Consider the following 105,478-nt stretch of genomic DNA (forward strand, 5'->3'; position numbering starts at 1 on the left):
CAACATTCCAGTTGATCTCAAGTGGATAAGGGCAAGCGAAGTTCTTGATGGATTGTGCCCCAAATGCTTCAGATATATTAAAGACATATATTATAGTACTTTAAAAAAAGAATGTGAAAGTTAAACTCAGAGGTTTTGTGGCACAGAGCCCGTTTACCCAGATTTGTTTAATAATAATAATTAATAATAATAATAATACAGTACAATTTTAGGTGGCTTTCACCACAGGGTGCTTAACATTCACTCTGGTAAGAACAACGTCGTGTTAATAAGCCCTCAATCAATGCAGACTACTTTTCTTCCCTTTTTAAATCAGTCCTTATTTAGGTTTTCGGCAAGGATTTGGACTTATTGGGAACACAACCACAGAGCCGAAAAATGGGCATGACCCCTCCCCTCCACAGGAAGCGTACTGAGCCCTTCCAGCCCTTAGCACGGTGCACATTGTGTTAAGCACACTGCACCACACCTGGCTGTCACTGTGAACAGGAGATTCTCCCATCATGACATAGATCTGATGCAGATATAACACTGCTGATCTCTTAACCATGGTTGAGAGGTCCAGAGCAGTCCACAGGCTTGCATGCTGCCTCTCATTCCATCTTCAGATCAGTTGTCCCCTTCCTTTCCGTTCTCAGTGCTAACCTTGGTTTCACATTTCATGTGCACTGATGCAGACCATGGTTCACTTGTAAATCAGGAACTGAAACTATGGTTTGAAGCCAGTTGAGGGACGGTGTTGTTGAAGGAACGTGCTTTGCATTACCCATAGGTTGCATCAGGACACATGTAACATGGAGCCATGTCTTATGCAGGAAAGGGAGGTGGAAATTGAACCTGAGAGGAAGGTAGTGTGCCACAGTGCGGCCTGCTCTTGGGCTGTAATCCAGGAATGGGAAACATCAAGGGCACCTGAAGTCAATTTCAACCCCCTCGACCTCCCTGGGGGCTGCCGAATTTCAGTGGCAGTAGCATGAAAACAACTGGCAGTGTGCCACTAAATTTCAGCAGCAAACCACAATGGTGGCCTAAAAAGGCCAGAATTTGCTTTAAACCAAGGTTTTAAAGTGAAGCGTTATAGTCTGCCGCCAAAACACTAATTATTTTGCTGCTGCCACCACAGCAACAAATTCAGCAGCAGTGGGAAGGGGAGCAGACGTAAGGCCAGGGGACGCATGTGGTCTGAAGACCGCATGTTGCTCACCCCTGCTGTAATCCAGTGCACACTTACTTGTATGGGGTTCCACAACAGTGCAATCTGAGGCAGGACTGCTTAGCCCCATTGAGTTCAATAGGGCTTACTCCCATCCGGTAAGTGTGTATAGCAGGAATGGCCTACCACACACAGCCCTCAACCTAGTTTCATGCATCTCTTGGCCTAATTTCAAAGCCCTCTGCAAGCAATCAGTTCAGACCTTTGGCAAGAGCCATCTGCAGCCTGCTAGGCAGAGAGGATTGAGAGAACAGCAAAGAGTCCTGTGGCACCTTAAAGACAAACAAATTTATTCTGGCGTAAGCTTCCATGAGCCATAGCCCGCTTCATCAGATGCATGGAGTATTATGGAGAATTTCAGGTTTCTATACAGTACATATGATGATGGGTGGGGGAATTGTAAACGGTGAGGTCAGAAGGAGATCAAATGCAGAAATAAAAACCTGAAACTCTCCATGATGCTCCATACATCTGATGAAGTGGGCTATAATCAGCAAAAGCTTATGCCAGGATCCATTTGCTTGTCTTTAAGTGCCACAAGACTGTTGTTTGTGCTGTAATAGACTCACATGGCTACCCTCTGGAAATCGTCATAGAAACAAAGAAAAGAGGGTGTCAGAACAAAAGGAAGAGAGGAAAGGGGGGGTTTCTGCCCCCTTTGAGTTCTCATCCTACCCACTGCTAGCCTGTGGCCCCCAACAGATTACCCTCGAGGTAATGTAGCCCTCGGCAGAAAAAAAGGTTCCCCACCATGGTGTGCAGGACTGCAACCTCAATCTCTTAACCATGTTTAAGAGATCAACAGTGTTATATTCACATCAGGCCATAGAATAATCCAGTATTCTCCTCTTCTCCAGACCCCAATGAGCAAGCTCGTTGGGTGGTTGTTTTTTCAACATTTCCTCTGCCCAAAAGCAAGATGCCATTCCTGCATTCTAAAATACATTTCCTTGCCCACAAATTTATTCCTTCATTCGTTTTTATTTGAATGCAACCTATGCAGGTGGTTGTTTTCTCCAGACACATCGGCCATAATGTCAGGCAGGATGTCTGATCTTAATATAAGATGACAAGACATCAGCGGCTTGGAGTGTCAATCTTTTTGAAAACAATAATTTTTGAAAAATTTATAGAGAAAGAAGAGTACATTCTCAAGGGAAGCCCATTGATTCTGACATTATTTTTAAAAATGTTCAACACATACAATTGGGACTGTTATGACAATGCGCATTTGTACAAAATAATTATCTCTAGTTCTTCAGCATGATCCAAAGCTCCCCTGGGCTCTGTGCGCTCATGGAGCCCAGCAGCCTATTTCTACTCTGGGGAAAACCCCACAAGCATAATGGAGAATTCCCACCGCACGCACAGAGGAGAACAGGGTGGTATTTCCATGCTCAAAGGTCCAGGTGAACATGAGAGCTCATGGATCTACACCAGAGCCACTGAACCACTTGTGCTTAAAAACTATCCTGCGAAGGTTAAAAGCCTGCGGCAAAATATTTTTAAAACTGGTCTGTTTTTTGTTTTTAAATCATCCTTATGGATCCTATTTTAGGCAGACAACTAACCTCAACAGTCTGCTGTATCCCGAACGTTATAAGACATCAGTGCTTTTAAGAAGACATTTGAATATCATGACACTTTTAATGCTTTCATCATACACATGCACATATGAGGAATAAGGCGGAACGGGTGAGATTGGGAAGGGTGCCGTAAATACTTGGCTACCAGAAAAACTGGGAACACAGTACAAATCCATTACAAAATTAAAACACTGTCAGTTTTTGCATATTGATTGTAAAGATTCTTGAGGTAATACTGATATTCTGAAGGGGGGAAAACCCCACTCACATAACTTCTGGACTGCTGTTTTTATTGCTGAATGTCATGTATGAAACACTGGACCTGAGACACGGATCTGCTGGCAATTTCTCTTACATCGAGCGCCACTGAAATGAATCGGGTTTGCACTCATTCCGTCCTTCTCAATGGGACCCAGGCAAGGGAATTCCCTGCCAGACTGTGCCCTTCCATGACTTGCAACCTACCGCACTTCAGCACTTTCGAACACTACGGAGGAATATACTTTCATCGTTGTCAATCCTAAATCCTACAGACGTCACACAATGCTCCAAGCCAATGCAAAATAGTCAAGACAGCAACAACGATTTCAATTCAAACAAAAACCAAGCCACACCAACATCACTTCTCCTTTTAAACTGGACGGAGAGTAACACCATTATCATGGGCGAAGACAGCTTTTTAATTTCCCTTTTCCTTGATTCCACTTCATGAATTGAAAAATAAAAATACCACCACTGTCACTTCTAGGATTCCTAGTACCTAGGGGAAACCTTAAATAAAATCCTCATGTTCATAATAAATAGTCGCAGCCCCCTTCTCTCCCCCCACCCCCACCCTCCTTTTGTCCACAGATCACAGGGTAAAGTGCGGTAAGAAGCACCCTGGAAGCCATCTTGCTTGGCCTCTGGTGTCAGATGCGCAGCTGGTAACCCACTTCGTTCAGCGTAGAAAGGTCGCCCACTTTCTTGTCCAGCACAGCCGGCCTAGAATCAAGAAGGGGAGAGGACAGCAAAGGTTAAAGTTCAAAATCAAAACATAAGCATCATCAGAAGGAGACCATTACCAACAACATGCTCAAGTTCAATCTGCCCTATTGCTTCTAATCTGTTAGGTGAATGATACACTGGTGTTCCTGGTGACCTCCAGGCATTAGCTATATGATCTAAATCAGGGCAATCCTAAGTGTGGCAATGGTCCTGAGGTCTGCATATCTCTAGCAGCAGCTGTGGGCTATGCCACGCTATAACATTCCATTTAAATGATGAATGAAGTCAGTGTGCATACAGAGCATGAAAGCAGCTCCAGAAATACTCTGAAACTGAGCACCACATTAAAGGTTCTAGACCTTTAGTGCTAAACTGCAATTAGCATGAGGGAGAAAAAATGCTCCCACTGGCACCAAAATTTAACTGCTTTGCCTGGAGACCCGGAGGAGGAGGAAGAGGAAGAGGAGGATGCTAAAACCCTAACTTCCTGTCTTAATATAGAACTGTGACATATTAATCGAACAGTATTTCCGGGTGGGAGCGCTATTAGAATGACAGTTTGGGATATTCCCCCAAATCTAAAAATTTTAAACTTTTAAGTGTGCGTGCACACACTAGAGCAGCCTTCTGCAACGAGATGCCCTCCCATGTTTTGGACTTCAATTCCCATCAGCCCTTGCCTGCATGACCAAGAGTCAAGAATGCTGGGATCTATGGTCCAAAACATCTGGAGCTCCCCAGGTTGAGGAAGGCCGCTCTAGAATTCTGTCCCTTCCCCATATCTCTGGAAGAATAAATCTCTTGACTGAAGGATGGCTGCTCATTGACTCAAGTGTGCATGTGCATAAACACATGCACAGGAAGATGAAATGCCAGCACACTGCTGCTCTTCTACCTCCCATAACGGTTTCTCCAGATACTAAATGTGGCCAGCAGCATTTGAGGGTGCTGGAGAATGTAGCCAATGTTAGTCTAACTTAAGCCCCATTCATTTAAATGAGTCTACTCTAAGTAAGACTAACACTGGATACAACCCCTGGTTTCCTTCCTCACAATGCTGGCCACATAGGAGGTGTTACAAGTGACGATGAACTGTTAGCATTATACATTTCAGCTGTTGAGTAGAGAGGCCATGACCGGAGTTCCGAAGACCAGAGCCTCTGGCAATCACCTGGAGCGCCAGAATGCAGCCCTAGATTTGTTAATAGGTTGCCAGCCAAATTGCAATTAGAGGAGGAGAAACAACCATATTTTCCATGTTACTTCTGAACAAACCCAATCTAAGCAGAAATACGCTTGGCTCTTGTGCTCACAAAGCACACGCATTTTCAAAATTTCACTTAGTATCAAACGTGAACAGAATCGATTTTGTGAAGTGACATTTTCCAAGCAGCTGTGGCTGCAGACTGTTGTTACTTCCAGTTCTCAAGAATAAAAACAGAAGAACATTGCCTCATTTCATAACCATGAAAACAGGGAATCAAACCAGAACAGGAGGGGCTGTGGCTCACTGGAAGACCACATGATTTGCAGGTAGAAGGTCCCAGGTTCAATCCCTGACATTTCCAGGTTGGGCTAGGAAAGAATCCTGCCTGGAGAGCCACGGCCTGTCAATGTCAACAATACTGGGATAGATGGGTCAATGGTCCGACTCAGTATAAGGCAGCTTCCAATGTTCCTATGCATCATGAACCAGAAACTGCACAGAAGCCAACAACTCCAAGCCAATTCATCCACAAGACGCCTTCCATATTCCCATCTTCTGCCTTCCCTGCTTCTTGTTGATAGGTACTCAGGCTCCAAGCCTCAAGCAACTCTGGTTGCCTTTCTAAAGAGCCTCTCTCTATCTTGGACAAGTCCCAGAAAGACACCCCTCGATTTCAGCATAACTATCGACAGCCATTACAAGCTTGCATAACCCAGGTTTTAGAACGTATCTTCCAAGTCAGCTACTGAAGGGCAAGATTCTCAAGGGCTCTGCATTCATTTTAAGATCAAATAAAAAATGAAATGAATAAGCCCCATTCATTCCTTTCAGTTCAGTTACAAAAATGAATGGATATCCATTCACACACAAATGAATTCTGAATTTTTAAAAAAATCCATTCATTATTCAATTTGTTTTTCCGTTAGTTTCCATTGGGATGAAAATGTTCAATACGCTGCTGCAACAGTCTGTACAGGTTACAGAATGGTTGGTGGGGAGAAACAGAGAGCAATAGACTTGACAAATATAAAATGTGCTCCATATTTGACTGAGACACTCGTCCAGCATGAAGGGAAGAGAGGTGTACAATCACATATGTCTGTCAGGGTGGACAGTGAGCCCATAGAATCCCAGAGTAGTTCTGATGCTGAGGAAGAGCAGTCGCTCCTTCAGGAGAGGAGCACGCTCCTTTTTTCCCAGGACCAACAGCTGACGGAGATTCCTCCCACCCACATTCCTAGTTTAGAAAGCAGTCCAGGGAGTGACTCAGCACAGATAGCAGACTGGGGGGGATGCGCAGCGCAGACGCAGAGAGCGGCGCCAAATGGTTCGCGCTCAAAGAACGGTTGCGCCCAGAGGATCCAAGGGAAGAGGGGAGGGATTCTCCCTAGTCCTTATATTCAGGGGTCTGCCAGTAATTGCCCTTCAAACGGGGACCAACTGTTCTAACTTAGGGCATAGGGATGCTGCTGCTCAGATCTAGTTGCTACCTGTAGAGTTGTTAAGCTGTAAAAGAAGAATAAAGCTTTGAAAAGAATCCCTTTGTCTGTGTCTGGACTGGCTACTGGATTAGACTGAGAGCCCTCCAAGGAGCCCTTGACAGCTTGGTCCCCGTTCCTCTTTTTTTTTTCTCTCTCCTCTCTCCCTCTTTTCTCCTACTGCCTTATGGAGGGTGCTGGGAACCCAACGGTGCAAGCTCTGGCGCAAGAAAACCAGATGCTCCGTGATCAGATGGCTCAATGATCAGATGTGATCAGATGGCCGTGCAGAATCTACAGGCAACGTTTCAACCCCCCCACACCTCCGATTCCCCCCAGCCGCAAGTGCCCGGTGGCGTTGCCAGAGAAGTTTTCTGGTGAGAGAGGACTTTTTCAGATTTTCAGGGCCCAGTCAGAGCTGTACATGCGTCTTAGACCTGAGGATTTCCAGACGGAACAGGTTCGTGTGGGTTTTGTTATTAATCTACTGTCGGGCATGGCCGCTAAATGGGCTTCGGGACTTCTTCTCGCTAATGACCCCCTGCTCGGGGACTATCAAGGTTTCATGACAGCCCGTGCCTTAAACCAGCAGCAGATTAGGTGGTCGCTTTTTTTTTTCTCGGTTCCACCTTAAGATTTGCCATGTGAAGGCCTCAGACAACCTACAAGCGGATGCTCTTTCTCGTAAGCCTGAACTCCAGCCAGGGAGTGAGACTTCCCCCCCCCCTCTGATTCTTCCCCCTCAAGGCCTGGCGGCAGCTGCAGTGCCTCATTCTTGGGACAGGCCTGATGAGCGATCCTGGGATCCCGCGAAAAATGTGCATGCTCCGTTGCTCCTGAGGCGCTTCCACCAGCTGTACCCCTACAAACCTGGGGTCCCAGGGGAGGAGCAGGAGGGAGGGCCTCATGGGAGCGGGGATGATGTCAGGGTGGACACTGAGCCCATAGAATCCCAGAGTAGTTCTGATGCTGAGGAAGAGCAGTCGCTCCTTCGGGAGAGGAGCGCGCTCCTTTTTTCCCAGGACCAACAGCTGACGGAGATTCCTCCCACCCACATTCCTAGTTTAGAAAGCAGTCCAGGGAGTGACTCAGCACAGATAGCAGACTGGGGGGGATGCGCGGTGCAGACGCAGAGAGCGGCGCCAAATGGTTCGCGCTCAAAGAACGGTTGCGCCCAGAGGATCCAAGGGAAGAGGGGAGGGATTCTCCCTAGTCCTTATATTCAGGGGTCTGCCAGTAATTGCCCTTCAAACGGGGACCAACTGTTCTAACTTAGGGCATAGGGATGCTGCTGCTCAGATCTAGTTGCTACCTGTAGAGCTGTTAAGTTGTAAAAGAAGAATAAAGCTTTGAAAAGAATCCCTTTGTCTGTGTCTGGACTTGGCTACTGGATTAGACTGAGAGCCCTCCAAGGAGCCCTTGACAATGTCTTCCTCTTAAAATACATGGAATCAGGGATCTGATTTAAAAGGACACATGCCATTGCTCCAGCACTGAGGTGTACACACCTCCCATTCGAAGGGTCCCAGGTTCAAGCTTTGACATCTCAAGCTAAGGTGTCCCTGGTAAGAAAGACCTCTACCTGAAGCCTTGGAGACTGATGTCACCAGTCCCACCTTCCACTGGCCCTGGAGGCTGAAGATGATAGGAGCTGTAGTCCAACACATTTGGGGGTGCCAATTTACAGAAGGCTAGAACAGACAATTCTGAGAAAGACAGACCAGCAGGCTGACTTGATACAAGATGGCTTCATATGTCTGTCACACATATTCAAACACCCAACCATTTGATGAAAGGCCTCTATATTTTATCTTTGGGTAAAATAAAATGGAAACTGAATTTTGGCCCTGAGGGACGCTTACATAATTCAGGATTGACTAATCACAGCTTGCCACTAAAAAGGTGAAGATTCCCCCACAGTGAATGCCAAGTCTCTTATTCAGCCCTTGCCAAATAAATTATGCAGCCCAGGGAAAGGTGGGTAAAATGCTGACTGAGGGCCTGTTTCCTCCTCTGTCACTTGATCAGCTATAATTAGCTTGCACAAATAAAAAAATTATAAATGGTAAGGCAAAGCACCCTTTGTAGATACTAATTATTTTAGCTGGGGGTCGGGGGAGAGTTAACATTGAAACTGCAATTTTGCTAGAGTAATCCCATTGAATTTAAAGGCTTTTCTCAGAGTTAAGGGGCTTGACAATGGCAGCTTGAAAAAAAGTATTGTATGTCACTGGTTCTCAAACTTTTTCTTTCCCACAGGCCACTCAAAAATTGCTGGGGTTCTCAGAGGACCACTTAATACACTTTTTGTTCTTGTTCTACAAATCAAAGCACATACAGAACTCCTATTTTAATAGCATACATTTCTTCAGCACCAGCAGCAGCATCAAAACCAGCACCATATTCTGAAAACCACAGGATCTATGCCAGGGTGTTGTTAGCCTGTTCAGTACTCGGGCCCTGGTCAAAACAGCCTCAATCTTTGTTCATCAGGGGGAAAAAATCAACTGCAGGCCAAACTACAGATATTCTTGACTGTTCTTCAATCTTTCTGTGGATCACCAGAATGGAGCTCACAGATCACAGGCTGAGAATCTCTGAAATAAGTAGTTTGAAGCCATTTTGATACACCAGCTATATAGAAATTAAAAACTAATTCTGTGTTTGCCATGAGAGCAGGCGAATAGGTCCCTTCATCAAGGAGTATACAAACTTCAAAAGCAAAGAACAGGAAGACGGATGAGGCACAGGAGAGACGAAGGTAACATGAGATATACGTGACCAAAACCAAATGTATTTGGTTTTGGATATACTTATTTTATACTTAATTTTTATTATAACATTTCAATAAAACAAAACCATACAGAGGAAAAGAAAGAAAAAACATGTTCTTTAGCTTCATTTTGGTTGGGATATGGACTGAAGATTTAAGGCGGCATACAAAAGTACACTGTGTACTCGCTGCCATTTAGACAAATGTACAGCCTTCTTGGATGGATCAGTCTATGGCAGGGGTAGGTAACGTGTAGCCCTCCAGTTGTTTTGGCCTACAGCTCCCATGATCCCTCACCACTGGCTATGCTGGCTAGGGCTGATGGGAGTTGTGGGGCATAACATCTGGAGGGCCACAACTTGCCCACCCTTGGTCTAGAGGGAGCCCATATCTCTAGTTTTCACAGAAGCCAGATTTGTAGAGTGCTGATTGGCTGGCCCTTGAATCAGTCACAAAGCTCCCTTTTCATTGAAAGGCTGAGCACAGCACTTATTGGGAATGCAACCTTTGACAGAAAAAAACCTGTTCCCTCCCCTTGCTCTAATCTAGCCTATGAAAAACTTATCAACAGCTTGTCAAGGGCTCCTTGGAGGCCTCTCTCAGTCTAATCCAGTAGCCAAGTCCAGACACAGACAAAGGGATTCTTTTCAAAGCTTTATTCCTCTTTTACAACTTAACAACTCTACCGTTAGCAACTAGATATGAGCAGCAGAGTACCTATGCCCTAAGTTGGAACAGTTGGTCCCCATTTGAAAGGGAATTACTGGCAGACCCCTGAACTTAAGGACTAGGGAGAGTCCCTCCCCTTTTCCCTTGGATCCTCTGGGCGCAGCCGTTGTTTGCGCACCAACTGGGCACTACGCTTCCTTTCTGTGCCCTCCATTTAGCGCTGCTCCCTGCGTCGGCGTCGCGCGTCCATCAAGTCTGCTTCCCGCGTTCTGTCACTCCCAGGACTGCTATCTAAGCTAGGAATACTGGTGGGTCTCCATCAGCTGTTGGCCCTGGGAAAAAGGAGCGCGCTCCTCTCCCAGGAGCGACTGCTCTTCCTCAGAATCAGAACTACTCTGGGATTATATGGGCTCAGTGTCCACCCTGACACAGCTGTAAGCCACGACAGCTAAATCGAATCCCTATGTTCAAAAGCAATATGCCCCCTGTGTACAAGATATTGGGGAAGGACGACTGCCTTCAAGTCCTGCTTGTGCATGTCCTACAGAAACTGGGGCTGGCCACTGTCAGAAACAGAATGCTGGATTAGATGACCCTTTGGTCCGTTCATTCATTCCATTTCTATACCACCCAACATCCAAAGCTTTCTGTGGTAAGTTTTGGCACTTCATGAAAATTAAAACCCTAAACTACAACATAATAAAACATAAAACCTTTTAACGTACAAAAGTGCAAAACAGTTTGAAAGAGTTAAAAATAATTAACAATAAACTACCAGGACCCACTGTGTTGCCCCTGCTTTGAACTCCTAGGTTAGAGGTGCCAAGATAGTGATAGATAAGATCCAGGTTTACTTAAAAGGAGATACTTTATTGAGTAACTTACAGCACATAGGCATACCCAATGGTTGGATCAGACAGCTTCTCTGAACCTAGAGCCATGGGTTTTATACCATACATGTTAGCAGTGAGGCAGCATGACAGCAGCAAGCGCCCCCTAGTGTTCATTCCCAGCATAAACTAGCAGTGCTTGGTTCTCAGCACAGACACCTGCAGCTCAGCATAAACACTTAAGCTTCACTTCCCAGGCACAGCCTGATAAGGCCCTCTACTCATTAGTATAGAATGTGCCAAGGCCACTATCGGCCTTTTGACTCATCTCACATGCTCGGAGGCTTAATACAAGGGAATTGCACTAATAATGAACTTAAGCAAGGCATTATGGATCTCTAGGCCCCTCTAACAACTACAGGTGACTTGATTACACTCCTGGGGCCAATACACCCACTAAAATAATTAACAGGAAAAAACCCCACCATATGCCATCAAATGGGAATAGAAGTCTTAGGGAGCAATTCTGTGGCCGCTAGACAGCGGCTAGACGGCCATAGGATATCCTGCGCTCCAAGATCAGTTCCTGGAGAACCAACCTCCCCCACTTCCGCGCTGCTTTGGAGGCAGCGCAGAACATCCCCGTCCTCCGCGCTCACAAGAGGAGCGCCGAGTGGCCAAAAAGGGGCATCTCTGGGGGCATTCCGGGCGGGGAGGGCGGAAATGCCTGTGCGACACATCCAATGTGTTGTACAGCAGCCTCCTCCCCCACTCAGCCCTCCTACAGCTAGACAGCCGCAATTGGAAAGCACGCAATCTCTGTGCTTCTCCTGCCCTGCTTTGGATAGGCGGTCACCTCTGAGTTCAGAGGCAGCCACCTATCTGGATAGGATTGCGCCCTTAATCTAGTGCTGAAAAGATGACAATGTTGGCACCAGGCGGACCTCACTGGGGAGAGCTTTCCACAATTGGGGAGCCACCACCGAGATGGCCCTCTGCCTTGTTGCCATCCTCTGAACCTCCCTCGGAGGAGCCACTTGGAGGAAAGCCTCAGATGTTGATCGTAATTCCATCAAGGCAATTCTTATGCTCCTAAGCTCATGCTATTAAAAAAAAAACATACTGAAAACTGAAAGGTGCCATAGGATCCTTTTATCATCATTTCATGCTGCAAAGAATACTTTCCTGGAGTATAGACCACGGTTGCCATTCTACACACAGCCTAACAAAATCCTATTGACTTCAGCGGGAGTTAAGCCGCCTACCTGTGGGCAAGATTTGCAGCCCATGAGAATTCCATGGAATCACCTTCCATTTGCTCACCCCTGTCTAAGAAGATATCTAAACGAATACGACAGGAGCTGGCTGCCACACATACAGCTGGTGTTTGCTCAGCAGTTGGCATCAAGAGGCCTACTCAGCTGACATTTCTTAGTCAGATGGCTTCCTCCCCCTTGAACACTTGTGCCACCCTAGCAACTGTGGAAACAGCCACAGAAACAGGAAGATTAAAATATCCCCTAAAGAAGGCACGATGAGGCAGGAAGGAGTCTGCACAGAGCTTTTGCTACCTCTGACAACTATAATTATCCAGACACGAAGGGAGGACAGGAACTCCTACCAAGAGGCCCCAAAGAATGTTGTGATGCAGCAATAGTATGAATTCATGTGTAAAATAGAAACCTGCAGTTAATTCAGCAGCTGCTATGAAGACTGAAATAAATTTAGAAAGGGAGCCTGGCAACATGTTTAGCTCTTAAGCAACAGCTAAGAGACCCTTGTAGGGGTCCCCCTGAAGCAGGATTGTCGAACCTCTTTCAGCCCAAGGACTGAATTCAATTTTGGAGTAGCTCTTGAGGCCTGCATTCCAGTGGTGGGTGGGGCCAAAGGGAAAGGGGGTGTGGCAAAAGGGAAGGGGGCGAGGCCAGATTTTCAGCTTGAAGTTCTTACTGCCAGCAACTCAGCCTTAGCAGAGGCATTTCAACCTTTTGGAACAGGGAAAAAACTTCAAAAGTGAGGAAGCCACCAAACAATCAGCAGTTGGGGGTAAGGGGTGTAGCCATCTAAGGAACCCTGAAGGGGCAATTTGGGACCCCAGTTGGGCCAGATTTGGCCCACAGTCCTGAGGTTTGACACCCCTGCTCTGAAGAGACCCTTCTGGGAACCTCCTTGAAATGCAACTATCATACACACCATGGACATATTGTGACCTCTTGTCTATAGTATATTATCATCGCTGCGATATTTTTTTAATGTAAGAATTTTTATGTGAACTTGCAGCTTGCGAGGCTTTTTAATTTAGAAAAAGAGGCGAGTACGTGGGGACCTGATAGAGGAGGATAAAAGTATGCATAATGATAGAACCAACAGGGTCATCCCATAAAGCTGAATGGTGGGAGATTCAGGACAGATAAAAGGAAAGACTTTGTCACACAGCGCATAGTAAGACTATGGAATTCGCTACCAGAAGATGTAGTGATGGCTGCCAACACAGAAAGGTTAAAAGGGGGATTAGACAAAATTCCTAGAGGAAAAGGCTATAAATAGCTACTAGTCCTGATGGCTTCATAGTATGCCTCTCAATATCAGTTACTGGGGAACAAGAGGGCAGCAGGGTATAGTGGAGGGTGCAAGCACCTTGTATAGCTCCTTCTGACTGGTTCTGACTGAAACCTGGAGCAGATTCAATGCCCCCACTGACATTGAGCCACCAGTCTCCAGTGGTAGGGTACTATAACACTCGCGTCTTACTTATAGGTTGCCCGTAGACATCTAGGTGACTACTGTGGAAACAAAATACTGGATTAGATAGGCCTTTGGTCTGATCTAGCATGACTCTTCTTATGTTCATATATAATGCCTTTATTTTATTTTGTCAGTTTGTTCCTACCTACTAGGTGGACCTTCCAGGACGGTGAGATTTTCTTTGGAGACCCATCTCTGAGTGCCCCACCAAGTGAGGTGTGGTAAGTGACTACCAAACAGAGGGCCTTTTCAGTAGTGGCACCCCAGCTGTGGAACGCCTCCCCAAACAGGCGAAGACCTTTTTATTTACTCAGGCTGTTTAATTTCTCTCAGCTTTTACGCTCTGTGACTTGTGTTTTTATGCTGTGTTATTCTTTTATCATTATTTTTATTGTTATTGAATTTTAAATTGTTTTATTTCTTGTTGTGAACCGCTATAAGAACTCTGTTACAGGGCAGCTTAAAAAATATTGTAAAATAAATACAATACATAAAATGTATAAACCACCCTTCAGTAACAGGCTTTCAGTACAAATATAAAAACATATACAATAATGAGGCAGATTATCTAGATTCATTTCAATCTGGCTTCAGACCCGGTTATGGGACAGAAACAGCTGTGGTCGCCTTGGTGGATGACCTACGCTGGAAAATAGACAGGGGGAGTGTGTCCCTGTTGGTTCAGCTGGACCTCTCGGTGGCTTTCGATACCATTGACCATGGCATCCTTCTGGGCCGCCTCACTTGGATGGGACTTGGAGGCACTTACAGTGGCTCCATTCCTTATTGGTGGAGCAGACCGAGAAGGTGGTGCTGGGCGACTTCTGTTCAACTCCCTGGCCATTGGCTTGTGGAGTTCCTCAGGGTTCTGTTTTGTCCCCCATACTATTTAACATATACATGAAACCACTGGGAGAGGTTGTCCGGAGTTTTGGGGTTCGGTGTCACCAGTATGCTGATGACACCCAACTCTACTTTTCCTTTCCATCTAATTCCAAGAAAGTTGTTGCCATACTAAACTGGTGTCTGTCAGCAGTAATGGACTGGATGAGGAAAAACAAATTGAAGCTTAATCCAGACAAGACAGAGGTGCTCCTGGTCAGTCAAAAGGTAGATCAGGGAATAGGGACTCAGCTTGTGCAGGATGAGGTTGCACGCCCCCTGAAGACACAGGTTCACAGCTTGGGTGTCCTTCTGGATTCAGCCCTGAGCCTGGATGCCCAGGTTTCAGCGGTGGCCAAGAGTGCATTTGCACAGTTAAAACTAGTGTGCCAGCAGCGCCTGTTCCTTGAGATGTCTGACTTGGCCACATTGAGACATGCCTTAGTTACATCCTATTTGGATTATTGTAATGTGCTCTACGTGGGGCTGCCTCTGAAGAGTGCTCAGAAACTTCAGCTGGTTCAAAGAGCTGCTGCCAGACTGTTGACTGGGGCTGGCTACAGGGAGCATACAACTCCCCTGCTAAAACACCTTCACTGGCTCCCAGTCTGTTTCCGGGCTCAATTCAAAGTGCTGATCATGTCCTATAAAGCTCTGTACGGCTCAGGTCCAGGTTATCTGACATACCGTATTCTCCCCTATGAGCCTACTCATGCCCTGAGATCTTCAGGGGAGGCCCTTCTCGTTGTCCCACCACCATCACAGGCACATCTGATGGGGACGCGGGAGAGGGCCTTCTCGGTGGCTGCCCCAAGGTTCTGGAACTCCCTTCCCAGGGAGGCGAGAGTGGCACCCTCCTTGATATGCTTTCGCAGGCATGTAAAAACTTTTTTGTTCTGGCAGGCCTTTGGGGATAGCTAGTCTGGACCTGTGAGAATATGACGGATGGATACTACGGTTATATTTCTTGATGTCTTTTAACATTTTGATATTTTATACAATTTTAATATTATTGATGATTTAATTATATTTTTAACTTTTGTATACTTCTGTTTATAGGTTTTAACTGTACAAGTTTTAATGCTGTAAAGCCACCTTGAGTCCCAATATTGGGAAAACAATGGGATATAAATATACATCATCGTCATCATCATATCATACAGACAAGACCAACAAAAAGCACAGGAACCACAGCCTAAACTACTAAAACCCAGCAAAGCTAGACAACAACACTAGAACCTGCTATAAAATATGAGTGGGCAAATAAAGAAGGCTTTGGCTAGTGCTAAAAAGAAATCAAAGTTGGTGCCAAGTGAACTTCTCTGAGGAAGGTATTCCATATTTGAGGTGTTGGGGCCAACAAGGCCTGCTTTCTGGTAGCTACCTGCCTACCTTCAGGTGGCGAGAGGGACTCAAAGAAGGATCTCAAGGAAATCATGCCAGATACTTCATAGCGCAATGGTCCCCAACCTTTTTGGCACCAGGGACCAGTCTCGTGGAGGACAATTTTTCCATGGACTGGGGGGGGATGGTTTTGCTGGTGGACTTCCGGCCGCTGGGACACAAATGGCGTCCACATAGCGGATGCCATTTGCATCCCTATTCTTTGCAGTAATAGGCTATGTAAAGATTTACATAGCCTATTACTTGAAGAACAGGGACGCAAATGGCGTCAGCTACATGGACGCCATTTGCATCCCAGAGGCCGGAAGTCTGCCAGCTGGCAGCTCTGCGGACTCGCCGCAGAGCAGAGCCAGCCGGGGCCGGTGAGGATTCTGGGGGGGGGAGGGACCGATCGCCTCCCCCCCGCGGACCCCCACGGACCCAAGGTAAGAGGGTTTTGCACACCCCTACTACGGCCCGGTTGCTAACAGGCCACAGACCGGTACCGGTCTGTGGCCCAGGGATTGGGGACCCCTGTCAGAGAGGATAGTCCTGTATTTTGGAATGCTGGCAAAGGACGGTCCTCTATTTGAAGGTGTCTTCTACTTATTGGGCTGTGCAGTCCAAGTTTGGTTTAAAGTCGAAGTACCTTAAGGACGCAGAGCAGGGACCTTCAAGCTGCCCAACAACCGTGAAGACCTGGATGGCAGAGGAGGCACACAGGTCACCTGGTTAGTCTGCTCGACTATGGGGAGCTGCATTATATTTCTATTTAATTTATAGTTATTATTTCTAAATTTGCACCTACACATACAAATTTGCATATGCAAATATTATGCAAATTGGTGTCCTCTTTTGTCATCTCTTTTGGTGAGGCAATTCCTCTTTTTTGGCAATGCATAAGTGGCCACCCTACTTTATTAGGATTAGGGATGTATGGATTTTGTTAAATCCATTCCGTCTGGCTTTGGCGGATTTGTCAGGCATCTTTCATTCCGTCATCCACTCATTGATGGAATCAAATTTTTTCTCAATTCCCCGAATTTGCTTCCCAAAGTTGCATTTGCATTGGAAAGTGTCCATTTGTGCAAATGTGGTCTTCCAAAAATACACAAATCCCACCCAAAATGTGCATTTTCATGCTTTACCCTAGGGGGGGAAATATGCATTTCCAGTTGGTCTTAAAAAAAAAAAAAAAACACCCGCATTTTTGTACGACTAAATTTGCATACAATTCCGGAACATAAGAAACTGGTCTGCAATCCCTGGAATCCGTGCAACTCATTAAAAGCTGGTCCACTGCGAAATCCGCGGGTCAGATTCACAGAAAACTGATCTCATATGAATCCGTTCTGGATTTCTCCGACATCCCTAATTAGGACAAACCAAATTTGCACAAAATTGTGGGAAAGCTTTTGAGAGTTCCAAATCTCTTCATCAGGCACAATGCTATAAAAAGCAGGTGGGGCGGGGAAGAGGCAAGAAAACATCAGCTCAGCCCTTTTTCCCCCCTCTCCTCCCCCACGCTTTCCATGTTTTGTAACTTTTTGTCTGATTAAGAGATCTGCAGATCTCAAAAGCCTGCCCACAATTTTGTGCATATTTTGTTGATCCTAATAAACATAGGTCTGCCTGACTGTAGATTCTGGAATTCTTCTAAAGGACCAGCACACCTTACTTGGTTTTAGTGAAGATAGTTCTTTAGAGGTGTGTAAGTATATACACACAAATATACATAAATACATAGACATACACACAAAGTGTGAGTTATTAGCCCTATTAAAAATTCAAAGAAAATTGAATAATGAGAGACGGCCCACAAAATACCCCACAGCTCATCCAGCAAAGGGAAAACAAAAACAAAAGACAGGAGCCTACTAGAACAAGCACCCAGTTATATAATAACGGATAAGAAAAAAGAGGCTGAGAATAGAAGAGGAAGATGAGTTACAGGAGAAAGGTTAAGATGAAATATAGCTGTACAGGAACTCAGATAGGTAAGACACAGACCCAGAGTGGTGCCAGTATGGGGTAGTGGTTAGAGCATTGGCTGGAGCACGGGAGACCTGGGCTCTAGTCCCCACTTGGCCATGAAGTTCACTGGGTGACTTTGAGCCAGTCACTGGTTCTCAGCCTAACCTACCTCACAGGGTTGCTGTGAGGATAAAATGGAGAGAAGAGGATCACGTATGCTGCCTTGGGCTCCTTGGAGGAAAGGTGAAATAAAAACGTAACAAAAAAACACTGCTACCAAAAATACTAGGAAAAATAATGCCACGTGAAGGGCACCCTGCCAATTCCAAGTGATCTTTTCCATCGCACAAAGATCCAGCATACTGCTAAAACAGCAGTCCGCTGAGGAGGAAACAGAGGCATTCCAATGCTAACAATGATCCAGCGGAGGCTGGTGGCTCTGACTTTGTTGGGGCTGTGCATCCATTCTGGGTTTCAGTCGGAACAAACCAGAACTCTAAAGGAGGTATCCAAAGTGCTGAACCCTATCCCCAAAATAGGTCCATCACCTTGGCTAGCTCCTTTAGAGTTCTTGCTGCTTCTGACTGAAACTCAGAGTGGATTCACAGCCCCACCAAAATTGGGGAAGGCTATGAGAGAGGCTCAATAAAGCTCAATGAAGTGCTATTCTGCCTTCCCGGGACTGCAAGAATGGCAGGGGAGGGGGGGTGTCAAGTATCTGGCAGACTAAAACACTCAACCAATGCACTGGCAGACTAAAACACACAACTTCAAGGCAAGCTCCCTGGCATTTCCCATTTTAGAAATCTAAGCAGCTATTTCTAATATACTCTTTTCCAAACCTCTGAATATTCTCCCTATGAAAACCTGTGATGTCACTTGATACCTGAAGACTCCAGTCAGTCGGATAGGACTCAGTTTCTGCCTAAAAAGATCAAGAAAGCAAAGTCTGCTGTGGAATATATCCTTTCACTTTAAAACCGCGCGTGCTACATTTAAGATCCAGCATACTGCTAAAACAGCAGTCCGCTGAGGAGGAAACAGAGGCATTCCAATGCTAACAATGATCCAGCGGAGGCTGGTGGCTCTGACTTTGTTGGGGCTGTGCATCCATTCTGGGTTTCAGTCGGAACAAACCAGAACTCTAAAGGAGGTATCCAAAGTGCTGAACCCTATCCCCAAAATAGGTCCATCACCTTGGCTAGCTCCTTTAGAGTTCTTGCTGCTTCTGACTGAAACTCAGAGTGGATTCACAGCCCCACCAAAATTGGGGAAGGCTATGAGAGAGGCTCAATAAAGCTCAATGAAGTGCTATTCTGCCTTCCCGGGACTGCAAGAATGGCAGGGGAGGGGGGGTGTCAAGTATCTGGCAGACTAAAACACTCAACCAATGCACTGGCAGACTAAAACACACAACTTCAAGGCAAGCTCCCTGGCATTTCCCATTTTAGAAATCTAAGCAGCTATTTCTAATATACTCTTTTCCAAACCTCTGAATATTCTCCCTATGAAAACCTGTGATGTCACTTGATACCTGAAGACTCCAGTCAGTCGGATAGGACTCAGTTTCTGCCTAAAAAGATCAAGAAAGCAAAGTCTGCTGTGGAATATATCCTTTCACTTTAAAACCGCGCGTGCTACATTTAATCTGCCCTTCATTTTTTCCTCTCTTGCATGCTCCACAACAGTTAAAACTGCTTTATAGCTGTACTGTAGATACAGTCAACTAATTCAAGCAGTTTTAATTCCAGGCGACCTCTTCACTTAAACGTGCAGAAAAATAAAATAAAGGCACAACCAGGTTTGTTTTTCAGCTTTCTGCCTTTGGGGAAAGTTCCCCCCATTGACTTTTCTGCTGAGGAACCCCTATGTCAGCCTTCCCTAATCGTAGAAGAGTTTTTAACCCAGCCGTGTTGAACTACAACTCCCATCATCCCTGGCCACAATGGCTGGGGATGGTGGGAGTTGTAGTTAGGGGTCCGCAGATCCGTTCTATGTTTTGCATATTGTCAGGCATCTTACATTCCATCATCCACTCATTGACAGAATCAGAACTTTTTAGGGATGTGCGAGAATTTTGTTCCACTTGCGCAACTGAGCATTAGTGCAAGTGCACGTTAGCGCAAATCCACCCCAAAAGTTAAAAAATGGTCTGCAAGTTTGCAGAATCCATGCAACCCGGAAAAGGCCGGTCCACTGCAGGTAGGATTCATAGAAATCCGAACTCATTTGAATCTGTTGCAGATTTCCCTAACATCCCTACCAGCACAGCTGAAGCACACCAGGTTGGAGAAGGCTGCCCTGGGCCATCTACCACAAAACCTCTCGGCATGGCTGCAGAAGTTTCCGGAGGATGTTCTAGGGCACACACTCAATTAATGCTGGGGCCTGGCTTGGCTTCTTGGACTCAACTCACCCTGCATCCATGGAGTGTATGCCCTACAACAGGAGTAGCCAGACTGGAGGTTTGTGGGATCTACTTTGTTTGTTACCAGAACTGTGAGATCCAACATCCAGAGCCAGCTGCAAAGTAATGGCTCCTAGGCATGGGTTTGGTGGTGGACATACACTTACAATTAAGGCATAGAATGCCTCTTAAGCACATGGTTTGTCTTCAATACCAGAACTGATTCTAGTTTTTTCACACACAAAATCCACTCCTGGTTCCCCGCAGGCTCTCTTTATTTCAGAAACTTATTTTAGAGGAAGGGAAGCCTTTCCATTGCTGCTGTTATTAAATATATTGCACCTGTTCAGTGTGCCAGCCAGCCAACCAGCTAGGCTAGTTTTCAAGATACTCCATTCCATCTTCTCTCCAATGCTGTGGCCACTAAGCATGCCTATTCTTTGGCTGTTGGGAGGCCAACTTAGTTCCCCCCCACAAACACTAATGCTGATACCTTCCTCTCATTTCTCAGTAGCCCTATTTTAGCTACATAGCTATCATAACACAGCAGTTTGCTATTAGGACATTCAAGCAGGACCTGCAGAAAACAGTTGGGGTGTAGAGCGCTCCCTGTTCAAGATTCCAACCATTCCACTCCAGTCCCTTTCATCCAGTTTTCCATTATCCCCCAACAGTCAGCCAGCATTCCATGGCCACTGACCATGCACAGTCTTTGCTGGGCAGTTTTGGGGTCCCCTCCCTTTTTCTAAAGATTTTTGTTTGTAGTCCTGCAAAACTTGGGTTTCCACCAAGCCAGCTGATACCTCTCCCCTGTGCATGAATGGTGCCATTTTGCCTACAGAAGCAATAGCACTCACTGCCTGAATGTCAGAAATAGAGGGAATGATGAGCGGAAGCCAGAAATCAAGTTTTCTTTATGACTGAAAGCTGCCATGAGTGCCATTTTTCTGGGTAGAAAGGCAGGGTACAAATCAAATAAGTAAACTCTACCGCAAATCGCCCAAAGATCTGTCAGTAGATTCAAATCTATCTTCTGTCCACCACTGCCCTAACAGCGTTCCCTGCAACTCTGGGTTGCAGGGAGGAAATTTGGTGGCCCGAGAGCATGATCTACAGCACGGGGTGGTAACTTAGGGGTGTCTGGGGACCATTTTTGTGGAAACACCTCCACCCCTCGTGGGCTGCACTCCTGCCATTGCTGGCAGCAAAAAACCCTGCCCATTTACCACCATGGAGCAGTACATAAGTCAAATTTAGCTTGAAAACAATCTAAATTTGACCTATTTACCACTCCATAGCAGTGAATGGGGGGGGGGTGGATGCTGTTAATTCCAGTGGCAGGGGGCATCAGAGGTTTAAAGGTACATGATACAGCAAGCTTGCTTAAGCTAAGTCGTTCAGTGCCTGGATGGGAGATCACCTGGGAAAGCTACATACAGCAGCGTGAGTTTCGTCACGGAACAAAGGCAGGAAATAAATCCAAGAAATAAAACTGATAATAGTGGCAGGCAAGCTGTCTTTCAGGGCAAGTTTTTTCACCAGAACTGATCTTCTCTTTAAGGATTCCAGATCAGCTTCCAAAGAACCCTGAGGTAGAACACAGCCTGAGAGGCACTGGAGCTCACCTCTGCTGCCACTAGCTGACCCATTTAGCAGTGCACAGCTCAGCATGAGGATACTCACGATTTGTCGCGGCGGCAGGCCCGCCTCTGAGGGCTGGCTTGTCTGCGTCGCGGGGACAGGGACTTCCCTCGGGATCTCTGCTTGACCGGAGAATGGGCAGGCTTCAAAATCTGAAAGAGGGGGATGCATTAGTTAAGAAAAACACTTTCCTTCATAACGTTTGGCTTTTAGAGATGTGACAAAATGCGCCTTTTACTAAGCTTTAGTAGTAAGTCATGACGTGTTCGCATTTTGTGAAACTCAATTGTGATGTAATACAGCTGAAGGTTTTCTTCACCATTTTGTTTTAGATTGCAGTGATTAAGGGCCATTTGCGGCTCATAAGAACAGAAGAAGAGCCCTGCTGGATCAGACCAAAGACCTCTCTAGTCCAGCATTCTGTTCCCACAGTGACCAGCTAGAAGCCTATGAGAAGCCTTCACAAACAGGACATGACTGCAACAGTACCCTCCCGCCCATGTTCCCCAGCAACTGTTACACATAGGCATAGTGCCTCTGACAGCAGAAGCAGCATATAGCCATTACGACTAGTAGCCACTGATAGCCTTTTCCTCCATGAATTCGTTTATTCCTCTTTTAAAGCCATCCACACTGGTGGCCAACGCTACATCTTGTGGTCCTTTGAATATATCTGCTGCTGGCTGTTTTGAACTGGGAATCCATTGGTCTCCACTAGGGATGTACAGATTGTGTAAAATCCGTTCTGTGTTTTGCAGATCATCAGGAGCCTTTCGTTCCATCATCCGCCCATCAACGGAATCAGATTTCTTTTGTTTCCAAATTTGTGCAATTCGCACATGCAAGAATGTGCAAATCTTCCAAAATGCACAAATTCCCCCCAAATGCGCATTTTCACGCTTGGGCCAAATGCGCATTTTTGGCCGGATTTTTAAAATTTTGCATATTTTTCTATGCTGAAATTTGCACAAACTTCGGGAAAGTTAGAAAAATGATCCGCAAGTCTGCAGAATCCACCCGAAAGGGGGATAAGCTGGTCCACTGCGGGATCCGCAGGTCAGATTCATCAAAATCCAAGCTCATTTGGTTCTGCTGTGGATTTCTCTGGCATCCCTAGTCTCCACATCCTTCTATCGACTGAATTTCGTTCTGAATTTGGTTCTGCTGTGGATTTCTCCGACACCCCTAGTCTCCCTGTCCTTCTATCGACTGAATGTTTGTTTCTCAAATTGCACTCATTCTGGTGGGTCACTTACATTTCAAGACCTAAACGGTGGGGCTACGGTTCCAAGAGTTTACATACACATCAAGGGCAGTGTTTCCAAAGTACTTGTGCTGGGGTCATCCTACCAGATTGCACACTCTACAGTCCTTGTTAGGGACGATGAAGGCTAACGGGGTGATCCCTGAACATACTTACTTGGAAATCAATCTCACCTTATTTTCTAGTAAATGTACTCAGGATGATAGCCTAGGGGGTAAAAAAAGCCCACACATGATGAGTTTCTTCATCACTTTAACGCTCCTGGGGCAGCTCTGAAAGGAAAGCTGTCACAGAGGACAGCAAGGGTGCCTACGTCCCTCTAATTGCCAGCAGATGGACAGAAACGTACACAATTCTGTTTGTAATCAGTGTTGTCAATGCTACCATTACACAAGCTGAGGGAGCTTGCCTCAAGTGGCTAATTTTGTTCATTATTTTGTGTATAAGGGCGCACTCCTATGCAAGCTTAGACAAAAAAAAGTCCTACAACTCTCGGCATTCCCCAGCCAACTGGGGACTTCTTTCTGTCTAAACATTCATAGGATTGCATCTTAAGTGTATCTGTATAGCCCCTGGGGAGGTGGGCATTAGCGCACCGTTTAGATTTTCTGCACCTGGCATCCAAAAAATGCCTTGGCCCATCTCTGTTTGTCATGAACTAAAAACACCTCCTCAGCTTGGCCCTTCCTCCAAAATCAGGCTCAAAGAAAGCCAGGCCTGTTCCAGTTCCTACACTGGGGGTGGGGAACCTCAGGCCCTGGGGGCCAAATCTGCCCCACTCGGGGTCTCAATCTGGCCTTCCGGGATTCTTCAGATGGCCTGACTCACTTTCCCCCCAACCACCAAACATTTGGTAGTTTCCTGGCTTTGATGCAGTTTTTTCCCCGGTTCTAAAAGGTTGAAATGCTTCTCGTAAGGCTTAGTTACTTTAAGAACACCCCTGCCATAAAGCCTCACAAGCATTCCTCCCTCAGCCTCAAAGCGAGCTGTGTTTCAAAAGTGGTTTTCTTTTATACAGAGGCGGGTTTGGATATCAGCCTGACATACGGAACCTTTTACACTTGGCTACATTTGCTGCTGCAAGCAAAGGCTTCCTACATAGCAGCATCAATTATTTTATCTACTTCTAAAGTTCCTTGTTGTTGTTGTTCAGTCGTGTCCGACTCTTCGTGACCCCATGGACCATAGCACGCCAGGCCTTCCTGTCCTGCGCTCTCTCCCGGAGTGTGCTCAAGTTCATATTCATTGCATCCGTGATGCTATCTAGCCATCTCATCCTCTGCCGTCCCCTTCTCCTTTTGCCTTCAGTCTTTCCCAGCATCAGGGTCTTTTCCAAACAGTTTTCTCTTCGCATTAGGTGGCCAAAATATTGGAGCTTCAGTATCTGTCCTTCCAATGAGCACTCAGGGTTGATTTCCTTTAGGATTGACTGATTTGACTAGGGGTGCACGAAAGCCACTTACCTGGTCACGTAGCCTATCACGGGGGCGTTGTTGTTTTTTTTTACTTTGATTGGAATGGCAGCGGCGGCAGCCGGTCAAAAGACCGGCTGCCGCCTCTGCCCCTGTCGAAGACCTGACGAACCGCCGCTGGGACCCGCCGCCGGGAGGGACATTCGGGAAAGGTAAGTCCCGTCCCGGGGGGGGGGGCGGGGGGGCGGAGAATTTCTCCCCGAAACTACTTTGGGGGGCCGAACACGTTGGCACTCGGCCCCCCGAAGTTTCGGGGAGAAATTCTCCCCCATCCCTAGATTTGACCTCCTTGCAGTCCAGGGGACTCGTAAGAGTCTTCTCCAGCACCACAGTTCGAAAGCATCAATTCTTCGGCGCTCAGCCTTCCTTATAGTCCAGCTCTCACAGCCATACATTACTACTGGGAAAACCAGAGCTTTGATTAGACGGACCTTTGTCGGCAAGGTGATGTCTCTGCTTCTTACTATGCTGTCTAGGTTGGCCATAGCTTTCCTCCCAAGGAGCAAGCGTCTTTTAATTTCAGGGCTACAGTCACCGTCTGCGGTGATCTTGGAGCCCAAGAAAGTAAAATCTGTCACTGCTTCCATTTCTTCCCCTTCTATATGCCAGGAAGTGATGGGGCCAGATGCCATGATCTTCGTTTTTTTAATGTTGAGTTTCAAACCAGCTTTTGCACTCTCCTCTTTCACCCTCAACAAGAGGCTCTTGAGATCCTCTTCGCTTTCTGCCATTAAGGTGGTATCGTCTGCATATCGGAGGTTGTTGATAATTCTCCTGGCAATCTTAATTCCAACCTCTGATTCATCCAACCCAGCATTTCTCATGATGTACTCTGCATATAAGTTAAATAAGCAGGGTGACAATATGCAGCCTTGTTGTACTCCTTTCCCAATTTTGAACCAATCGGTTGTTCCATGTCTGGTTCTTACTGTTGCTTCTTGACCCTCGTACAGGTTTCTCAGGAGACAGGTAAGGTGGTCTGGTACTCCCATCACTTTAAAAATTTGCCACAGTTTGTTGTGATCCACACAATCAAAGGCTTTAGCATAGTCAATGAAGCAGAAATAGAGGTTTTTCTGGAATTCTCTTGCTTTCTCCATGATGCAGCGAATGTTGGCGATTTGATCTCTACTTCCTCTGCCTCTTCGAAACCCAGCTTGTACTTCCGGTAGTTCTCGGTTTGCATACTGCTGAAGCCTAGCTTGCAGGATTTTGAGCATCACCTTGCTGGCATGTGAAATGAGCGCAATTGTGCGGTAATTTGAACACTCTTTGGCGTTGCCCTTCTTTGGAATTGGAATGTAAACTGACCTTTTCCAGTCTTGCGGCCATTGTTGAGTGTTCCAAATTTGTTGGCATATTGAATGCAGCATTTTAACAGCATCATCTTTTAGGATTTTAAATAGCTCAGCTGGAATACTGTCATCTCCGCTAGCTTTGTTGTTACTAATGCTTCCTAAGGCCCACTTGACTTCACTCTCTAGGATGTCCGGCTCAAGTTCAGTGACTGCACTATCATGGCTATCAGGGACACTAAGATCTTTCCTGTATAGTTATTCTGTGTATTCTTTCCACCTCTTCTTAATCTCATCTGTTTCTGTTAGGTCCCTGCCTTCTTTGTCCTTTATCATGCCCGTCTTTGCACAAAACGTTCCCTTGAGATCTCCAATTTTCTTGAAGAGATCTCTAGTCTTTCCCATTCTGTTCCCATTCTAAAGTTCCTACACTACCTTTAAGAATTAGATGGTGTCCCAGGTACAGGAGCTCGAAGATTTTGTTCGGTCCACGTTTGAAAATGGACTGCCTTGATCTGCATCTCCTGAACTTGTGTTTGGATTTGAACACAGTTACGCTTCCAATGCAGCACTTCTCCGACTTTTGCAAGGCTATTCTCGAATGTTAATATGTGCCAAAATGCATACGAAAAGGCATGCTTTACGATTTCAACAAAAGGTTGTTATTGGTACTGTGCTTTTTAAAAATATAATACATTTTAAGTACATTTTAAGATGGTGTTTGATTTCTTTTATCTTTTTATCATTTTATCTTTTATTGTCCACTGCTCCGGAATCTGTTTAGATGTGGGGCAGTATATGAATGCTGTAAAAAAATAAAAACCATCCCTAATGTTGAGCCATTTCCAAAAGAAAAGGGGAAGGGTTGGTTCCTCACATGCCTACTTTGTGATCTTTTCACTGCCAAGCAAAGACATTCTTTATTCTCTCAGGCCTTTTAATCTTTTGATATTTCTGCTGCTATGTTGTCTTTTTCAGTAGTTTTATCTCCGTGATACTTTTAGATTTTCTTGTGATACCTGTTTTAGTCTCTGATACTTTTAATTGGTTTGCTGGTTTTAATTCATTGCTTTATTGCGTTTGGATTTAAATGGACTTAATTTGTGTTTTTATTGTATGTTGCCCTGAGAGTTATTAATATTTAGAAATAAATACTGAATCATTTTAATTAAAACCTCCCTTACAATAAAACAGAGCAATCAACCAAAAGCCGATCCAGTAGCCGATAAAATCAGTTAAGTAAATCTCAGAAACTAGCACCAATCAGATGTACCAAAGCTCTGGGCAATTTCAAAATATGTTAACAGGTGCCTAAAAAAGACATCATGTGGGGTGGCCAGGTGTCCTCTTTTACAGAGGACAGTCTTCTATTCAAAGGCATTGACCCTGTTCACACATAAAGCGAAACCATGATGGTTAGGGAATCAGCACAAACCACGGTGGCTCAGCATGTTGTGTGGGGGGAGAAAAGCCCACTAACCGTGGTTCCAAAACCACCCTGGCTGGCCACCCCCTGCAGCAGGGTTAAGGGGCCCTGGGGTGGCTTACTGTTATGTGGGTCACACTCCCCGGAGGTTAAAATGGGCTCTGGATGGTTTACAGGTTATGACCATAGAGACAGCTGCCTAGAGCATCTGCTAATTCTGGCGCTGCTCTAGCCGGCACGGACTTTCTCTATGGTCGCCAGCACATCGCAGCAGATGGAGCAGCCGGCACACACATTTTTATGGCACAAGGGCCACTGGGATCACCGGCGGCAGGAGGATGGTTACAATAACTACGGCGGGGGGTGGTTGCAGGAACCAAGCGGCACCGCGTGGTTTCGCTAAAGAAAAACCCTCCATAGTTACCCTAACCACCTTCTGGCCCTTTGCGTCTGAACAGGGCCATCCCCTATTATTTGAAGGGCTGCCCAGTCCAAGTCTGGTTTAAAGATAAAGCACTATAAGAAGGGAGATCAGGGGCTTTGACGTTGCCCATCGACAGTTAACCCCTGACAGCAGGCTAAGCAGGCACAAGAGTCACCTGGTCAGTCTTCACTATGATGAGATGTACTGTATTTCTATTTAAATTATAGTTATTATTTCTAAATTTGCATTGATACATATAAATTAGCACATGCAAATGTTATGCAAATTGGCATCATCTTTCGTCCTCTGTTTTGGCAATATGTGCCTGGCAAATATCCCTGGGGGAGAGTATTTCAACATCTAGATGCTACCACAGAGAAGGCTATATAAGTGACAGAAAACAACTTCTCCTTGAAGGCAGGGACATTTGAAGCAAGGCATCAGCAGAAACTCTTAACGTACAGGTGTTTTTTCATACATCCTGGTCCCAGATCATAATCCCAAAGAACGTCACAGAACAGGCATTCAATTAAAGTGAAACAGACACTGTGCATCATAAATGTTTAACGTTTCCCCGGGGAATCTTAGCCAAACTGGCTGCTCCTTACTGGCTTTCAAAACACAGAGCAGAAATGCAGTACAGTCAAGAAGCAGAAACCAAAATAAATAAAATGAACTTCTCCTGCGTGACCCACTGAAAGTGTTTGGAAATGGTGCCAACAGCACATAGATCTTTTAGCAATTGTTCCCAACTTGCCTATAAATGCAACCTCTGGCCCATTCACCAGGACAGATCCATTACACATCTCTTGGGAATTTTTCTTGCAAATCAGCATATCTGACAGAAGCAGGGCTAGAAATTAACCTCCCTTAACTGAGGAGGTTAAGCTTTCAAAACACAGGTACAGCAATACTTAAAATCTACGGTGTGTATGCTTGAAACGTGGTAGAAGGATCAAACCTGTGACTTGATAAGTGAAAAGGTTTTATAACATTTGAACTATAAGGCCACATGTGCAGGGACTGAGCTGTGCCAGATTCTCTTACATCCTGTAGGCCTTCAGTTTTTTAAAAAATTGGGTTGGTGCTTTTTTAGATCTTTGCACTGCGGCTGGCTTTTATTTTGGATCCTATTTTGGTTTATGCTGTTTTAAACTTATCGTTTTACATTATGTTATGGTATTTTATGGTTTTAAGCTTTGTATTGTAAACTACCCAGAGAGCTTTGCCTAATGGGCAGTATAGAAATGTAATCAACAAATCAATCCATCTTGGACAAAATCAGCTGAACCACATGGGTAGCTGCTTCGCTCAAAATTTTCCCAAGCAATGCAGCTCTGCATGGCCACAAGTTACTATGGGCTTCTCCACAGCAGGCTTTTTATCCTGCAACTTACCAGAGCTTCTGCTTTCAGATTCTTTGCGAGATTAAGATCAGCTCCTTACATGGGCTAACACGGGCTTTTTCTCCAGGACTTCCTTTGTCTGCAAGTTCTGTATGTTTCATTATGCAGCTACTAGATGGCGTTGTGTTATAGCGGAACCGCACAATTTCACACGGCCATTAACGTGGATTAACATTTATTATTAAAAACCAGGATAAAGGGCAGGAAGTGTGGGCGATGCCCTGGAATTTGACGACGTCATGTAAAGAACCCGCAAACGTCTGTGAGTGACTAATCACAAGCATGCAATAAAAGCCTCATGTAGAAATGCTCTGTATGTGTGACCTAGGCCTCTGTCTCTCTCCCTCATGCACACGCAGCCTTTCCAAATGTCACAGAAATGGCACATACCTTCATTCTCATATCCCTGGCATATTTCTCCAACTCCTTCCTTATCTCTGACCGCATCATCTTTGACACGTTGAGCACCAACTGCTTCCACTCAATGGGCTGAAAGCTGTGTGGCTCGTGGGGGACGTACAATCCAATTTTAACTTTTTTAACCGAGTGCAAGTACTTTTTATAGGACTCTTCAAATTCAAATATGAGGTCACTCAGAGTTCGGTAGACCAATGGTTTGTCCATCAATTCCGATCTTCGGCTCATGCCCAGTGATCCATACCGGCCATTGAAATAAATTCCCAGCACCACATGATGAAAATTGTTCCCTGAGAAGTGGGATTTAAAGCTGATTGGGAATCGCTCCACGGAAGGCTGCCCATTGGTTAAGTATCTGACAAGGCTGGTGTCAAGGCAGTAACAAATGAAGGCACTTGATGGAGGGAAATGCTTCCCATGTCACATAGGATTGTCATATGATGTTGCCTTCTACTGGCCCTGTTCACATGTAATGGGAAAGATGGTGAAGAACAGTGTTCTTTCCCTCTTCACTTCCACATGTAACGGGAAGCCATGATGGTTAGGGAATTTGCACAAACCATGATGCCTTGACGTGTCATATGAGGGGGAGAAAAACCCGCTAACCGTGGTTCCAAAACCACCCCCCTGCAGCAGGGTTAAGGGTTAAGGAGCCCCGGGGTGGCCTACCGTTACATGTGGCAGGCTCTCCGGTGGTTAAAATATGGTCTGGGTGGTTTCTAGGCCACAACCATAGAGACAGTGGCCTAGAGCATCCCACACTTCTGGCGACACTCTAGCCAGCACAGACGTTCTCTATTGTCACCGGCGCATCGCAATGGATACAGTGGCTGATATGCACATTTTGGCAGCACGAGGGCCGCTAGGATCACCAGCAGACGTGTGATGGGCACAGGTATCATGGTTTCACTAAACCCACCCTTCCATAGTTACCTTAACCACCCTCTCCCAGTGTGTGTCTGAACAGGGCCACTGAGCCATATCATCGTTCCATCTAAGCTTATTTTGTTTAGCTTTAGTCCAGGGGACTTTAGTCCAGGGGAAGGAACTGCTTTTCTGTCTACAGCCGTATTCCCTTGTGTGTAAACTGTCAGAGATCCCAGTGAGTGGGGCAAAAGCCAGCCATGGTCAGAGCCAGATTCAAAAGTGTGTTAGTCACTCCTTTTCTCTTTCTGCTTCCCCCCACCCCCCGGCCTTTCCCCCCACTACACCACTGGTGATGGAGACGTTTAAAGTGCTGAGTCATTTATTTCCCTACTGAGATTGTGTCTTGTATTTCATAGTGTTCCAGGCCCTCTGCTAGGATACTTGCTGACAAAGTAACATGGGTGGGAGGAGGTTTAAGATTGCAATCCTAAGCATATTTACCTAGAAGTAACTCCTCTGTGTTCAAAGGGAGTTTCTCTCTAGTAAATTTGTTTCAGATTGCAGACCAGTTATCTTGATTCTGAAAATTCTTCAGAGTTTGACAGACATATAAGGAAAGGAAACATCCCTTTTGCGAATCCCAGAGCTGGAGACAGATAATAGTTTATAAATGATTTGAGAGAGGCTTTGCTTCTCATAGTATACAAACTGTTTTTTGGTCCCCTGACTCTGGTTAAACAGGTGTTGCATGGTTTTTGTACTATTTCAAAACCCTGCTAAACCTGTTTAATCAGAGGTGAAAGTAGGATAACTATACAAACCATGAGAAACAATCCCTTTTCAAATTGCTTTCCACTCACTATAAAAAAGCAAAAAAAAAAACCCTAACCACCCATCTCTAGACATAACAATATCAGGCATCACAGAAACAATTGCCAGGGAAGGTAACCTTCTGGCATGTGACATTTGGTACCAAGTGCAGCATTCCCCCACCATTCATCACTCCAACCTTGGACTCCTTCACAACAGGAAAACAATAGGCTTTATATAACTGAAGTGGCACAGAATCCAACTGCAACAAACGTGCCTTCCATTCCATTCTCACACAAGTGTGAGCTGTTCTTCCTCCTGCATTCCTCAATTGCTAGAAAGCTACTTAAACCTGGAGGGACTTCTCAGCAAACTTTTACCCAAAATAATATCTGTGTGAGCACTGATTGGTATTAGGGATGTACAGGTTTTGTTAAGTCCATTCTGTCTCTGTTTTGCAGATTGTCACATGTCTTTCGTTCCACAGGATCCACTCACTGACAGAATCGGATTTTTTTTAGGAATGTTCGAGAATTCCGTTGCACTTGCACAAGTGTGCATTTGCACAAATCCCCACAAAAAGTTTTTAAAAAACAGGCCGCGGGTCCATGGAATCCATGCAACTCAGAAAAAGCCAGTCTGCTGAGGAATCCACAGGTTGGATTCATAGAAATCTGAACTCATTTGACTCCATTGCAGATTTCCCTGACATAGAATCATAGAGTCATAGAATAGTAGGGTTGGAAGGGGCCTACAAGGCCATCGAGTCCAACCCCCTGCTCAATGCAGGAATCCAAGTCAGAGCATCCCTGACAAATGGCTGTCCAGCCTCGTCTTGAAGGCCTCCAGTGTGGGAGAGCCCACCACCTCCCCAGGTAATTGGTTCCATTGCCGTATTGCTCTGACACTCAGGAAGTTTTTCCTGATGTTCAGTCGGAATCTGGCTTCCTGTAACTTGAGCCCATTATTCCGTGTCCTGCACTCTGGGATGATCAAGAAGAGATCCTGGCCTTCTTCTCTGTGACAACCTTTCAAGTACTTGAAGAGTGCTATCATATCTCCCCTCAGTCTTCTCTTCTCAAGGCTAAACATGCCCAGTTCTTTCAGTCTCTCTTCATAGGGCTTTGTTTCCAGTCCCCTGATCATCTTTGTTGCCCTCCTTTGAACCCTCTCCAGCTTGTCTGCATCCTTCTTAAAGTGTGGTGCCCAGAACTGGACACAGTACTCCAGATGAGGCCTAACCAGTGCTGAGTAGAGGGGAACTAGTACTTCCCGGGATTTGGAAGCGATGCTTCTATGAATGCAGCCCAAAATAGCATTTGCCTTTTTTGCAGCCACATCACATTGTTGGCTCATATTCAGCTTGTGATCGACAACAATTCCAAGATCCTTCTCGCTCGTAGTGTGGTTGAGCCACGTATCCCCCATCTTGTAACTGTGCATTTGGTTTCTTTTTCCTAGGTGCAGAACTTGGCATTTGTCCCTATTAAATGCCATTCTGTTGTTTTCTGCCCAGCACTCCAGTCTATCCAGATCACTTTGAATTTTGTTTCTGTCTTCCAAAGTATAAGCTATCCCTCCCAATTTTGTGTCATCTGCAAATTTGATCAGCATTCCCTGCACCTCCTCCTCCAAGTCATTAATAAAAATGTTGAAGAGCACTGGGCCCAGGACTGAGCCCTGCGGTACCCCACTCGTTACCTCTCCCCAGCTTGAGAAGGTCCCATTGATAAGCACTCTTTGAGTCCGATTCTGTAGCCAACTGTGGATCCACCAGATCGTTGTTTCATCCAGCCCACTTCGAGCTAGTTTGCTCATCAGGATATCATGGGGCACTTTGTCGAAAGCTTTGCTGAAGTCGAGGTATATGATGTCTACAGCATTCCCACGGTCTACAAGGGAGGTGACTTGATCAAAAAATGAGATCAGAAATGACATCCCTAATTGGTACGGACCAATGCCAGCATGCTGCCACAAAGTATCATTTTAGGGTAAGTTAGTGACAATTTATTTGCTGCGAGTGTCATGGGCTTTGACAATGTTGGCAATCATCCCTTCCCACACACATACTGATCCTTTAAGCAGACTAGAGGGCCACCTGCAATGCAAGATCTCAAGGGATAAGCCATGGCTCTAGCACCTCTCTCCACCTGTCTCTTAAAGACATCAATAAACCTACAAGCCAGATCCTGGTCGCAACTATATATCAAATCTATCACATCAAAATGATCACATTACTTGGGGCCAAGTTCCCAAAATATCATTACTATTGTTACTTATCAATTAACCACATGTAAACACTGGATCAGCCATCAGAGCAAGAAAGATAGGAGTTAAAACATTTCTATACTGCCCTTCAAATTCCATGGCAGTACCACTATCAGTGTGGTATGACTTCCTGGAGACCGTAATGATCTTAAAATTAAAACGTCACCTTGCACATTAACACGTTAATTTGCTGCAAAGCTTTGAGGTTACATTAAGACAAGTAAATGTCAAACTAAAATCACAGGTATCCTTTTAAAGCCTCTTGTATTTCTTCTTCTATGTAACTGACCCCTAGAGCTGCTACATATTTGTTAGCGTCTGTCAAAAATGTCTTCCACTGAACTGATCTGCTGCATTTGTTCCTCGCAATACAAAAGGATTTATTTAACGCCACTTGATTCCAAGCAGCTCTTTGTTAAGTCTGTACAGCTGTCCCCTGCAGCCACCTGCCTCCTCTGTCACATTCATCAAACCATCAGGTCTCCAAGACGCTGCAGTTTAATCTCATTACATGCTAACCAGAACTTTAAAAAGAACCTTTGGAGGAAGGCTAAGCTTACTCTCATATACCACAGAAACAACTGGCAGGCAAAGTAACCTTCTGGTACAGGAAGCTTGGTTACCAAGTGCAAGTGAGTGGCTAAGGACACTCTCTTTTTCTTTTTTCCTAGAAGCACTCCTGTATCTTTAACAGCTGCATAACAGGCATAAATTCAGCAGGTAAAGCTTTTCTCATCACTGCACTGAAGGGCTAGTGCACTGAACCAATGTTTTATATATTATATATATATGCGTCTGACAGCACAATCCTAGGCATGTCTACTCAGAAGTAAGTCCCATTGAGTTCAATGGAACTTACTCCCATGTAAGTGTGTATAGGATTGCAGCCTAAAAAGGTGCTCCTGACTAACTGGGTGGCAGGTTATATATATACACATACATACATACATACACACATATATATAACTACTTATACAGTATGCAGGTTTCAAGCACCATCTTAAAAGAGGCATTCTCCCTTCTCTGACGTACAGAAGGAAAACCTCTTCTGAAATGACGCCTGCTCTGACACATCTGTGCATCTTTTAAAAACATGGACTTATAGTTCTAGCTCCAGAAATATTGTTTTTACCCCTATACAAATTTAATCAATACATTAAATCAGATTTCCCCAATCTGGTGCCTTCTTGATGTGTTGGACTACAACTCCCATCATCCTTAGTGTCTTCGGTAAGAGAAGTGCATTATAAAGACCTAAAGGAGAGGGCCTGCTCTCCGGAGAGATATTCTCCTGGCACCAATGTTGTAACTTAGGCGCCAGGTTAAAATGGTTTTATTTGGCCAAGATTTTAGCTGCTTTTTAACATTATTTATGGTTTCAGCAGGTTGATGAGCTGTTCCTTTCTCCCTCTCAGTTTTATTGTTTGATTGTGTTTTAATGTTGTTGTATTATTTTACTTTGCACACTACCTTGGAACCCAATTTCATTGGTGAAGGATGGCTCAGAATTACAAAAACACAATATTACTTCACTTAGTTCAAAATATGGCAAGCCAGCCCTGCTGTGTTTGGGGGCCCACCTGCTCATTCTGCTAAGTGGAGCCTTGACTTCAGCCCCAAAGTCCTTCCTTGACAGCATGACTAATCTCTCCAATGGGCATGGAATTAAAAAATGGTCATGTGAATTCACCCACAATCAAAACAACAGAAGGACCCTGGAAGTCTCAGTGTGCCAAAACTGGATGAGAAATGGATTGGCACGGTTAGTCCCTTCCTGCCCCCATGCTGGTTGGGGGCTGCTGGGAGTTGTAATCTAACACATCTGGAGGGCATGAGGTTAGGGAAGGCTGGCACAGATGCTTGCTCTTTTCTACCTGTAGATTCTACCCATCCGCTGGTCCATTTTCTTATTGTGTCTCCTTTGAATTACAGTCAGGGCCAGAAATATTGGAACAAGGATAACTGTTTTGGCAGTTGGCCTCTGTACACCACCGCATTGAAGTTGAAAGGAAACACACCCAGATGGGAGCAGTCAGGACTTTCAGCTGTAATTCAAGGGGTTTGACAAAAGTGGGGCACTAACCATGCAGGAAGTACAGCCAGTGGCATACACCCCCCCCATCCTTGGTGGCTCATAAGTAATGGAACAAATGGCTGACAAGCAGCTGCATGGCCAGGTGTGGCCTGTTTCCTGGGTACCCCATGACGAATCAACCAGATAAAAGGCCTGGAGGTGGTTCTGAGTGTTACATTTGCATTTGGTAGCTGTTCACTGGAATTCCCAACCTGAGGTCCAAAGAGGTGTCCATGCGAGTGAAGGAGGCCTTCATTAGGCTGAGGAAACAAACCCATCAGAGAGATAGCAAAAACAGTGGGAGTGGCCAACACAACAGTTTGGAACATCCTGAAAAAGAAGGAATTGACTGGCAAGCTCAGCAACAGCAAAAGGCCTGGAAAACCACAGAAGACAACTAAAGTGGATGACCGCAGAATTCTGCTCATGGTGAAGAGGAACCCTTTCACAACATCTAGCCAGGTCAAGAATGCTCTTGAGGAGGTAGGCATGTCATTGTCAACATCTACAGTCAAGAGACGGCTTTATGAATGTAAATACAGAGGCTTCACAACAAGGTGCAAACCACTGGTAACACTCAAGAACCAAAAGGCCAGATTAGCCTTTGCCAGCAAACACCTAAAAAAGCCTGCCCAGTTTTGGAATAAGATTCTTTGTACTGATGAGACCAAGATTAACTTGTACCAGAATGATGGGAAGAGAAAAGTATGGAGAAGGAAAGGAACAGCTCATGATCTAAATCATACCACATCATCTGTCAAACATGGTGGAGGCAGTGTTATAGCATGGGCATGTATGGCTGCCAATGGAACCGGGTCACTGGTGTTTATTGATGACCTGACTGTTGAGAAAAGCAGCAGGATGAATTCTGAAGTGTATAGGGCTATACTTTCTGCTCAGCTTCAGCCAAATGCTGCCAAACTGATAGGACGCCGCTTCATATTGCAGATGGATAATGACCCAAAACATACAACAAAAGCTACCCAAGAGTTCCTCAAGGCAAGGATGTTCTTCAGTGGCCAAGTCAGTCACCTGATCTCAACCCAATAGAGCATGCTTTCTACTTACTGAAGGCAAGACTGAAGGCAGAAAGACCCACAAACAAGCAGCAGCTGAAGGCAGCTGCAGTAAAGGCCTGGCAAAGCATCTCGAGGGAGGAAACTCAGCATTTGGCCATGTCCATGTGTTCCAGACTTCAGGCAGTCATTGACTGCAAAGGATTTTCATCCAGGTATTAAAGGCGAGCCTTAAGTTTGAAATGATGTTGGTTTGTTCCATTACTTCTGAGCCACCAACGATTGGGGGGGGGGGTGTATGCCGCTGGCTGTCCTTCCTGAATGGGTAGTGCTCCACTTTTGTAAGACCCCTTGAATTGCAGCTGAAAGTCCTGACTTCGCTCCCATCTGGGTGTGTTTCCTTTCAACTTCAATGTGGTGGTGTACAGAGGCCAACTGCCAAAACAGTTACCCTTGTTCCAATATTTCTGGCCCTAACTATTATCATGCTCTTTCCCTTGGTCTTCCCTACTGCCATCTTAACATTTCTGGCATTCAGCCATCCACACTATTCTTTTTCTCAAGAAAAAGATGACCTCAGCTATTTCTTTCTTTCCTTGGTTACCTTTTCCATTTCACATTCAATTATTTGTTTTTTCCCCCAATGCACTCATTCTCCAGCACCTGCTTCTTTTCCCGTCTTTAATTTTGGTATAATTACCTCAGTCTTTGCATTTTCTGTTACTTCTATTTCTTCTTCTATGTCATGCATTTGGGCTTTTTCCCCTTCTTATTGCTCTTTATTTATGAATTATAATGCCACTTGATATTCGGTGAATTAATTCTCTTCACCTGCTTCAAAAATATCTGATGGCTTATTCATTTCAGCTCACCTATGACTGCATTCACCTCCTCCAGCTTTTAATTATTTTGTACTTTGATATTATTGTTTATATTTGCTTGAAAATGTATTTGCCGCACTCAGTCACAGAATTTTACAGGGGGAAGGGTCCAGATGTCATCTTCCACTTGTAACCCTCCCATGTTTTCCTACCATTTCTTCCTTCCTTTTTCTTGCCACAGAAAATGGGCTGACAAAATTCTCCCACCACCCGCCCCTGTTCTGGGGTCTGTATGTCGGGGGCACAGGAGACCTGTGGATCCAGAGCACACCGCCAGCACCTCTGGCAGCCACTTTTTTGTGCTCTCCACCATCAAAGTTCCCACATCAGGAAAGCTCCAGCTTCAGACCTTTCCACAGCCTCATGGCTGCCCTTAGGGATGTCAGAGACATCCACAGCAGAATCTAATGAGTTTGGATTTCTGTGAATCCGACCCGCAGATTCTGCAGCGGACTGCCTTTTCCTGAGTTGTGTAGATTCTGCAGACTTGAGGACCATTTTTTAAACTTTCTGGAATTTTGCGCAAATTTAGTAATTAAAAAACATGTAAAATTTAAAAAAACACCAGCCAAAAATTCCTATTTCCCCCATAGGCTAAAGCATGAAAATACAAATTTGGGGTAGATTTCTGTATTTAGGGGAAGATTTGCGCATTTGGTGGAATTTGTGCATTTCCATGAGTGCAAATTTATGCAAAAGTGGATTTGTGCAAATTTGAGAACTTGGAAAAAAATCTGATTCCCTCAATGAGTGTCTGATGGAATAAAAGACACCTGACAACCTGCAAAATGCAGACAGAATGGATTTTACACAATCCACACATCCCTAGCTGTCCTCCAAGGACAGAACTCTCTCCACCCTCAGAAGGGGAGATCTGAAAGATCCTATTGCCCCTGGGACAGCCTCTCAGGGACCCTAGGATTACAGTCTCAATTTATTAATTTATTTAAATTTTTAAAAGTTTTATCTGCCAACTTTACAGGTAAAATCCCTTTGTTCTCATTGCTGAATGGATTTTTAAATGACATATCAGGATACATAATCCTCCCTTATTGTTTTCAACAATATTTTATGTTCTAGAATGAAAGTTGTCATGTGCATTTGGCAAAAAAGCAGGATGCAATATTTCAAAAGCAAATACATAAATAAGGAAATCCATGGGGGATGGGATCAGATGTCATATGACTGGTGCCAGTTCAGGGTTAATGCGTGTACATACTGGTGAAAAAATTAAAACTGGGCATTTTTCTTATCTCCTGTGTTTAAGAGAGGGCTTCTTTGGGCAAAAGAAGCAGACAGAATTTGCCAGGAAGCTGACGAGATCCCAACGGAAACCTCCAATGAAGCAACCTATATAATATCCAGTTGCTCTCTTTCCTGAGTGCCTGATATCCACACAGCAGTGGGAGAGGTTCTGTTAAGCACTCAAGAGCTGCTCCCTCAGCCAATGCTTGCAGTGAATTGCCTCCTCCACCTACCATATAACAACATTTCAAGAAGCATCTAGCAGTAAGGGAGTACTGTAAAACCTAATTCGACAAAGAAAGAGATTACAGCAATGATCTTTCACTTGTAAAAGATGACAATGCAAGCTGACAAGCGGCCTGATGAAAATGACACCTCACCAATCTGCTTGGCGCTCGGGAAGTTCCCAGTTATTTATTTTTTTTTAAATACATGAACTGAATACTGCTGCTTGAGCTTGAGCTCCAGATACAGGCAGTGGTGAGGCTTGTCACAGTGCACAAAAGTTACTATGGGCTGTATCTTATTTCTGTCAAAGGAAAGGAACTCAGGAAGCTCAGTCGTGATCTTGATGTTCAGAAAGGAAGGAAAGTGCTAATATCTTGCTGAATCCAATCAGGCTTGTACATTGCCACTGGTCTGGTCACCTGTGGTAAGTAACAATCCTCTTTAGATGATTAGTTGGAGAAGCTTTTGTAAGTTAGAAGAGAGATGGATTTTTCAAAAACTAAGGGTAGACAGGATGAAGAAGAAGAAGAAGAAGAAGAAGATTTATATCCCTCTCTTCCTCCATGGAGTTCAAGGAAGGGTACTTGTTTCTATCCCTATCCATTTTACCCTACAACAACCCTGTAAGGTAGGTTATACTGAAAGACAGTAACTGACCCAAAGTCACCCTCAATATTTTGTGGCTGAAACTTTTGTTTTTACTACCCTGAATAATTCGATGTCGCTTGGAATGTGGGTAATGAAGTCATTGTTTAATTTTAGTTTTGTTTGTGTATGTGTGTTTTTGTCTTTGCTGTTGCTTTTAGCTCGTTGTAAATGTGTTTTAATGAATATCATTTTTATGCTTCTTTTATTTTGTAAGCTGCTTTGAGCAACTCCTTTTGGCAGAGGAAAAGCAGGGTAATAAATTGTTCAGTAACAATTATGAAATTGTGAATTTTCCCTTGCATTCCCCACTTTACTTTAATAAGAACCCCTTTATACTTCTGAAAACTCCATTAACAGTGCAATCCTATGGGCAAGGAGCCAACCAATAGAAAGCCCTGATCTGAGAGGCTCTATTCCACCCAAAGCCTTGCTGGGCCATTGCCGACAGGGCAAGAGGAATGGCAAAGGCATTTTTTGCCTCTCCTCCAAAAAGGGAATTTCTGCTAAACGGGCCTCAGAGTCCATCTAATTTCCCCTCTATGCCAAGGGCATGACTGGGGGCTGGGATGGCTTAGCATCCCTTGGCTCCTTCCCCACTCCCTCCCATCTGAAAACCACTCTGAGGTCAGAGCTCTGACTAAGATCTTGGAGGTTTTTTTCTAGACAATCCTATAGGCCCTGGGATGCTGTTCTCTGTAACATCTATAAAGTTCCATTAGATGTGTTTCAAAGTGTATGGAAAAGGAATCTAGCTTCCATCCAACAATCTACTGCTCTGTTTTAACTTACCTTTGGCTGATGTTATTACACAGCATCCAAAAACAGTGGGTGATTCAATTACCACTTTCACTTTATAAGAAGGTCTGAACCAAGACTGTGTACACAAAAGGATACATCCCCAGGATAACTGCTTCAAGGCATTTGATAGGTAAAGATTCCCTGATCATTTCTCTTGCCGATTCCATTAGCCTAAGAAAGCACAAGAGGGAAAGGGAACAAGTCATTTATAAATCATTTAGGCCAAGAATGATTGTGTCTGAAGGTTGCTGTCATATCCTGTCCCACAGGGAAGCAAATCCATCTTTCCTACTTACACATGGATATTTATTTAGGCAGAAAACAAAGAGAAGACACTTTCTCATTGCTGTGCTCTGCTCTTGATCCACTATTGGGTGACTTCAGGTGTAATCGTAGGACTTTTTTCTGTCTAAACATACAACTCCCAGCGTTCCCCATTGTAGGACTTTTTTTCTGTCTAAACATGCAAAGGACTGCACCTACATTACTGTACAAATATCATCAAGGAGGGGAGGAGTCATCTTGTGCAACGGGGAGCCTGTTCACAGTTTCCTAATTACTTGTTGTAGCTAATATCTCCCATAGTCTCATACAAGCAAATTGAATTGTGAAATTGACTATATTGGCTTACCAGCAGTTTCTGGGTGTGTCAATTTCATCCCTAAACTTTTCTTTGGCTCTTTCCTTCCCCACACCCACTTTCGGGGGAGTGCATGAGATCTTCCTAAACAGCCCTTCTTTCACGTACTAAAAGAGAAAAGGGGTTTTTAAAAGTTCCAGTACCACTCTGGATATGATGATGGGGGAGACTGGACTCATCTACAGGAGCACAGCAACAGTCATACCAAAACATACACATTTAAATGCAGTAACTCAGACCACATTTCTGGCAGCTCCTTCTGGAATTGCCAGCATACCTCTTGGAAGTGCTGTGGAAAAAGTGGGCTGACCAGAGACTTGGGTGGGTCATAAAACATGATCATGTGTACTGTGCATAATTATACCTCCATAATACGGTCCCAAAGTGTCGACGTGTTATCTGATGAACCTTGGCTGCTTCCAAATGGATGGCTCCCTAGCACTAATCACCATAGCTCTTCCAGTGTGTGTTATAAATGGAATTATAATTGACTTAACGCACTGTCAGGGACACGGGGATATTGCCATGTTTCTGTGTGCTCATCCTGCTATGTTCCATCTACACAAGTGAGCATGGCATAGCTTCTGTGGGTGGAGAAGAGCAAGTTCCAATTCACCTGAGGGACTATTAAAAATTCCAGGTGATCCTTATTTTTTTTAAAAAAAAATCAATACCATTTAGCACTTATTTATTTTTTACATGCTTATTCATTCAAGGTGACCAGAAAGAGTTTTTAAAATCATTTTTAAAATTAGTGCTTTAAAATTAAAGCACTATAATACTCTTCCATTATTTAAAAAATATAGCTGAAGAAGCATTTTAACAGTAATGGAAAGATACACACACACACACACACACACTTATCATGTACTGAAAAATATTTATTTTACTATTGTATTATTATTTATTATTGCATGCTAAGGTGCTATGTTTTCTCAGTGCTGCTGTACGGAATGGAGGCCTGGACTATCACAGAAGCTGCCTATAAATGCCTGGAAGCAATTGAGCTGTGGTGCTACCGTCACATGCTTAGAATATCTTGGACACATTATGCAGAGAATGGGAAAGACCAAAGAAATTCAAAAATGTGTAAAAGAAAAGAAGCTATCATACTTCAGTCATATAATGCGGAATGAGAAATATCAGCTTTTACAATTCATAATGCAAGGCAAAGTGGAGGAAAAAAGAGGACCTGAAGGATGTAGGACATCATGGGTGCGGAATTTGAGACAGCGGACAGGAATGACATCTAGTTCTTTACTTCGAACAGCAGTAAATTAGTATATGTGGGCCAAAGTGATCACCAACGTCCAGTGAGGATATGGCACAGAAATAAGATTATTTATTTTATTATTTAATATCTTTAAGAAATATAGCTGAAAAAGCTTTCTGACATTAATTAAAAGCCTGATTAAAAAAATGATGTGGTGATAAAATGGCACCCGCCACAACGTTTATCGTAAAAGTGCGCTGAGCTATGATAGCTTCGCCTACCTGATACACCACAGCCCATATCAAAACCATGCATTTTAAAGATGGAAAATTAGTGCTAAGGCAAATGTGCAACTGGTGCCCTCCAGATGTGTTGGACTACGTCTCCCATAATCTTTGTCTTTGGCCATGTTGACTTGGGCTGATGGTAGTTGTAGTCCAAAACATCTGGAGGGCACCAGGTTGCCTACCCCTGTGCTAAGGGAATCCACACCTGTGGAGATGGTGCTACACTTCTGTCCTTCATAAAAAGTCAGACTTCCTGCAGTGAAAAAAAAAAAAGATGGAAGATGCTATGGGAAAACACAGGAGGACTACAGATGGATGATGCCATCACGTGGAACCCCAGTACAATGTGAGTGAACAAAGCATGTCAATTCCACCCTAGATATCCAGTGTGAGGAAGCACCTCTGGTTACTGAATTCAGGCTCCTTCACACAGCTGCTGGTAACTTAGGGCGCAATCCTATACATGTTTAGACATGGGTGGCTGGGGAATGCTGCGAGAGGTAGGGCTTTTTTCTTTCTAAACATGCCTAAGATTGTGCCCTTATTTCAGTGTTCTTCTATGTAGCTCCCCGGCAGGCTGTAAAGTACATCACTGCAGCAGGTGTTTTTTTCCTAGCCAAGGGAAGAGAGAGGATGGACAGAGAGGCTGTACTTAATGGGGCAGAGCAAAGTTAATTCATTGTGCCTGAATACAGTACAACTCAGGGATAGTGTATTGCTGATATCTCTGCTGACACTTGCATCAAGCTGTGTCGCAGTCTTTCCATCCTTTGAGCTTGAAACCTCTCCTGTATCTAGAGTACACAGTGCTTCCCCTTCTGCCCGTGGTTGTGTTCCCCAATGGAGATGTTGCTTGTGTTGGTTGAAAGTGTTCACTCCTCGTTCAGAAGGGAGGGTGGGGTGGGGTGGGGTGGGGTGGAGAAGTCTGGAGGCTGGGTTGTGTTGAAGGGGGAGAGTGCACAGTTAATTCACTGTGCCATAATGTAATACTCTGTACACAGCTGGAAATGCACAGGCTTAATGCAACTGTGGTTTTGTCTTTTTGCCAATGTAATTCTCTTTATTTTCTAGAGTTAAGGCTGTGTTCCCATGACCAGCAGCAAACTGTGACAGCTCCTCCTGAAACAGTTATTCAGGAGGGCAAGCGATACTTCTGTATTTCTTTAAATCAGCTTTCCACACCTGCAACAGATGTTTTGGACTTCAACCTCAGTCAGCCCTAGCCAGCATGGCCCATGGTCAGGAATAATGGATATTGTAGTCCAAAACATCTGGAGGGCGCCAGGTGCAGGAAGGCTGATTTGAAACATTTATACACACACACACACACACACACACACACACACTTTCTTCCAGAGAGCTCCAGGCAGCTAACAACAAGATAAAGCAAAAAAACTAATAGTTTAAAAGATCCCTTACAATATTGTTTTGTTTTTTATTGATTGTATGTAAGATACTCCAGGAAACGTTTGGGCTGAGGAGCAGGATAAACATGCTTTAAATAAATAATAACATATACAGAAATCAAAAGGGCAGCAGAAAATAACAGAATACAAAAGTAAAATTAATTAAAATCCAAAGACAGTTTTTAAAAATACACATATTCAGTAAGGGTGAAATCCTATGGATGTTTAGACAGAAAAAAGTAGGGATGTCAGAGAATTCCACCACAGATCTCGGTGAGGCCGAATGCCAGTGCATTCGGCCCCCCGAAATCTGTGGCGGAACGGCCTACCAACCCCCGCCCCCCCGCGGATGCCCCCCAGGACGAGACTTACCTGGGGCAGATGTTCCGGGTGGCGGCAGCTCCGGCGGCGGCTGGTCTTCCGACTGGCTGCCGCCGCCATTTGCAGTCTGGTCGTTTGGGGTTTTGTTTTTTTTTACACAGACGTGATAGGCTACGTAACGACTTACATAGCCTATCACATCCCGGTTAAAAAAAAAAAAAAACGGCGTACGCAAATGGCGGCGGCTATGGCCACCGCCATTTACGTTTCTTATTTTTCGCCGACTTAGTCTATGTAAATATTTACATAGACTATTACAGCGAAACAAAAAGGGACGCTAATAGCGCCCACTATGCTATTTGCGTTCCCCTTTATTTTCGCCGCAATAGTCTACGTAAATATTTACGTAGACTAAGACGGCGAAAAATAAGGAACGCAAATGGCGGCGGCCATAGCCGCCGCCATTTGCGTACGCCGTTTTGTTTTGTTTTGTTTACCCAGCAGCCACTGCAGCCAGAAATCCGGCTGCGGACGGCCCTGGCCTGGACGGCTGCTCCACGGAGCCACCACGGAGCAGAGCCAGCCGTCGAGGATTCCGGGAGGGGAGGACCAGATCGCCTCCCCGCTGTCGAGGATTCCGGGGGGAGGGACGGAACGCCTTCCCCCCCACCATGAACAGAGTCTGTGAAAAGGTAAGTCACTTTCATACATCCCTAGAAAAAAGTCCTACAACTCCCAGCATTTCCCAGCCAGGTGGCTGGGGAATGCTGGGAGCTGAAGGACTTCTTTCTGTATAAACGTCCATAGGATTGTGCACTAAGACAGCAATTCACAACCCGAATGCCTTCCTAAAAAGGAAGATTTTTACCAACCTGCCGAAGGCCATTGGAGAGAGATGAGATAGGCTTCTCTTGGAACAGAGTTCCAGAAGTTAGTTGCAGCCACTAAAAAGGCCCTCTTCCTACTCCCAGCTAAATTAATCTCTGGAGTTGTTGGGACATACAAGAGGCCTTCCAAGATGATCTCGATAAGCAGGCAGGCAGGCAGGCTCATACAGGAGAAGGTGGTGCCTCAGATATCCTGGTCCAGTCCACTTGAGGGTTTAAAGGTCATCACCAGCACTTTGAATTGTGCCCAGAAACAAACAGGAAGGCAGTGCAGCTGTTTCAACAGCGGGGCTACATGCTCCCTATATCACAACTCTCTATGTATACAGGCGGAAGAATGCATTCCACAGTTTTTCTTCATCGGCAGGATGATGTACATTGAAAGTCATGCAAGGACACCCCAGAGCTTCCCTCAGCTCTGCTTTCTTGATGGGAAGTATTAATTCCTGCCTTATGTCTTTCAGATGTCTCTTCAAAAGGGGGCGGGGGGTTCCTATGAAGCCTTTGGCACAGTGGAGGCCGGCGGCTCCGATGTCAATGGGGCGGTGCATCTGCTCTGGGTTTCAGTCAGAACTCTAAAGGAGCTATCCAAGGTACAGACCTTTAGAGTTCTGACTGAAACCCAGAGTGGATTCACTGCCCCACGGACATCACAGCCACCAGCCTCCACTGCTTTGGCATAACCCCCCTAAGTCTCATGATCTGTTGCAACGAAGCCTGTAACTAAACTTAAGTACGTGTAACTGGGACAAACGCATACTGCTTCCCTGTCTACCTCTGCCTCTGTTGTTTTCAGGGCCGCCCTTAGGGATGGGCGAGCTGAGTGGTTGCCCTGGGTGCCGAGCTGCTTCATTATGCCTAATGCAGAGGTGCGGAACCTCCTTCAGCACAAGGGCTGACTCCTTGGGGGCCGCATTCCAGTGCTGGGCGGGCCAAAGGCAAAAGAGGGCATGGCCAAAAAAGCAAAAATGCCAGCATACTGTAGCTTAGAGTTCTTAGTTCCAGTAACTAAGCATTTCAACCTTTTAGAAGTGTGGGAGGGGGAGAGAGAGAGACTGCAAAAGCCGGGAAATAACCAAACAAGCAGTGGTTGGAGGGAAAGGGTGGGGCTAGGGAAAGGTGGCACGCCTTCCCTGGACCCCACCAGGGCCAGATTTGCTCCACGGGCCTTTGGTTCTACACCCCTAATGGTAGGGCCAGGGGAGAGGAGGAGGAGCAACAGCAACAACAGGCTGAGGGGCTCTGGAAGGGCACCTGTGAGCCCTGCTCTATTAAAGTCTCATGAATAAACAACTCCATGCCAAACAGGACATTCTGGAGATGTTCCTTGCAGAAGTAGACACTGGCGGGTGGAGGGAGAGAAACACTCCTGTGCTCACCAAAAGCCTTATCTTAGGTCTCCCACTAGCCCAGACTAGACAACAACCTGGGTTTGCTCAGAATTCTTTTTCTCTTAAGTATTCATTTTCCTGATGTAGCCCCACACAGATTTAAATCAGAAACTGCTGCTACAGAGCAGCTTCAGCTGTGACAAAGTCCCAGGAAGCGAGAAGCGCAAGCACTCCGGGCGCACTGTTCCAGCACTTCTCCATCTCCTCCGAGAAAGAAATGTTGGCATCTCCCCTGCGGGGAGACAGAGAAGCAGCTTCCTGCTTCCTGCCCCCACCCTCACCCCACACACAAACACACACACACCGCCCTCATCTGTCATCGCAGCCAAAGCTGCTTACTGTCACAGCTCCGAAGGGATGAAAGGATCCCATTCTGAGCACTGCTGCAGGCATACATTCGCCATGTTCACAGCAATTCCTATTCATAGATCAGGGTTCACACTAAGGAAATGCAACAGCTAAAACACAGACATGCTGTCTGCTGGGCTAAGAGGAGCTGGCACGCACACGCACACCCAGCAGCGTTTCCTACAAAAGTCTTTCTTTCAGCCTTCTGCCTGAAGACTGCCAGAGGAAGAGCTCAGAATAAAGAATGGATGCTCGCTGCAGAGCTGCGATGTCTGAACGGTTGCGTGTTATGGAATGTTCTAAAATATGAGCAACAACCACACAGATGTCTGGTCTACACATGTAACAGAATGGGGCAGGAGAATGGGTTATAGTCCATTTCAGACTACAGGTGAAGGAGCACAGCACAGCAGCGATAAGGCTGGGCTTACTCTCTGAGTACATGCCACTGAAATAAATCTGGATTCTGACCCTGTTCTCCCAATTTCCCCTCCCTTCCCCTGTTATCTCCCAGGTTTGAATTTTAGGTTGTAAGCTACTCAGGGCATCTTATACTGGGGCTGTTCACACAATGACCCACACTCAGTGGTTGAGTGTGGGTTGTTTTGAACCATGGGTTGTTTGTTGAACCATAGGTTAGCATGTTGTCTGAATGCAGCCAGGGTGGCTTGTTAACCATGCACTGTGACTTATTTTTTTCAAACAAGCCACCTTGAGAACCCATGATTTGTTGTTGGGTTGTTCAGGGTGGTTGGTGACCTCTTTTTGGTGATGTGTAAGTGGGTAGCCCAATGACAGGCTATTAATATCAAATAAGTGTGTTAACAATCAGGAGCTAGAGATGTTGGTTAATTGTCTTTTAAAGAAACAATGCATGGGCTAAAGATAGAACTCTGATTCTTTTTTTTTTTTAGCCCATCTCAATCAGTGGTGCTAAAATGCTTCATTCCAAAGACCTACCAAAAACTTGCTAGCAGATTCCATCCCTTGCTCCAGAAAGAAAATAATGTCTTATTACAGCAAATTCCCAAGTTTCAAGGCTTGCATCTAGAGTCTCATGTTCTGAGCCTGGGGCATAACCCACTGTGTGTCCCTAACTCTGTGGGGCTGTGAACACAACATGCTACCCCCCACTCAGTGGTTGAATGTGGGTTGTTTTGAACTGTGGATTGTTTGTTGAACTGTGGGTTAGCGTGTTGTCTGAGTGCAGCCAGGGTGGCTTGTTAACCATGCTGTGTGGCTTATTTTTCTTGAACAAGCCACCTTGAGAACCCATGATTTGTTGTTGGGTTGTTCAGGGTAGTTAATAGGACAACCTGGCTGCATTCAGACAACACAATAACCCAACCTGCAGAAAACGTGCTTCATCCAGTCAACACACTAACCCATGGTTCAGCAAGAGCTTCAGCTATTGGGCGGTATAGAAATGTGATTTAAAAAATAACCCACGGTTCAAAACAACCCACACTCAACCACTGAGTGGGGGTTAACGTGTTGTGTGAACAGCCCTGTTATATACAGCACCATACAGGGCTGGCCTAACACATTTTGCTCCTTGAGGCCAAGCAGCCAAATGTCCCACCCCCAAGTCAAGATGTATAGTACTCAAAGCCAGCCAAGTTGGCAGAAAATCCCACAAGCACCCATCCTTGGAAGCAAACATACAGTAATAACAAATTAAAGAGCTACCAATTTGCTGCCCTTTCATGACACCCCAAATCTGCTGCCTGAGGCAACCGTCTCACTCTGCTGTACTCTGCCGTGCACACTGATAGGGCTATATGGATTAGGGGTGGGTGAAGAAATCCCTCATTTTTTGCAGTCTCACCTGCAGATTGGGAGAGTGGAGGCCCCATTTGGGTGATTTCTTTGGAGAGGAGGGAGCACGGAGTCTCAGTAACTTCTGGGAGGCGGCTTTCCAGGAATGGCTTTTTCAAAAACAACAACCCATTGTTTTCCCACTGTCACACATGGCAGTGCTCTATGCACCATCTTTCCCCCCAAAAAATGTCCTGTTTTAGAATGATACTATGTCATGATGAAGCATCATTCCGGAGGCAATGTGGGGGGGGGGGGGACATGATGTATAAACCTCCTGCATGTTATTATTTACATGAGAGGTGGAAGATAAACTCTCTTTCATTACTCCAGTTGGAGGAAGTCAAAGCTAGTGGCCCATCAGCCTCCCTTCCCACAGTGGGAAAGATGAGCAGCAAAAGACCTTTTGACTCTCCCCAGGGAGGCCTCACGTCTTCAGAACTTCTGACACCAGGCTCACAAGCAGCCAGCAATGCCACGTGACACAGTGCACAGCAGCTGCCCTCCTCACTAGCTGCAGGAAAGGGACTTGCCTTGGCAGCTTTTCCAGACTGAGTTTTACAAGATAATAATCATTATCCCAGATTCCAAAATCCATCTGGGTGGCTAGAATATTAATGGTTCCATTGCCTGACAGTCATCACAAGCTGAGCGGCGCAAACGAGCAACAACTTATGGCAGAGGACCCATTGGTGTCGTTGAAACACTCAAGTCATGTTGAATGTACGCTCTATTTCCGGTGCATGAACTCGCTTATCTTAATCCTTTTCTCTCCGACATAGTGAAGGGCTCGTAAGGTAGATTTAAATTCGATGTGAGAGGCATTTTCCTAGCTTAACACAAGCAGACAGATCCACGCCGTGAACTCCATGAGCTGGCTCGCATGACTGAAGTCTGTGGCAAAAAGCCTTCCCATTCTTTACAGCTGCATTCTAAGGCCAAAAATCCACACCTCTAGATTTTTTATTTCAGAGCAGCGATGTAGCGGAGCCAGGGCTCTCAGACTCAAAGTGCCGGGACCCTCTGGTGAGCAGAGACGAAGATCTCATGTGCCACCCCCCTCAGACTTCCCTGTTCCCTCTGAGCTTTAGCTGCAATCTGCACAGTAGCAAGGATGTGGGGAGGGAGGGATTTTCCCAGAAATAATATATTTTGGGGAGCTATCTCTCCCCTGCTCTGTGTGCACACTTTCTCTCTCAGGGCTTTTCTACATGAGGCTTTTAACCCGCATCTTTACTTAGGCTTCTGCTTCTGCATTCTTTGCGGGATTAAGTTGGCTCCTTTACATGTGTTCTTTTTTTTCCGGGGGGTTTCTTTCTCTGCCATTCTGTGTGTTTCATTCCATAATCACTAGATGGCACTGTGGTATAGTGGAATTGCCCAATTAGATGAGAATTTTTCCATCATTTCTAAATAATACCACACTTTCCGCGATCTAAACAAAGCTGGGGAAATCCTGGAAGATGCCGCCTTCATGTACAGGACCTGCAAACCACTGTGAGTGAGTAATCACAAGCACACAATAAAAGCCTCATGTAGAAAGCCTCTGAGGCTGCCTCTTCCCCTCCCCACCCTGCTCCAGCCCGGCTTCCCCAGCCCCTTGCTGAATTGTTTTTATAGTGCTTGTAATGTTGTTTCATATTGTTTTGTTGATGTTATATACCCAGCCCTGGGACCTTAATGATCCTTCACAATTTCCATAAAGCTTGGGCATAATTTAATTATGCATTTATCATTTGTGGGACAGACAAGATGGGCATGCACTTCTTTCTGAGTACTCCAATATTGAATAGAATCTAGGTGCCACTACCATTACACAGCTAAAAAGATGCTAAATAAGCTCTTCCAGGAGAAGACTACAAGACCAAAGGAAGTTCACTATGCAATGTAACTGGATTTATTAAAAATTTAGGGGGAGGCATGTGTATGTACTGTACAAAGCTTTTTTTTAATATAAGCCTTGCCAACAAGGTACTAAATAAATTAGCACAAGCCAGCTGACTTGCACCAGTTCCACTTTCAGCTTCATCAGAGAAAAGAAACTTGAAAAATTGAATATGTTTGTCAGCACAGATGGTTAGCAAAGCATTCAGTAACAAACGGACACAATTTCACTGAAGATGTTCTGATGTTCTCTGCAAATATCATTTAATAAAATAAAAAAAATAGTCACTGTTTCCCCCTCTGCTAGATTAACAGTACAATCCTATGCATGTTTACTGCATGCACAAGGTCTTGGATTGAATCCCCAACATTTCCAGGCAGGGTGGGAGAGGCTCCTGTCTATGGGCATTTATACATGTGGCTTTTATCCTGCACTTTTACCTAGGCTTCTACTTCTGGATTCTTTGTGGGATTAAGAACTACTCCTTTACACGTGCTTTTTTGGGGGCCGGGGGGTGCTTTCTCTGCCTTTCTATACATTTCATTATACAACCACTAGATGGCACTGTGGTGTAGCAGAATTGCACAATTACAGGAACTTTCACTCCGCCATTTCTAAATAATACCAGACTTTTCTCATTAGGAAGAAAAACTGTGATAATGGTTGCAAAGCACAGGAGAGGCCCTGGAAGATGACAGTGTCGTGTAAAGGACCTGCAAACTACCATGCATGAGCAATCATGAGTGCACAATAAAAGCCTTGTATAGAAAGACTCTATAACCCTGGAGAGCCCCCACCAGACAGTGTCAATAATACAATTCTAGATGGACCAATGGTCAGACTTGGTATAAGCCAGCTTCCTGATGTTCCTAGATCAGCCTTCCCAAACCTGTCGCCCTCCAGATGTTTTGAACTACAACTCCCAACATTCCTGGCCATTGGCCATGTTGACTGGGGCTGATGGGAGTTGAGGTTCAAAACATCCGGAGGGGATCAGATTGGGGAAGGCTGAACTAGAGCATGAACTAAAATGTTCACCTAGAGGAGAGAGTGAAAAGGGCTGGAATTTTGCTGTGATATGCTGGGAGAAGGTGCATGATCTCACAATGGACAATATGAGGCACAAAGGAGTGGAAGAAGTTGAGCATGAAGCCAAGACTTCATGCCTGATCAGCAGGGTAGATGGCAACACTGTTAGAGGATACGGAGAAGTCTTGGATGTATTGTTTCAGTGATGAGCTATCCAAGAAGATCCTCAGATGGAGATGTCAATCAGCTCTATGCCATGCAGCGAATTTATGTAACTCATTTAAGCCCACCGGACCCCCAGGGATCCCCGAGTTGCCCAAGCAACCTGAAGAGAGGTTATGTTACTTACCCACTTAGAGGTCTTGATTTCCTAATTTCGAAGAACTGAGTACCTGTGTGATTGTATCTGGGTTTTATTAGTTAAGGCAAAATGAATGCAAAATGGAGATGGGGGGTACAAATAAGGTTCAAACAATTCCTGACCATAATCTCTTCTAGAAATATACACCAGGTTCTCAGATACATAAAGGGCACAATCCTATGCATGTTTAGACAGGAAAAGTTCCTACAGTTCCCAGCATGCCCCAGACAGCCATTAATATTAATAATTTTAAGATCATATTTCATTCTTTTTATCTTTTGTTCATTTTATCTCTTGCTGTTCATCGCTCTGGAATCTGTTTAGATGTGGAGCGGTATACAAATGTTGTAAATAAATAAATAAACATGCATAGGATTGTGCCCTTAGTCTAGACACAAAGATGATGTCCTATATGTGAAAAAAATCTAATTTAATTTTACTTCACATTTGCCCGTTCTTCAAATTCTTCAGACCCTCCTATCCTTGCAGAAAGCTATTTATATAATCAGCTATTGGGATAATAGAACTTTGCCCAGTTTGGATGCTTGGCAAACTACAGTTATTGCAAACCAGGAAGTAAGCAAGAGACTTGAAGTCCATGAGGGGAAGAGAAAGTAGAAGGGGGTGTGAATAAGCCTGAGGCATCTCCCTGACCATGGTTTAGCCATGACTTCTAAACTCTGTCATGGTATTGCTAAATTAGTTCCCCCATCACCACCATCTCAGGGTTATTTCAACCGAAAGAACCTTGAACTTACACATTTTTATTTTCTTTCATTCACGTGAACTGGGGTTTAACTGACCCCAATGCCATTTTAATGAAACCCTCAAATTAAACACACACACACACACACACACACACACACATATTGGGTGGGGAGGATAGATTGAATAAATACCCTTTATTGTAGGAGAATACATGGAGTGGGAAGTTAGCCTGGTTATGAGGAAACATTTTAGATATTTTTATACTCCTTTGGGGTCAGTTACAGTATATCCCCAAAAGCAGGGGTTAATTTCAGGGTGGTCCCAAGTAAGCTGAGACTATATCCACCAATTCTCCCAGGCAGGCCCACGCCTAGCTAATGCTTTTGTCAGTGCTGCCTCTTGCCACTGGGAAATGGAAAGACGTAACTAGTATCAGGATAAGAAACCAACATTTCTTTCCTTTTTCTCCCTCTGAGCTTTCTATTTTTTCTTGTGCTGTTCTTCCTCACTGACGTTCATCACACTAGGCTGAAATCTCACATCCTTACTGGGGCTCTCTGTTTCTGGATTCTTTGCAGGATTAAGAATGGCTCCTTTACACGGGTGGATATCACAGCATCATAGAATAGTAGGGTTGGAAGGGGCCTTTAAGAGTCCAACCCCCTGCTCAATGCAGGAATCTAGGTCAAAGCATCCCTGACTGATGACTGTCCGGCCTTGTCTTGAATGCCTCCAGCGTGGGAGAGCCCACCACCTCCCTAGGGAATTGGTTCCATTGTCGTATTGCTCTAACAGTCAGGAACTTTTTCCTGATGTTCAGCGGATGTTTCATTTTACAGCCACTAGATGGTGCTGTGATTATAGCGCAACACCGTCATTACACACAGCCAATAGTTTGGATTAATGTCCCTTATTGCATTATCTCTGATCTTTTTAAAGGCGGGATAAAGGTCATAAACTGCAGGAAGGGCCCTGGAGGTTGACAATGTCATGTAAAGGACCTGCAAACTTCCATGAGCAGCCAATCTTGATCGTAAGATATAAGTCCCGTGTGGAAATGCCCACTGCTTCAGACAGCTTCCACCCATACCCCATCACCTTGCAGGACTCTGTCTCTCTCTCTCTCTCTCTCTCATTTTTTGTGCTCCTCCATCTCAATTTTTTTCAACCTCACCCCACTTCAAGAAACCTTTATGTGCCATCCATAGGTTGAGGGCCCACCCAAGAAATTAATGTGCATTTTAGCCCTGCCCCAAAGTGTAGAAGGGTCAAACTGGCCTTTTGTGGAGAGACCCAGATATATCAGGCTGGGAATATACCATTCATACTGACTGGGAAAGACTTGGGTATTCCAGTCTATTCATTTTGGTTGAATTATTAATGTCTGCACGGTGATTATTAATTTGCTGGCCATTGGAATTCCCTCATCTGCTTTTATGTTCTGCCAAGAGGAAGCGGGGGAAAGGTTAAGAATCTGTCAGAAGCCAGTCATATGATTCATTGTTCCTGACAATGTCTTAACACAGCCTCCTCCTATAGCATAAAGAAAGATGATGTCCATGCTGGGGACCCTGGATTCCACATGTGGCCAACTCAGTGGTTTATATTTGGTAAGGTTTTCAATCATACTTTGAAGCAGGATGGCAGCTTAATAGCCGGACCGGAGCAAAATGAGAACATCTGTTTCCAGTGGGGAGATGTGAACTGTACAGGAGACATACATCCCTCCCCACCCGCCACAAAAAAGAGGCAAAGCATCAGGTTAATTTGCCGTTGTGGAAACAAGGGAATTGACTTTGCAGAGCCCCTGGTGCACAGAACTCCCATTGGCCCTTCTCTGGTGATTTTGCCTTTTCCTTTTTTGGTACTGAAGCTCTTTAGGCAGTTTAAAATTGCCAAATTTTTAAAAGCTGGTCAGCTTCATTGTATTTCCAGATTCATTCTTACAATAGGTCTGTGGGGCCCTGAACTGTACCAGTGGGGTGTTTCCTGCATTTCCATCTGCAGGTAGTTAAGTTGCCAGCACTCAAACAGAGATAGCAAGCTGCATGTAAATCTTTTTCTTGGATCCCAGCAACCAGTACAGGTCTGTACAATGCCATTCCTGTGGAGATGCACCTCCCCCTAATCTCCCACAGTGTCACACAGCTTAATATATATATTTATATTCCACCTTTCTTCCAAGGTGCTCAGGGGAGCGTGACTGGTTCTACTAAACCTGAGGGAGGTTAGGCTGAGAGGGAGTGTGTGACAGGCCCAAGGACACCCAATGAATGTCGCACCAGAATGGGATTTGAACCTGGTTCTCCTCAGTCCTAGTCTAACACTGTAACCACACCACATTGACTCTCGTATCCTTCCCATACACCATTTTTGAAAACATCTAGCCTTGCACACTCACAAATAATCTTCACCTTATTCAAGGATTAAAGGAGCAATCCTATGGCCACTAGACACTGTCTAGAAAGCCATAGGATATGCCGATTTCTGGGAACTGACCTCAGAGCCCGAACTCCGAGGTCGGTTCCCGGAAAACTGACTGCCCCCCGCAATCCATGCTGCCTTGGAGGCAGCACCAAGAAGCCCCGCCCTCCATGCTCGGAAGAGGAGCATGGAGTAACTGAAAAGGGGCAGGGCTGGGGGCGTTCGAGGGCGGGGAGAGCGGAGCTGCGCGTACAACACATCCAATGTGTCGTACGACAGCTTCCTCTCCCAGTTGCCCCCCCTGCTGCTAAACAGCTGAAAACAGCTGTCTACCGAAAAATAGCAAGGCAGGAGAGGCATGGAGGGAACGATCTGCCTTGCTTTGGATAGGCTGTCGCCTCCAAGGTCAGAAGCAGCCACCTATCTAGTTAGGATTGTGCCCTAAGTGTAGCACAAATACAGACTAATGGCTTCCGTTGTTCAGATATTTTAATACATTAGCATGAGCTTTTGTGGGTTACAACCCACTTCATCAGATGCTGTAAGTGAAACCCACAAAAGCTCGTTCTAATTTATTAAAATATCTGAACAACTAAATCAGTTTGTCTATATCTGTGCTACTCTTTACCCTTGAATTTGTAAACAGAATGCTAACATGGTTATACTATAACATCATCTTCTCCTTATGTTTTCCCTCCACCTCCTATTCATTTCTACTGCACTTATGCCACAGGAAGGACCATTCTCTGATAAATTAAAGATTGAATTGCAAAGTAAAACCAGTGTAAGAGCATCTGTTGTGATTACACATATATTTATCACTATTTATTATTACATTTATATCCCACCTTTTCCCTCTTGCAAGGAACCCAAAGCAGCATACGTAGCCCACCTCCTCTCCATTTTATCCTCACAACAACAACCCTGTGAGGTGGGTTGGGCTGAGAGTCTATGACTGGCCCAAAGTCACCCAGTGAGCTTCATGGCTGACTGGGGACTAGAACCCGGATCTCCCAAGTCCCAGTCCAACACTCCAACCACTTCACCACATATATATATATATACACATACACACGCACGCACGCACGCTTTATAACAGGGGTGGAGTAGCTTTTTATGTCAAGAACCGTATTCCCTTGGGGTTAATCTGTCAGGGGCTGCATTCTCTCTCTCTCCCTCTGGCACACACCTCTCTCCCCTTCTTCCTCCCTGTGCAGTGGGCTGCCACAAGAGGGACAGATGGCTCTTGCCAGAGACCTGAACTGACCATATTGGGGGATATGTGGCTCAACAACACTGCAAGTGAGAAGGATCTTGGAATTGTTGTAGCTCACAAGCTGAATAGGAGCCAACAATGTGATGTGGCTGCAAAAATGGCTAATGCTATTTTGGGCTGCATTCATAGAAGCATAGCTTCCAAATCCCAGGAAGTACTAGTTCCACTCTACTCAGCACTGGTTAGGCCTCATCTGGAGTACTGTGTCCAGTTCTGGGCACCGCACTTTAAGAAGGATGCAGACAAGCTGGAGAGGGTTCAGAGGAGGGCAACGAAGATGATCAGGGGACTGGAAACAAAGCCCTATGAAGAGAGACTGAAAGAACTGGGCACGTTTAGCCTTGAGAAGACTGAGGGGAGAGATGATAGCGCTCTTCAAGTACTTGAAAGGTTGTCACAGAGAGGAAGGCCAGCAACTCTTCTCGATCACCCCAGAGTGCAGGACATGGAATAATGGGCTCAAGTTACAGGAAGCCAGATTCCGGCTGAACATCAGGAAAAACAGTTCCTGACTGTTAGAGCAATATGACAATGGAACCAATTACCTAGGGAGGTGGTGGGCTCCCCCACACTGGAGGCATTCAAAACGAGGCCGGACAGCCATCTGTCAGGGATGCTGTGACTTGGATTCCTGCATTGAGCAGGAGGCTGGACTCAATGGCTTTGTAGGCCCCTTCCAGCCCTACTCTTCTATGATTCTATGACCACTTGCCGAGGGCTTCTGAAATTAGAGCTAGGGTTGCAGGTTGCCCACCTCTGATTTATAATCACCAGAGATACAGGTGCTCTTAAGGAATGCTCACATGTGGTCTGAAACATGTGGAAGATCCCCCCCACTGTCCTCCCTAAATCACACCCCTTAACACCTTCCACTATTTTTTTTTAAAGCGATTGCCTACTCACTGAAAGTAACCCCTAGCTGAAGGCTAGTCCCACCTCTTTTCATAACATTGGCGCTGTTCTCACAAAAGCTCCTTATGCGTTCACAGAAGCATTCCTCATGTGGCCTGCTAGCCACCCCCCCTGCACACTGGTGCGTATGCTGGCCACACCTCCTGGTGGCTGCGTGTTTGGCAGTCATGTGAAGGCCTACGCATGCACTTGGCTCCTCCAGGAGAGTGCGAATCCTGATTGACCCAGCATTCTCGCTCATGTGGAAGAGCCATGCATCTGCCCCCGGGGCTGCCGGGGGCCATGCCCAGCGCACATGCTACTGTGCAGGGGAAGCGGCTAGTGCGTGTAACACCACTCCCCTCGCACACATCCTGGTATGTGTGTATGCATAAGGGCACTTGTGTGAACAGCCCCAATATGGGGCACGAATAGCACTGCAGATGGCTGGTGCTAGACTAGAACTGCTTGAGCAACATGGGAGCAGATCTCTGGTGTGGAGGCAGCTCCTGTGAAAGGAATATTTTCCACGTCTGTTCAGTGATATGGGCCTGGTCAAAACAGCCTCCATCTCTGTTACCGGAAAAAAGAAATCAAACACAGGCCCAAGTTCAGATATTCTCAACTCTTCCACAACCTTTGTGTGGACCACCGGAATACAGCTCACGGACCACCAGTGGTCTGCGGACCACAGTATGAGAACCCCTGCGTAGCATATTTAGCTAAATGATCTATCCTGTTGTGCTAGTCAAGCCCATGCCATTGGGCTTTAGCCTCCTTCAGCTCAATACGGGCTGCTGTGGTTTCTCAAGGGCACATGCAGAAAGTTCAGAGAGACCACGGGAGCATCGTTGTTGGAACATGTATCTTCTGTTGTGCAGTTTAACACTGCAGAAGCCTGCAAATTCCCATCCCGGTGACCTTGCAAGCTACGTTCACAGAGAATTTTTCTGTCGATAGATGTTCAATCTCTGTCTCTCCAATTACATCCTCTTCAGTGTCAGCTAAAGCTAATTACGGGGCCCTAAAGACCAAGCAAAGCACTCTACGTTTACAAATCTTCCCAAGAACTAGAAATGACAGCAAGGGCACTTACCTCCTCATTCATTTTCTACCCTCATGTCCATAAATTATCCCCTTCTCTCCCTCCCTCCCTCCCTCCCTCCCTCATTCATTCATTCTATTCATTCATTCATTCACAGCTCAATGGATAAGCTTAACATAGCAGGTTCTGTCTTTAGGCCACCTTCGATAAAATAAAATAAAGGATACTGCAGCATCTTCATGTAATTCTGTATTGCCTGAAGCCATTCTGGGATCGTCATGGAAGTCTTGTAGTTTGGCACGGATGGCACTGAAGGCTGTGCGGGAGAGAGAGAGAAGTGTTGAGAAAGGCCATTGCTTTGAGGTAGGCAGCCAAAACGATTTTATTCCAGCAGAGGAAATGGGCTGAACTCATCTCAGCAATGCCAGGATGACTGCCTCCTGCTCACACAAAGCCCGGTCCTATGCTTATTCAGAAATTATTCTCAAGGCATGTACATACGATAGCAGCCGTGCCAGTTTGCACAGCCAATGCCTGAACAGAAGAACTGATTTCTTAAAGGTTATCTTTGTCTTCATGGATTCCAGCCTCAATCCAGCGCTGCTGAATCAAGTAAGGGTTTTATAGCCTGGCATCGCAACCCACAGAAAACAGTTTTCCATCTCTCGGCACCACTAACCCTAACCCTTCCCCCAGAACATTTTCCACAGCTGTTTATGCAACAATAGAAGGGAGCTCATTAGGGTATCATATGTCACTAGTCCATGCTGACAATTGACAAATGGACACAGACACATGCAAGGACGAATTAAACAGCTGAACTGTTGGCATATGTGGCAGGAGAGAGCGGCCAGATGCTAAGTGTCTGAAGTAAAAAAAACTAGCTTCCCAGACATCTTTGGTACCAAAATCATGGGAAAGGGAGAAGAGAAGCTTGTTTAAGAACTTTTTAAAAATTATCAGAGCTGGAAAAAATACAAAGCACCTGCTAGTACAGGCTCTTAACAATTTGATGCTGGTACACAAGAACTGAATATCCCTGCAGCTCCAGAAACGGCCTATTCCTAAAAATGTGGTTGTAGCTTCCAAAAATGTTAATTATTTTCCCACCATTCGATGCACTACCAATCTATTCAGAATGGTCCCACTAACCTCAGATATGTCACCCTGGGACACAAATGTGATAAATAATAAAATCAATGATACTACTGCTCTCCAAAGCCTTCAAATAATCCGTTATGCAACATCTGGAATCAAAATTTAGACAAAATGTGTTAAGACGTAAACCAGCCTTCCCCAACCCGGGACCCTCCAGATGTGTCAGATCCCAATTTCTCTCATTCCTAAGCAGCATGGTCATTAGCTACACTGGCTTGGAGATTATGGGAGTTGTAGTCCAACACATCTGGAGGATACTAGTTTGCAGAACACTGCTTGTCAACAGCCTCCCCCAACCTGGTGCACTCCAGATGTATTGGACTACAACTCCCATCATTCCCAGCCAGCATGACCAATGGTCAGAAATGCTAGGGGCTGTAGCCGCAAACACTTGGAGGGTAGCAGGTTGGGAGAGGCTTCAGATGTTTTTATAGGTCAGAAAACCTTGGAGCAATGCTGCAGCAAGTGCCGGAAAACATCAACCTGCTTAGACCGAGGACGTCCTTCCTTGCCTACAACTGCTAAAATACACACGTGATTAATGAAGAAATCCTCCTCGGGTCTCCCCAAGATTTAGACTTACAAGCATAACAGGTGGCTGGATGGGCTGCTATCTCTGGACTGTTTCCATCATCCTTGCAAGCGCTTCCATCGCTCCCTCGCCAGCTGTTTCATCCATCAGCCTAGATGGTCCAGCCATGAGTCACATGGTGCCGAATTAGAATTCAGCATGGAAAGCAAGGGGGCGGGGGACGCAAAGCGGCAGCATCTGCTCTGACGGCTTGCAGCAGCAACTGGGGCGTAGGGGTGTGCACTGAATCCAAATCCTTATTCCTTTCTGGCCAAGAGGAAATCAAATCTATGTATGCCTCCCCTCTGACACTCTAATAACAAAATCATTGCTAATCACAGATGTAATTCCGACGACATATGCCAGATTTCCATACCTTGTAATTCAGCACTTACTTCAGTAAGGCCATTCATATGGATTCCGTTCAGTCCAGCAGCTGATCAATTACAATAGATGGATTGGAAAGAGGGTTGCCAACAGGCCATGCTCCTGCGCCTTTAAAAGCCGCTTATAGAATTACAGAATGATGGAGCTGGAAAAGGCCTGAAAGATCATCTAGTTTTACCCCCTCCTCCTCCCAATGCAAGAAATGCACTACTAGAGCATCCCAGATAGGTGGCCGTTCATCCTCCTCTAATGAAGAAGAGTCCACCACTGCTTTCTGAAGCAGTCTGTGCCGCTGGTGATCGGCTCATACTATCGGAAGGTTTGTCCTAATGTTTACTTCCAATCTGCTTTCTTGTAATTTTCTGAGCCCACTGATTCAGGCCTAACTCTCTCAAGCAACAGGAAACACAGTTGCTCCATCATCTATGTGTCAGCCCATCAAATACTGCCTGTTAATCATCTCTTGTCCAGCTCAAGGTCTCACACCCAACCTCCTTCAACTTTTCCTCTTAGGGCTTGGCCTCCCACTCACCATCCAGACAGGTTCTAATTTGTCAGTATCCATCTTAAGCTGTGCTGCCCAGAACTGGACAAGTTCCTCCAATTGAGCTTGATCTGCATACATGGACAGCTGATCTTGCTTATCTCCATGGTACTAAAAGCTTCACTCGCTGATGTCTGCTGGCACAGGCACAACAGCAAGCCAGACCATTTTTTTCTGGTCAGTTGGCAACCCTATCCCCATTTTTCAAATCAAAGGTAAAAGGGAATGCTGAAAGGAATGCACAAGAGATTGGACTCGATGGTCTTATAGGGGGATTGGACTCAGTGGTCTTACAGGCCCCTTCCAACCCTACTATTCTGTGATTCTATGAGATTCAGGACCGTACTGGAAACTGGCCTCTGTGAGCTAAGACAGAACAAAAATCTAACTGAACATACAAAGAACAGAACAACAAACAACAAAACACTCTCACTGTCCCATGCTGCAGAGTACAAGATCAAATTTCCATCACCTTTCCTAATACCAATGAGCAGAACACCTCCAGAGACAAATCAAATAATTTCATAATTGTATTTTATCCATGATTCTGACAACGGTATAAAATTGTGGTTAACAAATTGCAAAAGACTTGCTCCTGTAAGAAAAATCTACAGAAGTTGCCAATACAGATCCATATAAGTATCTGGATCAAATCCTCATCCATGTTGCAATGCCTATCCGAACAATATTAAACTGGATGAGCCTCTTAGGGAACAATCCTATGCATGTTCAGACAGAAAAAAGTCACAAAACACCCAGCATTCCCTAGCCGGTCATGCTGTCTGGGAAATGCTGGCAGTTGTAGGACTTTGTTCTGTCTAAACATGCATAGGATTGCACCCTTAGTACAATGGGGATGTGTATCTATATCTGGATCAAACCCTTAATATCTGATCTGCTGTGATGATGAATACAGCTGCTACTTCCCATACGTTACCCCGAGCTATTGCCAAATGCCTGAGCCAACCCCTAGAAGACATTTGAATACATTTTTCCAAACAATTCCTAACAGGGGGTATGTGGGGTCTACAATGTTCTTTGGGTCCAAACCTCCAAGAATCATGAATCCACCTTTGAGCACTATATTGCCTTAATGACAGAGTATTAGGTCTGTGACACTGTTCCTCAAGATGGGATCTGCAAGCTACTTCAGTCATGCCAAATCCAATATGCCGCTTCTTCTCCTCCCATCACCAATGGCTACTCAACAGTCTCTGCTTGCCCCTCTTCAATTCTGGCATGTGGGCAGCCTGTAGGATAGCCTTCCCCCGCTGTGTGCCCTCCAAATGTTTTGTACTACAACTCCCATCAGCCCCAGGCAGCATGGCCAATGGTCAGGAACTCTGGGAATTGTACACCAAAACATCTGGAAGGCAGTGGTATAGTGGCAAATGTTGACGTGCAGCGGGCATTCATCTCTCATCGTGACAGTTTCCCATAACCGCAACCCCAAGGAGAGTCGGAAAAATGCAGGCAGCTGAATTGATCTATATTAACAAACCACTTCTAGCCATTTTCATCTCCACCAGGAGCAGGTCTTTTGTAAAGCAAACGGGTCTTAACTGCCCATTCAAGACCAAGCCACCACAAAATGCTTTGCATTACAACAGGGTACAAGAAAGTCCCTTTCCACCCCCAGCTACTGTGAGGATTACAGCTAAGCTCAGAGAGAACAGGGGATTCTGAGGGGGGTGGCAGATGACATCAGCGTCCCTGCTAATCAAGAAGTGTCAAGGCTGCATTCCTGCAAGCCCTGACTCCCCTATGCCACTGCTGGAAGGGCACCTGGTTGGGGGAGGCTGCCCTTGGAACACCAAGTGGGGAAGGATGTAGCTCAGTGGTAGAGCGCTTACTTTGCATGCAGAAAGTCCCAGGTTCAATCCTCGGCATCTCCAGTAAAAAAGGATCTCAAGTATCACGTGATGGGAAAAGAAACCCTGGAGAGCAACTGCCAATCAGAGTACACAATATTGGACTAGATGGAGAAATAGCCTGACCTGGTAAGAAGACAGCTGTGTGCTGTAAGTATACGGGACAAGTAACAACCTTGGGACAGCCAGTCAGAGCGGAAGAGGCTGAGAATTTACACCAACTGGTTTGTAGGTTAGTACAGAGACTTCTAATTCTACCATATCAAATCCCACATTCAACGCACTTCCCAGCAAAGCCCTTTTTCCCTGCCAAACTGCTGCTGTCATACCACTTGTGATTTCATCGCAGCATAAGAGCTGTTAGCCGAGAACTGCAAACTTTTACAACTGTTCCTGGAAGCAAATAGCAAGACCCAACATTTTCAAACGGGCAAAAAGTGATTAGCTGCTCAAATTAAGCACTTCATATGGACATGCCCAGATGACTGTGTAGCTGTTACTGCCTTGGGTCTCAACTATAATATGCAACTACAGATATTTCATGAACTTGAGCACGCTCCGGGAGAGAGCGGAGGACAGGAAGGCCTAGCGTGCTATGGTCCATGGGGTCTCGAAGAGTCGGACATGACTTAACGACTGAACAACAACAGATATTTCCCCCAAGGAAAACGATGAGCAGCTGCTGGGCTACATTTAGAGAGGTCTCAAGGGCCTGCTAAAACAAGGATAATGAGAGCTGGGAATATTCTAGCACTCCAGATGTGCATAGAATTTGGTATCCTGAGATACTTGGTTTCAACTTTTTTTTAAGCAACTTTCTAGTCCTCATGGCTGTAAAGAAAAAGCCTTAACATGTGGAGTGCTGCCAAATCTCAGAAACTGGAGGAGGCAGATCAAAGCCTCAGTGTTTACTGGACAAGATGTTTGACTTTTACCTTCACCCCATTCCTATGCCTGCCCTTCCTTCCGGTTACTCTTCTCCTTGCAATAGAGGACGGCGGGACCCAACAACCCCTAGTTCTTTGAAACCATCAATCTGGAAAACAGAAACGACTATGCAAACAAGCAAATACATGCCAAGGAGCTCAATTCACCCACTCTGGCTAGAGCAGCCTTCCCCAACCTGGTATCCTCCTGAAATTTTGGACCACAACTCCCATAATCCCTGACTTATGGGAGTTGTAGTCCAAAACAGCTGGAGGGCGCCAGGTTGGGGAAACCTGGGCTGGAGTATTTGGCCACCTTAGGCAGAGAAATAAGGACTTGGAGGTGGAAAGCGCTGGACAGAACTTACTTTTGCGAGGAAAGTAGCATTCCTTATGGTCTCTACCATCTCTCTGCCTGAAGGGTGCACCTTTGCCACGTGCCCCCACATCCTTTCCCAGGTTTGCCCGTCGATCGGAAAGCCACTTTTGTTGACGAAGAACGCCACCCCTCCATCCTTGTCCTCCTCTTCCGAGCCCCCGTTGTTGGCGATATTGATCGGCCGAGCATGGGAGCTCCTGGAACGGCCCCCTTTGTCTCCTTTGGGGTGGGGGCTGCGGGAAGCATTGGGGCCCGATCCCGTCATCGTGAGCTCAAAAAAGGAACCAGCGGTCCGGAGCAGGGCAGGAAAGGCGGGCGCTTCAACACCCCAGCAGGGTCACCCCCTCCATTGCCAGCCCGCCCGCCCGCCGGCCCGCCCCCCTCCCTCTCCTGCCCAAGGACTCAGGCCGACATGAAGTTGCTTGCTAGCAGCGGACGAGCAGCGGATCACCGGCGGGGCTCTCCTCGTGCAGGCAGAATCTGAAGGGACAGCCGAGAAGGGAAGACGACACACGTGTCAGCCGGAGAAGGTCGGCGTCACAGAAAGGCTAGGCGAAGCCCCGAGTCTCCCGCCTGCTCCGCGGGGCCCCTGCAGAGCCAAGGGCGCTGGCGCACGTCGGGCTCCCCCACCCACGCGCGCACGCACTCCTGCTGTCAGCCGGATCCCGCAAACAATAGAAGGGCAGTGATCGGCGCTGGCGCTTACCCGGCCCACCTGTCAGCCAGGCGGGAAGGGGCCATGCGATCCCGCTCTTCGCCAGGCTCCCGCGGGGCTGCTTTTCCCAGGGGGCGCCGGCAGCCCGGAGAGATCCGACGCTGCAATTCATGCCACCTCGGAGCACCGCCACGCGGCAGGGGCCGCGAGCCCGCCGCCGGGCGCCGGGCCCCTCGTCGCCCGTGACGCTGCCCCGGGCTCGCGCCAACCCGCCCGCCGCGCTGCCGGACGCCGCCGGACCGCCGCGCCTGGCTCCCGCCTGGGGCCCGGCGCGGCGCTCGGAACGCGCGGGAGACGGGGGGCCGAAGCGCGGGCAGGGGCAAGCGCGGGCGGGCCGCCGCGCCGAGAGCTCCGGCCCCGAGAGGGGCTCCCGCCTCGCCTCCGCGCGCCCCGCGCCTCGCTCTTCCGCGGCTCACAGCTCAGCGCAGCCCGGCAGCGAGCGGGCGGGCGGGCCGGCATGCGGCAAACGGGCTGGGGCGAGTCGGGAGGCTGCGGGCCACCCCGCCGACGGCCTGATCGCGGGAGACCGGCGGCGATCTGGGATGCGTGCGGGAGCGAGCGAGCGAGCGAGGGAGGGAGGGAGGGAGGGAAGGGGCGCCTGCCTGCGCGCCCGCGCCCGCCCTCCTTGCACGGCGACGGCGCCCCGCCGACCCCCCAGGACCCCGCCCATCCACCCGCTCCTTGCTCCGCCGCCAGCCTCACCTGGCCGCGGCGGGATTCATTGCACCGGAGACCCCGCGGGCGGCGGCGGCTGCTGCTGCCGCTGCGGCTGCCTCGCGCGCCCTCCGCGCCTCAGCCCATGCTCCACGATCCCGCGTTGCTCCCTGCCGTGTAACCATGTTACCCGGCGGCCGCCGACGCTCGGAGCCTCCCCATTGGGCGCCGCAACAAAGAAGGGCGGTCCTAAGGGGGCGCGAGGGGCGCGAGGAGGCCTTGCGGGCCTCTGATTGGCCGCCGGCTCGCCCCTCGCGCGAGGCCAGCCCGGGAAATCCGATCGCTCGGCTGCCGAGAAGCTCCTCGATCTTTTGTTCTGTTTTGTTTTTAGCTTTTTGCGCGAGCTTGGGGGTTGCGGGTTGTCTCGCGTCCGCAGCGGGTCCCACTTCAGTCCCATCCATTTCAGTGGGTCTGCTCGTGAGTAGGGCTGACATTGGATACAGCGCTGCCCTTAGGCAGCCGGGTTCTTCGTCTCCCCGTTCCAGTGGAGGCCGGTGGCTCCGATTGCGGTGGGTCTGTGAATCCAAGCTGGGTTTCAGTCAGAGGCAGCCGGTACTTTAAAGGAGCTGGCCAAGGTGCTGAACTCTGGCCGCCAATTGGGTTCGGCGCCTGGGATCGCTCCTTTAAAGTACCGGCTGGTTCTGACTGAAACCCAGAATGGACTCACTGCCCCTCCGGAATCGCTGATAGGGTGCCAGTTCACTGTCTATAAGAGTGAAATCCTATGCATGTTTAGACAGAAAAAAGTCCTACAACTCCCAGCATGCCCCAGCCAGCAGAGCTTTTTAGGGCTTTTTTCACCCTAAAAGACGCTGTGAAACGGATAGATGGTGCACTGCGTATTAACAGTAAAACAAGCCATTGCGATTTCTCAGTGGCATTCTAATACTTGCTCAGTTTACTGCCTGATCTCATGGCCTGATGATGATGAAGGGAGGGTCTGTGGCTCAGTGTTAGAGCGCATTGTTTGCATGCAGAAGGTCCCAGTTTCATCTCCACAAACTCCAGGTAACGCTGAAAAAATCTCTGCCTCAAACTCTGGAGAGTAGCTGCCAGTCAGTGTTGACAAAACTGGGCTAGATGGACCAACGTATAAGGCAGCTTTCTATTTTCCTTATGCTCGAGTGGCGCATTCATGTAATTGTGAAATAAGTACATGATAATTAAATATAAACCACAGGCACTAAAAGTTCACTTTGTTCATTCGTTTTTGACAACAGCTACGGCACATGCTGGTGGTAAGTAAAAAAATTATTAGAAAGTAAAAAAAAAATATTAGAATGCGTCACACACTGATAAGGCTGCTGTCACTCACTTAGGGATAAGCCCCACTGAACTCAATAGAGCTTACTTCTGAGTAGACATGTCTAGGATAGCACTGTAAGGCTGCAATCCTAGGTACACTTACCTGTAAGTAAGCCCCACTGATCACGGTTCAACACAATAAACATGCATAGGTTCACACTGTAAGTGTACAAAGCACACTCACAACAGACCTGTGAGATATTTGAGATGTGAGACAGAACTCACTTTGGCTCATTCCCAGAATACCTTTTCAGTATTATGGCCCAGCTGTGGAATATCTACAGGAGTAATAAAGCAAAGGTATCTGTGTATGGGAGTAACACTGAGTAGTAACAACAGCCTACCCCGCGTATCTGAAACGGGTAGGGTGGGGTGCTAGATGTCTGGGCAGACTTGAGTCTCCATGTGATAAATTACATGTATTTTCCTCTGTGCTGTGCATACATGGGCCACATATAATAAGAAGCTATAACTAAGCATAGCTTCCCAATGTACTTATTTGCATCAAAATATATGCAGGTATGACAATCATGTGACAATCTACACGTGCGTATTTCACGTTACTTCCTGTACACACATATACACTGTGAATTTAGGCTATGCACTGGGGCAGAGGGGCAGCATGAGGCAGCCCAAAGAGTTTCTGGAAGGGATATCAGCAGATCTGAATGGATGTTGAATTTATATGTACAGAAATAATTAAAGTTACCTATGCATCACAGAATTAAGGCTTAATCTGACATTACAAGGCTGTACTTTTATCAGTGGAAACATAAAAATATAACATAACAACAGCATATATCTTCTCTCTCACATGCCAGATCTTTGAGGTCCAAATCCAACATCAGTACTTCATTTCTAAAATGAGATATGCCAGGACTCAAGTATGTCTAGAAACTCCAACTTCTGCCTTTGAATCCCCCTCCCCCCACAAAACCCCATTGCAGATATGTGGAAGCAGTTTTATTTTAGAGCCTCAGCATAAAATGGTTGTTTTAGCTTCTGACTATAATCTTAAAATGCTCATGCTAAGATGTAAAATGCCAAATAGCCCAGTTGTATTTGCTTTCGCTTCTATCTGGGCAGTGGCATAATCTGGGGTTTAGGAAAATCCCATTATAGGGATCAGAGGATTTGATCTGTTAGACCTCAGATTCACTTGTCATCTAGGCCAGATGGCAGATGGGGGTGATGTAAAAATGAACCATAAATGCTAAAATCAATGAGCATGTCAAGAACAAAGGCTACTATTTTTATCCTAATATTTAATGATTTCAAAGTTCTTTTTACATACTACACAACAGTCTTACTCAGGGCTGATCATTTAGCCACTTTTGTGGTCCTCAAATTACCAACTGCATTCCAGGGGATTTGGATGTGGTCAACTATTCTTACAGATGTTCCAGTATATGCCCATCTGTCCAAAACAGCACATCTAGAAAAAGCTTCAAAAAGAGAGATAATACAAAAGGGAGAGAATGTGAGCAATTGAAATCTTTACTACTTTGACATCAGATTTTGAAACCACTTTTGGTTCATCACATCAAAAGTCCCCCCCCCCCCATCAGTTTTGGTGATAACACCACATTGGCTGATAATTGCTGTTTCTCACCTCCAGGGTTTGCTGGATGAAATGGATTATTTAGTTCTATTTCAATCTGGGTTTAGGCCTGGTTTTGGGACTGAGAAGGCCTTGGTCACCTTGGAGGATGACCTACACTGAGAACTGAACAAGGGTATGTGTGACCATGCTGGTTCTGCTGGATCTCTCAGCGGCTTTTAATACTACTGACCATGGTATCCTACCGGGCTGGCATACAGGGTTGCAGCTTGTGGGCATAGTGTTATGGTGGCTTTGGTCCTTGCTGGAAGGCCAACTTCAGAAAATGGTGCTGGGGGACTCCTGTTTGACCCTTGGGGTGCTATCTTGCCCCCATGCTATTTAACATCTGCATTAGCCTTCACCAACAAGATGCCCTCCAGATGTGGTCTCAGCTATGGCCAGGAATGCCTCTGCCCAGCTGATGCTGGTGTGCTAACTATGCCCAGTCCTGGAGAATGCAGAACTCACTGGGGTGACACATGCCTTCATTACATCACATTGGATTCTTGCAATGTACTCTACACAGGGCCACTTTTGAGGAGTCTTTGGAAACTGCAATTCATCCAAGAGGATAGTTACCAGGAAGTATGCAATTCCCTTCTTGAAAAGCTGCCCTGGCTTGCAATTTTTTTCTGGCTACATTCAAAGTGCTGCTGATGAACTTTAAAGCCCTGAGTGTTTTAGGATCAGGATTTCAGAATGGCTGGCTTCTCCAATATGAGTCTGCACACAGGCAGGGATTTACATGCATACAGAGAGAGAGAGAGAGAGAGACGAGGAGCACCTGAGATAGGCACATTCTTTTAAAGTTAAAAGGAAGATTATATGTGTGTGTATAGATCATAGTAAAGCTAAGGTTAACATCTCAATCTCTCCATGATCTTCCCCTGCTCAGCTGATTATTAGACATACAAACACCCTGATCTGCTGACCCAGCAAGGTCAAAGAGTCAGGGCCGATCTACATTGCGCCCGCCATCGCAATGAATTTGATGTCCCGTTGGGTTAAATGCTCTCGCATTAAAACGTGGTTATTGACACTCACCCATTTTCCCTGTTTCAGTGCTTCATCGAATGCGTGAGCTCAGTTCACACTCGAGCGCTGTGCTGTTTTCCTGCGCGCGCTTGTCTGATCTCGGATGCTAAGGGGGGTCAGCCCCAGTCAGTAGTTGGATGGGCGACCGCCTGGGAATCAGGCTTCCTGCACTGAGCAGGGGGTTGTTCTAGCCCTTCAAATGAGATTAAGTTTTACCCCCTCCTATCCCCCGCTCAGGATGTTTTTTTAAAAATTAAGGCGTTATCCTCGCAGAATCGGGGCTTCTCCGCAATGTTTTTTTTTCTAATTCAGGCATGATCTTCAAAGATCATGCCTGAATTAGAAAAAAAAACATTGCGGAGAAGCCCCGATTCTGCGAGGATAACGCCTTAATTTAAAAAAAAAAAACAACAACACCCAGAGCAGGGGATAGGAGGGGGTAAAACAATCTCATTTGAAGGGATACAACAACCCCCTGCTCAGTGCAGGAAGCCTGATTCCCAGGCAGTTCCCCATACAAGCACTGACTGGGACCAACCCCACTTAGTTTCCGAGATCAGACAAGCACATGCACATCCAGCCCTTTGCTTGTTGCTGAGGAAATGGGGGCTGCTGAGGAAGCTATGCGATCAGTAGCTGGAAGAAGACATGGGGCCGTCGAGAGCTGTGATTGGACAGGAGGGAAATACAAACACCGCCACCTATGGACAAGCAGGGGAGGGGACTCCGACCGGATACGGTAGCAAAAGCAGAAAATCAGAGCACATTAAGGGGAAATACCGGGATATTAGGGTATTGAAAGCAGGAGCACAGAAGTGGGAAATTCCGGTTCCAATTCGAGGCGGCTACTGCGTAGTGTGAAAGGCCGGCGGTGAAACCTCATTGTAAGCGAAAAAAGGCGGTAAGTGTGAATCCAGCCCCAGTGTGGTATGATGCTTAAAGTACTGGACCACCCAGTGGGTAACACAGTGGGACTGTTCACACAACACACTAACCCACACTCATTGGTTGAGTGTGTGTTGTTTTAAACCGTGGGTTGTTTGTTGAACCATGGGTTAGCATGTTGTCTGAAGGCAGCACGTTTTCCACAGAGTGAGTTATTGTATTGTGTGAACGTAGCCAGGGTGGCTTGTTAACCATGCAGCGTGGCTTGATAACCACCCTGAACAACACAACAGCAACCATGGGTTCTCAAGCTGGCTCGTTCAAGAAAATTAGCCACACCGCATGGTTAATGAGCCACCCTGGCTGCATTCAGACAACACGCTAATCCATGGTTCAACAAACAGCCCACGGTTCAAAAGAACCCACACTCAACCACTGAGTGGAGGTTAGCATGTTGTGTTCATAGCCCCACAAGGTTAGTGACACACAGCGGGTAACAAAGTGGATTAGGCCCCAGGCTCAGAACATGAGACTCCAGGTGCAAGCCTTGAAACTGCGGAATTTGCTGTAATAAGATATTATTTTCTTTCTGGAGCGAGGGATGGAATCGGTTAGTAGGTTTTTGGTAGGTCTTTGGAATGAGGAGTTTTAGCTCTAGTGACTGAGGTGGGCAAAAAAAAAAAAATCAGAATTCTGTCTTTAGCCCTTGCATTGTTTCCTTTAAAAGGCAATCAGCCAACATCTTTAGCTCCTGGTTGTTAACACACTCATTTGACATGAATAGCCTGTCATTAGGCTAGCCACTTATGCATTGCCAAAGAGGAACTGCATCACCAAAAAAGAGCAAAAGCGGACACCAGTTTGCATAAGATTTGCATATGCAAATGTATATGTATAGGTGCCAATTTAGAAATAATAACTATAATTTAAATAGAAATACCACACATTGCCCCATAGTGGACAAGATTGCCCAGGTGACCTGTGTGCCTGCCTGTTTGGTTTGTTGTCCAGATGTTTTTGATGGGCAACTTCAAGGCCTCTGCCCTCTCTCCTTATGGATTTTTTTTTTTTTTAGTTTAAACCAGACTTGGACTGAACAACCCATCAGACTGAGGACACCTTCCAATAGAGGACTGTCCTCTGCCAGCTCTCCAAAATGGAGGGCTATCCTCTGTAAGGCAGGACACCTGGCCACTGCAATCCCTGGAGGAGCCAAGCCAGTTCTCCCAGCTCTGATCCGCAATCACCTCGCTTAGAATCCCTCGTGGTGTGGGACTGCTGAACCCTGTCATTAGCACAAGCGCCAGGGAGACCATGGAGGTATTGTCCGAGGAGCTCAAGGAAACCAGCTGTGTGGGCTTGTGATGCCTGCTCAGGCTTTGGTTCCAGCAGAAAGGGGCATTCAGGAAGGGGACTGCTAACAAAGATCCTTCTCTTTCTCTGTGAATTTGCTGCCTGCTAAGGATTGTCAGCCCTGTTAACTCTCGGCTTCTGTATGTGCTGACAACAAATGAAAACGCAGATATTTTCTGACTGAATTTCCTCACGCTGACTGTCAGTATCCCTGCTCCCTGAACTGAAAATGTCTCTCCTACGGTTTTGTTCAGGGGTGGGGAACCTCTTTCAGTCCGAGGGCTGAATTCACTTTTGGAGAAGCTGGCGGGGGGGGGCACATTTCAATGGTTGATGGGACAGAAAGCAAAAGGGGTGGGGCCAAAAATACAACAGACAAACAAAAACATCCTACATGTTGTAGCTTTAGGCTGCAATCCTATGCATGTGTAGACAGAAAAGGCCTACAACTCCCAGCATTTCCCAGCTAGCCATGCTGGCTGGGGAATGTTAGGAGTTGTAGGGCTTTTCTCTGTCTAAACATGCATAGGATTGCAGCCTAAAGCTGTTACTGCCAGTAACTAAGCCTTAGGAGAAGCATCTCAGTTTTTTAGAATTGGGGGGAAAAACTGCACAAAAGCCAGGAAACCACCTCATGATCGGTTTGGCCAGGCAAGGGGGATGTGGCCAGTTGGGGAGCCACAGAAGACCACATTCGAACCCCAGGAGGGCCGGATCTAAAGACCTGGGCAAATATCCACCCTGAAAATGTTTTCATGGGAACTCTGAGTCACATCAGTCTGCAGCGGCTAAATTTCTTCTCCTCCCACCGGTTCTTTCCCACCAATGCTCTGCTCCGCCAACTCCTCATTAAGGAGAACTTGGACTGAAGAAGTGAAAGCACCGAACCAGCATTTCATTAGCAACTTTCATTCAAGAACTTTGTAAACATTCATTTAACTTCACCCCAGTTATTAGTGTTTATGCAGTGGGTGAGTCAGAGGTGCAAAGGTCCATGCAATATCATTAGAGCCGCTGAAACTCGTAATGGAACTCAAGGGTGTGGGCACGTCACTTTGCTAGCCACACAACTTGAATTGCTAGCTAATAGGCGCCTTGTGATTTATGCACGTACACTTGGTTTATTAAACACTTGCTCTCGGCCTCAAATCTAATCTGAGCTCATGTCTCGGAGCTCACTGTAGAAACCAAAGAGAATAAGGGTACACAACATTGCCCCTGTGATTGGTAGGCAATATGAACCTTCTGGATTGGTCAGACCTGGTATAAGTCGTGAGAGCCGACCTCCAGCTCTTGTTTGATCAACAAAGCAGCTCCGGTACTACCAGCTACTGACCTCAGGGCTCTGTGAGCAGCAGAACGCATCATCCAGGTCTAGATTTAGGTACAGCCACTCATGAACCTAGCCTGGTCCTGACATGCTCTTATGTTATAACAACATGCACAGATGATGCATCCCACACTGAAAGGCATTTGTAGCATCATCCATGACTGTGACCACAAAGACATGAAACAGTTGCACAACCTAATTTTCTGTTTGGAGTTAGTATGGTCCAGGGAATATTTTTGTTGTTGTTTATTCGGTCAGTCTCTTCCAACTCTTCATGACTTCATGGACCAGCCCATGCCAGAGCTTCCTGTCAGCCGTCGCCACCCCCAGCTCCCCCAAGGTCGAGCCAGCTCTGGCCAAATCACAGTCTCTGTTTTTCATCTAGAAAATAGGTATAATTATGACCTGCTTTGTAGAGCTGTTGTAAATGCAAGATAAAGTCTGTAAAGAACATAGCACATTGAAGGTATCATGGAACTATATTTTTTCATCATACATGGCTTGAGAGAGGGATTTTATTTTTTTAAAATGCATGTTTTGCTATCTACATGTTGTGATGGTGGCCCTTTACCACATTTATTTATTTTGTTTTTATTTATTGAATTGATATACCGCCTAAGTGGCAAATGCCCTCAGGGCAGTTTGCAATCCTAGAAACCCAAAATGATGAAGTAACAACCAAACCAATAAATATAACAATGAAAATATCCTAAGATAAAAGATCGAAACATTACAATATTAAAGAGCCAGCCGTAAATTTAGTAATCAAAGCAACAGATTAAGATTACATTGCCTGCTGGAAGACCAAGGGCTTAAAATGGCATCTAAATAAATTTATTTATTTATTTGATTAGCTGCCCATCTGGCTGGCTACCCAGCCACTCTAGGCGGCATACGATACTAATAACAAATTTACATAATCAACTGAACAACAACAACAAAACACTGCTCTAAAAAACCCTAACCAACCCCCAAATGCCCGCCTGAACAGCCAGGTTCTTAAAGCCTAGCCTCATAGCTCTTTCAGTAGATTAATCCACTTGTGGAAAACTCTTTCCACATGCAAATAGCACTGTGTCTTAGCAGAAGCTGTCAGAAGGATATGCTGCCACCTACTGTACAAATTGCTAACATCATTCCCATTCCATTGCCTCAACTCAGTCCATCATGACAAAGCTAAAACATGTATGGAATGTCTATAACAGCCAGACCATTCACATGTATGATCAGCCATGGCATGTGGCATCCAGCTGCTGGTTGCTGACACTTCCCAGGTGATGCCCAGGATGAATGTCTCATTCCCCACCCACCGACAAAGAGACCAGCCCTGAGTGGCAGATAAGAGGTCAGGGTGAGGGGCTGGTGTTTGCTCTGTGCTAATGAGCTGCCTAAGAAAATCTGCTGGTCTGAGCAGAATCCCAGGAGCTAAGCTTTCTAGTCCTAATGATTATGGCAGAAAGCCTGAAACCATATTGGCAGCAGGACCAAGTCTACTTGACAACCACATGGAGTGACACAACTGAAGAGCATCCATGCCAGGAGTGCACTAGTCTGGATTGTTATATCCCTCCTGGCTTTGGACTGAATCCTAGAATCCCCTGCAATATAATGTGGGGGTCTGGGGCACCCTTGTTTCATGCAGGGACACCTTTCATTTGTCCTTGGTGTCCCGTGGTGTAGTGGAACCAAGGCTTGCAGGGTGGAAGCACCAGGACGTTTTGATGATCAGGGACGATGACATCATCTGTCGCCGCCACCACCACTGCCCCACTTCAGATTTCCCTGTTCCCTCTGAGCTTAGCTGCAATCCTCACACTAGCTGGGGGATGGGGGATTTACCACAATACCACTGCAGTCCCCACCTCCAACAAAAAACTTGAACCAGCTCTGCAAACAGACAGCATCTACTAAACATCCAGAGACTACAGGAAACTGAGGTGGGAGAGCAGTCTTCTGCCTGCTTATGACATATACTATTGTTTTCTGAACTAATTCCCCCTCCAAAGCTTTTCCTTTGCCTTCTATATAGTGTATGTGCCATTTTGGCACATACGTTTCTCCAACAACCTAGAATTCGTTAGTAAAATTAAAACAGCAAATGGACATGTTTCTTAATTTGCATAATTGGCACATAAAGCAAAATCCAGGTTTCCACGTTACATCATGTGGCATGTTGAGATATACAGCCCATTAGCTATCCCAGAAATGGGTTTGGAAAAAGGGAAGTGAAATCAGCAGGAGAGTAAAGATTGGGAAAAACATGCAGTGGTTGTGAACGTCTCACTAGCTGTTGCCAATCTAAGTCCAGCATCTCGCCAGGACAATGTGTGGCTTATTTGGTTTGACAGTGTTGGCAGTTCTCCTTGTGTCATGGTATCTGAGGTCTTTTCCTAATCTTGAAAATACAAACTCTTGTAGCAAACCTTTTCCTTTGCACTCACCCATTATTCCCACTTGCCCCTTTTGCATTGTTATCCTTATCCTTACATTCCCCACATTGCGCACACATTCAAGGTCATCTGTCATTTACTCGTGCACCATAAGAACAACAGAAAGAAGTCAAGCATCTTAGCCACCACAACAGACACATGACACCATCTGATTCGAATTAGGTTCATTCCAACTCAACTATATTTAACCATAGAAGGAAATCATTTAATTATGTCTGTCTTCCTCTGCAAAGGATGGGGCAGGATTGGGCTTTTCCCTCCCCATCAGCAACCATGGAACACTTAGAGATCCATTAACCCATTGCTTTGGGGAGGAGCGTGTATGAGCAGGAATAGCATACCCGCAAGACAAACGGCACCTTTGTAGAGCATTCTGGAGTATGCTTTCAATTCATGTGGTCAGGTACACTAGCCAGAGTGTGACTGCTTCTGTCATATGGGGGCGGGGGGGGGGGGGCTTCACTTATGCTACTCCTTGGATCTGCCTAGTTAACATAGGAAGCATACAGAGACAGGCCACTGGTCCATCTAGTTCAATATTGTCTACACCGACTGGGAGCAACTTTCCAAAGTTTCAGATAGTAGTTTTCCCCCCTCTCTACCTTGAGATGTAAGGGATTGAACCTGGGATCTTCTACATGCAAAGCAGGAGCTCTACCACTGAGCTAATCTGTATATATGGTTAAGGTGACCATGACAGGATACCAAGAATAGGAAATTTTCATAAGAACATAAGAAGATCCCTGCTGGATCAGACCAAGGGTGCATTTAGTCTGTTTACACAGCTGCCCGCTAGAAACCCACAAGTAGGACATCAATGCAACAGCACCCTCCCACCTATGTTCCACAGCAATTGATTATATACGCTTACTGCCTGTGTTACTGTAGGTAGCCTATAGCCATCAAGAGTAGTAGCCACGGATAGCCTTTTCCTCCAGGAATTTGTCCATCCCCCTTTTAAAGCCATCCAAATTGTTGGCCATCATTACATCGTGTGGTAGTGAATTCTACAGTTTAACTATGCGCTGTATGAAGAAGTCTTTCCTTTTATCTGTCCTGAATATCTCACCAATCGGCTTCATGGGATGGCGCCAGGTTCTAATATTATGAGGGAGAAAAATGTCTCCCTATCCACATTTCTTTGGCTGTAATAGCATAAGCTATGTGCCCTATTACAGTTCAAGTTGATCCACCAGATCACACTGTTAAGTCAAGAATTCTGGAAAGGGGCACTATAACACAAGCAAAAGAGAAGTTAGCATTGTAGTTGCATGATATCTTTATATTATACACACACTGAGTGTGCCAACTTTTCAAATATGATGTTGTATGTGTGGAAAACTATTATTTATAAATTATCTGGAATACTGAATGTTATTTAGCCTTCCCCAACCTTGCAGCTGCCAGATGTTGGACTACAACTGCTATCATCCCCAACCAGCATGTGCAGCCACTGTGCTAGTTATGGATGATGGGAGCTGTAGTCCAACATATCTGGAGGGCGCCAGCTTGGGATATGCTGTTATAGCTAATAATATGTACAGTCACATTGTGTTTTCTTCCCTTTGTTATAAGTCCATTTAGCTAAATATGTATATTTGTTTCTATTATTTATTATAAATAATACATTATGAAACAGATTATTAATAATTTAAAAAATAAAAATAATTTCAAAACCTATATGCTGATACTTGATCCTTTTATTGCAGGACTGGGCAAACCTCAAGAATGCATCAACTTTTATGTATTTTTTGCTAGAAGCCTGAGGCCTACCAACCTGAGTCAGGTGGGAAAATAGCAGAGAAGATGGATATAGAATTACAGGACAGGATGCCTCTAAGTGCGTGCTCAGCACTGACCCTTTTCACACAAACCTCCACTGCTGGTTTCCCCCGAGCTGTTTCAGCCACCTAATTCAGAAAAAACAAGGTGGAGGGGAGAAAATGCCTTTTGTTGTTGCTGTTGTTAAAGAATTCAGAATCAGAAACCCTTGTGGATCTACCACAAATAGGGTGGCCACTTAAGCCTTACCAAAACAGGGGACAAAATGCTTCCCCCAAAAACAGGGCAAAAGAGGACACAGATTTGCATAAAACTTGCATATGCTTATGAATATGTCAAGATGCAAATGCTGTGTATTCCTTTATAGATAGTATTTCTATCCCACTTCTCAGCCAAAAAGGCTCCCAGAGCAGTTTACATATAATTAGTAAAACAAGACAGTTCCTGCCCACAGGTTTACAATAAAAAAAGACGACACACAAGGAAAAAGGAATGGGGAGGGGAGGGGAGGGGAGGGGAGGGGAGGGGAGGGGAGGGGCAGATTATGGGCTTCTTCACACGAGGCTTTTGTCCTGTTGTTGAGATTGGTTACTCACAGAGGTTTGCTGGACCTTGACATGATGCCGTCAACCTCTGGAGCATCTCCCACACTAAATAACCTTTATCCCATTTTTTAAAAGATCGGAGATAATGAACTATCAGATTACGGCACGTTGAGTTCCCTCATGAAAAGAGGAAATCCAGCAATAAGAGGTGCTAGACCACAGCACCATCTAGTGGCTGCATAATGAAACATGTAGAACACGCAGATAAGGAGGAAAAGGCTGAGGGAGGCCAGTGCGTGTACTGGGAGCCCACTGTGATCCTGCATTTCAAACGGAAGCAGAAAGCCCCAGTAAAGTTGTGGGATTTTAGGCTGGTGTAGAAATGCTCTAAGTCTTCCACAGTAGGGCTGGTGGAATGGCCCGGCTTCCCCCTCAGCCCAGCCTGCAGGAATGGCTGCTAGAAATAATGAAGAAATAATTACTGTAATTTAAATAGAAACCCAGTATACCTCCCCACTTCACTTAGGTGATCCCTGTACCTGCTCAGTCTGCTGTCCAGGTGCTAATTGCTGATGGGCAACTTCGAGGCCCCTGTTCTCCCTCCTTATGGTTCCTTGACTTTAAACCAGTTAAGCCCTTCAAACAGAGGATGCCTGCAAATAGAGGACTGTCCTCTAAAGTAGGACACATGGCCACCCTAAGTGCAAATCACTACCTACCTGTTTTATAGAATACAATAGTTTATTATGTTCTGTGGTTTTATATAGACTCCCCAGCCTTGTTCAGCAGCTCAGAGACTGTAACACTGTGTGCATGTTGATTGTCTTCCTGTCTAGATATTGTTTAGAAGCCAGCTCACAATGTAATTCACTTACCCTGCCATGCACAATGACTTTGGCCTTCTGTCCACGGTTGGCTATTAGCACATTGTCAGGGCATTCAACAATTGCACAGAGCTAACAGCAGAGGTCCCCCTCTATGGAAATGTTAAGAGCTGTCACCTTAGCCTTAAAAAATTACTACAGTGTTATCTGCATGCTTAGTTCTAAAGAGATTTAACTCTTCCTGTTCTCCCTCAGTTTGCTCCCAACACAGACATATAAGGGGGAAGGGGGTCTCATGGCATGGTCTGAAGATTAAGCAGATCTGGGTCTGATCAATGGCTGGATGGGAGAACACCAAATAATCCCCATGTATGCCCATGTACGTATGGTGGTGGGGCCATCTGGGGAACTCCAGAGGGTCAGATTTAGGTCCATGGGCCTGAGGTTTGACACCCTTGCCTTAAATCGATTGCACCCTAGAATAATTATTCATGGAACCGACCACAGGGGAGGCAATCCTGGACTTAATCTTAAATGGTGTCACCCAGGACCTAGTGTGAGAGGTGAGTGTCACTGAACCAATTGGGAACAGCGACCATAGTGCTACCCAATGTAATTTAAATATACATACATTTAATTTATATTTAAGTGCAAAATTGTCCAGGATGTCCAACGCAGTCACATACAATTTCAAAAGAAGAAACTTCTCTAAAAGGAGGGAACTGGTAAAAAGGAAGCTAAAAGGAAGAGTCAAAAGGGTTACATCTCGCCAAAATGCTTGGAGGGTTCTCAAAACCATAACGACAGAAGCTCAGATAAAATGTATACCATAGGTTAGGAAAGGGAGCACAAAGTCCAAGAGGTCACCATCATGGTTAACGAGTAGTGTCAAGGATGCTATTAAAGAAAATTAGGCTTCCTTCAGAAAATGGAAGTCTTGCCCAAATAAGGAGAACAAAAAGGAACACAAACACACAAAGGAAAAGCAAGTAGACAATAAGAAATGCAAAAAAGCATTTTGAGGAGCATATTGCTAACATCAAGGACAATAATAAATAATTATTTAAATACATCTGAAGCAGGAAGCTGGCTAAGGAAGCAATTGGACCATTGGATGACAATGGAGTTAAAGGAGTACTAGAGGTGAATAAGGAGACTGCAGAGTAGCTGAGTTCTTTTCATCTATCATCACTGCAGATCCCCTTGCCTGAAATGGAATTCACTACCACAAGGTGATGGTAACCAACGTGGATGACATGAAAAAGGGATTGGACAAATTGTTGGAGATAAGGCTGTCTATGGCTACTAGTCAAGATAGTTACATGTTATCTCCAGTATCAGAGGCAGTATGCCTCTGTATACCAGATGCTGGGGAACATGAGCAGAGGGTGCTACTGCGCTCATGTCCTACTTGTGGGTTTCCCACAGGCAGCTGGTCGGACACCACTGGAACAGAATGCTACATTAGATAGGCCTTTGGTCTGATTCATCATGGCTTTAATGTTCTTTTGAGATCACATAAATCAAAAGATAATTGACAAGTTACCCTTGCAGCCAGATACTCTTTGGAACATTTATTTACATACAGTGTATTCCTTTGAACACAAAACTGAAAATCAATGCTTTTCTCTACAGCAGGTTGCAGAACCTCAGGCCTGGGAGCCAAATCTCAATCTGGCCCCTCAGGGTTCCCCAGATGGCCCCACCCCCTTTCAAACAACCACAATTGTTTGGACATTTCCCAGCTTTTGAGCAGTTTTCCCCCCATTCTAAAAGTCAGGTTCCCTCTCCTGTTATTGGCTGTAAGAGCTTTAAGGTAAATTATGGTATTTTGGCACTAGAGTGCAGCCCCCAAGAAGTTCTCTGAAGTGGAATTTGGCCCACAGTCTGAGAGAGGTTCAACATCCCTGATCTAGAAGGACATATGATTCCCAATGAGATAAGAGCTATGGAACAAATGTTTTACACACTGGAGTATATTATGAACAATGCCATGAACTGAAAGTAGAGTGCTACCTTTGCTAGAGCCTCAGCCATTAGACTGTTGCTGTCTCTAGGATAACAGCCTCTTTCTGGAAGCCTGCTGAGAGAGACCTTCTGGAACTGGTCCATTTTTGTATATTCTGATTACATAACTCTTTAGTGGCAAGATGCAGCATTTCTTGTGGTGACATTGTATGAGCTTGCCTCATTTTATTCCAGGAGACAGTCTGGACAATACATTTTACTCATGAATTCTTCTGGAACAATACATTTTACTCATGAATTCTTCTAAGATGACACATAGTTTAATTCTCACCACCACTGCAGGTTTTCTATTTACATATTTTTTCTAGGGCCAGTTGTGAGCTATGGTAGGACACAGACCTTGCCACACACCAGACTCATATTCAATGATTTTAAAAAAACCTGCCACTTTAAGACCAGAGTTAAAGCTATGTTATGTTGGCTCAAGCTCTAGAAAACCAGGAAATCGGAAGGTAAAGCCTTAACTGGCATGCTCTGTGATGTTATGCAATGTAACAAATTGTGCTTGCTTACAGTTTACCCTCCATGGATTCACATGGATGCCCCACATTGTCCTGGTCCTGTATTGTCTTATGAAGCACCTGAGTCTGACTGTTCTGCTACAGGAATCCTCCCATGGTAATTTCCTCTTTACATCAGTCGCTGGCAAGATGAGTTACACGGTGAGAGGGAGCCCACTCCTAGCAGTAAGGCTAGATGCTTCATAAGGCAATTCTGGACCAGGTCAATATGGTGGAGCTTTACTGACCAAGGAAAAGCGTGGGTGCATGGAGAGTAATTTATAAGCAAGCACAATTTGGGACACTGCACAACATCACTGATCATGAGGCACATCAGTTAAGGCATCAGCCTTCGCTTCCAATTTCCAGGCTTTGTGGAGCTTGAGCCAACATGAGATAGCCTGAACTCTGGTCTTAAACTGGCAGGTTTTTTATGAGTGAATTTCCCTGTATTTTTATACATTTATAATTAGTTTTGGCAATGCTACGCTCTCCCCAGTGTATTTGAATCTGCTTTCTTGAATGTTTACCCTTATGATAAATGGGATCATGAATACTTAACTAATAGTAATCATGATTTTATTTCAAGAATCAAGATTCTAAAATCTCAGGGTGAACTTTCACGGATAGAGGAGGCTGTCCTCTGCAGACAGCCACACCCTCCAGATGTGGAAAGCAATGAGAAAGGTAAGGGAGGGGGGAACTAGCAAGCTCATCCCCACTTCCCTTCCTCACATGTAGAGCTTACCGACAATGGGAATGACTGAATACAGCTCGTCTCACAACCATCTTAATAAGCCTACATAGTGTGAATTCACATTCAGCATCCTTGCATGTCCTTTTCCCACAACACAGAAAGTAAGAGCAATGATTGGGGCTGCAGTTCTACTTTCAGAAAGGTTGTGTGAGGCCGTAATCCTTCTTTTCCCGCCACTGTGCATTCCATCCCCACCCCTCCCAAATTCTCTGAGGGTCAAACTACATGTTACTTTAAAAAACTGGCTAGCTTTTTGTTTCTACTCAACAGTAAGCTCATGGGACATCATATGGATCAGGAGCCTAGAGTGGCGGATAGGGGTTTTTAACCCTTTGCACAATGCCTGCAATTTACATTATAACTGGATGCCCTTTTGGCAATGTAAATTGGAGGCATAGGGGAGGGGGTTCCAGATTGGGACCATGGTGGAGAGGGGAGGATTAAAATCTCTTTACTCCCTCTGCGCCCCCCACCATGCTAGGGTCCCAATCTGTGTGATAACATGTAGTCTCATCATGTGAAGTCACATTACATAATTAAAGGAATAGGCATTGCATACAGAAGACTTCTGTTAACAGAATGCCTCTGAAAACATTGGAGTACTGACAGCATTCTAGCTTCCGAATGAAACTGAGCATGCCCAACATAACTTTGCCAGCAGTTGCTGCCATAAGCTTTAATGGGGCAGAAAAATTAATAAACTTTGAACTGTTGCTCAGAACTGCATCATACCAATGGAAGTCACACCTCAACTAGCCTGAATAACATGCATCAGTAGTTTCACCAACATTTGAAAGAAATATATATGCCAAGCCACAAATGTGTTAGTTTTTCAGCATTTTTAACTTTTAACATTCAGCATGTTTTAACTAGCCATGCTGTTAACTTGTCATTTTTATAAGTAATAGAATTTTGAGGCTTATAATGGTGGAACTTTTTTTGCAACTCACCTTAACTAAAGGAGCACTCCTATGGCCCTTTAATCAATGCAATCTTCATAATTAAACTATTTAACTCATATGGGTTAGTTGACTGGACTCCTGCTGAGGAGTTATCAGGAACATACATCTGATATTTGGGCTTCAATGAAGTTTAAACACAATTGCATACAGAACATAATTGCTATGCTGGCTCAGTCCAACCTCCATCTAGTCCAGCATTTTGTTCACAGTGGCCAACCAATTGCCTGCAGAAAAACTACAAGAAGAATGAGTGCACTAGCACCCTCCCAGTTATGTTCCCCAGCAACTGATGTACATAGGCATATATCCGATACTGGGGGTAGCATATACATGATTAGCATATACTCAGAATAATAGGTGAACAGTTTTGCTGTTTCAATACATGAAATTGTGGCTCACTGTGCCTCTTTGCATGTCCCTTTTAACTAGTACATAAATGCGACAGTATTTTAATTCTAGTCTTCAGGGACATTTATAGTTCAACTCCTAACTGACAGAGCTCTGCTGCATCTCTAAACAGATGTAATTCATGCTGCTGAAATAGAGGATTTGGGTTGAAGAGCTAGCACAAATAGTGGCCTCTTCAAAACATAACCTCCAGATAACACTTTCCTAACCTCCAGATAACACTTTCCTAAAATACATCGTATGTGCAAAACTCCTGTAAAATCAGTGTAGTTTTTAGAACATTAGTTAGGCACACAATACAACAATTATCTGAGTTCGGGGACAGTTTTTGTAGTTAACATTCACAGGACACACTTTCTACATTGAACTAGTCCTTTGTTTGATACAGTGAAGCCTTCAAGCAAACCTACGCAGCTTCCAGAGTTGGACACATCATGCCCACTCCATGAGTGAAACTATGCCCTCGGACACCTCTAGCCAAAGCCCCCTAAGAAAGACATCTGTCCACTGCATTCCCCTAAGAGCAGCTGCCCCACAGTAGGAGGGAGGGGTAGACATATAACTTAGTCCCTCATTCTACTAATCTCCCCTGACTTCAAACTGCATGGACTACAAAGCTATGAGCTGGATACAGAAGTCTGGCCCTAATGACCGAAGATCTTATTGCAGGGTTCAGCTACATGGATTTAAATTAAAACTGATGCACTTTAAAAACAAAATAAGCCCAAGGCACACACCCCTAGGATTCCTTTAGTATGCATGTCAAGTTGCAGGTGTATAGGTTTCACAGTCTTGGCACTATGGTACAGACATTCTCTTTTATTATTATAGAGTACAGCAATACAGACATCCCAATACAAGTAAAGTACAAACAATAGAAAAATGAGTTACAGTACAAATACATTCAAAAGGAAAGGATCATTTTTCTCAGTTTTCATTTGCTCACTTGTAACCATCACAATTATGAAATGTATGGATACTGACCATAATGAAAGACATGCTAGGATAGCAACCTGACAAGGTGTTGCTTTGGCCTTGTCAGGCCCATAGGAAGTTATACCTTTGTTGAAACATGGGATCTATTATTTGTCTTAAAGATCCCACTGCAGGACAATCCTACTGTTAAATGAAAACCCTAACTGCTCCCACCATTGAATCTTCATTAGAAATGCAAAATTAAGCTTCAGAGGACTGTTCTTTAGGGACACTAGTGATCAGTATTGGCCGAGCTCTTCTCTCATGTTAATTGTATGTTCAGTAGGTTGGCCAAATTCTGCATGTGCAGCTGCCTGCACCGTGTTTCTAAACATTAGGGTATGCCATATTGATTCACTAAGACATGGTGTGGGTCTCTGTTGAGACAGCTAAGGCCTGGTGTTTTGCTACAGTTAAGCACCAGTGATCTTTCACACAAAGCAGATATACAAATACAGGATGAGCTGTATTTGTTTTCTGCCTAGAAGTCAGTGACCCGGTTCACATGATTGCTTGTGAGGATGCAGGAGTAAGCATGCATGCTGGCTCCCACCTGCTTGCCCACTTCCGCTTTGCTAAACAACCCAGGAATGCCCTGTTCCTGGGTTGTTCTCTGTGACAGCCAAACCTGGAACTCTGGGTTGTTGAGGGAGAAACAGCCCAGAGTTTTAACCTAAGAACAAACCATGAGTTATAACTCTGGGTTGTTTCTCCCTCAACAACCCAGTGTTCTGGGTTTGGACATCACACAGAACCCAGGAACAGGGGGTGTCCTGGGTTGTTTAGCAAACTGGAAGCAGCTGGAACCCAGCACACTCACTCCTCCAAACTCTGAAACAATTGTGTGAACTAGGTTGGTGGGAATCATTCAGCTCTACCAAAGAGAGTAGAGGAGCTACAGTCTTCTAACACTATTGGGCAAAGGTAAAGTCTTCTTTCCACCTGATACTAACTAGTGACCCCAGTATTCTGCCCTCACCTCAGGACTGTGTCAGACTTTGGCTCCTTTACTTCCTCCCGCAGAAGTAAATAAAATGTACAGCAGATGCATCTTTAGAAAAATTAAACTGCATAAACAAACCGGCTGAGCACTTTCAGAGCTTTTCAAACAACTCACTAACCAGATAGTAACTGCCTTTTATTTATAAACATTCATTTCTTTAGCACTGGCAATGTGGAAAGTGTTTCATAGTCTTTATACCACTCCCCAAGTCACACCACAACCCTGTAAGGAAGCAGTTCCTTCTTCTATACAGAAAGCAAAGCGAGAGATTGGGAGCTGCGCAAGGCTACACACAGAGTTTACAGTCAGAATTTGGAACTAATAACCAAATTCCAACACTAGCACTCTCAGCATTACTTACATCTTCAAGCAGGTCCCCAACCTTCAAAGACTGGCCTGTTGTTGTTGTTGTTTTAAGTCTCCCTAGCGTATTTATAGCACAGGGATTGAAAGGCGATTTGAAAATAAGATCATGCTATGATAGGATGGTACACAGTGTTGTTGGGTAGCATCCAAAAAACTTCCCAGGTTATTTTGTGCCTGGAGAATAGCAGTAACTTTGCTGAATTACATGCTTATCTGCAAAAAGGCATTGAGCAAAAATTTTGCCTGCAATATGGGACAGCTAACACAAGGGGGAGTGATCAAGTGAAAGGAAGTGATGGCTATAGAAAGCAAAAAAAGGTCACAGCAGTGGCTCCCTTCTTGTAGTGGAACTGTGGCAAACAGTGCCTGGTGGAGATACAACAGCAGCACAGCAAAATGGGTGGTCTCAAAATTCCTGTACTTGCAAGAGAACAATTAGTGAAACCATAGCACCCATTCACAGAAGGATATCATTTATAATCAGTTCAGTATTTATGGTCTCCTGTTCATACCCACATAAAACACTGGGAACCATTGAGCAAAGAAAATTTTATCACTTCCTGTTTGAGATAGTCAGAGTTATAAGAGATACAGCTGGCTACAACAACATATAGGGCGTTTAAAAAAAATTAAGGTGACTATTTTAAGCAATTCCAGGATTGCGTTTGTTGTATTTTTTTCTATTAAACTCACTGGCAAGCATACATGTGAGAGTTTACAGTTCACTTTTGGCTGAATGTCATATTATATAGGCAGATCTAGGAGTTCATTCTCTGAGAATACTAAAGAGCCTTAAGCAGTTGCCAATACCTGGAAAGACAATCTGTAGCACAGGCTAGTATCAATGGCAGGGGAACAGGGGATGACACAGCAGGAACCAAGGGAGTCCTGAAGCAAATAAAGCCAAGCCAACAAAGTATCCATGGAGATAACCTTTATGCTAAAAGTTTATATAGGTTTTCTAGCCAACCAGCTGGTTTAGCTAAAACCCTAGTTGTATGGTCAAGATGACATTGCACAGAAAATAAGAAGTTTCCCTAGCTTCCCTGATCTCCCAGAGTAGTTGCAAAGTAGAAACATTTGTCTACAGACCAAAAGAACCCACCAATGCCACTCCTTAACATTCTGACCATCATTTTTTCTTTTTGGGATTTACCAAAAAGAAGAGAAACAGCATGAATATCCAGCATACAGAATAATAAAAGTTAGTTGGTGTTTAGAGCCACGCCTTTTAAGGAGGCACTTACATTTTCATTATGGAGAAAAAAATCGTGTGCATTTCTGAGCACATAATCCAAAATAGAAATATGGTTACATGATAGTAAGGACTGGGCCACGGACTCATCTTCTAGACATATTGCCTAATACATACAGTTTGCAGCACACTGCTGCTAATGTAGTTCCATCTCAACAGAAGTGTATACACACTGTAGTCAGAAGAGACTTGCTCCAAAGCTGGGTTTACTTGTAAGAAAATAAGATGATTGATGGCCAGCATTTGCAAAGAGCATTAGTGCCAACCTCAGGTTTTTTGAGGACACACAGCAATAGTGACTCATTAGAAATCTGAGAACACAGACAGTTACTCAGGCTAAACATTCTGTTCAAAGAGTGACTTTTACAAAGCTATGAGTGCCATAGTAGATTTCAAGATTACAGAGTATTTCAAAACCATTTGAATTTATACAGCAATTCACTTCAGAAGAAACCAGCCAATTAAGAGCAAATTCTAAGAACTCACAAGAAAAAGCCACCCACTCACATTCCAGTGGATCATATAGAAATTGCCAATTGAAGAAGGAGATAGCTTGAAAGGGTATGCAGAGTGGGAACAAAAGATTAGCTTCCAACAGACTTCACCAGTGGAGACCCTCAGTAAGAGGATTTGGACCCACTTTTCTGTTGAAATAATTTCACCCCGTACTTACAAACTGGTAGATCGTGCAGGAGCTAAGTTCAATTACCTAACCGGTAGCACAATCATGAATCTTGCTAAGTAAAACACTACAGAGGGGCCAGGGTTCAAAGAATCATGGAACTAGTTGTGAGAGCGGAAGAACTTTACAATTGTTTTTCTCAAACTGCAGCAACATATGCTATATCACAAACTGGCTTTGAAACTGAGGAGAGAATCAAAAGCACTTTTGAGATATGGTAGAGGTCAAATGAAAAAAAAAAAAGAGGAAATATTCCACCGGGCTAGTGCCACCCCCTTGTGTGAGAGACTAAGCAGCTCTTTGGATCACAGCAAGGGAATTTAAGGGGCAGTTTTACTAAGATCATATTACACAGGATTTCCCTTGAGATTCTCTTAGAGTTGAAACAAACGTACAATTTAATACCTTCAGGTTATACTAGCAATATGCAGTTAATTCCCAGTTGAGCTGCATTATTTAGATAGCAAGATGATGTACTAATCAATAATACATTTTTCCATATTTTTCTCTGAATTTCATTGAGAAAATGATTTGCCAATATACACCTGAAGCCCCCGTTAAGAGCATGCACAATCCTGTTTGGGAAGCATTCCAACTTAGCTACAATTAAGCCCTCATTACCAGGAATGCTTTGCTTTCAAAAGCTCAGAAGGCTTTCTACCATGTCAAACTTGCTTGGAGTTTTGCAGTTAGCAGAGGGTAACTTTGCAATTTGGCAAAAAACAAAACAAAACAGGAGACTTGGCAAGATTAATGTTTTTAAATTATGAATAGAATGCTGGAAGGAAAGGAAACTAATCTCTTTTAAGCCTTAAAGGCCATGTTAAAGCCAAGATTAAGGGGTAGGGAGAGTGTCATGCATTGGCCTTTTAAGTTTACACAGAAAGCCTGGATGCAAACTGCACCTCCTATGAAAGATGTTCAAGGACTGTGATGTTCAAAAAGTGAGCATAATTTCCTTTCCCCTGAAAAACAAGACTTTTTTTATTGGTGGCATTCAGTTCCACATGGAAATACAGCTACAGATAGTGGTGAAAAGAGATTTGCATTTTGATAACACCTATTAAGAAGAGACATTCACTATGCCTAGAACAGCAGAAGCTAACAATTAAGATTTACTCCTAAAAATAACCTAGTTAAGATCAGAGAAGGCTAATATACTAGGAGAAAGGACACCTACCTGTACATTCTGCAAGTTATAACTGTGTAGTACCATAATTGGGTTCAGCACCTACACCACCTTCTATAGCTCTAGTCAAAAAGCTAAAGTATCTTCCCTTACTCTTGAGTAGACATATTTGTCTTTCTTGCATATGCTGGGGGGGCATATTTATTATTTTATTTATTGTATTTATATACCACCTTTCTGTAACCAAGGCGGTTTACAAGAATTCAAAAGACAAGATTAATAAACAAATACAAACATAATAAAACGTTAAAGCAACCTTAAAACCCCGTAACAATTTTAAAAGCCAGGTTTTACAAAAATGCATCCTGCTCCCTTCTAGAATCAAGTGAGAAATGCCTTCACATTTGGTTCTTCCTACCCACTCATGAAAGTCCCTGGAAATGCACATTAAATACCAGCAGCAGGGAAGGAATGGAGGAGGTGTGACTGTACAGATGACCACTTCAAGAACACTAGTTACAGGTAAGTAGTTGTCTTTGTGCTATCCAACAATTAAGTGACTAGTAAACTAGCACATTCAGCATACCGAATCAGCACTGAAAGACTTAAAGGAACAGCCTTCCAAATCTGGCATCAGAACAAGCTTTCATATCCAGGAAATAAGGTTTAATAAACATGGATGACATAGCCCACATTGTCAGCATTACAAAGTTCCAACATGGAAACAGCCCTGAAGTATTCTGAGGAAGTAGCAATCCCTCTAGCACAGCCTTCCTTAACGTGGTGCCCTCCAGATGTTTTAGACTCCTTGCATTCCTAATCTCTGGCCATGCTGGCTGATGGGAGGTGAAGTCCAAAAATTCTGGAAGGCATCAGGTTGGGGAAAGTTGCTCCAGCAGTACAAACCTCTACATTCCTGGGGACACCAACAGATCTAACATCGTGCCCCAATTGATTATCTTATACTAAAATGCAGACACCAAAGGTCTATTGGGAAAGCTATGGAACAGCGGTAGTAAATGATTCATACATATTCATACACTGATTGCGATGATTGTACAAAAATGAGGTCTTGATGTTGACAGCAGTTTTAACAGGACAAGCAAAGTTAGGTTATGGAGGAAAGAGGCAGCTGTGCTTAGCAAAAGACTACAGGACAAGTCAGACAGTTATCCCATTTATCCCACTGAAAGGGATGAAAGGGACTTGAGAATGCAGGTATAGACAAAGGACTGTTTACACAAAAGGGATATAGTTTGGTGCTACCCTCCACTTTTAAGAAGCATTCCTAAATTCTCGCAGAAATATCCAGCCGGACTTAAGGACTCTAGCTGGATTATCCCTTTAACATTTACATTACTGGACACAAGTGTTGTGGAATAAATGTAACGTACATAATACTGTCACAACAGAAGCTTTTACAAGACAAGTAGCATGTTCCCCATATCAAGACAAAAAAGAGAATGTTACTGAAACTTTCCTTATATATTTGAGGATCAGAAGTAGCAGCATGAGTGGGCTCAGCAAAAGCACTAGCTTTTCAATTTCAACCTTCCTTTAAAAGCTAAAGGATCTAAAGGCTAATTATGATTTACTCCCAAGGCAAGTTGTATTCAAGTGACACAGTGGAAGAACATTTAAAAAGACATACTGTTAGTCTTTCTCAACAGACAAATAAGAATCAAAACATTTCCACCAAATCAGCAAACAGCAGAGACTGAATACATGCACTTAGCACCAGGAGGGGACACAAATAAAGCTTTAACTTAAACTGAGCCCAGGTTCTTTTGTTACATGATTCAGTAGGAAAAGGCACAGTATTCTTGTAAACCTGCACATATCCCTGACCAGGTGAAACAGTAGACAGAGTCCACTGTGTGAGCTTGCAGTATTTTTATTTTCCTAAAGCCCCTTCCTACATGTACTTTTCACTAACAAGCATATTAGGACAACTGGAGAACAGCTGCAGGCATGTGCCTGTGTAAGATCTGGCAATGCTTTGCCATTTGCACACTATTAAAATGTGCCTTTCTGCATTTTCAGAATGCAAAGGAAAAACTCAGCTTTGTAGCTTAGAAGGCCTTTACCTTCAAAATACTAGAACATAAAACATTTTCAGGAAATATAAGTTTATGCAGCTCCCTCAGCTGTATTTGGACACAAGAGGTTTCATAAACCATAATCCTTCCAAAGCCAACAGAAATGGCAAATAGAATTTACAGTATAATACATTCAAAATCTGAATTTCTTATACTGCGTCTTGTGCTAAAGGCAGTGCCTCTCCTATGGAAAGAGCAGTTTCAAATTTCCAACGTATTTACAATAAAAAACCAAGTTAAAAAACACCCCTTTAATTTATGTCAATCCATTCAGTGCACATTTCATATAAGGGTTGAATGTGTGGATTACTTGCTTGTGCTGATTTTAATTAGAACCGATTTGTCACTTGCCATAGCGCTCAAGCTGCTTGACTGTATTGTCTGAAAGTGCACAGCTTCCAAAAAGGAATGGCTGATTCCTGGGAATCTTTTATCCATTTTGACTTTTTTAAAGTTGAAAATTGTCATTGTAAGTAGTCACCACAAAGGTGAAATGTGTCCTCAGAGTGTATGTGCATTTTTAGTTCATACATAAGCAGTACTGCGTGATTATCACTGGTAGCACATGGCTCTACAGGCATACAGTTCTTGTGAGTACTCATCAAGTTGCTTCTGCTCAGTAGAATTTGACATTTGCAAGCCTCTAGCTTTTCTCTCTGTTTTAAATGTTTGATTCAGATTGGCTTTTTGTTGCTGGTTTATTCTGTTCATCTTCTGTAGGAGTGTCAACTGACATCTGTGAAGGAAATAACATTGAAAAAAATTGATGGCTGATTGAATCAACAATTCCTGATGAGGTTGCCCTGGGGACAAGTCAGGATATTCCCTGGGCTCCCAGTTAGAAGACCACAATAATTGTAATTTTAGAGAATATATTTAGTGGAAACAAGCTTCTAATATTAGCGGGGGGAAGAGGTCCTTCTACAAATTCCACTTATAAATTCTGAAGAATGGAGTAAAAAAAAAAATGTCCCTATCTTGTTTGAGTCACTAGTTAATTGCAATCTAAAACTTGCATTATTCATACTAGTAACACGTTCAAATTAGTATCAAAGCATGGCCATGAAGTCAGAAGTGTTGAATATCTTGTAGTATGTTGAATTAGTCTGAGAGTACTCTAATTATTCATGTTTTGAAGTTTATTTGCATTAGGATAGTTGATTGGATGTTTTATGTTTATATTGTTTCACCAGTAAGGCAATCAGAATACAGGATTAATATTTTCCCTTGATAAAGACACTATTAAAAACACACTGGAAGACTTATCCTTGCAGCTGTATGTGTATCATAGCATCACCATTAGGAAACAAATGCCAGAGTTCCCTGTTGCATATTGCCACAAGTTTGTTATCTGTGCATCAGACTAAGGGGCTTATAGAACTGTCAGTTGCTGGACAAGTTTTAAAATCTTAGCCTGGGCCCCTTGGCCAGCATGGGCCAGCTTGCCAATTAAAACTCAGCATAGCTAACAGCAGAATGCTTACATGATTCCTCAGAAGTCAGTCTCATTATTTCGATGGCACTTGCTTCCTGGTCAGCATGCATAGGATTGGGGAGAGAGGATGGGGACTGGTCTATGAACTGCTGATGTCACAGACATTCACATCTACAAGACATGTCACTGCATTTCTAGGAAGAAGGGTATGTTTCTCCAGACATAGATTACCATGCCCTTCCTTTCAGATTCCCAGTGGTATATCTCCAATCCATTCTGGTGTAGTGGTTCAGGAGGAAAAGGTGGGCAAACTTATACACATATAGAAGATACTCCAGACATAGCAAGCAACATAGGAAAAATGTTAAAAGGAACAAAGAAGATGTGAATCCCCCCCCCCGGGGGGGGGGAGAGACTTAAAGGCAAGTACACACCCTAAAGACTGATTAAATAATGGCAAGCTGAACTTGAAAAGTAATTTGTTACTCAAAACAACCAGAGCTGCAATAGTATTGTTTTTAACAGTCTTATGCCCAGTATCAGATATTAATGGATAATCATGCCAGCAAATTAAGAGATTAAAACTACTTACAGATTTAACGTCGACACTTATAATTCCTGAATTCACATTGTGCCTTCGCAAATCAGATTTGATTAAAGCTAAAAGAAAAGAAAATACTGCATGTAATGTCCAACACATTCACTGCAGTGACTATTCTGCAGGGTATATTTGCTAGACATGAAGGTGCTACAAGACTGTATTTGAAGCAACAGACTAACATGACTAACCCTCTGCAGGTTATATGGCACTTGCCTTATTGGTAGTTTATTATTTCTTTATTTGTTAGATTTATATCCTGCCTTTCCTCCAAGGAACCTAAGGCAGTATACATGAATCTCCCCCTCTCCATTTCATCCTCACAACAACCCTGTGAGGTAGGTTAGGCCAGTGACTGGCCCAATGTCACCCAGTGAGCTTCATGGCCAAGTAAAGACAAGAACCCAGATCTCCTGAGTCCCAGTCCAATATCCTAACCATTAACCACACTGGCTCTCTAGTTGTTTTCAATCTACAAATAATGCTTTTCATAGAAGTACCAGTTTGAAACAAGTAGGAGATATATGATCTTGGATACTAGAAAAAAATTATCAGAAGTGCTAAGAACTGTGTGGGGGTGGGGGAGGTGGTATGCTTCAGTGATGCATACTTGGAAGAAAACCCATGAGGACTGAACAGCAGTCTTCCTAGTGCGAAGAAACTAGAACTATTTTAATAAGCAAATTGGTTAAACCAATTTGTTGAATGCACCTTGTAGAATGCATATTTATGTACAGATTTATCCATATTCCAGCATCTTCACTACATCTTTCCATGCATACAAGGAGTGTTCTTATTGAACACTGCAGGGCTAGAAGGATACATAAAGTCAACTAAAAGTGAGTTTATGTGGGACAAGAGAAAATGCTTACATTATTTCCAATAAAGATGAGGTTGCATGCACTAACATTTGCCTTAACTTTCAGATGTATAAAATAATAAAGAGAAGCCACTTAACTTAAGGACCATGGGCTAGATAGCCAGGGTCTTCAAAATTCTAATGACCCTACCACTTAAATGCATCTCAGATTTTCTTTCCATTTATATAATAAACACTTTCTATATTATACCAGTCCTGGATATTGAAAGTCGGCAAAAATATGTAAGGTAATTTCTAGCCAAAATCACAGACCTCCTCTATAGCCATGACAGAATACAATCTGATTTGGATATTCAACTGGGACCAGGGTTTAGAATCAAGGAAGGGTGATTATACCCTGGTTTTCAATTTAGGATCATACCCATTTTCTTTTTGAGCCAGGCTGGCAATGGTCAGCATAGTACTGAAATAGGGTCAAGGATACAGGGAGAATCTGTGGGTAAGAGTACATGTGCAAGCCACAGCATAATATTCTATAAACTTCAGTTCCTTGTATAGCCCAATTGGGCCTTATTCTAGTTGAGGGCACAATCCTATCAAGATAGACGTCAGCCTCCAAACTCGGAAGCTGATGCCTATCCAGTGCAGGTTGGGCAAAGCACGGAGGGGAACCTCTCCTCTGTGCTCCGCCCGCCCTGCATTCTTGGCTAGACATGCAATTTTGCACATCTAGCCAGGGCTTCACAGAGGGGGCAGGAACAGGCCTAGAGACCCCATAAGAAGCAATATAAAGGGGCTGCCATGGTCTCCCCGCTCCCCGCCATGGTCTTCCCCTCCCCGCCCCTGGGAACTCCCCCTTTTCACCCTCCCTGTGCTCCATTTTATGAGCACCGAGAGGCAGTCACCAGAGTTCTGCCCATGCAGGCTACAAGAGGGGGGGGGGGAAGTGCGGTTTCCTAGCTCCGAGCGCTGTCCAGAAGCTCAGAGCCAGTAAACCAAGAAATCCTATGGCCCTCAAGACAGTGTCTAGCGGCCACATGATTGCTGTCTAAGATTGTTGACCTATAGTGGGAAATTCATGAAAGCTAAATCCAAATTACACAAAGGCCCAAAAGGCTGATGCTGAATAAACAAAAGTAAATACACATTCAATTCACACACCCAAACTACTTTTTAGAACATACTGCTGGCAGTTATATTTCTAATTAAGAAATTAGAATCACAGCCTTAGTGTTTTTTCAATAGTGCCTTGCTCCCACCACTATTAAATAGCTTTGTTCACCTAAACATTTCACTTAAATGTCCAGTATTCTGCTACCATTAGACCAAAGAACATTTAACTTTCCTTACTGGCACATTTGTCTGGATAGCAGCCACTAATCCCAGCAGCAGATTTCTTTGCTCACATCCTGTTGTTCAATTTAATTGGTTCTTTTTTTTAGACTACCTGTGTGTGGTTTCCTCCCCACTCCCACTTTCCCCTTTTGAAAAAAACAACAAAGCTAAGCAACGTGCTGCTTTTTTGCTGCTTTTAAGATCTTTCTTTTAAAAATCATGTTAGTTTGATTGTCGTTTATCAGTGTTTTTATTCTTGTGATCCATTTTGGATATTTTTTCAATAGATATGTTTAATGTTTTAAATGAATAAATACAGAAATAAAACATGAATTACTCAAACCTTTGAGTGGGGCTACACATTATTCAGTATTTTCCAGTAAGAACAAAACATGGTTATTCATTCATTTGACACAGCAAGCAAATGGAGTACCTGTTAAAATGATGCCTATAAACATCCACACAAAGAGGAAAATGTTTCCAGCACGCGGGTTGTAATCTGTTGTAAGATTTCCTTGAATCAGCGTAAAAATAATCCCAAATATCTATAAAGAATCATAAGAAGGAATTTCAGACTGTTTCTCATGCAGAACATCTACACTTGTCTATAGAGCAGCTTGTTACAGATAAAACTTGCGTGGTGCCTGTTCAGTGTTTATGTTGCAGCAGCACCATTCTGTCAGCTCTGCTGAAATAACAGCTTGGTTTGGGTCCTCCTCTCCCAAAACTGTTGCTATGCCAGCTGGTCATTATAAGAACGTCATAACTCTTTAAGAACTGGTATCTGAGTTTGCTTGTTTTTCCTCTTCCTTCCGCATCCCTTGTTTCTTTGTGCTGTGTCTTTTAAATTGTAAAGCTGAGGGCAAGGACTGTCTGTTTGTTATTGATCTTACAAAGTAGCTCTCGGGAGCCTTTTCAGCTGAGTAGTCAAGTTTTAAAATGGTTTAAATAAATAAAAATAAAGTGCTGCCCTTCTGTTCAGTTAGTAGACAATCCACAAATACTGCAATTGCACTACCCAATATCAAAAGAGCTGTTCCCTTATCCCTGCCAGTTTTGTTTTCTTCAGTGCCATACTGATGGGTTTTTATTTACCAGCCACTCTCAGAGGTGAGCATAGCATATTCTCAACATACTGAGGGAGCAGAGCTAATCTCTCATCCTGTAAATTTGTGCAATTATGCAAGGGGGAAAGCATCCCTCGGTCCTCCTAAGATTCTTTTGAATAATGGCTTGGCAAGGTAAATAGTCACCTTGCATTCCAAGTAGAAAAGACAGACACATGAGGAGAAGGAAGCCAGAATAGACTTGCATAGCCAGTGTATAGACTTGCATAGCCCATGACATGGTACTGAGATTATTCCACTGCCTCCAGATGTTATATGTTCCATAGTTTGTTACAGTTTTGACAAAGGACAATATTCCATCAAGTTGTGCCCATGCAACTTCCAATGGCACATACACACAGACTTCCAAGAGTTTGCAGCAGAGAGGCTGCAAGCTAAAAAGAACTGAGTGTATCATTGACCTGTGATACTGTTTATTAGGAAAGATGAAAAGCTTTTTAAAAGTATCCTTATTTTGACCAGCTATATCAAGTATCCACAAGCTTAAGAAGTAGATATATCCTCACTCAGTTGCAGAATGAGAGCTACCTGAGCTCAGAACTGAGTGCTAATTATTGCGGCAGAAAACATCCCTCATTACCTGTGCTGAAGCATTCAGAAGCCCTGATGAGGTGCCTTCTGACTCTGGGTATGTAATTTCCACAGCAAACTCAAAACCAAGAGGGAGGTAACCAGTCATGAAGAAACTATCATAAAAATCAAAGTTCAAATTAGCAACAGTTTTAAGGACCTTGCATCAAAAGCACTATTTGTTACTATTAAGCTTATCCACAGTATATTTTCCAGGTATATCCACAAACTTTAACATCCAGTCTGAAATCCCATGCTTAAGGAAATGTATTTTCTACTAGAAAGTTCACAACAATTTTAAACAAAAGGTTATACAGTAAGAAATGGAATTTAACTTACTCAAAAATACATCAATATATTTTATTAAGATACTCGGAGCACGCTTACCCAAGCACACCACCAGTCACAAATACAACTATAAGGTGTCCACAGTCCAAGGTGAATGTAAATACAACCATCCCAACAAATGATAGGATGTACACAATTAATGTAGTCTGCCTACAAACAGAGTGTAAAGTTAAAATAAGAAATCACAACCTTATGAAAAATGGATAACAGTATTATTCTTTTTGCTACTGTTTAAACCAAACTACTTTCTGTTTCAAACACAAACGTATAGTACATTTCAGTGACAACCTGTCGCTTCTCTCCTTGCCTCAGGTCAGACTGTCACAGTATAACATACAGTGTATATATTATTTGTTTAAAATATTTATAACATGTCTTTCCATCATTCAGGATTCACAAGGTGCTTATCAATAAAAAATATAACAGCAATATCATAAGAAAAGCAGCAGTGAAGGCCCTAATTGCACAAATGTCCTCTGAAAAAAGCTGCCTTAACCTGTCACCTGAACTCCATTAATGAGACAGGAAAGTTCCCCTTAGAAAGGACTGACACACTTGGAAAGGCTCTGTCTCACATAGCCATTAGCCACTGGGGGCATGGCCATCTGGGGAATCTGGAGGGCCTGACTGGGACCCCAAGGGGGCAGATTTGCCCCCCGAACCTGAAGTTCTGCACCCCTGGTGTAGACGGTACTGAGCCAGATCAACTAATAATCTGCCTTAGTATAAGGACTGGATGCTTCCTATGTTTCTATGTACATTAAGCTTACTTTCTTTGAAAAATGACGTGCTTTAGAAATCTGATTCTGAAGTCTACACACATACATTCCTCATAGTGGCCCAATTCAGATTATTGTTCAAGGTTTCATAAACTATGGCTTATGAAACCGGAATCTAGAGTCACAGGCAGGAGCTCCTCCCTCTCCTTCTGCTCCAGTTGTGTACTGGCTTCAGTGAAAAGACCCTGGCTTATATTACACTGGAGTTCAGTTACATCCAAACTGGGGATATTGGATTAATGTCAGTTAACCAACCAAGAAAATAAGTCAGAATGTGATTCTGGTGTATTTTCCTGGTTTAGTAACTGTCATTAAGTCAAAGCTCCCCAGTTTGGATGTAACTTGAACTACAAGCTTTATATAAGCCAGGATCTTTGCACTGAAGCCAGCATGCCACAGGAGGAGAGGAGGAGGACTACAGTCATTATGCTCATTTCCATGGTTCATAAAGCATCAGATAATCACCTGAACCAGGCCAGTGGCTGCACTTGAGCTATGGGCCTACACAGCCACAGCCGCAACGGAAATGGATTAAGTGTCAAGGAACCCTTGGAAGCTTGCGGTGTAGTTCTGGTCAGTAACTTCCCAAGAGACAAGACTTTCACCTCATAGCTACATCAAAAGCCAAGGCAGTATATTCTGAAAACCCAACCCTAATATATATATATATATATATATATATATATTTAGGGTTGGGTTTTCAGAATATACTGCCTTGGCTTTTATATATATATATAGCACTCCCTCAATCAATGGAAGATATACAGAGCATTTTTCTTGCTGCTTATCTCCTGCACACCATATTTTATTAGTTGCTGGTCAGCCTACCTACCCTTTACCCCATAACTGCAGCAAGTAATCTAAGCTATATCATTTGCTTTTCCCATTCACACACTTACTTGTAGGTTTTGGTGTGATCCAGCCACAAGCCACAAATAATTGAGCCCACCATTCCAGCCACCACAAGTGTCAGGCCAATCCTTCCTGCATTCACTTCTTCTCCCTTTGAATAATATAGTTACAGAGGTATCTATAAGCAGTGCCCTCTTTACTACAATGAATGTGTGTGCGCGCGCGCTCTCTCTCTCTCTCTCTCTCTCTCACACACACACACACACACACGGCCAGAATTTAAGAAATAGCTAAATGTCACAGATAAATACTACTAGATCTGTTCATAGATGGGTTAATCCAGACTAAGATGACAGTTCAATTTACTTAGTCAATGAAATAAATATTGCTGACAGGAGTCCTGCAAGGCACCAATTTATTGCATTGCCATGGTTTGTAGTTTGTTAAACACTTTGTAGTTTGTTCAATTCATATGCTTTCCATATAACTCTGGGCAGCATTAACAGACTACTCCATTATAAACAACACAATAAAAAAACATTAACATAACAAAAAGGTAAAAGCAGACACTGCCCAAGTCTCCTAGACTGTAGCATATTTAGGAGACATTCTCAGAGGCCAGAAAATGGACTTGCCACTCATGTAACTCAAATGCTTCCCAAGATTGCAATGCCATCTTTTATGCCTACCAGTATCCCACAGATCCACCCCTTTGTCCTGTTAATAATTCCACTATTGTTCCAGCTTGGAGTTCAGGAGATTACATCAAGGCATGATTCATGTACCTAATCATAGATCTCCCAGGTCACATCTTTTTCAGCCCTGAGCAAAATGACACCAAGCCTGATTGAAAAATGATAACTAAATCAAGCAAGGCATGGGATCTTTCATTTAAGAGAAACTATTCAACAACAAATTCTAGAGAAACTTACCTTATAATGAGTTACTATCATTTGATTTAGTAGAGTCGAGACTGAATAAAATGATCCAGTCATAATTCCTACAAAGAGACAATTAAAAGTATTGCTGTGGCTAGTGAAATTGAAATCAAAACAGATCCAAAAAAGAAACCCATTAGCAGATTCTGTGACTTGAAATAGATATGAAAATTCATTAGTTTTAGCATCCAAAATTTGATCCATCCTTAATTCCTGACAAAAAGACTAGGAAATGTTAAGCTCTATGAGGAAAACAGGGTGCAAATGAGCCTTACATTGTGCTTGGTCAGACTCAGTCTGATTTTCATCACTATCACTCTAGCCATCTCCCAATCAGCTTCATGTCACTACAGAAACCAAGAGGATGGGATCCTATGAGACAGTGAATGCAGGGAAGCTGCCATGATCTTGTCAGCCCCAGTCAGTCTCCTATTCCAAACTCCCAACAGGGCAGTGACAGTACCATCACTGCAAAGGCCTGGAAACCATGGGGATCCATCAGCAGATCATCCTAATGAGTTCTTTGCATTGTACAGACAAGCAGCCAACTACATGAATATGAACTTGAGCACACTCCAGGAGAGAGCGGAGGACAGGAAGGCCTGGCGTGCTATGGTCCATGGGGTCACGAAGAGTCAGATACAACTTAACGACTGAACAACAACAACAACATATGTGCCCTGTCCAGGTAGTGACCATGACGCTAATTACAAGAGCACCAAAATCCTGCCTAGGGCAAAAAAGCAAGTCTAGCATGTGCCCTTTTACATGTACAGGGCCCAATAAAATGTACGATGGCTGACATGAAGTCCTGAGTCACAGACAAGGCAACCTCAGCATGAATGTCAGCAACATAAGTTATGAAGGAACACAATATTTTAATGAACTTCTGAAGAAAATTATATTACACAAGAAATCTTTGCTGCAAAAGCTGCTCATAGCTGCAAAAAAGTTATGCTACATCCTTTTATATATGTGTTTTCGACTTTACAAAAGTTTCCATTAAAATATTAAGCAAAAAATATTTGAGGATCCACCATATATTTTTGAACAGGTAAGGAAAATATTGGATATTGTAGAAATGGAAACATTTAACATGCATATTCAAAATAGAGCTGTTTGCATGGATTTTTTTTTTGTAAATGAACAGACTCCTTGTTGAATAATGGAATGAACTATATAAATTCATTGTTTATTATCATCTGTTCTATCATGTAAAGCTGATAATTTATAGAGTTGTGGGCAGCTATTTATATGTATTAATTGACAATAAAATTAATACACAATAGACATCTTATTTACCACCTAACATCTGTACCTATATTAAGGTACATGTAGGTTTTATAGCAACCATGCCATATAGCATCAGATACATGATTAAATAAGATGTTGACATACTCACCATAACTTATCAGCAAAAGAACAAAGGGAAGATTTCTGAACAAGTTGATTATTGACTGCTTATAGGAGTAATCCTCTGGAGATACATCCAGGAGAACAGCCTGAGACTGACTTGGAGGATATTTGGGTTTTTCCTTAAACACTAGGACAACAACACAAACATAAAAGTGTTGCAATCTATTCATTATTATTCAAACATCTTTACTAATTGGCATTATATAAATATTGTTTAATAGAACATTAAATTATGAAATTATATTGTGAGACATGTCATATTTTCCCATGACAGGGTTGCTTCATATGCACTCTCATGTGTAGTATATCCTCAATGTATTTACAGTCGCATTGCCTAGATGTGCCAAAACGTGCAAATGTGCAAGAGTCACTGTGGCAGACACAGGAAGCTATATAACTTACCACTTGCTTGGGTAAGTTGCAATTGCCAACTTACTACTCACATTTTATCTTCTGGCACCTCTCCTGCTCTGAGTTTCCCTAGCTATAAAAAAAGGGAGATGCATACCATGGCTACTGCATATGTCTACATACACACAACTCTAACAGAGAGAGCGGGCACCAAGGCCAGCAGAGGCACAAGTATTCTACTGTGCTTTCCCACTTGGCAGTAGTTCTTTTGTTCACTCCTCTTATCAGGTTCAGTCTGTTCTTTTTGCTTTTTCAGATTTTCTGTGTCATCAAGTGTTGCAGATTTTTCTTTTCAGCGTATCTAAGATTTGTACTTTTCCCTGTTGGAACTGCCAAGATGTTGCTTCAGGCTTTCACCTATTAGTTACTGTAATATTTTATCAGTTTCCCAAGCGCTCATCTCTGATTTCATACCTAGTTCTTTTACTGATTATCTTTTTACCTTTTTTTTTTTTTTTTTAAATCAACTGCCCCTTGTTTTCTATTTCCTTGACTTGCTTCCTATTACTCTTCAGTTCAGACTTCTCTCTCTCTCCCCACCCCCCTTGAGAAACAGCTGCTAAGCTTCTGAAGAACTCAGGATGCACCAAAATACAGTTTGGAAACCAGTGAAGTAGAAGATGGCAAGATTACCAATACAAATACTTTACCTTGTCCAAGAGCAATTGACCAAAAGTAGGAGCATTCCACTGCTGCCCAACATGAATGCATTTATGGAGTAATGACCATTTCTATTCTAGGAGCTAAGCAAAAAAGATAAGTTAAGCTGCACTTTGTATCTGCAGCTAACCCAATAAAAGGAAAAGGTGGAGCAGCTACAGCCCTGATAGCAATATTTTTGAAAGGTAAATGGTTAATAGATTCAGCAAGAACCTCAATAGGGGGAAAAACTCTTCTACGCAGAAAGTTGAGGATGCACAATGTACTAGGAAAATATTTGCTCTGTTGCCACTTTAATTGCTTTTCAAATCAGTTAAGAAATTGTGGCTTGAAACAGCTTGTCAAGCATAGCTTCATCTGTGACTTGATTCAGAATTCTGCAAGTATATGAGTTAGGACTCCATTATTTGAATGCTCTTTCAGCTTTGACTAAAATTATTACAGGTATGTTTTACTTACCAAGTGCTGCTAGTATAAACAGGAGTGTGGATACTGCTGCTGTGCCATAGAACATTATGCGGATATTACGCTCCATGAGATTCATATCAACTGTGTTTGGGACTAAAACTGGTGGCAATAAGAAGCCAATTGCTGTGCCTAGCTGTAAAAAAACAAACAGAAAAACAAAGTAAGAACAAATATATTGAAAGACCATATAAACATGTTTGAAAATATCCCTTAATCAGTCTGAAGAGGAACAGCTGCATATGGATATATTCATAGTATTTAAATAACCCCATTTTCCTGAATTAAAATGCAAAGCTGTATTTAGACCATTGATCAGTGGTAGTATTGATTGATTGATTGATTGCATTTATATCCCGCCTTTTTCCTCTTGCAAGGAACCCAAGGCAGCTTACATTATCCTCCTCCTCCTCTCCGTTTTATCCTCACAACAACAACCCTGTGAGGTGGGTTGGGCTGAGAGTCTGTGACTGGCCCAGAGTCACCCAGTGAGCTTCCATGGCCGAGTGGGGACTAGAACCCGGATCTCCCGGCTCCTAGTCCATGTTTTATTGTTTAAATTTTTATCACTTTTAATATTTTAATTGTTTTTATGTATTTTATTGTTGTAAGCTGCCTTGGGAGGGCTTCTGCTCTGAAAGGCAGCCAAGAAATATTTCAAATAAATAAATGACCCACTTTTAATGGGGAAGTTTCATATAACACTACCATATATAAATATTTATTTGTCTGGGCACTGATACTATCTGAATATTGGTGACATCAAGGCTTTGGCAGAAATAACCTGCATTGAAATAAACTGGCATCTCCAGTTTATTGATCCTGCAACCTTTAGAACTGTGTAACTGACGTTCTAAAGCTGTAGATGTTCTATATTCATTCTCTCTCTCGCTCTCTCTCTCTGAGGAATTAGTGGAAGCACATGATTTAATTACAAACATATTAGAGATGTCTTCTGCCTTTAGCCTGAAAAACCTACAGGCACAAATGAAAGCTGCCAAGATAACAAGTCAACATTTATTTCAAATCTTAGGCCAGTCCCACTTTTACAATAGTCCATTTTTGTATTATTTAGGGCAATTCTTCAAAAGGGGGCTAGATTATACTGCAAGGATTACTGGGTTGTCCCCACTAGAGTGGTAGACAGAATATGGGAAATACGACTACTGCCACCTTTAGATGGGCGATTAAGAAATTTAATAAATAAATAAATATACACTGCATGGAGAAATTTAATAAGTTACAATATGAGCCTGCAGCAGCAACAGGATGTTGACTAGATGAACTTTGAGTTCCCTTCCAATTGTTCAGTTCTATGATTCAGCTTCAAACATTCCTGCCCTCTCCACAGATAAAGCTGCTTTAAGCACTAATACAGGCAAAGGTTTGCTGTGATCATCCTGCAACTAACTATATAATACACAAGACACACTATTAGGCTTCCCCACTCCAAACCATGAATATTCTTGCCCTTTTCACTTAAAACTTATTTTTCTCACAAATACATTTCCTTCTCATGAGCATCCCTCCCTGACACACCCCTCACCCAAGCATCTTCCACTCTTCATCCCCTCACCTGGTTGCCCAGAACAGCTACAGCACAAGCAGTGGACACTTCCTTGGGCCCAAACCAGACAGAGGCAATGCGAGAGGGCAGTCCCAAAATAAAGACCTGAGCTACAGAACACACAGTCTGAGCCAACAATGTGACAGGATACAGGTTTTGCTGGACACTGGCACACTTAATCCAAGCACCCAGGCAGTTGAGTCCAGATCCCAGCAAAGCAGTGAGGCGGAGGCCACGAGTGTCCAGCAGCCAAGTGGCAGGAAGGATGAGCGGAATGTATGCCACCATATATGCCATGGAGAGCCAGTTGATTTGAGAATTGGAGACATTATAGTAATGCGTAAAGATACTGGTCAATATACTGTATTGGATCCACTGGAAGGCATTGACCAGCGAGTACAAGCTGAAGATGGCCAGCACCAGCAGCCTGCGCTTGGAGAGCCGAGGGGTCAGCTTCACTCCCGACTCAGAAGAGGACAGCATGGCCTCTGCCTCAGGATGCTCCAGAGAAGCAGCGACTCTTCCAACCACCACATCGCTCTCTGCTACCAACGGTGTGCAGCTGCTGCTGCGCTCAGCCTCTCCGCCTGGGAGGCACCCGTTTTGCTGGAGGGGAGGTGCCGGGGCTACCCCCACGATCTGACCACCTTCTTCTTCCTCGCCACCTTCCCCCGGCTCCACCATATCAGCTCCCTCACCACCCATCCTCACGCTTGGGTCGCTTCCCTTCACTCTGGTATCCTCCCGCAAGTCACACACCGGTGCGACAGCCTCCTCTAGCTACTGGAGGCCTCCTTCCTAGAACCCCTCCGCTCCCTTTCTCCCCACACAGGCAGCCCCTCTCCTCAGTCACACACACACCTATCCCCTCCCCTCCCCTCCCCTCCCCTCCCCTCCCCTCCCCTACGCACACACACACACAGAGTATTGCAAGGTTACTTCCCTCCCCCTATACACACACACCCCTCCCTCCCTCACCACGGACTAGCTCCTTCTAGCGTCCTCCACCTCTGCTCTCACTCACACACGTGCCAAGGTCACCTCCTGCCTACCCGCACCCCTGACCTTACGCATCCTATCTCAGCTTCCCCCACCTGGCGCTCTCCTCACCCAGAGGGGCTTTTCCCCCTCGCCCCTCTCTGCTCCCCCCCCCCCAGCAACGGCCGCTCCGAGCTTCCCAGAACCCGAACCCCGAGCCCGACAACGGCTCCCGAATCTGTCCTCGTGCTGCGCCTCCCCACTATAACGAGTCGCGACCGGCTTCCGCATGCGCAGACAGCGCTGCTCGCTCAGATGATGCTCCGGGGCTCGCTCCTCGGCCAATGAAGGGTGTGGAAGGAGAGGCGCCATCTCGGCCTCCGCCAATCTTGGA

The 105,478-nt window shown here is 44.5% G+C and overlaps 2 protein-coding genes across 3 annotated transcripts; both read right to left on the reverse strand.

Moving 5' to 3' along the window:
• Positions 1-3,475: 3,475 nt before the first annotated feature.
• On the reverse strand, positions 3,476-64,345 carry VASH2 (vasohibin 2). The gene is made up of 7 exons (XM_084828826.1): positions 64,070-64,345; positions 58,472-58,560; positions 51,889-51,945; positions 40,411-40,485; positions 29,453-29,834; positions 21,818-21,927; positions 3,476-3,783 (listed from the first exon to the last, which is right to left on the reverse strand). Exons 1-7 carry the CDS (start codon positions 64,343-64,345, stop codon positions 3,711-3,713), a joined length of 1,062 nt encoding a protein of 353 aa, XP_084684952.1. The 3' UTR covers positions 3,476-3,710.
• A 3,724-nt stretch (positions 64,346-68,069) lies between these two features.
• Positions 68,070-104,995, reverse strand: FLVCR1 (FLVCR choline and heme transporter 1). Of its 2 annotated transcripts, none has more exons than XM_084828829.1 (10): positions 104,116-104,995; positions 102,534-102,675; positions 100,990-101,130; positions 99,582-99,649; positions 98,697-98,800; positions 97,058-97,168; positions 96,681-96,786; positions 95,407-95,518; positions 92,813-92,880; positions 68,070-68,259 (listed from the first exon to the last, which is right to left on the reverse strand). In XM_084828829.1, the coding sequence occupies exons 1-10, from the start codon at positions 104,809-104,811 to the stop codon at positions 68,206-68,208; spliced, it is 1,602 nt and encodes a 533-aa protein (XP_084684955.1). In that variant the 5' UTR covers positions 104,812-104,995; the 3' UTR covers positions 68,070-68,205. The 2 variants fall into 2 exon arrangements, with proteins under 2 accessions (XP_084684955.1, XP_084684954.1); XM_084828828.1 differs by lacking the exon at positions 68,070-68,259 and adding an exon at positions 84,083-91,521.
• Positions 104,996-105,478: the final 483 nt, after the last annotated feature.

Source organism: Heloderma suspectum, chromosome 1, assembly GCF_057233095.1.
Source record: "Heloderma suspectum isolate Gila_16-S chromosome 1, 16-S_ref, whole genome shotgun sequence".
NCBI lineage: Eukaryota > Metazoa > Chordata > Lepidosauria > Squamata > Helodermatidae > Heloderma > Heloderma suspectum.

What these genes read in the sequence shown, in the direction of transcription:
- VASH2 (XM_084828826.1), bottom strand. Translation starts at nt 64,345, where the DNA reads ATGACGGGATCGGGCCCCAATGCTTCCCGCAGCCCCCACCCCAAAGGA. An exon ending in AATTACATGAAGATGCTGCA is followed by an intron (nt 51,946 to 58,471) that starts GTATCCTTTATT and finishes AATAAAACCCAG; the next exon opens with ATACAATCACACAGGTACTC. An exon ending in AAATCAAGACCTCTAAGTGG is followed by an intron (nt 40,486 to 51,888) that starts GTAAGTAACATA and finishes GTGCTTTCTTAG; the next exon opens with GCTAATGGAATCGGCAAGAG.
- FLVCR1 (XM_084828828.1), bottom strand. Translation starts at nt 104,811, where the DNA reads ATGGGTGGTGAGGGAGCTGATATGGTGGAGCCGGGGGAAGGTGGCGAG. An exon ending in TCTTTTGCTGATAAGTTATG is followed by an intron (nt 99,650 to 100,989) that starts GTGAGTATGTCA and finishes GTCTCTTTGTAG; the next exon opens with GAATTATGACTGGATCATTT. An exon ending in TATAGGCATCATTTTAACAG is followed by an intron (nt 92,881 to 95,406) that starts GTACTCCATTTG and finishes CTTTTCTTTTAG; the next exon opens with CTTTAATCAAATCTGATTTG.